This window comes from Colossoma macropomum, unplaced genomic scaffold (genome assembly GCF_904425465.1).
Source record: "Colossoma macropomum unplaced genomic scaffold, Colossoma_macropomum, whole genome shotgun sequence".
In the NCBI taxonomy this organism is placed as follows: Eukaryota; Metazoa; Chordata; class Actinopteri; order Characiformes; family Serrasalmidae; genus Colossoma; species Colossoma macropomum.
The window spans coordinates 21,175,311-21,319,489 of NW_023494807.1; the positions used below are offsets into that span (position 1 = coordinate 21,175,311).

The window sequence follows — 144,179 nt, forward strand, 5'->3', positions numbered from 1 at the left end:
ACACACTCTCGGTAGGGGGCAGAACAGAGTCAGTGACAGAAATGGAACAGCTCAACTGAATGCGTTTTATGAAAACTGAAAACCGTTGAACACTCGGAGGAGGATATTGCTCTGTCAGAACAGCGTTCGGATCGTCACGGTTTCTCCTAGCCCATGAATGTACCTGTCTTTTAGCAGACCAAATGTTTTGCATTTAAGGATAATTTCATATATGATCAAACACATCCGATCTTAAATAACCGTGTGACATTACATGTTTTTTTCATGGTGCATATGCATCACTTCAGAAGAGGGAACACATCATGCTAGCATGCTAAAAAAATCCTCGCTGTCGTACTGCATTAAAACCCACAATTATCTCCCTTAGAGCTGTTGAATTCACCAAGCTTACCAATCTAGAGCGGTCTGCTTCAAATATTTCGCACTGTGTTCTATTTTCTGAAGTGTGAATAGGAAATCGATACAGGTGTGACAGAAATGTAGCATTCCAGTTGCTACAGAGTCCCTGGATGCCGCTGTGGGAAAGAAGTGTCCATAAGAAGTGATGCCGGGAGGGCGTGGCTTCACATCCCGGCTGAGCCTCCTTTCTCTCCCTTTACCACCACACCTACACACAGTGACTGACTGCACGGCTAAGGAGCTAACGCTAACAGAAAGAGCTAAGAAACTAGAAAACGAACTTGAACAACCAACCGAACAAACAACACTGAGTCACAGGCCACAAGGACAACATCGACTGTACTCACGACAAGCACACTCCACCCTACTTCACTGCTGATGATGTCGGTGAGGTCTGAGAACACTTAACTAGGTTACAAATGAGAAAAAAAAATGAAGAAAGGGGGTGGGCACCAAAAAGAGTGATATGTTTACCTAGAATCATCATCATCGGTATACCCGTGGCTCTTTGGTTTGTCAATCTGTTCTCAACACCAGCTCCCTGGCTGGATTTTTCAGTACCTACATGCAGGACTGAAATATCAAATTCAAAACGTGTTTAGCAAAGTCAGCTGAAGTTCGTCGTTGACTTGATGTTAAGGGGTCATCACCTTTCAGTGTTTGCCAGTAGGGAGCGCACCACAGCAAGGCTCATGGCCTTAGTCCATTCTAATTTATGCGGCCTTCACCTGCTCATGGAATGACATTTCCCGATTGCCTTGTTTCAATACATTTTTCAACATGCCCTCGCCAACTTCGACTCCCCAGTTACTCCCCTACGTTACTTAAGTGGCTACTCATATCAAAAGGGGAAGAGGTGACAAAAAGGAGCAGATTATTTAATCTGAACACCCTTACACTTCTAGGACAGGGTTAGCCTCAGTGAGCTAATTAGCTAGCCATGCAAACTTTGTCATGCAGAACATTTTTTTAAGAAGTCTGAACAGAATGTTCGTATATTCTGTGAATGACTGCTTTGTCTGTCTGTCAGCCTTGTTGTATTGCCTTTCTTTTTTGTTGATGCTAACTGTGAAGCCTTTAGCTTTCGAACTAGCAAATTAGCAGAGTAAAGTAATTAAGTTGTATTAGAAGTCATGTATAACAGTTGGATAAGTTTACTACCTAAAACCCATTTTAAACTGAGCGAAACAAATGTTTTGATTAAGCATTTTAAAAGTATTTTATTGCTATGGCTTAAAAAGAGCTTTGTCTACCACATCTTCACTTTCGAAAAAGGAAAAACGTCATGCGTTTCAATGAATTGTTGGCAAGTTCTGCTGCTGAATTCAACATTTGTGTTCACTCAATCCCTCCTCCTTCAGACAGCTTACCTAATAAACTTCACTCGTGCTAATAAAGTAATCGAATGGCCATTACGGTGGTGCTGGGGATTCCCCAAGGGAAAATGGTGAGGCTAAATTGACGAGGGCTTATTAATAACGGTATTGAAAAGGGTGGGTGGGTGGTCTTTATTGTCAAGTGATTTGTAGCTGAAAACATAGTTAGCTAGTTAGCTAGCTTGAGCTATTTTAGTATCTAATGTTTCTTCCCCTTTGTAAAAATCTGCACCATGTAACCAGCAGTTAAGCATGTAAGCAAAAACCCACGGCTTAAATGGTGACTACTTAAAGTACACTGTATATCCAAAAGTATCCAGACAGCTCTTTTAATGAGTGAATTCAGCTATACTTCCAGCTACACCCATGGCTGACACAAGCTTTCAATCATGCACATACAGCTTGTATAAAGCATTGACCAATTCAATGGGATGCTCTGGAGCAGCTGAACATGAGCCTAAGAATACCAGGCCCAATGCAGAATGTCAGCTAGAGAGGTATAAAGCCTCGCAGTATTGGGCTGTGGAGCAGTGGAACTGTATTCTCTGGAGTAATGGGGCTCCATTCCACACCTCTGGGATGAGCTGGAGTGGCATTTGTTATCCAGCACTAATCCAACTAATCTTGTGGCTGAATGCATTTCACAGTAATGTTCCAACATCTAGCATAAAGCCTTTCCATAAGAGTAGACGCAAAGGAAGACAAATTCCCTATTAATATATTTAATTTCAGAAGAAATACTCGATTAGCAGGTGTCTACAAACTTTTGGACATATAATGTAAGTTGTGTTTAGAAAAACAAGGAAACCCCCCCTCCCCATTAACCACTGATAATGAAAGACGTCCCATGATGAGAGTTGTGTTTCACAATTAATTCAAAGGTTTCTGTAACTATGATTGGTTCATGCACAACTCTGATTGGCGATTAGGGGGTATTCATCATTTCCTCAGCATGTGAAGGCAGCACTTGAGCAGTCTTGATATAATATCACATTTTACTCCTCTTCTTATCAATTCCCCAAACCTTTATGTGGTAACAGTTTAGTATTGAGAACAGATAATTCATCAACATAAAATCTGGCTAAAAACTGGCGATTTCAAAACATTAATAAAATAAATCCATTAAAATTAAGTACAAAATACATACCAAAACTAAACATATAAAGAGATAATACCTTCTACAGTCAAATACACATGGGCTAGATGGGTGTCATGATTTTCATTTACATCCGTGGTCACCAGCCAGGGACCCCTCCCTCATTGAGACCCAGTCCGGGTGTGGGGAATGGGGATTAATGGGGGGTGAAGACTGGGCAGGAGAAGCAGAGACTTTCGCACACGGGCCGCCAATAGTGTCAGAGAAAGTGAACAGAGACTGGGGCGGTGGTGATGTCACCAAGCACCCCTTCTCATATATGTTTTGTGTGTGTTATAATGCATTTAGTGACATATAAGAAGTATCTGTTGGAGGCTATGTGAAATGAAAATTCTCTACACCACTGAGCCTTAAGTCAACTAATGATGACATTAAAAGGCTACAAATGGTGTTATGACATGTTTATAGTGCTGCTATGTATGCTCATTCTTATCTTCAAAGCACTGTTCCAACTGGCTCTACCTGACTATGCTTTCATAACGTTATCAACCCAGTAAAAACTCTCAGCAATAAACAATATAATTTGTTATTACACTTGATGCTAATACTGCCAGTGCCTGCAAAAAAAAAGAAAAAAAAAAAAAAGCAATTAACATAATTAAATGAATGTGCATGGCGAGGCTAAGGCAACAACCATGAACAAAACATGCATTTCAATTAACATAATAATTAATTAATTGCTAAGTCAGTTAATCAAACACAAAAGTCTGTACAATGATATAATAGAAAAATAAAATGTGCTCTGGTTACATTATTATTTTACAATTAGCTGAAATGCAATCATGCTCCAGTGTGGTGAGGAAAGCTTGTGTGCATGTCACATCTTTCCCTGCATAGCACTATGCGTTTGCTCATCATTGTAAATAAATAAAGCTATAATTGTTCTGTTGAGCTGTGCCTGACAGTAAATGCATATGGCTTGAGTGTATGTTTGCATGTGTTTTCATGTATGTGTACACCATGCGTCTGACATCAAATGGCCCTGACGCCCTGGGAAGCCTCCCCCCATGAAGGCTTATGGGTCGTCGGCCTGTGCTTAGGCCTGGTGGTGGAGAGGATATGAAGTAATCAAGTCCCCCATACCAGCCCTCCACCACTCCGGTCTAAGCACTGTACATCCACTAATTGTGCAGCCAGTACCCACGGCTTGGCTTCCTAACCAGACCCTGAGGTCCTGGTTGCACGTTAGTTTATACCCACTGTGATGCAGTGCTGCTATAAGAGTACCACGGCATTAGCAGCAGTGCAGTCACAGTGTTGCGGCCAGTGTGCTTGCCCCAACTCACACAGCACCTAATCGCAGACACAACACAATGTCAAGCTTGTTGTTGTAAATGATGAGTCAGTGGCTTGTGGTGCATTACTTTTCTATTATTTTGTCATTAAGACTAATGCTTTAATGCCAATTTTGTTTGTAATCAAACCATTAGGTTCTCATTAGGCTCTGGTCTTAACTTCTTTCAGCTGTGAAATGATGTTCAAGGTGGGGGTTAAATTTTGAAAACATTAATGGAAAACTTTTTAATTATGAACTGATTATTTTCAAAATTGGAATTTCTAAGCAGTACATCTGCATGCCATTTTTCTTAAGCTACTATATTTAAAATTTATGAATACAGCTTTATGTTTAGTTGGTGGCCCTGTTCCTCAGAATTGCTGTTCAGATTGTGCATTCACAAAATTGTCATCAGCAATAACAGAATATTGTATCTTAAAAACTGTGGAACAGTGGCAACCAACCACTCAAGCAAATGAAGCTTAGGGAAAGGAAACTTATCATTTAGCTTAGAATTCAAAGATTACCAAATATCCAAACAATTTATAAAATGTGACTTACTGCCACATATACGGTACAATCAGCTGCAATCAAAGTATTAATACCTTTTCCGAAGGCAGTGAGATCAAAGTAAGCTTAACCACATCAGTCCCTAAGATCAAATCTTGACCTAGGATCTTCTTGATGTTTTGTTTCTGCTGCGTGTGGTTCTGCGAGTCAGCGCTGTGTGTTTGTGTTGGGTGTTCATGCCTCCCCCAGGGGGCCCCTGGCTGCGTTGTTTCATATCATCTTCATGTTAAACTTGCGGGTCCCTCCGGAGGTCCCACTAGTAGTGGGGCCCTCCGTCTTCCTGAAGGAGTACTCCACTGTGAAGTTGTTCTTGCGTTGGCCCCTTCCGCGGCTCCACACGAACAACAGCAGGAAACAGAAGAGCACCACACCCAGGAAGGTGATGCAGCCCATGGCTGTGGACACCAAGATGGTGGTGAGGTCCAGAGTGAACTTAAGGAAGACACGTGTGCTGTTCAGACCCGTGTCGTTAAAGTCCACCGCATACAGTGAGCGGTTGGCAAACAGTGCCGAGTCCAGTGGCTGTCCTTTCACCGTCAGTGTTGCGAAGTAGGTGTCGTTGCCACCTGCGTTGCTGGCAATGCAGATGTATGTGCCGCTGTCGGTCACCTGGGCGTAACGGATCTCCAGAGTTCCGCCTGGCAGGACTGTGATCCTGCCACTGCTTTTTGAAGTGATTCTTCTCCGCTGCGGTGAAATCCAGATGATGGCAGGTGCTGGTTCACCCTCAGCACGGCACAAGAAGGATACTGACTGGCCCTCACGTGCCGTCACTTGCTGAAGCTTTCGGTTACGTATCTTGGGCTTCTGACAGGTAAAGTAATCAAACAGTGCTGAATCCGTGAAACTACTCAGCATGTTGCCCTGTACTTCAGGTGGCCCAGCACACACAGGCATCTTGCCATCGAAGTTCAGGGTACGTCTGCGTTGCAGGATCCAGAGAAGCCGACAATCACAAGAAAGAGGGTTCCCATCAACTCGCAAAGTCTCAAGGCTGTTGACGGAATGGAAGGAGCGCTCCTCCAGAGTGATCAGCTCATTGTTGGACAGGTTGAGCACTCGGATCTGTCTCAGACCACCCAGCGCATGAGGCTCCACAGTCTGCAGGTTAGTGCTGACCATGTGCAGCTCTTTCAGCCTTATCAGATCCTTGAATGCCCATGGTTCCAGCACAGATATAGGATTGTAGGACAGATTAAGAGATGTCAGGTAAGCAAGGTTGCGGAAAGAAGCAGAAGGAACAGCAGTGATGTTGGTGTAAGTGATGGACAGCCAAGACAAGTTTAGGCCTTGGAAGCAAAGTGGGGAGATGTACTCCAGGTATGGCCAGTTGTCAATCTCTAGTCCCCTGAGAGCAGATAGCTTACGGAAATTTTGGTCCTCAAGGGAGGAGATGCTAAGGTGACGTAGTCGAAGGGTGACCAGGTTGCGTAAGTAGGACAGTGTTTGGCCAGAGATGGAAGTCAAGTTGCATCTTTCTATCGTCAGGTCCTCTAGACCCAGCAACCCTGTAAAAGCCTTGTGGGAGATGTAGACCAAGTCATTGTCACCAACCTGTAAGAATGGATGGAACAAAACACTCAATATAAGTAAAAGAAGTAAGTAAGTAAGAAAATACTGGACGAAGATTAGATTCATTTAGATTCATTTGTTCTTTGAATTAGTTTTTTTAAACAACATTTTTCAATTTTTTTTTCCCATGATACAGCAATTCCCCCATTCTCTCATCAGTCTATTCATCATTCTTACCTCCAGGTGTTTGAGGCTGCGCAAATCCTGAAAAGTGTAGTCCAGTAGGATGACAATCTTGTTCTCGCTCAGATCTAGGGTGGTGAGGTTCGATAGGCGAGCGAAGGCACCCATGGGCACCAGCTTCAGCTGATTCCCACGGAGACGCAGCGTGCGCAGGGCCTGAAGACTGGCAAAGGCATTGGGCTCCAGTGTAGAGATGAGGTTCTCGCTCAGGTCTACTTCCTCCAGCCGTGGGTACGGCGCCAGGTCTCCCGGCGACACCCAGCGCAGCCGGTTCCGACTGAGGTCCAGCAGCCTTGTCTCCGTGGGGATGCCCTCGGGCACGCCGGACAGGCGCTTGCGCTGGCAGGACACAGAGCGCAGCTGAGCCACACAGTCGCAGCGTGGCGGGCAGCTCTGGCACACCGCGCTGAGGGCCAGCAGAGCCAGGCTCAAGCCCAGCCAGCCCAGGCCCTGTGCGGCAGCCATGAGCACCCCACCACCTCACTCAGGAGGGATCAGTCTACCACACACCTACAGAGAGGAGAGAAAGAGGGAATAGATGGAAAAAGAGAGACAGAAAGAGAGAAACAGCATGGGGGTGGGGACCATGAAGGGAGAGAAATGGAGAGAGGGGGTGGTGTGTAATTAGAACAGCTGTGCACTCTACATGTTATCCCTTGAAAAACTGCATGATATGTACATTAGCATAGAAATAGTCCACTTCATGGCAAGAGCTGTTGACAAAAGGGATTTGTATCAACATCTAATTCATTTCTGAGCTTTGTACTCAGACCTTGGTCAGGCAAACCGCTGAAACAGTGGCCGATGTTGCGTGAGTGAACGCATGTTGCGGTTTACGTGTATCATGCGCTAATGACTCACCTCCCTGCACATACTGAACTCATCAAACCTATGGAATAATACAAGCAGACAAGAGGATGTGCCTGGAAACCATTTCAGAAACGCCTGCAGGAAGTCTGTGTGCGAGTGTGTGTTCGCGCCTGCCTGCACAGACTGAGAATGTCATTTCACTTTGAATAAATTAAAGCTGGTAGATTGTGCGCGACCTTCCGATTACATAAAAGGAGGAGATATCTGTCGTGCCAGCAGAACAGCAGATGACATTGAATTCAGAAAGAGATGGGAGCTGAAAGAGCCATTGTCCTACGCTAATACACTGTTTATATTCCTCACTCTTCTTTCCAAAGCGATAGTGTGGCTAAGCGGATGGAATAGGCCTATTGATGAATTACACATAGCGTCTCAGCTTCTTATGTAACGTTAATTCCAGGTATAAAGGCACCACAAAACACATCTCAGCAGCCAGCGCTGCGTCTAATGGCACTTGAATCCATCGCTTCTGAGCTTATCTCAGCATCACGCTGATACTATCACAAAGATGGATATTCAAAGACAAACAGGATAGGAGATTCTGCAAAAGCATCAGCAAAATTTTGCTTGCATTACATTTGCAAGCGAAGTGCAGTGATCTACTAAGAGCCTGAATGACTGTCCCTAATCTGAAATGAAATGAGCAGCAGGAAGCCAAATGGCTACAGTGAAGGCAAAGTACCCTAGATTTATAAACTCTCTGTATGAAGTTGGTAAAAGTTAAGGCATTCTTTGCTGAAACTGTTATTAGCCTCAGGCTCCCTCTGCTGTCCTACATGGCTGGACAAATTAAATACAACCCATACGAATCCCTTCCCACCATGAATTACTTCATAGTACAGCATGCAGGGAGCAATTTACTGTGTCTCAGCACAAGAACCATTGAGCAGATTCACCTTTAAAACATATTTTAGCATTCTGCCCAGAAGTGCGCCGTACTGCTGCTACTCAGGTTTGATACCCAGCTGTGTCATATGCTGTCCATGGCTAGGGGTGCTTGGCCTAAAATATTGGCAATGGAAAGCTGCAAGTGCTAGACTGTGCCCAATCACCAATCTTAAATCAGCTCCTTCAGAGTTTGTGTTATCCTCGCTGAGCTTGCTGAGTTTGTGAACCTTTTGGAACGATATGGGCTTCATGCTTGAATGGTTTCTAAAATGTGATCTGATCTTCAACTACATTAGTAAAAAATAAAGGTTTCCAAAAATGTTCTCCAGAGCCAAAGAAGAACAACTTTTGGCTTGCTAATGCTTTCACTTCAGTTTTTTTTTTTTAAAGAAACAGCTACTGAAAGGCTATTTTGGGAACCAAAAGTGGTCCTACAATAGCATCATTACATAAAAACTCTTTAATTTTAAGAAAGTAAATCTTATTAAGTCTTATTTAAAAAGAACCACATAAAATATTTGACAGTGTCTTATCTTTCATGAACAAAATGTTGAAATAAGGACACACAGTGTAACCGATATGAAGTACCACTTATGTTAAACACCAAGATCTACTTGAGGGCGAGTGGTGCCCCCTTCCGAAGAATCTTCAGCCTGAGTGAGTTAGTCAATTAGTGAAGAAATACAAGCCATGTCCGTGAGGTACTTCGCATCTAAAAAACAAGACAACTGATAGAAAAAGTACACAGGCATCTAGATTTAGAAACCAGTGAACCTTCCTTTATTGACGATAATGTCCATTTTAAACCCACTTTATTGGAACACAAGATGGCTTTAAACTAGATGTTCATTTTGACATCTTAAATGATCACATTTTAGGAGACATTCATTCTAGATCATTCCACAAATCTGTATGATTTAATTATGACAATCATTGTAAGACTTAATTAAGACTTAATCATTGATTCTACTTTACAGATTGAGGCTAGTCTTGGGAGTTGACTAAAACTAAATTGACAGGAAAAATATAAAAATACATGAAAACCTGTTAAAAAGTTAGATTCCTTCTTTTTTAAAGCTAATTTTGCAGTCCATGTCTAGAGAAAGAATCAATCCCCTCAGCAAAGACATCAATACTGTAGAAAACATGTCATCCCAACACACATTTGCAGTATTTTCAATAATGCAAGGACCTAATGCAAGGTTTTCACAACATTTAGACAGTGAAGCGAACTAATTGGGAACAAGGGGGATTTTTTTATCAAGACAGATAATACATTAACTGACTGGGTGTTTGTATCAGAGCCCATCTAATCTGGTTATTTGGATCTGAGTGAAGTGAGAATAATGAATGATATAGCTGCTGTTTGTGGGCTTTGGCACACACTTAGAGGTTGAGTCACTGGGCACAGTTCCATCACACTCAGAGACTCATGTGGGGATTCCAGCCAAGTCAGAGTGCTCCCTGTAATTGCCAAATCCAGCACTCTCTGTGGCCCTCGCTGGGTCTCACAGGGTTACAGAGTCACATCAAGTTGCGTCAGTATATTAAACCCTCGGAAGATCCACTTTTTGGGGGTACAGAATGAAAAGGCCTTTCTTTTCTTTCTCCTCAGGAGACAACATGTCACTAGATACTTTAAAGCTGCACTGTGTACGAAAGATGTAGTGTTACTGAGTCAAGAGAAAAAACACGCTAAAATATGTTGTCCTTGTACTGCTGCATGTCTCCCTGCAAAGCCTGAAATAATCGTCATTTAGAAGTCAGAAGTGTCAGGTCAGATTTTGTGGTGTTTTTCAGACCTTGCCATACGTCTTTACATATTTATATCACACCCACAGGCTTAAAAAGAAGGTCTGACTCAAATTCAAATTCATCATACTGATGAAGATGTGTTGACAATAATAGATCATTCACTTACATCCTTGTAAGACACGTCCTTCACCAAGTTCCTCTTTAAATAATCTTTCAAAACACACTTGCAATCATCAGATTCATCTGCTTCAGGAAGGGGTCTGAACCACAACCGATGTTACAGAATGTTCTTCTGCACTTTGTGTGCAATGACACATTTCTGCCAAAGACGTCTCCAAACCCCCATAACTTACATAGCGTAGCTTTAAACAGCACTGCACAGTTCTATGTAAGGACATACCTTCACATAGGCTTGAGAAGCTTGATAGCTTGCCGATAAGCTGCCTTGGTAATGAAATAATAACTGCAGGGTGGAGCTGGAAAGTAAAAAAAAACAAAGGAAAAAATACTGCACCGGCCCAGGAGGGGGTAGTTTGTGACAGTCTTCTGATCTTTAGATAATGATGAAATAATGAAAATTATTATTTTTTAATTTTCAATTGAAAAAAATGTTATACTTTGCTTTACAATGCCCTGCATCTCTGCCAGGAATGTCCTTTAATAAATACGTTTTAGGTCAAAATCCTATCTCAAAACCATCATAAACAATGTCTCAGGCATCAGGTAGTGTATTTGTAACCATTTCATGGGACACCTTTCTGTGAAGAAGTCATGAAACACTTAAGACACTGTTGAGAACAGTTCGAATTTAGTGAGTTTCACATTTCACATCATACCCGATCTGAATGAACTTTGTTTACATCGTAATGATTTAATGACATCAAAATTTAAAAAAAATCTGATACATACTTTAGCATTCCTAGCAAGTGGTAGCATTACTGCCTCAAGTACTGCTTCGGAAGTAAGACCTACCACTGCTACTCAGGTTTGATACCCAGCTGTGCCATATGCTGCCCATGGCTGGGGGTCTTGGATTGAAAAATTGGCAGTGCAAAGCTGTATGAGCTAGACTGTGCCCAATCACCAATCTTAAATCAACTCCTCCAGAGTTTGTACTTCCTTGCTGTGTTCAGTTATGAGAAAAAGTCTGTAAACTTATTATATGGGTTTGTGCATGAATGGCTTCTGAAATATGATCTGATCTTCATCTACATTCTTTAAAACGAAGGTGTCCAAAAGGGAATCAGTTTTGGTTCCCTAAAGAACTTTTTTTTTTTAAATAAAACATGCTGTGAAAATGTTCTTTCAGGAAACAAAAGTGACCCAATTTTTGGTACCTTTAAAAAAATATATTTACTTTTAAATCTGATCAACTGTAGCCTCCATTGTGAAGTTTAATCTTGAGACTGTATCCTTATTGTCCACTTGTGGAAGAAAAACGATAAAATAAGATGACCCTTAGGGGATAAACTACTGCTAGCGTAGTTAGCTGGCTACAAGTGCAATCCACTACAGCACAGGCTCAGTTTCAGTAAATCATGCTTAAATAAAACCCACTTAGAGGATAAACAATCTGAGAACATGTAGAGACTGGTGTTGCAGTGACAGCTGAAATTGAACGTATTTTGTGTGTGTGCACAAGTATTTGACTGTTAGCAGTTAGACACTCTTTTGTGTAGTTTTCTTCAGTATATCCTAGTTCTGATTTAGCATGGAAAAAGAAACAGTAACTGGTCTTAGAAGTCTGTTTCAGCGCACAGTACGGCCCCCCGGGAACCATTTGACTCTACAGTAGAAAATGTTATTGTGCACAATTTGTCAGCCACCCATTCTCCTTTCGTCAATGGTCAGTTTCTAGCCACAGGACCGCTGTGTGTTGTGGATCATTCTCAACACAGCAGAGACACTGACATGGTAGTGTGTGTGGTAGTGGTCCACCACCTAAAACTTCCCTGTGGAAACTGACCGATCTCAGATGCAGTTTCTGGACAAGTCTGAGTCAACGCAGTTTTCACACATCACTCTTTCGTTAATCCAAACTAACAACAACAACAACACTTTCTCTAACTCTGGCACAAACACCAATTGACAGTTTCTCACTCCATCAGTCTGCTTAAACACGCATGATCTCATGCCTACGTCATCGTCACTTTCTCAAGAGGCACAGCAGAGGACTGTGAGAGATAGAGTAAATACACCGATCAGGCATAACATTATGACCACCTCTTCGTTTCTACGCTCATTGTCCATTTTATCAGTTCTACTTACTATATAGGTGCACTTTGTAGTTCTACAATTACGGACTGTAGTCCATCTGTTTCTCTGCATACTTTGTTAGCCCCCTTTTTCCCTGTTCTTCAGTGGTCAGGACCCCCATGGACCCTAACAGAGCAGGTACTATTTGGGTGGTGGATCATTCTCAGCACTGCAATAACACTGATGTGATGGTGGTGTGTTAGTGTGTGTTGTGCTGGTCTGAGTGGATCAGACACAGCAGTGCTGCTGGAGTAAATTGCCTCATCTTTGAAAAGTGGTGACCAAATCTTGAGTTGGATCATTATATTACACTATTTATCACATTTTGGTGTTCCTGAAACTTTTCAGTATATTGAATAAAACACCTTGATATACCTTCTGGTGTCTTATAGTATTTCAATCTACACTGTATAAGTTATTACTGAATAAAATGACAGTATTTACTAATATAACAAGAGATTCCAAACTTTTGAACAGCACTGTATGGTGACTGAACAGCACTCATGGTCATCTGTGCTCCATGTTAAAACTGTCTCACGTGTTAAAACTGTACATCTACCATTCCTAATGTAAACAAACAAACAAACAAAAAACACCTACGGTAATGTTATTTCTGCTAGCACATCTATGGGGTTTCTGATAGTATAACATCAAATAGTAGCTAATGCTAAGTTAGCACTGGTGAAAATGAACATTTTTTTGGTCATTCTAGATTAAACATGGACATTTGAAGGAACTTCTGTTGTTTATTTGAAGTTTGTAACAGACATTAACATATATTTCACTTTGTATTCTGCAGTTTTATAGCAACTTTTTATGTAAAGTGCCCTGGCATAGAGTTGCTGCCACTACTGTCCATTTCTAACATCTGATTGAAACCTGGTTAGACTACGTCTTGTATTCAGCGTGTGATGTTTTTTTTTCGGTTTACCTCACAACAAAATGTTTGTTCATTAAAGTACAAAACAAAACAGGTCACAGTGCTTTATCAGCAGGGTTTTTGCTGATGACAATAAACTAATGTGACTTGAATATGTGCCAACATCATCGGCCAACAGATATATCGGTTGGGCCAAACTCAGAACTCAGCGTAGTCACAGGATAAGAGTCAGGTGCTTTGGAGGAGGAATTATTACTGCCTTTGTTTGAAAAAGCTTGTGATAGTACACTGTAAAATTAGCACACTGTGGCCCAGAAGCCATCAAAAAAGAAGCTACAGCTATAACTCACTGATGAATGCTTTTTGCCTAAACATAACCACTGACTGCAGTCAAAGATAAATTAGCAGAGGCTGTGAATGCCACACATGCCATGCCGTCTAGACACCCATTATTCAAAATTCATTATTCAACATTTCTCCCTCCTCCATTCTTCTTCATTCCTTCAGTCTATTCTGGGATACTAAAGAGAGAGAGAGAGAGAGAGAGAGAGAGAGAGAGAGAGAGAGAGAGAAGCACTTCTGTTGAGTCTTCACTTTGTCATTGATACAGCGGGCAGTTAAACACACACATTGATTTTCCAGTCGTCAGTTTGGGTCAGAAAACACAGACGTTGTGGCATAATGATATCCATGATTAACCACAGCCCATAATACACACTGTCGACAAACAGAAAAAGCTTTGAAGCTTTAAGGCACACTCATTTACACACCCTTGTTTTGTTTTCATATTATAAACATGTAACCATTTGTATGTAGTAATAATATATCCCAAATGTACTATGTATCTGATTATCTATATTAAATAATTACATGTTCCATATCGCTGCTGTCGGAAACAAAACCTCGTATATCCAAAATGGTAACTTTACAGGAGAAGGAAAAAACATCCTTCACTTTTAATGTACGTCCATGAAACCAGACTTTTTTCCCAAGTCATTTTGGGTCATTTCTTTTGGTCCATTCATCATGAAAGTTTGACACAACAACAGACATTTTCAAACTATGACAAAAACTGAATAACAGAAATGGAGATACAAGGTTTTGTTCCAACAGCAGCCATATATTAGTTAAATGTAAGTACCTATATATAAGAAAAATACATCCCAAAAACAAAACATCATATCTCCAAAAAATGGTAACTTTACAGGAGAAAACATTATTTTCCGTAATGTTATTTTTCAGTAAAATAAAGAGCAATTTTTGGCCATTTATCATAAACTTTACACAGAAAGTAGAGGGCAGCTGTCATTTTTTAAGTTATGATTTATTTTAATATTTATTTTGAATTTAAAACTATTAATTATATATATTAAACACTCAATGGACTCTCTAACATGTCAAAAAGAAATGAGGTTAGGATTAGGGCCAGGGTTAGGGTTAGGTTTTGGGTAAGGTTGGGCTTTGCATGATGAAAGTAACATATTCACAATACATCTACTTAACATAAGTAATGTATCAACAGAACCTAGAAGATACTTACTTCAGTGTATTCAGAAGCTTCACTACTGCTATTTCACTGATATGTTGTTGAGTTATTGATAATCTGTTAAGAGTTTATTAATCATCTACAAAGGACCACTCCAGATAAGGTGTTACCAACTAGCTATCTTCACTTTGCTGCAAAATTTGTTTGTGCCAGAAACATTCATTGCTGGTTGTAGTAACTGCCAACATTCTGTGCTGGGCCATTCTAGACCTTCAAAAGTAACTGGCCCTCACCAATTAGACTGGGTATTCAGGTGCTGCACTTGCTTCATTGTTTAAGCACCTATAATATTAGTCATGTTTTTTGTACACAAAATGAACAAAACAATCAGCTGCATGCACATTTTCCTTCAGGATGCAGATTTCTGGATAATGTAATTGGGATAAACACATTATTAAAACAACAGAATGAGTACAGTTAGATAATCTCTGTATGCCACCAATGACTCTGCTGTGTGAAAGATTAAAAAAAATTAGGTTAGATTTGTCATCGTAAGCCCAGTGAGTCAGATTTTACCCGAAAATAATTCTGCTGTGCACTGAAGTCTGAGGAAAGGCTCTGCAAACACACACACATACAAGCTGGGATTGTCTCAGTTTTGGGGGTTTGGGAGGGAGAATTTGCTGGAGCTACTTTGAAATCTGTTCTCATCCCAAAAATAGTGCCATACACTAGCCCCCCTCTTTTTCTTTCGCTCTCTGCCTTACACACACACACACACACACACACAAACACACATACACAAACACATACACAGACAGGCCCTCTGGTGTCCTGGCTGTGTGAGTAGAATCTCAATGTGCGTGTCTCCATTTTGACAGAAAGTGAGAAACTATATATTATTTTCAAGGGTAGCACAGTATATAAGTAGTCAATCAATATTGTGATATTGGACTTTCTAAAACTGATATTGCAGAAGGCTGTTTACCGCGTTGTTACATTGTTTACTGTGTGCATCCTGACCAATCACAGGCTTTCCAGATAAACATTTCTGCGCTATAAAAAACTAGACAGGTCAACCTGAAATTTTAAGTCAACCTTCTGAATAGCTGTTTTAATTGCAGTTTCGTCAAAGGTTCTCCTGTTTGGAACTCAAATTTTAGTACTGCACCTCAGCCTTCTTGTACTTCAGCAACTCAGTCCCTGACATATGTAACAGTGCCCAGGTTGTTTTCGGAAAATACCACAACAACAGGAACACTGGGGTACATTAAAAAAGCAAAGCGTTCTTTGTACTCACTGCAAGCTGGATCTTCAGATTTAGCACCTTTCATTATCTGTAAGTAATGATGTGCCGCAAGGAAGCATCCTTGGTCCAACACCATCCTCAATTTACATTAATTTACATCTGTGGGGGAGCTCATTTACATCTTTATGTTGGATCGAATGAGGACTGTGTGACACATCGTTCTGGCCTACACACATCTGCTTAAATGAGTGATATCCCAAGCAGCACACTCCTGTTAACCTTCAGAAAGCAGGATTATTCAAGAGTACTTTTGTTTCAAGACACAAATGTAAATACAAATGGAAATTATGCAATAACATTTAATTAGATAGTAAGTTAGGAAATGAATTATATTTACATTCTAGATTGACAGCTTGTTTCTTTGGGAAAAAAGTAAAAAACATGGTGATACTTTATTTTGAGTGGTCTTTTTAGATGAAACAAACACTCAACAGACTCAGTAACATGTTATAAACATATGAGGGTTAGGATTAAGTTTAGGGTTGAGGTTAAGGCCAGGGTTAGGGTTAGGGTTTTGGGTAATGGAAGAAACATATTAACAATACATCTACCTAACTCAAAGTTCAGCATATGACGCCAAGGTTACAGAGTCAAACTCGCGATCTCCTGATGATAGAGTCAACGCTTAGACAGTTGTCACCAGTCACTTCTGACTGGATCATTGCATCTCTGTCTCCACACTGAATTTCATAAAACACTTCAGAAACTACTGCAGTCCTGAACCCTGTGTTCTCATGCTAGTTATGGCCATGACACCACTTTTTTCAACACAATATTTGTATTAAAAAATAACACAAAATAACACTAAACAAAAACAAAACAACAGCGCATAGACTTTAAGAGGACACTCAGATGTGTTAAAACCATCTGAGTGTCCTCTTAAAGTCTATGTGCATGTTGTTTTGTTTTTAACACATCTGTCTTGATTGTACAATAAATATAGTACAAATAAACAATAAACACAGTATCTACTAGTGAAATAAAGCCGAATCTCAGGACAAAGAGGGCCAAAAAATTTGTGTAGCTTTTTTGGTCCCATTACAGTGAACATACCTCTGCACATTTGAAAGCACAATTACTGTGCAGGTGCTGAATTTAACATCTTGGGACAAACATAAAATGTGTCCTGTGCAAAAGTTATAGCACATTTTAAATTTCTTGTTTTACTTTTTTCCAATTTGTTAACCTCAGCAATTAAAAAGAAATTATGCACTAAAACTTGCCGAAAAATGTAATGTGTAAGTTGTTTCCTTGTAGAGGATGTTCTAAATATTTTCACTAAGAAAACAGTTTGACTGGGGGGCGTTCAAACTTTTGCATAAAATGTGGCGTATAGTTACAGCATCTACAGTTTTGAGTCAGCATTGCTGGGTATTGAGCCCTGATGTAAGTGCTCTGGATTTACTGTAGTAGTTCACCCATATTTGTGTACAGTAAAACACTGGCATCTGAACTGACCTTCAGAGCAAATACTGCCATTTCTTGTCATTTCAATTATGTCTGCTGTTTTACTGCCTGTACTCTTTAGCTGTAAAACATGCCCAGCACTACTGTAGATACACAGGAACAGACTGCATATTCACAATAGTTACTGTGACTTTAATGCTATAGATTATAGAAGCTGCTGGCAATTTACTATGTTTTACAACAATTACAGTGAGTTTTCTCTGGTGATAACAAAAGCATGTTGTTTTATAGTAGCTAAATGAGCAAAGACATTCAGTTGAGACTATGGATTCTCAGCTTTCGATCGATACCACATTTGTGTTTTTGGTAACACTTTATTTGGAGTGGTCCTTTGTAGATGATTAATAAAATCTTAACAGATTATCAGTAACACATCACAGCATACCAGTGAAGTAGCAGTAGTGAAGCATCTGAATACATTGAAGTAAAAATCTTGTAGATATTCTGTTGTTACATTACTTACATAGACACATCTAGGCTTGCTAGTTATTTTTATAGGAAATAAAATTCCTATAGATATTGGAACTTGTTTGCTAGCACCACCATTGTAAAGAGAACTGAGGCAGTATATTTCTCTACAAAGCACCATTTCACATCAAACATTCGGTGGAATTCCCTTTGAGAGCCCCATCCCAACTTTCCGAAAGGGAATTCCCAGCTGATAGAAATTCTAAGTTAGGAGCTCTAGTTGGATGCAGCATGATTACAGAATCTGTAAAACAGCTTCTGTGTCATTGTTGCCTGAAAACATAGTGATAAAATAATAACACCAAAAGTGTGTCATTAATTAACATATTATTATTTGAGAGTTCAGCACCCTCTGAATTATAAATCCTAAGCTACTGAATAATAAGGCTGCAGTTTAAGGGGTTAACATGCTAACACGCTATTATAAGCAGGTCAACTAGGTGCCTTAAGCGTGCGTTCTTTGCCATAGCTTCTCACTGAAGCTTGCGTAGAGGAAAGGTCTCTAAGCTGCTGAAGTGCTGAGGCATGAAGTAAGTGCATAGCCCTGAGCGAGCTTTCCCTGCGCTGAGATTTATGCTGCCCTCCAGAGCAACATCACATGGCTCAACACACTGCCATCACACAAAACACACACCACCCTGGGCCTGCATGCTCTGCCATCAACCGCAAGGACGAGAGAGAGAGAGAGAGAGAGAGAGAGAGAGAGAGAAGGTGACAGGGAAATCACTCCATCACTCACACTGCAAATAGAGTAGGGAACTTGTATGTTTTGGGGTCATGGGATGGTTTTAGAGAAAAGTCCGTAGCTGGGTTGCAAATTTTTTGTCAGATATCACTTATTACAATTAATAATTAGATTAAACTCAAAATACAGCTTTTTTTAATTACATTCAGTAAAAATGAAATTAATTGAGCACTAACCTGCCCTAGAAACAATTTCAGAACTTATTTGCTGCATATGTTGTTAAAGGTATTAATAGTCCTTCATTTTCTTATGACTTATCACCATATTTATTATTATTGGGGTATATTGCAAAAATATTTATAACATAGCCATGCAGATAAGAATCGTGACACACACACACAAATAAAATGCCACCTGAATCTCTATTTCAAATACGTATGATATTACTTACCTGCTAAAAATATTATGTTTTTATGTTTAAATCTTGACATATAAAGCATGAGATATTAATACGACACACAGCTTTACGTTTGAATTGCTGTATGTAAGTTTTACCCTCTTGACAGTGGCCCCACCACTTGTCAGACCAAATTTGCTGAACAATGACTGTTTTGTCAAAACACTATATAGCATTAGACTAAATGCAAAGAAACATCAATGCATTAAAAAATAACCCTGTTTTTAAAAAAGTAGTTGATATGTTTTTCCTACCAGTTTATAAGTTCTAGATTCTAGATGTTTCTCCTCAGCGCACCCAGCCATAAATCCTTCAGCAGCACACCTGCTTTAATTTAATGAAGAACTGATTAGCCCAATCAGATGTTGGCTGATAACTACAATTAACACTGAGCTTCCTCGAGGGGAAGTTTGGAAATGGTTAAGTGTACTCAACTGTAAGTGCTATTATTGTGAAACGTAAGTGTCCAGGAGCAACAACAGCTCAGCCCTGAAGCGGAAGACCCTGCAAACTCACAGAGTGGGCTGCCAAGTGCTAAAGTGCATAGTGTGTAAATATCGTCTATCCTCTGTTGCATCATTCACTGCGGAGTTCCAAATTGCTTTTGTAAGCAACACCAGCACAAGAACTGTGCATCAGGAGCTTCATGAAATGGCCGTCCATGGCCGAGCAGCTGCACACAAGCCTAAGCTCTATATATGCAATGTCATGTGTCGGCTGGAGTGGTGTAGAGTACACAGCCACTGGAGTCTGGAGCAGTGGAGACATATTCACTGGTGTAATGAATCACTCTCTTCACTCTCTGGTAACGGACGGATCTGTTTAATAAATATATTGTTGCTGAAAAAAAGAACATATGTATATCCTTAACTCTACAGGAGAAGGCAAAACATGTATGTCCTTAACTTTACAGGAGAAGGCAAAAACATTATATTTTAATGTAAGTTATACAGATATTGTTTTATTACAAGTAATTTTGAAGCATTTCTATTTGTCTATTCATCATTAGCATTTTACACAATGTAAAGAACAGCTGTTGTGCTCAAATGATGGGAAAAAAATCTAAAATCTTCCATTTACAGGAATACTTCAGCATTTTCTCAACCTAATCTCTTTCTGCTGCATCTGTAACATACAGATTATTACCATGGACAATGGACAAGTAACTGCACACTGGTATACAAATGATTTTCCTTAGTCATCATCTGTTTGACAAATCTGCAGCAGATAAGCTGAAACATGCTGAAATATTCCTTTAAGAACGTTTTAATTGTAATGTTTTCCAACAGCCTCCTATGTTATTGATTTATTGGCCTTTGTTTGCACTGTATGTTTGAAGAGGTGCTGAAATTAGGGATTAGTAAACTTTAAGCCAAAGATCAAGTCTTGGTCTGTTAAGAAAATCCATAATCAAGGACAGCCCTACTTTCTCTGGACTCCTACACACCATCCACCCAAACGGATATTAGAGCTAAGCTAAGCAGACTTGCTCTCGCTGCCACAGTCTACATCTCAAGTGGAAAATGTGCGCTTGCTATGACCAATTTTTGTCCTCACACGAACCCACACTGATTACACACCGACCAAGCAGTAAACAAGGGAAATAGAGGCACAAGATGAAAGGCCTGTACCTCACGCATGCGCAGAGTGTGTATCACGCTGTTTCAGTCACACAAACACCACAGCTTGTTTCATCAGGCTCGCTGCGGCATTTACCTTTGATCGCCGATGGTGACAAACGCTTTCACATCAAACGATGAAATGATGAGGCTGAGAGGAGTGAGGCTGAATCCAGCACGTTTTGTTTTCACCTCATTCAGGGCTTCATAAACATTTAATAATAACAAAGGACTGTTTCAGCTTATTTAGTTCTGCACTGACATGAAGCAATATGCTGCTACAGGGCTGGAAAAACAAACAAAGAAAAAAACAATAGAATCACATTAATGGAAAATCTAAACTTTTAAAAGTTTTATTATATTATTGGAGTCTGTTTGCCTGCCAAATTGTTCAGATAGACCTAGTTAAACAAAACCTTTTACTTCATATAGGGTTTTAATTCATATGCACAGTTTGTAACAATTTATATTTTTAATTAGTAACAAAAATATACATGTGTTCGTAAGCTCCCGCTGGTGTGGATTTCCTCTCTTTCAGTGATATTCACAAAAGCAACCGAGTTATCGTGATTGTCCTAATCTCAATTCATACATGGTAAAAATCCTTGCTTAATGCTTAAAACATCTACATTATATAAATATCAATATTTAGATTTTCTAAAGATTTTCTACATATAAAATATTTACAAAAAATTAAATACCCATATCCTGTGTCTTACATTATGGTACGTAAACACATTTTATGATGTTTGATGAACTTAGAATTTTAAGTAAGGTATGGTAAGGCATTTAAGTAAGGCATTTTTTAATTTTTTATTTTGTATTAAACATTTTTGGACACAGAAGGCTCCCAAGTGGCATAACCAACTGAAACAGCTGAAAAGCCCTTTTGTTTTTAAGAGTATCTGTAAACAAACTACAAGTATTGAGAATCGACTGCTACATATCTTAAATGTAATAAACCCTGCAATATATTATAATCGCAATGGTGAAACAATAACATGACATTGGTCAAGACTGCCCTGAATTATTGTGATTCAAACTTTAGTTTAGAGGTCTCCCAAGTGGCATAACTATATAAGCCAGGGGTGGTGAACCACAGTCCTGGAGGGCCAGAGTCCAACACAGTTTAGTAAAGTTCCTTCCTAGACACCTGATTCAACTCAGGAGCTAATTACCAGGTTTAGTAAGTGAGTTAGAGCAGGAAAATCACTAAAATGTGCTGGACACCGGTCCTTCAGAAGCACACTTCTCCACCCTCGGCCTAAGCACTTGCTCCATCGTCAGTTCAGTTCCTGGTGATGTATATATGTGTTTTCCTTATTTTAACTAAACTAAGCTAAAGTTTAAATCACAATAATTCAAGACGGTCTGAACCAATGTCATGTTGTTGCTTCACCATTGTGATTATAATATATTGAAGGGTATATTGCAATCAGTCTATGTAGCAATCTAATCACAATACCTGTATTTTGTTTACAGACACTCTTAAAAACAAAAGGGCTCTTCAGCTCGGGTCCTAGAGGGCTGGTGTTCAGCACGGTTTGGTGATTTCCCTACCTAAATTAACCCGGCAATTAGCAAATGATTTGAACCAGGTGGATTTTAGTTGGAATATCACCAAACTGTGCAAACAGGACACCAGCTCTCCAGGACTAGAGCTGAAGAGCCTGGAATAAAGACACATAAATGATTCTTGGCTTGGATAAGTTTCTTCAGACTCTCACATCACATTTACAAAAATGGCTCTTTAATGATCTGTCCATTGGAAGATGCTTTAGGGAACCAAAAGTGGTCCTACTAATAGCATCCCTCTAAAGAACCCTTTTTGGCACCCTTTATAAAAGTGTGGCGTAATGTATACATAATTAAAATAGATGAAAATGATAGAAATCCTGGGAAAAAATAAAGCTTTACAGTTAAGAATGGCCCACTGTACATCATCTGACCGGACCCTTCAGGGACAGTATTTCAGTGTCACACTGAAGAAGGGGCTGCCTTGTTTCAACATCAGCTTGGGCTCCTTTTATCTGTTTGTATAATGCAACGTGACAAGCACTTCTCTAAAAGGAGCAGGCAATGCAGGCGGCAGGAGACGTTCTCTAAAATGGGGAAGAGCCCATTGTGAATAAAGCAGAGCTTAAATGACTCCCTTACTATTTTGATGCAAGGTCATGCAGGGCCAAGCAAGAGAGGGAAAGAGGAAATCACGGAATTAGGATTGTGGGAGTGAGGAGGTGGAGCTAAGGGTGGGACAAGTTTTGTCAGGCAGGACTTGCTCAGCAAGTGTACAGTTTGCATTTATTATTGTGTCACAGCAATCATACTGCAGTATACTCATAGTAGGTATGGTAAGGTATGGTAACCAAATATTTCATGTCCTGGGACAGTCCATTTATTTCAGCTTAGTTTTACGGAAATTGTTCATTGGTACCGTTTTCAGATAAGAACATGTTTTTCATTGTTGGAACATGACTACATAACTGGCAACAATTGGCATCACCAGGATATATTAGCTGATCAGCTTTATTTGGGGCAATCCAGCATTCTCACTCATCACAGGCGGGGGTCAGTACACAGGCAGGCAGGCACACACAAACTATGCAATACCGTAATCAATATCCAACAAAACAGGAAAAGGGATCAAAACACAAAAAGAGTACAAAATAGGAACAAGGAATGTGGCTAAAAAATGCAAATGGAGAGACCAATATACATGGAGCCATATTCATAAAATGCACCGCCAGATCTACTGTGACATTAACAGTAAATAGTGTCACAGTAACACATTTGCTCTTTCATAGACACAGATATTTTACCATTTACATGATATGTGGCACTAGCAGCATTTTCCCTCATTTGTGTTTGCCATTAGAGACTCACAACAGAACACCATCCCTGTATGGTCTGCAACTATTCACCGTCATGGGTGGTGCTAAGCCTGCATTAGGGGGGTCTGGGGTCATGGTCCCCAAAGAGAATTTTTTTAATAGCCCCAAAATTTTTACAATGCACTTTTAGAGTAGGAACAGCCAGAAAATGTCAAGTACATCAGCTGTGTTAAGTATACCAAAAAATGGTTATTTGGTCAAATTGGCACACAGTAAATCTGTCTCTTCATAGTTTGTATTAAGCAGAGAGCCAGTATAACAAACACTGTGTCCATCCACTTACAACAGGCACAGATCAAGCAAAGGTACTGAAGTCAAGCAATGCTCTCTCCTCTCTCTCAGATAAGCTTTAAGGTCCTAAATATATTATTCAAATACACGGATTATGGATCAGTTCAGTCCGATTTTGCTCTGTAGCCATCTTTAATAAGCTATGTGACAGAATTTCACGGTCATAGTGACAGATACTACATTTTCTCAGTTAAGTCAAATTAAATTCATTATTAATTTTAACCAAAAGCTTACGCAACTCTCCCTCGCTTTCTTCTTGATCACTATCCTCCATCCTTCAGCCCTGTCAGTCTCCTTCAGCTTCTTTCTCTCCCTCTCATCCTGTGTTTAGTAATACATTCATTTTTATTAAACTCACATTTACAAGAACTCAAGCAAATAATGACCAATCAATTTACTTTTTTAAATTTTAACTGGCAAAAATCTCATCTGACTGGCCTTTGACGGAGCTGCTGCCTCTTAGTTTCCATCTACAGGTTGAGGAATTGAGTGATATAACCTAAAACTGTTATGATGACCTTTTCACACAAAGCTGAATCAGCTTCGTGTTTGAATTTTCCGAGTTATTAATATGCATTAGCTCATTAACAAGTTGATTTTGACTGGCACACAACTCAGTTGTTGTCAAAACACAGAAATTAGGGAGTGTTATTCATTTCTACAGATATTTTCAAATTATATTTATCTATTACAGGAATAGCTCAGTTGGAGGTAATTGACTAGACTACTACAATCTAAGCAGCTACACTTGGTAATTGCTTTAAGCAATGCAGGAAGAAATCCTAGACCAATATTTAAAAAGCGTTTTTGTTATTACATTTTCTGGGTGAGTGAAGGCATTGTTGGAAAGCTCAACATGCTTGGAGGAAAACACTAACTGCCAATTGGTTACCTCAGCCAATGGATGCCCACATTGGTAGGACCATCCTACCCACCAAGAGAGAGTGAGGCCATTAACATATGGCTGTGGCATCACCAGGAAGTGTTTATGTTAATTTAATGGGCCTCTTCAGAAAAGGTTGACATTTTTAAGAAAAGACCTTTCCAACACTCACAATGCTGCTTGCATTATTAAGGATATTCTATTTTATTAATAGATGCGTCTGCCATGTGAAAGAAAAGAATGGATGTGTATATTGTCTTCTCTATGTAAACAAAGGTGTCAGATGAACAATATGTAGTTGTATGACCCCCAGCATCTCCTCTCCCCTATATTGGTTAACCTGTATATTATGCATACACAGCACACAGCCTATGTACTTTATTGTTAAAAGACTAAATGTAGATATCTATGGAACTGACAGTTATAGTTCAAGACATAGCCTTAAACAGAAAATGCCTGACAATTACACAACCAGTACTCTTACTCAGAGAGGAGCTGAGGTCCTTGCCTTTTGTATGTGTGTTCCACGTCTTTGAGGCATGGACACAAAGCTGTCTGAAGGCGTTCTGAAGCGCTGACACCCATGACTAGCACTACTGTGACGTGTGAGACTAACAGTCTCTTTGTATGCGTGTGACGTACAGTGATAATTATGAGGGCTGCTCCGTGTGTGTGCGCGCTTGTGTGTGTGTGTGTGTGTGTTAGGGGGGAGCGGTATTGGCCTTGCTGTATTGCTTGCTCTGTCAGTAATCTTTATGAGGGGAACAGGATTTGTGTGGAGTGTGAGCAGAAAGTAGGCAGATGCAGAGCAGCTGGCTGGGTGAAGCCCTTCATGCTCTCTGATCTGTGCTAAAGGAGCATTAAAGGGCCCATACTCTACATTTGTCTTGTTCGTTTATAGATAACTGCCTCTTACACAGTGTCAGAAACTACATAAGCAAGACTGTTTTAGGATTACTTAACAATTTGAAGCAGTTTAAGGCAAGTGTGATGATTAAGTCATGCTAAGTTACTGTGTGTAAGTTTCCTTGCTTGATTACTATATGTTTGATCGCTTGGTTACCATTACCAAACAGTCTGTGTCTCTGTGTTGCACCTGAAATGTATAGAATAAACCATTAAAGGGGAATTGCACAGGTTTTTGAACAAATTCTGCATAATTAGATTAGGTTAAGATGTCAGCAAAGTCACAATGGTGGTGATAGGAACGTCTGAAGTGTAACATCTCCAAAGAAAAGCTATCTATAGTTTACTTTACCAAAATTACATATACAAACAGAAGACATGTGTGGGTTCCCTGGTCATTCTGGATAGTAAATAAAATGGCTATGTTTGTGTAGTGACATTGTGACCCTTATTTCTCTTTTCCACCACTCTTAATGATATTGTTTATATCTGAGAGATTGAATTATAGTGAAATTTGGAAAAAAGTTCACACTCAAATAGTTCTGTTTCAGACTGTCTGTATGAGAGGTCAAAATTAATGAAGATGTAAAGCTGTTTAATTCTGTGAATCAGTTCTAGAGCATTACCAGGATTTCCTGGGCTGCAATACCTAAAATCGGCAGTAGGTGAGCAATCAACTCTCAAAGCTACGCTCTGTTCATGTGTGAGTTAATAATTCAGTTGTTTAGAATACTAAAGCTGCAAATGCATTTCGAACATTTGTCTGCCGTATTTGAATATGGATGTTGCTTAATGCACAGCACAGGGAAAAGTAATAATATGAATATTCCAGTTATCATTCTTGTATGCTTTGGGACTGTTTGCTTTTGAATTCAAATGGTTTTGTAATGCAGTGTGTATGGAAACCAGACAAACAGCACATTGGTACTTGTTCAATATTTTATTTCATTCATTAAATTCATATTGCGAAGAGAGCTTGTGTTGGCGAACCTTCTGCTCACAAATCTTCCGTTTACATCTGTAGTAACAGCACTCCTTATAACTTAACGTTAAATATGAATGGGTAGGGCTACTTTGCTGTAGACTAAATGGGTGGTCATAAGCACAAACTTAAATGGCTTGTTTTTGCAGCTTTTTCATGTGACTGGACAGTGGAAATGTCACTTCACGTGAGCCAGAGTTGAGTCCTGAGTCTCTAGGGTGCAAATCCAAGTTGTGTCTTGAATCTTTAGCAGAGAATTTTAGCCTTGTCATTAGCTGCAGGCATTTCACCGTACACATTTAAACTCCTACTAAGACCTGTCAGGTTCAACACAGCTACAAATAATGTGCCTTTCATTACAGAAAAACCTTCAGTCTGAAGGACAGAACTGAAGCACTACATGCAGTGAATGTGGTTTTTAAAGGAAAGAAGCAATTCAACTTAAAATGTCTGGTTAGTTTGTAGTTTGTATATCAAGTATGCTAGCTAGTTAGTATAATAGCTAATTCAGCTGAAGTTTTAGTAAGTTTTAAATGAATGATATCCTTAATTTACTAAAATGTCAGCTAGATTAATTTACTTCAGCTAAATTAGCTAGTGCACTAGTTTGCATACTTACTATTCAATCTACAGGCTAGTACAACCCAGTGAAGGTTTTTTCTGTAATGCTTGTTATTTAAACGTTATCGAACCTAAAGCGGAGTGGCATTGAAGTAATGACCGTGCATGATTGCAGCAAAACTGAGAGGCAAAGTTATATTTTCCATTAAACCGTGTCTCACAGGTGCTACATGTTTCCTTTAACTCATCTGCCACCTGAATAGTTATGGTGCATGCAAGGAGTGGAATAATCAGAAAATATGTAATTTTGTATTTGCATGAATATGATCAGAAAATACATTCATTTCTTTCCTTTCAGAGAGAAAGCCGTGGAAGGCCTGATGATTCATAGGAGACAGTCCGTACCACTCTATGAGGAGACATAAAACTCCAGACAGAGTGTTCTATTCTGTTTGAGCTATTTGCGTCAACAGAGACATCTCTAGGGGGTCTATCGAGATGCCAAAACTCTTCAAGGTAAAATTTTACATAAGACTTAGGTAGTCATACAAAGGGGAAGTGGGTGAGGCATAATTAAATCAACCAATAAGGGAAGACCAATAAGGGAAAGTGAGCAAGGAAGAATTACAACAAGCCAAATACCACAAAATCGCTCCTCCTCTACTAAGCTTTCTGAGCATATTAGCCTGATGTGAAAAATGCAACCTCAGCTTCCTGTCTGAGATGACCGCTCATGATTTGCTGTGATTGATTCCTTACAATAAATCTATTCTTAATTTTAAGATACTTTTTGTCCCTCTTTTTGGAAGTTATGAACCTACATGTGGAAGAGGAAAAGAGTCCTGCCACAACAAATGACATAGTATAATAGATCAGCATTTGTGTCTGCTACTGTGTTGTCTATCACTTTATAAAAGAAGCCCAAATTCTGCCTTAAATATTGGATGAACTGCAATGAGTGTTAGCTGAACACAATTCGGATTGATAAGCGCTATTATTTATTGGTTTAATCAGAGTAACAATAATACAGTTCATAACATTTTGTTTCTGAAAGGTAGTTTGTGACAAAACATATAGGAAAACTATTAATATTCAGCTTTTTTAGATTCTGTTCCTTACGCATAAAATGAAAGCAATAACATAATTGAAACATCATGTTATTAGCAGCAATAAGTAGACTTAATACATGCCTTTTGCGTTGTTCTTAAAGGGTTACAAACTGCATCATTACAGTGTTCAGCTGAAACTGTCACTATAGCCCAAAACATATTACCACCACAGTCTATTTATTCTCTAGTCTCTGCAGGATCAAGGGCATTATTTGTGAATGTGTGTGTGTGTGTGTGTGCGTGAGGAGATGTGAATAATTGCGCAGATGTGTGTCTCATGTGTGTGTATCTAGCAGAGGTCGAACAGCAGGTTAAACTGCTACTTTTGATTAATTAATGTCAGTATGAGATTGAGACCTTTTGCTTAGAAAACATATTCTGAGTGTGTGTGCCAGGTGTAAAGGTGTGAGTGTGTGTGTGAGTGCTTGTATTGCTATCCTTGTGAGGACTACATGTCCTCACAATGACAGAATAACATGAAACTTTTGCACTAGTGAGGACATTTTGCTGGAACTCACTTGAACACGTTGTTTTCACCACAGACATTTTTTTGTAAACACTAAAAGAGCAGAAAAATTGCCTTTTGGATACTGAGATTAAGGTTAGGGTTAGGATTAGGTGTAGGTGTAATATTACTTCACTACAGTAATACAAAAATCAAAGAAAGCTATGGAAGTTCTCACAAGTAATACCTAAATCTGACAAGCACGATGGTAATGTTTACACAGCTACACGTTGCATTGGTAATGTCGCAGTTTTAAACCAACTTTGCAGTAAAGTATAAAACAAGCCCTTTTTTCAATGCCAAGGTACATTATATTTAATTTCCTAGGGTAAAAGTACGTTTTGGACCTTTTCATTACATACGTTTTTAAAATAGATGTAACTAAAAAACTATAATAGTAATGAAACTTGGTACAATTATGTTCCTTAAACCTTCAGGTACGTCCTCCCAGTGACAGTGTATCCGCAGAATGTGGGAGCTTAGCTGAGCTAAGTAGCCAATGCTACTTCCTAGCATGGCCTACTTACCTAGCTCACCCGTCACACTTGACTATGTTAAAATATATTGACAGCACACTTTTTATGGTATCTGATTTGACAAATTTTGTCATGTCTTATTATATATTAAAATCAATACAAATGAATATTAAGTTAATTAATAATTTATTGTTATTCTGTTTGTGTTTAGGTGACGTATGACTATTTTTTCAGGGAATGCAAAGAAAGATCTGCAAATGAATCTTGTTGTGGGTCAAAGTATAAAGTTTGTAAGCTAACTTAATTACATTTGGAAAAAGGAACTTACTTAGGCACCAGAGTAGCTGAAGTTGTCTGAACACACACTGAAAAATGCACGATGGGGGTCACATCAAACCATGGTCACAGGAGGGTTCTTGAAACAGTGACTGCCATCACTCATGTTCCCTCATCTGATTGAACAGCTAGATACCTGCTTCCCACTTTGCAGGACATTGATGTGCTGGAGGCAATAAGCAAGACATCCAGGCCACTGACAGAATTCAGTGATACACTTTGAAGAGAACAATATGTTAGAATCTCCTCAGTGAAACCAAACCTCTTCAGTACCTCTGTAGTAGCAGTGATTCAGAGCTCACAAGATCAATAAAGACCCTGGATTATCTTAATGAAAAGTATGCCCTAAAAAGGTTTTTGGATCTGCAAGGGTTCTTTAAAAGGAATGGTTCTTGTTGCATGGTGAAATGGTTCTTCAGATTGATGGAGAATGTGTTGTATTCGGTTTGATATGGAACCTTTATAAACCTATAGAGCACCAAAAAGGGTTCTGCTATTGTTACTCTTGTTATGACGTTAAGACCAGCTATTTAAAGGTTGCTGTTGACAACAGTTGCCGCTCTACAACTTTCTTAAAGGAGTGGAATCAAATTCAAAACCAATGAATCGTGAACTGAATTGATTTGCTTAGAGCTCAAAGATTCACACTTCTAGTATGTTCAGATCATGTTAAGTGCTTTAAACATGCACATTATGTTCTATGTGAGCATAACAAACAAACATTTATGTAAGGCTCTCCATCAGCTTCAATTAATTTGTAGGTCAGACCTAATGTCACACAGTTTGTTTCTATTTTGTCTTTTACAACTGAGATTTTTTTTTGGTATTTAAATCATACTTTGTTTATAAAACACCTTATTTGTGCATTTTCTTTATGTTTATAACAAGTTACATTGCTCTCTGGGCTGCTGTTATGCACACTGCAAGTTTTGCAATATAAGAATCTGATAAATCTACATATTATTTTTAACACAATTGGTTAAAGAATCAGAAATGATAATCATCGTAGCGATTCTGAGCCAAAAAAAAGTCATTCGCATTTGGTCAAGCCTCTCAACTCCAAAAATTAAAAGCCTTCACAAACTTCAGACACCAAACATCTTAGTTGCTGATAAGAGAAAATCTGTCAGGTCAATTTGTGTTTATTCTTAAGGCTTATTATTCAGTAAACAATGTGGATTATTCAGCAACTGCTTGTATGCTACTATGTAAGTTATGTAGTTATGAATTAAAGTCTTGGCCCACATACAGGCCCCTTAAGAGTTCCAGTGATAATATGACTGTGGAGTCATTTTATCTTATAGGACCAGAATCAATAATAACACTGACAGCATGCACTGCACTGGCAGCATCTCTAAATCATAAACCTGCATACACAGCATCTTTGATATCATAAACATGCAAACGAGGACACAGCGTACACTAATTACCTAGAAAACATCTTAAATCATAGTGATTCCAGGAAGACGTCAAGTAAGCATATTAACCACATCTTATGTGTAATTTACTGCCCAAACAACACACAGCTAAAACAAACAGTAACAGCTGGCTGTGGCCGCTGTCAGTCTGGCTTATCGGCTGACTCGGGATCTGTGTGACCTGACACGATGTCTGACAGGGCTCACTGGGACCTAGCGCATGATCTACCAGGACGCTAGGAGTTGTAAATGTGTCAGAATGGGCTAACAGCACATTGCACTATGGGGGATTAGATTGGAATGAGGCCTGATTGAGCATACTCTGCTCCCAAAAGCCTTACTGTATGACACAAGTGAGGAAATAAGTCTATAAGAGCAGCGACTTGGCCTGTCGTCACTAAATGACATTTTGAAGCCTGAAGTGTATCGAAACGTTGTAAAGCTGTAGCCTTTTTAGGGGGCAGCACTGATCTTGCACAAAAAGATGGCAGGCGAATACATTTATTTGTCAAATTATTATTATTATTATTATTATTATTATTCAAAAACAGCCAAGGGGAAATTGGGCAAGTTTTCATTTTAGTTGAGAACGGAGGCCTCTTCAGATGAGCCAATGAGCTAACAGAGTTAACAAGTGTTACGTTGGACGCTGATGAGGGCTTGTCTTCTACACAGGTATTTTTTCCCCAGTAGATGATGTAGATGATGTGTCATTTGTGTTATTATATTGTGTTACTTGTCAGAGAAACATTTTCTTTATTTGTGGACCAAACTAACAGCAGCTACAGTAGTTAGCATAGTTAGCAAACAGCGGTGCTATCTCTGCCTCCTCAGAGAGCATTTTTATGAACTTTCTTCAACTCAGTGTGCCCAGAGCACTCCACAGAAAACACAGCCACACAGGCTGTATAAAACACAAGTCATCAGAGCACAGAAACAGTTTAGCTAACATTAGCCTTGTAGCTCCAGTGCAAAACTAGAGAAGCAAACTTCAGATGCTAAACATTTCTTGGCTGTTTGACTACATTTGAGGTGAAACTTCAAACTAAATTTGCTTTATGGTCAAACTATTATTTCAATAGCCATGTGATTCGTGAATGTATGACAACAAGAAACAAACTAATAAAAAATATGTTGCAAAGATTAGCAGGAAGGGGAAAGGATGGATAGAATGGAGTGCTCAGAAGTGAAATGTTATTTTATATGTTTGATTCTGGGAATTGGAGTCCCTAGAGGCCTCTCAGCCTGAAGCACGTGTGACACTTAAACTCTAGGCTTAATCTTGGCATTGGTTTTACTAGGGGAAAACTCCCTTATTGAAATCAGTTAGCTGAAATGATATCATATGACGTGATCACATGGTATGTTATTGCTATTTTGATTGGCTCTTTCAGGAAACTTGCCCAACAACCTTTAGCTTTTGAGGCTCAGTTTCAAACAAGATTCAGTGCATTCACATGGCACAAATCAACAACCACAATGACAATAACAAAACAACTAAGGAAAATACAGATACAGTAGATCTGTTCAAGGGAGCTACACATTCAGGAGAGAATCAACAAACAAGTATAATGTCAGACCATAGCTGACAGTGTACTTCAAACAGAAACGTTTTGAAGCAAAACTATGTCTTATTGGCTAAAACAGTGTAGTGAGTTGAGTTTGTATGGTTAGGCGTGCGCTGCCTTTTGAACAGCACTCCTAACCGACCCAAGTTGTTTGTTCTGAGACCTCCCCCACAGCAACTGGTCCACTGCACAAAGTGGGTTTCCAGTAGTGCTGAGATGTATGGTGAGTTCTTTTTAAGTATGCTTATGGACAACAGTTTGATTTGTTTAGTTCTTTCATGTTTTTAAGTAAACTGCTAGCTTAACTATGCTGTAGATAGATGTAGATGCTATAATGTTACTTCTTCCATTAGTCATTGACAGCCAGCTGTTGATATGCTGCTCAGCATACACAAAATGATAAAAGATATTTGGGAATTTCGAGATAGGATGTAAATAATAAGCTAGTTCAGAGTCTTTTTAAGTTGTGGACTACTAACATTGTTAAAAGCTGTCAAATGAACTTTCTGTTCCAGAACAGTTATGGATGATCAAATATTCCGTTTCAACTTTGTTCCTTGTAAAATACTGTCGGTTTCCACTTTTTGTTTTTATTCCTCAAACCGTTTTGGAGCTCTGTTAACAGCCCCCAATTCATTTGTGCATCTATGCTGTGTGTACATAAGAGTCAGGGTGACTTTGACTTCTTAATTTATTCTGCCAAGGTGACTCAGAGAGTTAGTGCACTATGAAGGAAACAGAGCCTTGTTTCATTAGTCATTATTTGACATGCTCTCATTGACTTGCCCTCGCTAGTTTCCCTAAGGGGAATCTGCATCACCATCTTAAAGGCCATTACAATACTCCATTAACTGGAGTGAAGTTCGTTAGACATGTCCTTCGAGCGGCCATTTGGGAAGTGGCCAGAGGGTGCAGGGTGAGATTGGGGCCAGGTGTTCCACCTTTTGTGTGATTACACCGACGGGCCAAAAATAATTAGAGTACAAAATGAATTTGTAGGACCTATTGAAGGCCTCGAAGGCCTATTGTTCAGCACACAGCATTGTGGACAGTAATGTCGAATCCCTATTGACTTGCATGGAAATTCAAATGCCAGCAAAAGTGCATTTAAGCACTTCTGGAGGAGATTATCTTTTTATCCTTTCAAATAACTTGCTCTTTGCCCATTGTAATGCACATCATTTTTGTATTCATGAATAAAAAGAACAACATTTATCCCAGCTCTCGAATTTGTCTGTCTATGCTAAGCTCTTTCCTTCTTGACTACTAAGCAAAAGCAAAAGTCAGGCACTTGGGATCTGCATTGAGGTGAACGGTTCAAGCCATAAAACTTATAAATATGAAAATGTCTGTTTAACCTTTAGAAGTTGGCATTTTCTTTTATTTTGCCATACTAGCTAAATGTAGATACATTTACATTCAATTTGCATTTTGTATCGACAGGTTTTGGTCTGCATTTAGGGGTCAAGTTTGTTTAAAATTAAAAAAAGATAAAAATGGAAAGGATGGTTTTTCTTTCCACAGAACAAGACAACTTTTAATCGAATTAATTTACATCTCCCTTTCTACTGACAAACATAAATCAATTGCAAGTTTAGAATCTGCACTTTCATCAGAATTTCTGCCTGTGTCAAATGTCAAATTACACCACACTTTTGTTACTGCCAGCCCTAACTGTGACTTCTAAGAGTTAATTGTGTAAACTAGATTGTGTGGTCTTATGTGTGGTATTATAACGCCACATGTTAGGACTGAAAGGGTCTGTATGTGGGTACACTTGGTCACACTTTATTTGCATGGTCTCCTTTAGATGCTCTGCAGATACTTAAACCATTAACAAACTTTCTAGTGATGTTCAGTTGATGGTCATTATGGTTAAGGTTAGGGTTAGGAGTAGATGTAGGTTTTGCCTTGAGGTTAGGGTTAGGTTTAGGGTTAGGGATAGATGTAATAAGCTCTTCCAAACCAAACTTGAAGTTCAGGCATGATTCTCCTCCCAAACTTAGTTTTTTTCAGATTTTAATGGAAAAATTGCTCATTATTTGAAGCCACATTGGACCTGATGCCAGTGCAAGCTGCGAGCTGCAAGCAGCGGGGCACAATTCCCAAAATATTAAAATCTATTACAATTAAAATTACTGGCAGAAGTAAGTTAACTGAAAGACAAATTTGTGTTGATGTAATAAATCGCTGCTGTTTTTCAGTTTTTGACATAATTTGAAAATACCTGTTGTCCTTTATATTGTGTGTAAATTTCTCAAAGAATGGACCAACAGAATGGCCCAAAACTTGGAAAAAAGTCTGGTTCCATTGACTTATTAAAAGCAAAGTATGTTTTTTTCCTTTTCGTGTAAAGTTATCATTTTGGAGATATGAGATTTTCTTCCAACAACAGTGATGTGTAATGTATGAAGTAATATAATTGTGTTGATGTAATATATTTGATTAATGTGGAAATGATGTACACAATAATGTATGAACCAAGCAAATTCTAATGCATTACTTTTTTCAGGAATGAAAATCCAGGAACACAGAGACAGCTCCCTAAATGCCAGCCCAGTGAAGAGGATCAGCACTAAATTAATGGGGATCTATTTCAACGCTGACTGATTCTCTCAACTCGGCATGCGTTGAGGGATTAAGGGTGTGCACTGACTTAACACTTGGAGCACATCGTTAAAAGCGTATTACATATCCCCCCATTAACTGACGGTACACTTGAGATGTCCAGCTCAATTAGGAATAGAACATGTACTACGTCAAAAGGAATTAACTGGACAAAAGCTGAAAGTGAACTCAGCGTACCTGACCAGAGTTTGCCTTCTAGCACAACGATGACCCAGGGCTACTGACTTATTCAGCTATGAGAAATAGCCTTAGATACGAAAATGACTGCAGACGTACAGCTTATACTGCTCCATATGTGTGTATTTCTCTCTCTCTCCCTCTCTCTCTCTCGTTCTCTCTCTGTCTCTTTCAGCGCTTCTGCCTGCCAGTGGAGAGATAAGGGTTTTTGTGCTATGTCCACCCGTTTTGAAGCCATGCTTATGGGATTAATTAGCCACATCACTGGCTAATAAGATGGCATACGGATGCAGGTGTGACTAATAGGGCTTAAGCAGGCAGAGTTGAGGCAGTGAGCCCTGGACTCTGACAGGAAGCAGAGGGAGAAGTCTTGTCAAAATCCTTCCCCCCTAAAACCACATAACTATCAAACACAGTCCAGTGGGTCAAAGAAGCAGCCCATCTTGGAGCATATGAGGTTGTGTGACACAGGGTGGGCATGAAGGACTGGGCTTGCTACCAGCGACTGCTCGGATTCCTCCAAGCCAGCTCCACAGTTCTTTATTGAAGTGCAAACACACTATTTGTAGTTTTGCCATCAAATATTAAAGGTATTATTTAATCTCAGGTTTTAAGTGACTCTGTTAGCTCCACAGCTAACCTCCAGCAGCCACTGTCTTGCAGGTTCTAGCAGCAGCCTAGGAACAAACTAAGTCTGAAGGCCACGAGGCCAGACAGACTCTACAGCAAGAGCCAGACGCTGGTGTGCTATACCTAATGTGATTGCTAGAAGTTTCTAGAATGTTCTCACCCTTTCAGAATGTTCTAGAATGCTTTTTTGTCCCATTCAAACTATTCTGGAATGTTTTCCCCATTTTACACAGTTCTAGTTCTTCCTCACTCACACTGTGCTAGAGGTTTCACCCTTCACACTGTTCCAAAATATTCTCTCCACACAGTACTAGAATGTTCTCCCCTATTCACCTCTTCTAAAATAAGCTCTCCTCACAGTACTAGAATGTTCTCCCCTATTCACACTGTTCTAAAATATTCTCTCCACACAGTACTAGAATGTTCTCACATATTCACACTATTCTCTCCACACAGTACTAGTACTAGACAGTACTAGAATGTTCTCCCTTATGTACACTGTTCAAAATAATATCTCCACACAATACTAGAATGTTCTCCCTATTCACACTGTTCTAGAATGTTCTCCCCTATTCACACTGTTCTAAAACATTCTCTCCACACAGTACTAGAATGTTCTCCCTTATTCACACTCTTCTAAAACATTCTCTCCACACAGTACTAGAGTGTTCTCCCCTATTCACACTGTTCTACAATGTTTTCCCCTATTCACACTGTTCTACAATGTTCTCCCCATCCTCTCTGTCATAGAATATTCTTTATTTTCACTTCTCCAGAATGCTGTTATCCCTTCACACACTAGAATGTTCTGCCTCATTAACACAGTTAAAGTTTCACACTTGTACATTTGGTTTGTCAGTCCTTATTTTAAACGCCATCCTTAGAATCCTATTTGTTTGCTTTAAAGTTGACGCTTTTGTTGTCACGTTAACTTGCCTCAGGCTGTGTTTGTACTCCAAGTCCTATGAAACACTAAGAGTGACTGTAACATAATAAAACAGAAGAAGAGTTTGGGTTCACTGTGTTATTAAGTGGAAAAAGGTATACACTACGGACAGATAGAACTCGAACGAGTCCCTTGCTTTGTCAATGAAGCTCCTATTAGAGAGAGCCTGGCAGAAAATCTAATACTGCTAAAGTGAAAAGTAGATAATTGGGTTCCAAGAGTTGTAGTAAAGAGCTATAGTGGCTTAACAAGCTAAAATTGTTTCAATGTGATGACTACAGCCAGACCTGCCTTGCTTCTACATGCAATACGGTCTATTCCTCATAGAAGTGGTATCTTCACAAAATACCACCACACTGGGTGAAAAGCAATTGGTATACCAACATGGAATAGGTTGTTTTTTCCATTAAAATCTGTGCATGACAGATGGCTCGCCCAGCTCCACCCAATTATAACAGCATGGCTGGAGTTGGCCGTTTTTCAATCTCTGTCCACGAGTGATGGGCAGAATGTTCAGAGTCTGGTCTGACAGCGTCCAAAACCCTATTTCAGGAAGAAGGCATTGGCTGTCGTCTGGGTGGTTCAAGTTTGAATGGCAGACTGATGGGCTCTGAGTGATCCGGAATAGTTTCCTTTATTTACCCGTCAGATCACATGATCTGCAGGGTCAATGGTCAGCCCATAGCTCATTGGCAGTGAAACTGCCTTTAGCGTCTAAAAATGGCCTGGGTTGGTTTACCACATTTACTTAATTATCAGGAGCCACTTGGATGGAATTACACTGGCTCCAGCCGAAGCCAAAGACTGCAGAAATCTGTCATGTATTGAAGGCCTTCTTAACTCTTACAAATCCCTGTTATTGCCAATGCTAACAAAAGCATGGTGTCATTTCATATGAATTATTTCTCACTCGTAGCTCTTTGAGACGACTGGAGAAAGTGCAGATTCCAAACGTTCAATGCATACCTCATTTGTGTTTGTAAGTGAAAAAGGAGATGTTTTATCATGATTTGAATTTGATGAACAGTTACAGATGGACACTTGTCTATGAGCGGCTCTGTACTTTCACCCACACATCGTATCTCTCTTGACATCGCCTTCATACAGTGCTGTAGGCTACATCGCTCAAACACTCAATGTCAACCAGCCTACATGCTAATGAAACTACCATCGCTAACCTCAGCATATCCACATATCCCAAGCCCTCAGAACCAGCAGATGGTGCTTATAAATGTAACTGTCTGCGCTCATGTGTGGTTCTGCTGGGAAAAAGCAGGACAGATCCAGCGATTTGTCAATTGGACCTGGTCCAGCTCAGTACAGCTGAAGAAACATTCTCAAAGACCATTAGCTAGCAAACTCTGCTCTGTCATGCTACACAAGGCTAAGCCATTTATTCTGGTGTTAGCTTGTTTGTGCTGAAACATAATTACATGGTGTAAGTGGTCTGATTCTTAGCGAAATTAGAAGGGAGGGAAATGGGAAAGAAACACAAAAAGCTGCTATCGCAGGCTAAGAGTGTGCATTAATTACGGCGCAAGGCACTTTAATGACTTTATTGTGATTTGTGGACTCCGTCTTTACCAAGTGGATTCATTTTAAAATAGATGACAGTTCATTACAAGTTTTAAAAGCCAAGCTTTTAATCAAAGTTTCTATTGCTTTAATGCATGGTACAAACCACTACTAATTAACAGCAAAATAGCCAGTCTATCTAAAACAGCTTTGTGAAACTCTGAGGTGTGATAGTCAGCTGTAACTGGCAAATAGGAGCACATAAGGAAAATCCATTAACCCTGGGGGCAGCCATACACATTAGATCAAACTTAACTTGAGCAAATACATATAGATCTTTTGTGCTGGGTAAAACAGAAAAGACCTTATTGACCACATCGTCCATTTTTCTCAAGTGTATTGAGTTTGTCTGTGGGCTGGTGAAGGTAGGAACAATTTAGCTACTCTCAGTAAGTAGATGTAGTGTATAACTACAGCAGTCTCATGAAAGAAGAGGAGGAACTGCTGTATGTTGGAGGACAGGAGAGATGTTAGTATGCTAGTGAGGGAAGCGAGAGGTAAAGAGGGATCTGTGGAGGGGGGGAAGTGTGTGAAATATGATGATATTTAGTATTATTGTGATCAATTACACTACAACACTTTTCTGAGCATAATGAGGGTGTTGACAGTACTTAAAGAGCACTAAACAACTGCATGTCTTATTCCGAATAGATCATAATTAGTCCTGTTTAACTGAATTATGTGCAACACAGTGTGAAATGCTGAATAAAAATCATTGCACTCCTAAATTTTGATAGTATTTTTTTAAAGGTTTCATCTTTGAGAGAAAAGAAGAAAATCAAGCTGCATTCTTGCTCCACAGATGTTTCTTTCTATTCTTCTGAATGAGTCTGAAAGGACGTGTAGATGCCACTAAGCCATTAGTGAGAATATTAAATAACCAAAAAAGAAGAAATCAAGCCAGGAAGCTGTTAGCATTCTCAAAAAATGGACATCACTGAAAGTGTTTGCAATTACTTGGATTGTGAGAAGCAGAAAATGCAACCAACTTCTAAGAATGAACTTTGAAAGTGTGGAAAAATATCCCTGAATATTTCCTTGAAAAACTGAAAGCAAGACTTTTAAAAAGAATATAAGTGGTTATGCATGGCTATACATTTCCAACTTGTCAAACCTCTGAAAACCAAAATGTCATGATGCATATTGCTCAACAATCTCCATTTCTGTCTTTTTTAAAACATTATTTTAAAGTGCCAGCTGCCCTTCAGATTGTGACAAAATTACATTGACTTACATTAAAAGTTAAGAACATTTTTGTCTTCTACTCCAAAGTTACCATAATGGAGATACAAGTTTACAGGATGTAAAGCATCAATTATTGCTGTGTTAACTTATCAAAAATTTAGTTCATGCAACATTTTGAGGCAGCCCAGATGTTTTTTTAAGTTTAGAGAGATTTAGATGGAGACAGAGAATATTAGTTGTTATTTCAACAATACCTTATTGATCTCTACATGCTCCACCCACAATTGCATTGCAACTGTTAATTAGACAAGCTTAGACAAACTTTACGTGGCAAAAAATGCCATTCAACTTATTGAAAAACTTGTACCACACAGCTTAATAACTACATTTAACGTGTGTTTTTAGTTTCAAATGATATTTATTTTTATGCGTATGAAAGGACACATTGGGTAGACTGAGTACAATCTTTTGTTGTGTAATCAAGCTAATGGTAGCACACTGGCAAATCAGTCATTATTGTTTCTGACTTGCCTAGTTTCAACTAGCAACACAAAAAAAAATATGCAAAGTCATTTGAATCAAGAAGTGTTGATAAAAAAGAAGAGTAGTGGGAGAGGATAAAAGATAAAATGGAAGGATTGTATCTCTGAAAATGGCAGTAGATTGGCAGGAGTATCCCTTAATTATACACAGATAAAGTGACGACAGAATGCTCTCTCTCTCTCTCTCTCTCTCTCTATATATATATATATATATATATATACATATACATCCCTACATTCTAACAAGGTTTAAAAACAAGTGTAAGTGTGTATGTGGCAGTATGGCCTGCATATACAGAGTCTCAGTCATCATCACCACTGGGTTGAAAACAAAAGCTTCATTGGCCTCTGCTATGCCCAGCCTAAGCCAATCTGAGGTGACGCTGCTGCCCCCGAGCTGAATCTAAACAGGGCGGAGAGGGGGAGCAATGGAGGGATGGAGGGATGGAGGGGGAGAGAGCAGAATGATGTCAGGGTGACTCGAGCTCATGACAGAAGGAGGAAAATGGCACAACTGAAGAGAAACATTCTGGCATGTTCCAGAAGGCATTTTCTATTTTCTTTCTAGGTATTAGTGCTGTTACAGCAAACAGGCAAAACGGAGGGATCCGGTATTTTGATATTTGGAGGAGATGAAAGAGAAAAAGGAGCTTGAGGTCATACGATGGCATCTGGAGTGTGCTTTCATGCTGGAGGGGATAAAAGAGAGAGAGTAAGAGAAAGAGTTGAGTGGAATAGAGAGAGGCTGAGAGAGAGATAAAAAGAGGGAGAAAGGGAGAGAGAGAGGGAGAGAGAGAGAAAGGAAGACAGAGAGACTGAGGAAAAGAGAAAGGACGAGAGAGAGAGAAAAAAAAGAGAGAGAGATTACATCTTTTCTCCAGGCTGTCTGAATCGGACTCTCTCTCTCTACAGGAGGTGTGAAGGGTTGTAAAGCGCTTTAGAGAGGAGGAGGACGACTCAGGGAGAAAAAACAACAAACCCACAACACCCCACAGCCTCAACAGCAACACACGCTGCAGGCTTCAGTCGGAGGAGAGAGGGAGCGAGAGAGACGGAGAGGATGGAGAGAAAGTGAAAGAAATAGAGGCTTAGAGAGCAACCCTAAAGCAGCTAAAGCCGGTGGACTGTCTGCTTAGCTTACCATTCAGATCACACGCACAAAATTTTCACCTGACAAAAATCAACATTCCGTAAAGCGTGTCCAACTTTGCAAAAATTGCAGCGAAAGAACACATTTTGTGGTCGATTTAGTCTCCATTATAGGTGCATGCAAAGGTTTCTTTAAATGACATGTTTTAATGTTTTTCTGAAAATAAGATAACAGTTAAGTTCTCTACAAGGAATACACTTCAGCACATTTAATACACAGTTACTGTTTATTTGCTGAATTTACCATAGTGGGAAAAAATAAAACATGAAATATGGCATGTGCAAAAGTTATGGCACATTTTATATTATATGTTTTATATGCTTTATTTTTTTACAATATGTTAAACTCACCAAATAAGCAGAACTTTTCACTTCATCAACAAAACATATAATTTGCTTGGGGGTTCACTTTTTCTTGTCCATTTTATCAGCTCCTTTTACCATATAGGTGCACTTTGTAGTTCTACAATTACTGACTATAGTCCATCTGTTGCTCTGCATACTTTGTTAGCCCACTTTTTCCCAGTTCTCCAGCAGTCCCACACAGGACCACCACAGAGCAGGTATTATCTGGGTGGTGGATCATTCTCAGCACTGCAGTGACACTGATGTGGTGGTGGAGTGTGTGTGTTGCGTGTGGATCAGACCCAGCAGTGCTGGTGGAGATTTTAAACACCTCAGTGTCACTGATAGAGAACAGTCCACCAACCAAGAATATGCGGCCAACAGCATCCTGTGATCACTGATGAAGGACTAGAAGATGATCAACATAAACTGTGCAGCAGCAGATGAGCTATCGTCTCTGACTTTACATCTACAAGGTGGATCAACAAGGTAGTAGTGTCTAATAGAGTGGACAGTGAGTGGACACATTGTTTAAAAACTCCAGTAGCACTGCTGTGTTGGATGCACTCATACCAGCACAACTCACACTAACACACCACCACAACCACGTCAGTGTCACTGCAGTGCTAAGAATGATCCACCACCCAAATAATACTCTATGGTGGACCTGTGGGGGTTCTGACCACTGTAATTGTAGAACTAACTACATAAAACTAGTTGTCCCATGACTTCTGGCACATCAGCATGTACACACACACACACACACACACACAGACATAACTTTACAGGAGAAGGAAAAATCCTATTTTACTTTAACTCCTTTTACTTCTTTTGGTGCATTCATTATGAAATTTACACACAATGTAAAGGGCAACAGGCATTTTCAGATTAAGTCAAAAACTGAAAAATGACTAAAATGATCTGAGGTTTTGTTCCTTCATTTCTATCTATGTTTGAGATTTTGCGATAAAGAAATATGGACACATAGAGAGATGGAGAGGCAGAGGGAGTGAAAAAGAGGAATAGACAGAAAAAAGAAAATGAGGGAAGAGAGAGTGAGAGAGAAAGAAGAGAGAAGGAGAAAAGAAAGAGAGTGAAGAGTTAGAGAGAGAGAGAGAGAGAGAGAGAGAGAGAGAGAGAGAGAGAGAAAGAGAGAGAGAGAAAAGAACAAGGAAAAAGGAACAGAGAAAGACAGAGAGAGAGCATCTCTTTGTGAGGTCACTAGCAGGCCACTGATGGCCTGCAGTTAGAAGACAGTGAGCTCTACTGAAAATTTAGAATCCATGTAATGAAACTGTATGGTTGTATATGAACGTGCTATAATGCAATTCTGATGTATTATATTGTGTGGCTGTCAGTGTGTCACTGCTGATCTCCATCTATTCCTCATATATCATTGCTTATATTGCTCAGACTGTGTGAGAGATAGCTGTGGACTGAAAGGGCACACACTCGCGCAGTGGAGAGCGTAGTGTGTGATTACACACACAATGGAGTGCCGATGAGGCCTGAGATCAGAGATGGAGCTGACCCATGCTGGTGATCACATCTGGTCTCTCACAGGATATGGATTCTCATAGCATATGACTTTAGCCTCCTTTAGATACAGATTTCATACTGCTTTGTTGGTTTCAAAAAAAGGTGTTAAAAGGAACCTGACTAATAAGACTTGTAGACCTTAATGCGGGGCAAACTGTGACAATAAGTTGGAAAAAATACACGAAATATTTTCTTTTACTTTAAAAATTCAGGGCTTTTTACAAGATGTTTGACACACTGATTAACTGACACATTATGTCTAATATTGATAGTTGACTATCCATAATGGTTAAAGAATGGATCATTGATTGACCTTGTGGAAGAAAAAAACAACCCCCCCAACCCCCTCTCCAAAAAAGAAATAAATAAAAATAAACAAACAAACAAATAAATAAACAAAAGCACTGAAATTAATGTTGGGATGTAGGCTTACCTTTTAAGATGAAGGTTAATGGCCAAAAGAACAAAAGCATAGCTGAGGGAAATTGGTAGGGTTTTTGTGTTGGATGAGTGACAGAGGCTTCCTGTTCAGGTAAGCTAAAAAGCTACCGCTACAGCTAATCAGTACAGAGCGGGATGCTAAAGACTCTTTGTCTTCTTACAGGTGGGAACGTCTTCACTGTTTCTGGACGTAGTTAACATTAGCTAAAATGGTTAGCCTAGTTAGTGCTAAAGCCACGGCAGAGTCCCTAACAGTGCGCAACCTTGGAAGTGGGCCACATTAAGACACTTTTTGTAGCAAAATGTAATATTAAATGAAGTAAATGCAAGCAAACACTTCACCTATTACAGTCCTTCTAAAACATAAGTTGTTATTTGACTGGATTATTAGTCTGTATGTTGGTAGTGATTTCAGTGTTCGAATACAGGCACCTCAAGCAATTAATCAAGTACTCAAGTACCCTTGTACATCCCTAACATGGATGTCACCATTATTTTACTTTTGGTACATGACATCAAATGATTGCACTGGAAGTAAACGCTGCCTGCTGTTAACCTTCACAGCTTTCTTAGCGATAAGAAGAGGAGAAAAGAGTGGGAAAGATGCTTGTGGATAAACAGAGCTAAACCAAGCATAATGCGGCACGAATGGCAAGCCAAGACTGCTTCTCAATGCTTGCTAATTCAGACTGAACACAACACTAATTCAGACGGAAAGCGTAGAGCATTTGTCAGCCCATATTTCTGTTTCTTGCAATGAGCAAATAATGTGCAAATGTATTTACTGACTGTCAGATTAGTATAAACATCCATTACTATTTGTAAATGACAAATTTTACATAGACAACATTTGAGCATTTAAGCATTGAGCTAACTGTCTGAAATCAGAGACCATACAAGCTAACATGTTGCTAGCCAAGCTTGACTCTTCTAGGGCTACTGCTGCTACAGCCTCTGTGCTGCTTCGAGTTTTGAGCCCAGACACTTTACATTACCATGTGAATGTTGTGTTTTTTGTGCTTATGGCTAGAAACTATTGCTGTTTACAGCAAGTGGCAGAAAATAGACTTGAAGGGTTAGAAAATTTAGATATTTACACCATAATAGGGTCATAAAGTCTAGGAGGACATAATAGGCTTAATAATAACATAATCTACAGGACAAAGGTTTGGAAGACTAACTTTGTAAAAATAAACATGCAAGTAAGCTTACGAATGTGTAATGCAGTTTGTCATAGTAAGAGACTTAGGAATAAAGTGCACTAGGGCAAAGTTTTAGAAGAAACAATAAATCTGAAAATATAGATAGATAGATAGATAGATAGATAGATAGATAGATAGATAGATACTTCATTGATCCCGAAGCAAATTCAGCAGCCAGTAGCAGTCACACAACACAGGACAGTTATAATAATAATAGGTGATACAATATAAAAAGAAGAATATATACAAAAAACCTATCTACATGCATATATACAACTAGACATATACAGAAATATGCAATAAGACTTATAACCTGAGATAAAAAAGGCAGTGCAATAATGAATGTACAAGGAGGGGCAGGTAACAGCATATAATGACAATGCTGAATAAATATGTGCATATATTGGTACTGAATAAAGTGTCTGGGTGTGGAGTGTCCAGATGTACAAGATGTGCGATAAGGTGTGCAGAAGTGCAATATGTACAGTAAGGTGTCCATATGTGCAGAAAATTTTATTTTATTTTTATTTATGCATTATGCAGTGTAAAGGTAAGGTTAATGCTAATGAGAGCTTGCAGTACTGCAGACCAGCATGATATTATGGAATATTGTACCTAGCAACATACTATACTATAGCAACAACCTAGCAACAGTGGTGTACCAACACGTTAGCAACCACCTGGGATAACATAGCAATGTCCAAGCAGCACCTTAGCAACCACCTAGGATACCCTAGCAACAGCCTAGCAACATCTTTCCCCTGCTGTTGAAAAATCACTTTTTGCTTCTTTACTTTTGGCAGTAGTGAAGATTAAGCATGTAAATTTAGTGTAATAATTAAGTATTCTGTTTGCTGTGAGTAGATTAATCTGCAATATATCTTTATATCTTTGTAATGCCACTTAACTCCATCAAAGTCAACAGGATTTACTCTTCAATCATCTTATGTTGACAAGGAACACAGGCAGAATGTTCTTTAAGAAGTATAGGAATAGCACCCACTAAAAGAGCGATTTTCCTCTGTTATTCAGAGGGAAATGCATTGTGAACGTCTAGATTTGTTTTATCCAATCTAATCAAACAGAAATCGCAGGCACTCCTGAAGCCTTTTCTTTAGATAAACACTCATGAATAATTAAACGCAGCGAGACGTTAAATAAAGCGAGACTTTGAGTAAATAACAGAGCGTTTTCCCCACTCCATTACAGAACCAGCTATAAATCCAACCTGGCAAACACATTATTCAATGCACGATAGGCCTTTTGATCAAAGCACAGCCATGTGCATTCACACACACACACACACAGCTCGTAAACAACACCAAACAAAATGCATCACATTCTCAATTTCTGACCCAAAAGAAAAACTCAACAGAGTCATACATGACAGCACTGACAGTAAGCAAGGCATATGGTTGTGTAGGTTTCAAAAAGGATGGCCTACTTCCGCTTCAGCATTTTGTTCGTTTACAACTGAGCTGAATCATGTGCTTGACTGTGCATTAAATCACTTCCTCCTTATCGGATTTATAGCACAGTGGCCTGCTTTTCACATTTCTTACAGTCATATTCTGCGGCCCAATGCTATACAAGGTTTTCCTAAAATAGTGCCAGGTGCTTCTGATCAAAGTTGTGATCAAGATATCTTCCAAATATTGGTCATTTAATTTCCAGACAAAACAGCAATTACATACAGGTTTAGTAGATACATCTGAGATTTTTAAGATTAGATATAAGATAATCCACTTGCATAAGGAAAAGGAAAATCAAAGGAAAAATAAATGAAAAAACAGGAGTTTCCAAAACTAGAGATCAGAAAATTATTACAATGGAGACCAGATTAACAGTGCTTAAAGCTTTCATCTTTGAGAGAGAGGAGAAAATCAAGCTCCACTCAGGACAGAACAATAAACTGACCACCCCAGAGTCCTTAACATCATTAAATGTGTTTGCAATTATTTGGATTGTGAGAAACAGAAAATGCAACCAACTTCTAAGACTGAACTTTGGAGATGTGGAAAAACTGAAAGTCTGGAAGCTGTAATAAAGGAAAGAGTGGACATGCTAAATAGTGAAAAAGATGAAGTGAAAGTGAAAAGTGAAGATATATTTTGTCACTAAAGCTTCTGAGTTAACTTCTGTTAAATACATCACTGCTATCGGAGCAAAACCTTGCTGACAACTTTACGGAAAAGGAAAAAACATACTTTACCTTCAATGGAAGTCAATGAAACCAAACCTTTTTCAAATTAATTTTGGGCCATTTCTTTTGGTCCATTCATCATTAAATGTACACACAATGTAAAGGACAACAAGCATTTTCAAATTATGCTTATAATTTTAAAAACTGAACAACAACAAAAATGGAGATATGAGGTTTTGTTCCGACAACAGCGGTGTGTTCTCTGCTTTTTTTCCTGATGCTGAAAAATTACCTGTACTTAATGTATGTTTTGACTGGAAATTAAATAAAAGGGGTGAAGGGTGGACTGTTCCTTAGTACTAGGTTTGTCATGATACTAGAGCTTTTGCTTTGATACCAATACCAAGTGTACTGTCAAAATACTTCATATTACAATGATGCTATAGCTAAAAATACACATGATCATGAAGGGTTTATTGCATTGAACAGAAAAAAAATTCAGTTATTACTTAATTAACGTCTCTGACTTTCAACTTGCATTTCTTTAACAGTACAATACAAAACAAATAAGTAACTAAATAATTTAAACATGGCCTCTTTCAGCACGTTCAGATGAGAAGATTAAGAGTAAGAAAAGCAAGGACAGTGAACACAGCGTATCATTCATTGCTGTGTTTAAAGAACCATCCTATTCTTTTTGTGGATTGTCTTAGAAATCAGAAAATCACACACGGTATGTTACTAAATAGAACTGTTCGCATGTATGTTGTAGATAAAAACACAACAAGACCTGTGAAGTGAGATTTAGCAACATTTCACATTTGTGCTTTGAGATGGGCACTTGTTTATTTTTTGGTTTGAAAATAGCCTTATTAATGTTTAATGTACTATTGCATCTGCATCATAACAGATTGTGCTTTTTGTATCAGATTTGAAGATTTTCATCACGGGTTCTCTTTTTCTTTCAGGGGTAATGCAAAAACAGGAGTAACACACATAGAAGGGTAAACACTAACATGCCATTTGAAAGGCAACAACAAAATCCCATGAGTTGGTGATATAAATAATACTATAAAACATATACATTTTATATATCATCACTGTCCATGAAAACATGACTACAGCATGACTAGAGTAGCTATATGGAGCGTCTCTTTGCCGTGACCCTTGGTGATGCAGAGCATGGATGTGTTTCCCCAGTGGTTTCAGAAGCGTATGGAGGCGACATTTATTTGTCTTGAGAGTACAGATGCCCTTGGCCAGGCACTCTGTTGTGTCCCCTCTGTCCTCTGTTTGTGTGTGTGGGGGGGTGTTAGGTGCGAGAGACAATTTTATCAAGTGTTTGTGGATTTTACTGTGCTATTTTTCATTTGCTTTCACACCTGCTGCACTGACAGCATACGTGTGTGTGAATGTGCATGCGTGTGTCAGAAAAAAAAAACACAGAAAAACACCCGCTAATGGCAAAGCTGATGGCCCGCTGACTTTTTGCTCAGCCCACCAGTGGCTAAGCAGATTAATAAACAAAATTCCACTTTTCATCGCTCATTTTGCACTCAGAGTCCAGTTTACTTATTTTTCCTCATTTCTTTCATTATCCTTTGTAAATTAGTTTAGTAAGTCATTTGGTAACTCTTTATTTGGAGTGGTCCTTTGTAGATGATTAATAAACTCTTAACAGATTATCAGTAACACATCAACAACATATCAGTGAAGCAGCTGTAGTGAAGCTTCTGAATACATTGAAGTAAATATGTTGTAGATGTTCTGTTGATACATCACTTACATTAAGCAGATGTACTGTTAATATGTTACTTCCATTACGCAAAACCTAACCTTACCCAACCTTATCCATAACCTAACCCTAACCCTGGCCCTAATCTTAACCCTAACCTTAACCTCAACCCAAAACCTAATCCTAAACCTCATATGTTTTTGACATGTTACTGAGAGTTTGTTGAGTGAGTGTTTGTTTAAAAAAGACCACTCAAAATAAAGTGTCACAAATTATTTAACATTAATATCATAAATAAAGTCAGTTATACAGCTGTAATCAATCTATCAGCAATGATATTTTTAAGAAAATCATTTTAGATTATTAATTAGATCATTCATTTTTTTGCTCTCAGTTGTTGGTAATATTAGTTTATATTCCAAAATAAAAGGCTTTACACATTTAAAATTTGTTTAAGGAGATTAAAAACTCGTTAGACCTTGTATGCAGAACAATAATCTGGTTGGTCAGAGAGTGGATCAGCAGTGGCATACAGTCAGCGGGGTGCTGACCTTATCAAGCCAGTGGACTTGCTATTAGGGTAGACACTAAAACATACATGCAGGCTTTGGGCCTAATCGGTGTTGGACGATGCATTATCTATACCAGTATATCATATATCAGCCTAAAATATCACGAACTGCAAGTGCTGAGTTCAGTTGTGAGCCATTTAAAGCCAAGGCCAAGTCGCAAACCAGTCAGAAGGTCAACTATCAGCGTTGTCACACTAGTGGTTAGCAGTATTGATAGATAACATTAAATTTTATTAGATCCTTTGCTGGTTGCTTTCGATTGTTTTAAAAAGAACAGTTAAAATATATCAAAAATACTATAAATACTAAGTTTACTATCTGAAAATTAGGGGTGTAATGAGGTACATATTTCGATTTTTAGTTCCAAGGTTGATATTTGATTTTTGTGGGGCTGGGACCACTTATTAATTTATCAATATTATCTATAACAGACATGAAATCGATAGGTAGAATTTAGAATCCATGACCCAAAACTCCAGTCCTGGTTTGACTTCATTACTATGTTTTCCATGCAGCAGTGAATTATCCTGTGTGCTGCTACACGAGGAACTGCCATCAGAAACAGTATTTCTCCTATTTAATGTTAGTTTAATGGTTAGCCTTCATGAAGTCTTTTCACATTGAGTTGCTTTTTATGAAGGAAAAAGCAGATGTGATTTTTAATGTACTGGAACCTTTGTCCTGATGTACTTATTTAATTAAAACCTTACAGAAAGAAGACAAAGAGGAAAAAATGGATTTGTCATGCAGTAATGATGACAAAGTTATAAATTTTCTTTTAGCCATTATGACTCAATAGTTAACAGCCCATTCCGCTAAAATAAGCAGACTGTGTGTGTGATGAAGGTTGAGGCTCTGTTTCAGCTCAGATCTCTGAGCATTAAGAGTGGTAAACAAACCATGAGCAGCCATGAGCTCTGAAGTGAAAGATGGCTTTAGATCTAATGTGTAGATTTTCAAACATTGCATTTTCTTTTTTTGGGGGGGGGTGTCTGTAAAAAGGCCTTGGGCTTTTTTATCTCCCTCTGGCACAAATGGAAATTGTCCAAGATATACTGAATATATTGATGTAAAATACCCATGGTATTAAATAATGATTTAAATAAAGATACATTTTTGTGTTAAAAAAAATCTTGATTCTACAGATATATCACAGTTTGGTTTGGCTCTGATAAATAAAAGTTCTCAAATATATCTTTTCCAGTGTCTGTCATGCTGCCTTCTAAGAAAGTAAGCCTCACAAATCACAACCTCTAGAATGTATAAGTGACTTCAGAACGAAATCCCCCCTCATCTAGCCAGATGGCTAGTTTTGATAATTGACAGTGGTTTTCATGAAAGACAGCAAATAAGAGACCCTTGGAAGAGCCCGAGGGGTGTATGAGCAGTAAAGTTTTACATTTCCATGCACTGTTTTGTACATCCTTTTTTTTTAGTACTGTATTAAAATTGTTGCGCCTTCATTGGGAATGTGTTTTCTGTCTGTTTGAAGTTCCCCACAAAGTCATTATTTTAAAACAGAAAATATTTAATCTATGCTAAATAATAAATTGTTTAATATTTTATGTCTATGAAACTAACAAAAATGGAATAGAAGCACATCTAAACCTTAACAATCTTATGAATGCTGAAATCTGTGAATATGCAAATTGTAAAGGCCCCCTGCTTACCTGTTTCTAAACCCCCACAACCCTGCATGCTCAATTCACATGCTCAGATTTGAGTCTTTATCCTCTAAACTTGCCGCAGTGCAGTGTCAGGAAGCCACAGTTATTAGTGGTTTAGCCTTCTTGCTAAGCTAACGTTCGGCTCTGGTACTAATAAGGATAGAGAAAAAAAGTAGCTTAAGCTCAAGCTGTGTCTTATTCTCTAAACTTGCGTCATTTAGGCTTCAGTGAGCCAGAATGAACCTGCATGGTTATGAGTAAAGCTGTTTAGGCTTTCTCGCTATGCTTACCCTAGCTTCTAGTGCTAACGGGGATATTAAGCAGCAGTAGCTTAAGCTAACAGCTCCGCACAGACACATAAACATACGTTTACTTGCTCAGATTTGAGTCTTTTTTCTCTAAACTTGCATCAGTGAGCTAGAGCGAGCTAGAATGAACCTGTTTATTAGATAGATGTGGAATTAAAATTTGACACTGTCGTAATTTACATCCCATCCATCCATCCATCATCTAAACCGCTTATCCTTTTGGGTCGCAGTGGGGTGCTGGAGCCTATCCCAGCTGTCATTGGGCGGAAGGCAGGATACACCCTGGACAGGTCGCCAGTCCATCGCAGGGCAGTATTTACATCCCAACATCACTTATCTGTTTTAGCTAACAGCTTACTGCACCACAAACCTGCTGAAAATATGAAAAAAAAAATCAGCACATACCAGCATGCATTTCATACTGGTCTAACCTGGTCTTAACTAGTTTATGTTCATCAGGTACTGGTTTAGCTGGTCACCCAATAAGGTCATGCTGGTTGACCAGCATACCAGCATCCAAAGCACAACATATCATGGTTTTGCTTGTGATCAGGCCTGCTGGTTTTCTAGCGGGGCTAACACTTGATATAAGTAAGTTAAATTAGCACAGGTGTGTTCTGTAGCTGTAAGAGAGTTCCCTCATGCCAATGCCCTCATTCACATATTTTAATATATTAAAACATGATATGCTAAAGCTCATCCACAATGTACAAAACTAAGCTGCTATGTAACACCCACAAATATTTTTTTTTCTGATTTACTAAGAAAGTTTGTGTTTTCAATGGAAAAATATGAACTTAGCGCTATAGTAACACACTTTTAGCAGAAAGTGCCAGTACTCAGAAAGCATGGCTTCATTAACTTGCTAATGCCGACTTAAATATCATCATACATTATGACATATATGTAAAATATCATGATGTTGAATTTTCTTAGCAGTACCACCCTACACTAGTCTTTACACTATTGTTATTTTTTCGCTTTCTCTCAGTTAGAAAGACATGACTGTCCTGAACCCCTACGTCTTTCCTCCCTCTTGTCTCTCCTTCTGCCATCAATTTCACATGAGAGTCAAAAATCCCGCTCTGATTCCCTGTCCTTGCTTCTTGCACGCCAAACGGTCCACCATGAATAATTCAGCATTTTCCACGCTAAAAACGTACGATGGTGAAATTCGTTCTCGAAGCCATTCGTGCTATTTTAAAACCAGAGCTGTCACTTCTCAGTCAACCTTTCTACTCTCTCTATCTCTCTCTTCCTCTTTCGCTCTCTCTCTCTTTTCATCCCCTGTTTGCTCCCCTCTGCCTCTCTCCTCCCTCTCTTTGCTCTCTCACTGTTTTTCCCCGTATGAAGGCTCAGACAGAGGTTAACAGGGGAAAGAGCGTGCAATCTAAAAGGGCTGTTACAGACTGACTCTGGGTTCAAGGCTCTGCCAAGGACTTTATAACCGAATGCTAAGGGCACCATACTGGCAGCAGATTTTTTTTTATTGGGCATTAGCATATTCATTTAATATTTCTCCCCATTTAGCCATAGCTAATTCCCAATGCCTCTCCGCTATCATCTATCTTAGGGTGCCATTGCCAGTCTAGGATGGTGAAAGGGTTCAAAACATTTATGTGTGAGTCTGTGTGTGTGTGTAGTTAGCAGTACTGACTGTTGAGGTGTGTGTGAGGGTGTTTTTTTGTCGAGCAAGATTTGGAGATAAAACCTCTGCTCTAGAAGGATAAATTTGGAAGGGTATATACAACTTCATTTCTAAAAAAGGTGGGACGCTGTGCAAAATGTAAATAAAAACAGAATGCAATGATGTGCAAATCATTTAAACCCTATATTTAATTGAAAATAGTATAAAAGACGACATATCAAATGCTGAAGCCAAGATTTTTTTGTTTTTTGAAAAATATATGCCCATTTTGAGTTTGATACCAGGAACATGTTTCAAAAAGTTGGGACAGGGGCATGTTTACCACTGTGCTGCATCAACTCTTCTTTTAACAACACTCTATAAGAACTGAGAAGACCAACTGCTGCAGTGTTGAAAGTGAACTGTTTTCCCATTCTTGATTAATATAGGATTTCAGCTGCTCAACAGTTCAGGGTTTCCTTTGTCATATTTTTCATTTCATAATGCATTAAACGTTTTAAATGGGTGACAGGTCTGGAATGGAGGCAGGTCAGTTTAGCACCTTGACTCACGTCATGTAGAATGTGGTTTGGCATTGTCTTGCTGAAATAAGTGAGGCCTTCCCTGAAATAGACGTCATCTGGATGGCAGCAGAACTGTGTGCTGTAAACAAGCCAGATGGTCCCTCTCCTTTTTAGCCCGGGACAAACCATTTCCAAAAAGATTTTTGAATTTTGATTCGTTGGACCACAGGACACTTTTCCACTTTGCCTCAGTCCATCTTAAATAAGCTCGAGTCCAGAGAAGGGAGCAGTGTTTCTGGATCCTGTATATGTTCCTGTATATATATGGTGTTCTTTACCCCGTGCAGTGATTTTCACTACAGGATCATGTCTGTTTTTAATGCAGTGCCACACGAGGGCCTGAAGATCTTGGCCAGCCAGTATTGTTTTTTAGGTTTGTCCCTTGTATACAGAGATTTCTCTGGATTCTCTGAATCTTTTAATTATTATTTTTTACATTTATTTTTATTTTTAATTATTATTATTGCAGTATTTGCCTGCTCATTCTCCCGATCTTTACTTCTGAAAGACTCTCTGGGATGCTCTTTTTTATCCCCAATCATGTTTCTGACTTGTTATCAATTAACCTAATTAGTTGTGAGATGTTCTACCAGGTGTTTTTTCAGCATTACATAAGCCACTTAACCAGTCTTTTGTTGCCCCTGTCCCAACTTTTTTGAAATGTATTGCTGGTATCAAATTTAAAATAGGCATATATTTTTCAAAAAAACTATAAAATTTCTCAGTCTCAACATTTGATATGTTGTCTTTGTACTATTTTCAAGTAAATATAGGGTTTGAATGATTTGCACATCTTTGCATGTTGCTTATATTTACATTTTGCCTAACACCCCACCTTTTTAGGAAATGGGGTTGTATATAGGTGCCTGAAAAATGGAGCTCCACTGAAACACAGACAAACATATATAGGTGGATATTTTTTATTCTGGCAAATGATTATTACCAGCAGAGATTATTTTGCCCATAAACAGTTTCAGAATTTTGCAGTTAACAGGAAAGTGATGATGGGTGACAAAGGATAAACCAACATAAACCAACATATTTATTTTATTAAATATAAATCATCAAATTTTTGGAAAGAGAACCAAAATATTTTTTTTAAATGTAGCACTAATGGCTCTTTTTTCTCAGTTCCAACTGATCAGATGTCTGAAAAAGTAAATATCATTACATAAACGCATTTATTCAAAGCTGGCGTGCCTTTCAGAACATTTGCAACAGCCAGTTCACAAAACTGTAGACTAAACATCAGCAAGGGGAGGGGGGATATATGAAACTGTTTAGAGGATATTTCTCACTATGGTTTATCACATTGAATAGATAAATGGAGTTCATGAAGATTTTAAATGAAACAGTTCCATCAAATTACAGCACCAGAGCTCAGCTCTGTTTGCTATTAATACGAATCTTCACTCCAGTTCGCTCTGGCCCAATTTAACTGGTTGTGTACAGCGACACTGGTGACAGTTGGTGACAGAAAATTTATACAGTAGCTGGATAAATATGGGGAGACCGATGGCAGAGACAGAGACAAGTCCGAGTACAAATACTATAGAGTCTGAGACTATAAAAAAAGGTCTCAAGTCCGGATTTGAGCTCTCCAGTCACGCTTCACACAGTGTTGGGAATCCCACCTATAAAACGCTGATGATCTCATTCTGAAAGGGTCACATTCCGTAAACAACTGCCAAATATAATGTTCATGTAAATAACTTGTTACACCACATTTTCATTATTATAAAAATAATATCTCTGAGATATTAGTAACGCCAGTATCACAATTATGATGAACAAAGGATATATAGTGCAGCCCTATCCCTAGAGTGTCTGTGGTGTGAATGACAGCGATTGCACCTGTGTGTGTGTGTGTGTGTGTGTGTATGCATGTGAGAGAGAGACAGTGATGCAGAACTAATACCTGAGGATCTGTTCCCTTGCAACAGAATGAACAAGGTCCAGCTGGGTCTCTCTCTCTCTCTCTCTGTCTCTTTCTCTCTGTCTGTCTCTTTCTCTCTTTCTGTCTCTGTCTCTCCCTCTCTCTCTCTCTCTCTCTCTCTCTCTCTCTCTCTAAAAGAACAAGGCCTATTTCTCTCGTTGAAGGCCCCTTCTTCTCTCTCTCTCTCTCTCTCTCTCTCTCTCTTTTTACTTTGTTATCTGTCTGCCTTTCTTTTCTCCCCTCTCTTTCGCTTTTTTTTTTCAGGTGTGAAGCACCTTGTGGTTGAACTTTAATCGAGCCTGAAATTTTTATCCATACCCAAATACAGCACAGCAAAATTCTATCCAAGCCCAACCCCTGTCTGAACTGGACTGGACCCTGAACCAACTCACACCATTAAGTCTGAAACCAAATCACCCAAAGTGTCTAACTACATTAAATTACTGGTTAAATCACTGCCTAGCAACAATTATGCCTGTCATCAAATTAAGGATAAATAAAATAAAAAATATAAAATACCATGATATAAAAAATAATCTCAAGCCTTTTAAGTCTGATAGATGAACTTCTCATGCTGCTCTCATGTTGTACAGTACTGATACAGCAAGATGTTAACTTTCACCTGTTTCATCCTAATACTCTTTCTCATTACGTAGAACATACTATAAAAGCAGCGGGTTGGATTCTGAAATATATAGGGCTATATTATCTGTTCACATTCAGCCAAATGCTTCAAAACTCATTGAACAGCGCTTTACAGTGCAGATGGACAATGACCTGAGGCATACTGCACAAGCAGCCCATGACGTTTTGAGGCAAGAAGAGGAATGTTCTGCAATGATCTAATCAATCACTTGACCTCAATCCAATTGAGTGTGTATTTCACTTACTGAAGGCAAAACTGAAGGCAGCTGCAGTAAAGGCCCAGCGTGTGGTGTGTATGGTTTCCAGACATCAGGTAGTCACTGACTGCAAAGGCTTTGCAACCAAGCATTGAAAATGACAGTTTAGCTCCCAAGCGGCACAATCGTCTACACATTGGCCCTCTCATCAGGAGATTGGGAATTTGATCCTCGGTGATGCTACAGCCATCCTTGGCCAGGAATCCAAGACAGCACAAACAGTCTCGCTCTCTCTGGGTGGGCAAGTTGCCCTCCGTCTCCCCCCATCACCTAGCTGATGTAACAGAACTGACTGTATACTGAATGTATAACATATATAGCATATAAACAGACACTGTTTGTTTTTTGTTTCTCCTTGTTCTTTCCCTCTCTTATCTCTCTCCTATTTCCTCTTCCCTCTCTCTCTCTCTCTCTCTCTCTCTCTCTCTCTCTATTCTCATTTCTCTCTCTCTCTCATATCTACAGCCCACTATCTGCTGCAGTCTCTATAAACTCTAGTCCGCTGCCCCGTTCCTCTGACTGACCCCTCTGTGCAGTGATTTGGAGGTTGATGTCCTGTCAGTGTCCAACTAAAGAGAGCTAAAGCTCCTACATGATGTACTGACAGGGTTCTAGGACACACTTCAGAGTCTGAAATAACTGCCTGAACCCAGCAGGACCCGATCATTTCTCAAATATTTGTCAGGCTCTGATCTAGTTCAAATTTCATGTTTGGGTTTCTCACCTTTAAAGGGCCCATATCCTACATTTTTCTTGAGGTGCACTTACGTTATTTGTGTGGTTTTATGTACTAAAATTAGTCATTATACATTTTAACCAACTCTCTTTATCCATTAGAATGAAACAAGCTGTTTTTATTACTGTGACTTTAAGACTCCAAGATGTAAATAAGACAGTGATGAGAGTTTGTTCTGATTGGCCACCCTGTATTGTGCCTCATTCGAAAAGTAGTCTAGGTTGAAACACTTCTCATAACCTCAGCGTGTGAGTGGCTAAACTGTAAAATAAACTGATGTGTGTGAATGGGTTATTTTTGTGACATCACAAAAACAAATTCAAAATGAGTTGTTTTTGCAGTTTTAGTTTCCATATCTTGACTATGAAGACTGGAGACTGTGTTTTTATAAACCTAACCCTGTTTACATGATATATCTAACTGTTTATTTCAAAAGAGCAAGGGAATTTTAATGTTCCATTATATGAACCCTTAACAGACATTGGCCTGCATGTACCCCTCTTAAATTTTTCCCCTTTCTTAACTCTTCATACCTACAGACTAAAAACTTTTGGGATGTTGTTTGAAGAAACTGATTGATAAAAAAAAGCCATTAAAGAGGAATTTAAACTTAATTTTGAATAGTTGATAATAATTTGCTTTTAAGTTTGTTTGTAAGTGATGTGATGACAGCTGTCATTTTTTCTAGGTAACTCAGGACAGGTTGAGACAGAACCTGGGACAGGTTCACATCTAAACTTCGTACAGAGACAGAATGTTCTTCGAATATATTCAGGTCCAATTAAAATCTCTCTCTCTCTCTCTCTCTCTCTCTCTCACACACACACTCTCTCTCTTTCTCTCTCTCTATCTCTCATTTATCTCCTCCTTTTTCTGTCTCTCTCTCTCTCTCTCTTTTCCCTCACTTCTGCTTCTGTTTTCTTTATCCTCTCATTTCCTTCCATTCTCATTGTTTCTTTCTGTCCTATTTCAATTTCGTGCTCTTTTTTCTCTCACTGTGCTTATATTTTACTCTCTCCCTCATCTCTCCCTCTCTCACTATCTATTTTCTCTCACTCTGCTTATATATTCCTCTCTCTGTTTTATGTTTCTCTCTTCTCTTTCACTTATTTTCATCTCTCTCGCCTACTTTCTCTCACTTTACTTGTATCTTCCACTGTCTCTTACTTTCTCTCTATTCTCTTCACTTTACTCATATATTTCCTTCTCTCACTCATTTCTCTTATGTTCTCTCTATTCTCTTTCCTCACTCTTACTTTCTCTCTCTATTCTCTCACTTCCTCTTTCTATCTTACTTTCTCTCTCCTTTTACTTTCTCTCTATTCTCTCATCTCTCTCTTACTTTCTGTCTATTCTCTCTTTGTCTCTCTTTCTTACTTTCTCTCTCTATTCTCTCATCCCTCTAACTTTCTCTCTCTATTCTCTCACACTTCCACTTTCTCTTACATTGTCCCTCTCTTTTCTCTCACTTTCTCTCTACCTATTCTTATCTGTTCTCTCTCACTCTACTTAAATCCTTTCTCTCTGCCTCTATCTCTCCCTCTCTCTCCTCTTTCACTTTCACACTCTTTTCTCTCACCTTTTCTTTACCTTGCTCACTGCTCCTGTTGTCTTTCTCAGCCCTCTCTGTCCTCTTTCTCTCTGTCACTTTCTCTTTTTTTCTCTGCTTATTTGGCTTATATCTTCCTCTCTCTCTACTCTGTCTCCCTCTCTTACTTTCTCTCTATTCTCTGGCTCTACTTATTGCTCTCTCTTACTTTCTCTATCCTTTCTCTCACCTTCTCTATTATTTCTCTCTTCTTTCACTCTTTTCTCTCTCTCTTCTCTCTCACTCTACTTACACCCCTCTCTCATTTCTCACTTCTCTGCTTTCTTTATCTCTCTCTCTGTCCTCTGTCACACTTTTTCTCTCACTTTCTCTCCCTCTTGCCACTGTCCTCTCCCTCCTCTTTCACTTTCCCTCTCTCTTTTCTCTCACTCCACTTATACCTCCACCCTCTCTCCCTTTTCTCTTGCTTATATATGCTCTCTCTTACTCTGTCTTTTAATTCTCATTCTCTTTTTTCTCTCTTGTGTATCTCTCATATATCCACACCCCAGTATGAACTGCATTATGAACTTTGACCTTTCTGTCTCTGTGCAGTGATTTGGAGGTCGATGTTCTATCATCTAAATAAAGAGAACAAAAGCTCCTACATGATGTAGTGACAGGGTTCTAGGACAGGGTTGCTGCTATATCACTGCGAGGGGTAGCGCAACTTTCTTCTGCATACTAGAGCAGCCCCGCCTTCTCTGGGCCTTCCTCATTTAATTCCAACTTCATCCACTGCCTGTCAGGACACGACACATGCTGGAGAAATTTAAATAAAAACACATAGAGATACTCAGGAGAGCACAGAGAGCACGTCTGTTCACATACACTACACTACACATTACGCATTACCCTCCATCACTGCACTGATCCCTCACCAGCATATTAGACCATACGTGACAGAGAGAGAAAGAGAGAAAGAGGGGTGGGGAAGGGGAGAGAGGAGAGAGAGAGAGACAGAGAGAGGGGGAGAGGAGTAGCCAGAGTGAGGGGGAAGAGAGACAGGCGGGGAGATGAGAGAAAAAGAGAGAGAGAGGTGCGGGGATGGAGAGGGGAAAGCGACAGAGAGAGAAAGAGAGAAAGGGGGATTGGGAAGGAGAGAGAGGAGAGAGAGAGACAGACAGAGAGTAAGAAGAGAGAGGGGAGAAAAAGAGACAGAGTGAGGGGGAGGAGAGACAGACAGGGAAGGGGGGTTGAAAAAGAGAGAGAGAAGAAGAAAAAGAGAGAGATTAGAGAAAGAAGACAGAGAAATGGAAAATGTTATAATAGTTATAATATTAAAAAATAAAAAATGAATACGAAAAATAATTTTGCTAATTGTTAATAGTGATTATGATTAGAATTAATGTTATGCTTACATTCTTCTTCTTATTATTATTATTATTATTATGAGAGGGAAAAGAGTCAGAGAAAGAGAAAAGTAAAGAGAGAGAGACAGAGACAGAGAGAGAAATGTGAAAAATGAAGGAGCTCTGTCACTTCGCAGACAGAAAGAGGGAAACAAGTGACAGAGGAGAGAATGAGAACAGAAGGCAATCTAACTGTCTTGTGTAAACAGCAGTGTTCTGTCCATGTAGAGAGACAGTACTGTCACCGTAAAGCCCCCCCGCCACACACACACACACACACACACACACACACCTCATAGTTACAGTACTGTTCAAAAGTCAGAGACCATCTTTCATTTCCAGTCAAAACAACCAAGTTATTCATTTGTCAGGAGATTACATGTGAGATAATCCACTTGCGTAAGGAAGGAGAAAGTCATATATATGCGCCCCATATGATGTATTATACATACATGTAAATATCTATCGGTAAAAATATGTACAATAAACACACACACACACACACACACACATATATATATATATATATATATATATGTGTGTGTGTGTGTGTGTGTGTGTGTGTGTGTATGTGTGTGTGTGAGCACAATGCATAATTGAATAATTTGCTGCATAATATATATAAAATGAATAATAAAATGAATTTAATTCATTTTTAACCCTCTGCATATAAATTCTCCATTTCTCTATAATGCTAATCCAAGTTGATTTAATCTCAATTTCTACATTTTAAAAATGTTTACATATCTCTTTTGTCAGGCAGTTCCCATATAAAATTTTTTCATATTTGTCAGACAGTTCCCATATTAAATAGAGTTTGAACTGTGGCAGAGAACTCTGAATAAGGTGGCATGTGTAGACCCACTAATGTATACTATTTTCAAAATATATTTTTGTGAGAGTTGCCTCTGTATTCTTCCACTTTTTCACCTCAGCTTTTTCAAATAAAAACAGTTAGTTTATGGAGAGTTATCTGATATGAAATGTGGTAAATTCACTACATTATTTTTAACATTTCATTCCATTATATTTATACAAAAAGAATGTAAAAATGAACTGTTTACCTGCGCTCTCACTGCAACACAATCTATGTACTTTAAAATATTTTTGCATTGCTGAGTGGTGGTCCAGTTTGCAGTGGTCTTTACAAGCTGACAAGAAGACAAGGAGGTTTAATAGCCTACCTTTCTCAGCAGTATGAGATGCGCTTGAGCTTTTAGCTTCTTCAGTTTTAAGCGCAGCTCACTGCGCGTTACAAATTTGGCCTGGACAAGTTTTCAATTTAACCAGGGGAGGAATGTAATGTTGAACACAATGAAAACTTAGAAAAGACAGTCACCTCATGTTTTGCCCTCACCCGAGGGCTTTACTCTTACCCTCCAGCCCCCTTAATTAGAGCCCTAGATGTAAGTACCTATATGTAATAATAATTTTCATGTCTCATATATATTATACACATATGTACCTATATTTAATAACATATCTCATATATATTATTAATATGTAAGTATCTATATGTAGACATAATGTCTCATATGAATTATATGTGAGTACCTATGTAATAATAATGTCCTATATGTGTATGTGTAAGTAACTACATGTAATCATTTTCTAAGCCTAAGCCTATTTTTAACCCAAAACTCAGTCAAATGTTTTTGTCCTGTGTGTTTAAAAAAAATAAAACATGCAGCAAAATCGTTACTGTCACAGGAAAACTTACATCCTGAAAACTGGAAATTTACAGAAAAAGGAAAAAACTTCCTTAACTTTTAATGTAGTTTTAAGTAACTACATTTTATTCAAAAGTAATTTTAATCAATTTCTAGTTGCCTGTTCATGATAAAATGTTGAAACAATGTAAAAGGCAGTTAAAGCTTTCATATGATCCACAAAAAGGAAAAGATAACTCAAAATATGGGAGACTTTCATACATCACTGATGTTCTGTTATAAGCACAAGCAAGGAGCATTTTCTTGATTCTGATATTGTAGGTTGGCCCTATTTTCTTTTGTTTACAAAGTCAGGGCAAAATGAAACACACACACATATGTACACATGCATACAAGCAAACAACACACAAAGCACAGTGTCATCCATAATTAGAAGATATAATAAATAAACATAATAAGATAAACAGCGTAATTGAGGAAAACTGTAAGAATAAATGGAGCAGCACTGCCTTATACTAAACCTGCTCACACAGACCCCGGCTATGTGCTGTGTGACTGCTAGCGTTCAGCTGGAAGCCAGCACACGCAGCCATGGAGCTCAAACTGCCAGAGCTATTTTTGAGAGGGCATTAAAAATTTAATCAATTGAATAAATCTTGCAGGCATAAACCAAGGATTCGACTCGTATCATGTCCACAGCGTCTGTAATTCCCCCCACATTGATCCACGGCCTCCTTCTGTCCAGCTGCCCCTATGATTAGCTAATGATTAATCAGAATGCATTATTGATAACAACTGCATAGAAGTTTTTAACTCACTCCTGATACAGGCACAGGGTCACTGACCATACCAGTAGTCAACTGGTGGAAATCAACCAATGAAAAAATCAAAACGATGATATTAAACCAAAATCATAAAACAACAGCAATTGATATAATGCTTTATCATATATACAATTAAATGCAAGTTTGAATACCCTTAGTCAAGCTATAAGTTTGTTGATTTTCTAAGTGAAACTGTTCTATTTATTTACAGAGTTTAACATACGAAAAATAAAATATAAATTGTGTCATTACTTTTGCAGTAATGGTTTCTCCTTTATGCTGTTGAATAAGGTCAGTATTTATCAATGTATCAATTTATTATCTGATCATATCACATATTACCATTGACCTGCATCAATTTTGAAATGTTAAATAAATGACTAATAGATAATTGATCAATTATGTCTTCATTTTTTCTCCAAAATTACAATATTGAATAAAAATCCAAAAATCTTGGTGTATTGTTTTTATTGTCTATATTCCACTACTGTGTAAATAATTCCTCTAGTCACATTTACGTATTGCATCAAAATAATGAAATTGAATTGGTGCACTAAATCATCTCCAAAAGAATTATAATCAAATCAAATCATAATGAGGTCACAGTTTTACACTCCTAAACCATAGACAATTGCCAACTGACACGTTGCACTGAATGCTAGGACAGAACAGTTCATCTAACTGTAATTGACTTTGAATAAGCTGCAGTATAGGCTCCCCATTTCTTACACTGCTTTGCACCCCAGTACTGGGGGATGGGGAGAGGGATTGAAGGGGTAAAAACTCCATGGAAACGGGCTACGGCTGCTACAAAAAAGAGGGGGGGAGTTGGAGGATGGAGGATTGACCTTGAAGCGTGTTTCGCATGCGCAGACCTGCTACCCTTACACTTCAAACGAACAATTAGACAATGTTGGGTGAAGCTGTGTAAAGATTCAGGGTATGCGCTGGCGAATTAGCTTCATTATAGGTGCCTTTGAAAGACTGGGTGTGCGAGTGGTTTACAAATTGAAGCAAAATGTAGACAAGGCAGAGCTTTCACCCATTAATTCTCTAAAGCTGACAGGTTTAAGGAGCTTGGTGGAGGGAGATGGCTCAACATACCTCCACAAAAAAGGAATAGTTCAGTGAAAAACCAAACATGGCTGTTTAGCCATGTTTGGTTTTTCATCCATGTTTGGTGTCTGAACTTTTCTTCTTTTGTTTTGTACTGGATAAAAAGACTAATGTAGTAGCATACCCTGCTAGAAAAAGCAGCATAGACCAGCATAGATGGTCAACAGCAGAACCAGCTCTAGACCTGCATATACCAGGATAAAAGAGTAAAAACAGTAGAATGCATAATGGTTCAGGGTTGTGCACATCATCAAATCATTAAACATAATTGATGTTGTGGAGAAATCCGTAGACTTATTTCTGAAACTGTATTATGTACTGTTCTCTCTAAATCGGGCAAAAGTGTGAACAAACATTAGGCATCAAGACTACTACTGATTTTAGCTATGCAGTGTGCTTTTGTCTATTTATATAGCTAAACATATTTCAAACAGTGGCAGAAATAATACAAGGAAGTGTTTTTAATATTACTTAACATAGTTTGAATAGGTGTTTGATGGTTTGTGAAGCGGTTAGCATGATGCTAATTGAAAAAACACAAGCTTCCATTACTTCCATTGTACTTCCATTACATTACCACATTAGCTTCATAGATCCAGTGAGAAATGCAGGCACTAAACATATGCTGGCTAATCAATGTGGTTGATATTGTGGTGAAGGGAAATGCGGGAAAAGTTATAGTGAGATGTTTCACTCCTTTTGAAAACCAACTAGTCCTTCAAAAACAAGGTCACCTGCTCTCGCCTACATCCACACTGAAAGGAAAATAGTCACACAGGTCCTGCTTTAGCCTATATTAGCATCAATAGCAGGCCAGACAGTGACAGTACTGGCTGCTTTCTCAGTTTGCTCTTACTGGAAAAGAAGCTAGCGCTTGAGGTTAAGGCTTTGCTTAAGACTGTTGCAGTTTTCAATCATTTGAATTTTAATTCCAAACTTTGGCAGGGTTTGGCCTGGTTAAAGTAAATCAGATTGTCTAACCATATCCATTTAACCTTCACTGCTCCTGTTACCCATAACTGCCCTCATTGCAATTAGCTTCCTGACCAAACGTTAAAACGATAAAATGAAAATTGATTTTCTTGTTACTAAGGAGCTTTCCATGGCTCTGTCGCTGTCTGAGTCTAATTCTCTCTCTCTCTCGCTCTTTCTTTCAGCTTCTGTTCAGTCGGCAGATAATAAGTAATATACGTGACATCTTTTGAAATGGATAGAATTACTCATTTCTTGATATCAGACAGTCTAATATATATTACAGTGGGGTTGAGTTGAATAATAATGAACTGAATTAAAGTTAAGGGGCAGAAGCTTTTCTTTCTAGTACAGAACACACTTCTGCTGCCTTCAGGCAAGTCACTTAAACCACTTTCCTTCCAAAATGCTCAAGTCAGTGATGCTGATTGAATAGGAAAATACGCAGCCACTGTTGCGAATGCAAGAATGAGATTATACTGTGACACTTACATTAGTTACACTTACATGTAGTACTTAGTTAGTCTAAGAAAGTGGACTGAACCATAGAACACTATACACACAACATACATGTTGTATGAAACACTAGTACATTTATAGTTCCGTTTACATGTACACCAGTATAGTGGTTTGAAGTGTGTTATTCTCTATTCTAGGGAAACTTACTCACTCAGATTTCTATACAGTGGTGGTGATGAAAGGAACCAGTCTACAATGCAAATATTGCCATTTTATTTACTATACAAAACCACCAGATAACCTATATGTGCCCTTGTCCTTCCCACTATTTTACTATGTAATGATAGTGTTACTATGTAAAATAGTGGGAAATATGAAAAAATAAGGTTTCTTTGGGAATATTTGAGGCCTATTTTGAGGCCAGTCCTTCCCGACAATCACCGTAGTTGTCCCAATTTCAGGCTGGTGTTAAATGACAACCTTCTCAAATTATCCTGGTGTAGGGTATAATCCAATTTTAACACCACTGATCTACTCACATGGCTGCACTGATTTTGAATTGTAAATATTAAATATGTTCTATATTAATGACTTACATGTAGTATGGGCCAGGCATGTCCAAATCTATTTTGGATGTTTTAATCATGCTCCACTTAGGTCAGCCAAGACTTTGTCAGACTATGACAATCAAACTGCATTGTTTACCTACCATATATCATATTGTCACTGCCCAAAGAAAAACAAGTATTTTCAAAATAGTAACTTTACAGGAGAGGCTAAAAACATTTTTTATCTTCCATTTAAGTCAATGGAAATGTATTTTCTTCTAAGCAATTTTGGAGCATTTCTATTGGTCAAATCATCATGAAATTTTCACACAATGTAAAGGACAGCTGCTGAGCTCAAATGTTGCAGAAACGTAAAAATGGCAAAAATTGGAGATACATGTTTTTGTTTGGACAGCGACGATATATCTAGAAGTCTAGAGGTCTTAGTTAAACTTATAATGAACCAGTGCATTCCTGAATGGTTCTTGGCATGAATGTACAGTTCTAGAAAAGACCTGAAATAGTCATTTAAATGTCAGAGGTTTCAGGTCAAACTTTGCAGGAGTTTTTCAGACCACGTCATACCTCTTTACATATTAACGTCGCATACACAGGCTCAAAAAGAAGGTCTAGCTCAATGTTTAGGTGTCAAATGCAAAATCAACAATACACTGATGAAGATATGATGACAATAGTAGATCATTCAATTACAATATCAAAAGACACATCCTTCACCGAGTTTTAATTGAACTCTCTTTGAATATTCTTCCTAAGCACTCGCAATCATCTGATTCATCTGTTTGGGGAGGGGTCTGAAGCACAACTGATGTTACAAGACATTCTTCCATATGTTGTGTGCAATTTCCACCAGAGAGGTCTCCAAATCTCCAACACTTACATAGTGTAGCTCTAAAAGAATCATCTTTTCAAAGGTTCCTTATGGAACCAAAGTGGTTTTAATATGGCATAGCTTTAAGAACCCTTTCTGGCACATTATTTTTAAAGCCAACTTGAATAGGAAAACAGCACATTTGCCTTCCATGCAGTGATGTATTTGTGAGTGAAACGTGGTATCAGGGAGAGTCTCCGAGCTAGCTGAGTGTTTTCTCTCAATGATGGGTGGGGTTGAGGGGAGTGGGAGGTAAACATGATTTCATATTGCTGGTGCATTGTCACATAACCAAAAACCATGTTTTAGAGGTGGGCAAAAGTCATTACATTTTGATGGAAGATTAAAGGAGAATAAGAAATTTGTCTTTTAAATGATACAATACATCTAAATCTGACCGGGAACATGAACTAACAAGGTAAAAAAATTGGGTTTTGGGTTACAGGCTGCTTTTAAGAACGTAAATCTTCCCATTTCATGCAAATCAAGAAACATGTTATAAAAAATAAACAAATAAACTGCATCAGTTGGCAGAGTTGAACAGGGGTCTGAAGTCCTGAGACTTTTTGGCTGGGAGGGAAGTTAGAGGACCGTTCATTAGGGCTGATGTCTAATGAGCAGGGCAGGACCAACACCACACACAGGAAATGCATTAGCCCTAGACAGGAAGCGCTGCCTGACATCCGCTGGGCCTGGCCACTAACTCCCTTCCGAAAAATACAAACTTGCTATGGATTCAAACACTGTCCAAAGGAAATAACCACAGGATAAACACCAAAGTTTGTTGATACTATGTTCTTTTAAAGGCAAACTTTCACAATGCTTATTTAAGCCTTATATAACATAATACACAATGCTCACAACTGTCCCGGTCAGGTTAATCAGAATGGAAAACAATGCATTTATTCTAATTTGCTGGTTTTATTCATAATTGTCGCACCAGCAGGGCACCGGTGCTAATGCTCTGGCCGGTCGCCATAATCAGTGTGTTGTTTTGTTTTAATTATGCTTAAACGTCTAGAGAAAAAATGCCTGCATCTAAGGACATGTCTGTCAAAAACAGGTGAAATACTTGTTGCTTTTACAAATTAGACTTTGTTTAGAACTTCCCTCAGCTCTTAAAGAACAAACTTATAATTTTGGGGTCTATTGGCTAATCTAACCCCAAAGGTGCTGAAGTTTTCTTAGTTTGTGCTATGTATTTTAACACAATGCCCATACAAAATATGGGCTAACTAACTACCATTATCTGTGTATTCATGAAGAGATACATGATACTGGACCAATCCATGCTCCACCCACTAATGCTTTTATTATTTATACCAACTTTTGCTAGGCTAGCTTTACAAAATGCTGGCAAAAATTCTATTTAAATCCCACTCAATGAGATATTTTAGCACACAACTTTTTCTGTAAAAATACCTAGAATTGAACATGTTAATAATTGAGCATGTAGAAAGTGAGCTAGTGCTAGCATGGTGGCAAATTTGTCATTTTTGTTTCCAACCTGCACAGTTTCAGTTAGCTAAAACCACACAGTCCAGTTCGGGAGCACACTTCAAACTGCAAACTCAATGTTATGTACCCTCAAAACAAGGAGAGAAGGAAAGAACAGCACTGCTGCCATCACAGTTGCTTCCAGGTACAGGGGTCTGGTATGGGGGTGAAGTTCACTCTAGCCTGTGCCCTCTGTAATCCTCTGGTCCACTGTCTGTGGCTCAGCTATGATTGAACAACAGGACTACAGTCTCAGCTGCAGCTGGGCTTCAGCCTGAGCAGTAATACATCATTGGCACCCTCTGGATATGTAGCAACAAACATACTTGTAAATACAGTACTGTAGATGTAGGGAATCCCTCCACTCTCCCAAAACAGCATGGCAGCAGCCCACGATCATTATTTAGCCAAACCAGACATAGAGTTTTTAATTTTACAGGCCAATCAGAACTAAGATAACAAAAAAGTGAAAAAAGAGTCACATTCCATGAGAAGTGGGATTGGTTTCATTTTCACATACTCAGATTTGTTTCTTCAATAGCTTTTGAATGATGGGCAAAAAAGGTTAATGTGTAAATTTTACACTGTTAGCATCCAAGACAATTAGCTACCATTTAGTTTGTGTCTGAAATCGATGTAGAACATGTGGATTTCTGTGGACTGTAACCACTATGAAAGTTAAATGACCAAATACAAATTACAGCGGCAATAATCGGGTCCAAGCACTGCACGCCTCATGGAGCCAATAGAGCACAAATGATGGCAAACCTTTTATAATGGCCTCTATTTATAATAGATGTGGGGTCTAAAAGGAGATGAAGAAATTTCATACAAACTGACTTTTTGACCTTGGTAAGGTAAGCAAAAAATTGGTTTAACTTATAGTCAAAATACCTAGAAAATCGTACAATATTTGGACTTGAATTGTATCTGCAGAGTTGTTGACTCAATAACCAAAATATTTACCCCAGTATTTTAGTCTCAGAGTGCACTAGAATTTCACTCAAATTTTCTCCAAGGAATGATGCTGCTGGACTCTGCTAAAAGGTATTGTTTTCTGAACTTCTCCTCATGAGTTTCATGCCTGAACAATGTTCTCAGTGCTTAACTCTTCCAAAGAATCTCATCAATAACATCCAATGACCTACATGACCCATAGTAATGGATCATATTGTCAGACATCTTTTAATTGCCTTTATTTTCTATGTGCATTAGTTAAAGCCATTCTGGCCCAGTAAGTAAAATAAGTGTACTGGTGAAACAACAGCCTGCCACTAATGTCATAAGACGCTTGGTTCATAAATAGCAAACTTCTCCTACAAACACAGAGCAGATAGAGATAAAGAGAGTGTGAAGAGGGAGAAACAGATACTGATATATTCACTCGTCTCTTGCTCTCTGTCTTTCTTTCTTTCTCTCTGGCTGTTGGTGTTGCTCCTGTTGCCAGTTGGAGGTTCTCCTGTTGCCTGTTTAAAGCTCCTCATTGCCCAGGGCAACGCGGTAAAGCGCCTGTCAGAAGCGCTCTTGCTGATAATGGTATGGACGAGCGAGCGGGGGAGAGAGGCAGATAACACACGCCGCACACACACATGCACACACACTCACACACTCACAAACAGCATCCTTTGTATGGTGTGTAGATTTGGGTCGAAGCATTCATTGTGCAAGCTTTTAGAATCATGGCACAGAGTCGGGCACACCACATTTGTGCACATTTGTATACAGCTGCAGGTATCGGCAGTGTGTTTATGTTTATCAGCTCTCTAGCTTTTACCCTGCATCTCCATCTCGTCTATGATGGTGCCATAAATGACCTACTTATGCTCCTCCCACAAATGTGTTCTTTCCTAACAACTGTTTCCAGATTGGACAAGCTTTACAGAATGATTGAAAAACTGCAGTTCAATCTAATAAGAAACTGTTTGTCTTGGAGGGGGGTTGCCCAATTTTTCACACATTTAGTGATAGCTACTTTGACCCACTAGTTAGGCCTCCTTTTATCACATGATCCTACCAAATTGGCAGGGTGAAGGCTGGCACATGAGCACATGCCTTCTCCAAGTCATATGAAGCGCCACTGCATTTTTTTAAACTGCTGCTAATGCTATGTCATTGAACATGATTGGAGGATACTGGTCATTCTTTTACGTTAGCTAGGAAATGCTCATGCTGGGTAACATCGCAGTGAGTAATGGGTTTTTGTTTTGTAATCTAGCTAACATTAGCAAGGTAGAAAATGTGTTCTTTATAAACCCGACTAGTCTTGATTAGCTACAACAATGCAGCTCAGGAGTATAGCAGTTTAATTTGTTGGAATCATAATGGTCGGTAAATTGTCAACATCGGACGGATGTTTAGATTTAACTGATAGTTCAAACGTATTCGGTAATGTACTTATTATTTATTGTTCTCAGAAGAAGACAAATGTTAGTGTGATGCTGGGCTACTGCGCTAAAATGTCTGCATTTTATTCATCTTACTCTATTTCTAACCATCTACAAATAAATATTATATTTCTCAATGCTAAACTAGGTAGATGTGCATTCTATAAATGTCTATATATCAACTATGGCAAATATGTACATGAAAAATATGAGATACGGGCATCAGCAATTCTCATATCCCTACTACAAAGTACATGGTAAAGATTCTGCTATTCCACTGTGAATAATGTACAAGTTTCAACAAAAATGTTTTGACCAATGTTCTGTAATGCTAGCCCACCCCTGCTAAGAAAGAACGCATTTGTGGGTGGAGCATGGATGGGTCAATTGCACGCATTATGTCAGAGGTTTACAAAAGTCCAGCCACAGTACTCCCTAAAGTGCTGATCTCATGACAGATCCTTTACCCCACAACACTAATGAGGGTTATTCACAGGAGAAAGTTGAGCCTGATCCCGGATCAACATTGAACCAATCAACCAACAAAAAAGAAGCTCTTCCACTGAAGTGAGTCCACATCAAAAACGCCCGTCAACTATAGTAATAGGACAACAGCTCAGTCAAAAATAGCCATGCATTAATAAAGCAAAGCTCAATGTTAGGCTTATTGTGCTAATGATGAGTGACAGAAGGTGCAGGAAAAGTCCTAGGGACACTTGCAAGAGTGCAGTCCAGTCTAGAAAGAGTTGTACAGGGTTTTGACCAGGGCTTTTGACAGTAGAGCAGCACAATGTAATTACTGCTTAACTGACTATGTAATTAATTGCATAATTATGTAATTACATACAAATTATTGTGTGATTTAAAATGTAAATCTAGCAAAATGAGACATCTCTAATTCTCTAATATCCGTCAGGTCATTACTTATGCTATCCTATATTACCCCCTCACCTGTGCGGCTGTGGGTGCGCGCGAGAGAGAGAAAAGCCAGAAAAAGAAGTTTACTCACCAAGGGCTGTCGCGTGGCTCCTGCTCCGTCCTCATCTGCCTGTCTGCGTGTGTGCGTGTGTGTTGTGTGTTCTCGCACGCTCACTGTCACCTCCTCCTCTCTGTCCATAAGTCACACGACGACAGCATCCGTGTTTGTTCCCAAATCAGAGCGAGTGCGCGCGCTGGCGAGTGTGCGTGCGTGTTTGCTCCACATGCCAATCACTTCCTCCTCTTCACACAGCCTGGAGTGTGTGTGTATCTTCAAACGCATGGACGAGGAGAAAATGAGCCCCCAACCTCCCCTATAAGAGGGTCTGCCGGGATAGCAGGGCAGCAGAGCGCTCGCTCTCTCTTCTGGAGTGTGTGTGTGTGTGTGTGTGTGTGTGTGTATGTGTGTGCGAGAGAGGGTAGAGAGGGTTGGAGCGCCGACGCTTTCTGGAGCTGTTGCTGTCTCTCTCTGTCCGCGCGCTGTTTGGCTTCACTGTCAAGGGACTGTCTCACAAGTGCAGGGAGAAATCAATTACGTAGAACAGTTAAGGGCTTGTGGATAATTAGAAGAAAATGAAAGGTAATTGTTGAAGTGGTTTCTGAAAGCAAGGCTGCATGATATATAGCTAATAATGTCAAACTGAAGGATCACCAGTAAGCAATATGTATCTTAACTGCAATATAGCATCACTTCCATATATGGATCATTCTACTGAATTGGTTTAAAGTCAGAGATGAAAACACATTTTAGACTTTTAACTGACTTGAACTTTAGACTAAAATCCTTTTGCTTTAACTGACCTTATATCTTTATTGTGTTTATTTTATTAAAATCAGTGATTGAACATTCAATTTTGTCACCACCAATACAACAATGCTTCTAAAACGTTACCAAATATTTTGGTTGTGACTGGTTTGGTAGTGACAATTTTGAGCTCAACTTAAAAATGCTAGCCAGTACATGACCAGCCTACACAGCTTTGAATAGGTGTGCACACATGAAGTCAAAATATTTTTCATGAAAACAAAAATGTTTACTTAATTGCAGAAAATGTGTTTCAGTAAGGACAATTATTAATGCTACACACTGATTTTCAGACTTCAAACTTCAAAACAATTCGAAACTGCTAATGCACTGGCAGGGACAGGGATGCCATCTCACTTCCTGCTCTAAAATGTTTCTGTAGTGACTTGAAAATGTGAAACACATACACACACACACTTTCTAAGCCTGCTTATCCTCCTGGATCTCCGGGGGAGCTGGAGCCTATTCCAGCGGTCAATGGGCGGAAAGCAGGAAACACCCTGGACAGGTCACCAGTCCACCGCAGGGCAAAATATGAAACAGCAAAGTTTTTAATTAAAAATTAAACTCATGATAATTCAAAAAATTCAAAGATATATAGAAAGTGCCCTAGAAATTATGATTTTGTATATATACATAGCTTATTACTGTCACAATTAATGCCTTGGGATTAAATAGATCATAATATGATGCTTGTAAATATCCTAGGTCTGAGTATTAATTCATATTAATGAATATTAAATAATATTAATGAATACTAACAAAGTAGTTTTTACTGTGGGTCTGTGGTTTGAACTAAATCAGTACAATGCTCCATATCCTAAAGAAGAGGTTTTGCTGTTTCGGTGTAAAGATATAAAGGAACATAAAGCTTTTGTGAAAAATACTGTTTTCTCTAGTTTTGAAACAAACTTAAGACATTTTGTTTAAAAATATACAATAACAAACACACACACACACACACACACACACACACACACACGCATGCACACACATGTGCACACACACACACACAAACAGCTCAACTGCAGTAGACCCTCCTTATAAGACTATGTTTTCTCAAGGGAGTAGTACACACAAGTGTCACAGTGGAATAAATCTGGTATCCGAGGGTCAGGGTTAAGGATATTAGTAGCCTGCTGACCACAAGGTTCAGGCTACTGCACCTCTAAAAAAATGAAGCCTCAGTCTCTCTCCCTCCATCTCCACCTCAGAGACATGAGACCACCACAGATATGAACACTCTGACCTTAGCTTTGACCCCATACTCAACTCCATGGTCTGTCCTGCCACAGAGGAACAAATTTGTGTTCAATTGATACTTCTCTCTGTCTCCCTATCTGTCTCTCTCTCTCTCTCTCTCTCTCTCACACACATTTTTTGTACAATGTCAGTATGAAGAGCCACACTGCTTTGTAATAATAATATAACCCATGTGTTTTATATATATATATATATATATATATATATATATATATATATATATATATATATATATATATATATATATTAGTACCTACATTTAACACCTTAAAATCCCAGGCTTATTACATACTAAGGCTTATTATTCAGTAACTACTTCAATTAGATTGTTCTTAGGTTGCAGGAGTGCATAATAAACCTTTGTGGGCAGGCTTTGGCTGTAATAATAATAATAATATTCCCAATATTTGTTATATACAGTATAATACATATTACATATGTATATACACAGTACATATGTATGTACCCATATATAATAATGATAATATCCCATATGTTTTATAAATATGTAAGTACCTATATGTAATAAGAATGTCCCATACATATTATGCAGTGCTGTGCAAGTCAGAGACAACACTTCTTTTATTTGATTTCCAGTCAAAACAGCTATTAACTTCAAGATATTCCTTTTTCAGCATCAGCACAAAAGCAGAAATACATATATTAAAAAGAAAATTACACAGAAGAATAAACAACTAAATATATATATATTTTTATTTCAGTATTTAGTGTGCCCACCTTTTGCTTGTATTATAGCGTCTGTTCTTTTCAAGAGACTTGCTTTTAGTTTTTCAAAGAAATCTACAGGGATATTTTTTCACACCTCTAAAGTTCAGTCTTAGAAGCTGGTTGCATTTTCTGCTTCTCACAATCCAAGTAATTCCTATTACAGATTTATCAGTCCATAAAACCTTATTCTACATCTCAGATGTATTTTTCGTTTATTTCTTTTTCTCAGTAAGGGCCTCTTGATACACATCCTTTCAGACTCATAGCGCTGAATTGTGGATTTTTTTACATCTGAAACAAAAGTGGAGCTTGATTTCCTCCTCTCTCTCAAAGGGGAAAGCTTTAATTTCTCTTTATCAGATGGTGACTGTTTTGGGGGTCTACCAGGTCCTGTATGGTTGGTAGAAGTCTGAATCTTTCAATCATCTTTTGGACTCCAGCATTTGAAACGCCTGTTTTTTCACTTATTTGATGTTCTTTTCTTCACCTGAAAAAAATAATTTGTTTTTAATGACAGTTTTGAATGGAAATTGAATAAATGAAGGATGGTCTCTGACTTTTGCACAGCACTATGTATATGTAAGTACCTACATGTAGTAATAATGTATCCTATATGTATGTATTATAGATATGTAAGCACCTACATGTAACACATGGATATGTGACACACACACACACACACACACACACACACACACAGACACACACACACACACACAGTGCTCATAGAATCTTTTATAAGCAGCCTACTTGTGACATTCATGCATAATTTGCTCTAATCAAACTGCTTACATTTTTTTACATCTACTTAACTGAGCAATTTACTTTAAAGTGCTATTACAAATTTCTCTCAGGAACAGCTCTTGAGAAGTTCTATGGCCAAGATTAACCAAAATCTACATTTAAATCACTAAATGTCACTATAATTTTTCTCCACAGTCATTTCAGGCAAAAAACAAAAGCTGGATCCACTAAAAATGTCTCTGCAATTTGCCATCTCTAAAATGTGTCAATGAAAGAGAAAAGTGTTCAAAGATGTGGCTGCATTGCACTCATTTAAAGTCTTTAGATGTGACAAATTGAGGCCACATTTTAAGTTGCCACTCTTGACAGCATACACACAGCATTAGAAAATAGATCCCTTTCGTTGTTTAGAGCTGTTAGGTTTGAAGTCTTCAGCTGGAATCTACTCAAAGTGTTTCCTGTTCTTCTTTCCATCTTCACACGCTGATATTTATTTATTTTAATATTCAAAACAAGACAGCAGGACACCAGGGGCACGGTAATAGAAGCTCAAACACAATAAATATTTGAAGTAGCATTCTGGTTTAGAACTACAGTCCTGCAATATTCATGATATTTATGTAATCTTTTAATGCACACAGGGCTCATAGACTACTTATCAAATGTTGTTTGTTGTCACACTGTAAAAAAGTGATGCAGTGAATTGACCTGATTCAAATGTGTACATCAGTGGTCTTCAACTCTGCTCCTGAAGAGCTGCCTTCCTGCAGAGTTTAGTTCCAACCTGTATCTAGTAAGCTGCACTGCCCCTTACTTAACTCTAATACATCTGATCCAGCCAATCAGGGACTTGGGAAGAGGTTGACGAGATGGAACAGGTTTGGCAAAGTGTGGTTGGAACTAGGCTCTGCAGGAAGGTAGCTCTGCAGGACCAGGGTTAAAGACCACTGGTGTACATTTCCACATGAATTTTACTAAAACGTTTACTAAATTGTACAAAGTGTTTATATTTCATTCATGTTATTCATGTACACAGGTGGATCAAGTAAATTCAATGCATTACCTTTTTCTCCTGTGCCCAAAACTATGTGGACGACTGACCATTACACCTAGATGAGCTTGTTCACTGCAAAAAAATGTTTTTTTTTAAAGATCATTTACCTTATTTCTAGACATATTTTATTATTATATTTTATTTTGAGTAATTTTATGATGTAAAATGATCTCATTTTATTGTCAGATAATTTTACTTGTTTTAAGAAATGTGCTTGAAGCCAGCAAACTTATGTCAGTATAGTGAGATAATTTTACTTGATAAAATGACCTAAAACAAGTGAAAATGTCTAGAAATAAACTAGATAATGTTATAATGACCGCACAAACATCTCAAAATGAGAAATATTACATAGATCAACTAGATTTAAGACCATTTCACTTGAAAAGACACTATTTTTCACAGTGTAGGTCATTCAATTCCTAAATCATGGTTGTTAATGTGGAGTTCTGGGAAGGCTTTGCATAAGATTTTGGAGTGTGTCTGTGGGAAATTTTACCCATTTAGTCAAAAGAGTATTTATGGTCAGGGCTCTGTGCAGGCCACTGGAGTTCCTCCACAACAAACTTGTCAAACCATGTTGTTATGGACCTCACTTTGTGAACAGAGGCACAATCATGTGAAATAGGAACAGGCCTTTCCTAAATAGTAGGAAGCACATAATTGTCTTAAATGTCTTAATATGCTGTAGCATTAACTTTACCCCACACTGGAACTAAGGAGCTTAGCACAAAAATGGAGATTCAAGGTTTTGTTCCATCAGCTATAGTCATTGATTGGAACATGTAGTCACTGTCACTCTCACTGGAACAAACAAACAAACAAACACCTTAACAGCAGTAGACCCACCTTATAAGACTCCATCACATGATCTTCATGTGTTTAGGTTCACCTGAAGCCTGTGATCACATGAAGAAAATAATGTTATTGCTTTGCTGAAAGAAATAAATAAATTCTGATCATACACATTTTGTCCACCTATGTAGTTCTAACAAAATGCACTGATTTTCAAAGGAAAAACATCTTTCTTTAGAGTGAAATTTGAGCAAATAAAACAAATGCAAGGAATTTTAATTAACGGTAACTCTTTATTTGGAGTGGTCCTTTGTAGATGATTAATAAACTCTTAACAGATTATCAGTAACACATCAACAACATATCAGTGAAGTAGCAATAGTGAAGCATCTGAATACAGTGAAGTAAATATCTTGAAGATGTACTGCTGATAAATTATTTACATTAAGTAGATGTGTTGTTAATATGTTACTTCCATTACGCAAAACCTAACCTTACCCAACCTTATCCAAAACCTAGCCCTAACCCTACCATTCATTTTTTTAAAAAGGACCACTCAGAATAAAGTGTCACCCAATTAACTACATAAAATAATGTGATTATTCACAGTCAAATATTTGAATCATTTGACATCAAAGTGTACAGCAAAACAACAGTGAAAAAATGTTTTTAAGGGTTAACCAGTGCAACAGGTTGGCACATTTCCACATCTGTAGCTCATAACCCTGTTCTCCTGCATTAAAAATCTCTCAAACCACTTTTGGCTTGAAATTAGCATTCAAAGCTTTTATGCTAATTATGCAATTACAACTTTGCATGTACCTAATGATATTCACTCATTTATTTATATATTTATTTCCTTTTTTTATCATAGCTTCCCTCAGTTAATTATCAACTGTGAAAAGACTCATTGCAAGATAAATAGTAGAACAAATTATTACATGACACTGTGTGTGCAATGTTAATCTCTTTCTCTTTCACACATTCTCTCACATACACATACAAACAAGCATTCAGATATATTACTTCATTCTCTCATACACTAAATGACCATACATAAGGCAATTATCTCTGTTTTTAGTAGCCGGGCCAAAGAAATAGCTTTCCTTCTTTCAATATCTATATGTAGCGTTGTGGAATGGAGCGATAGATCAGCCCTGACAGCTTCATTACGCTGAGTTAGCCAGGAAGAGAGAGAAAAAGAAAAAGAGAAAGAAAAGAGAGAACATAGCACTGTACAGAACCGCTGCTTTTACTGGTAAGAGCCAAGAGGGCTTGCAGAGAATCCAGAATAAGAAAGAAAGGAGAAGAGATGGAGGGAGAGGAATGGTAGGTAGGTGAAGGTAGGTGGGCCTGAATGGCTAACATGCCTTACTGGACATTTACAGATGAGCTTATTAGTGCTTGCACGTTGCAAAGCAGCCCGTCCCATAGTTTTCGAGATATTGACACCATCTCAACTCCAGAATGTTCAGTCTGATCAGGAATGGCGTGATTGTTTACAGCTTTTTGATCCGATGTACGGTTTTTGTACAATCTTCATTAAATTTCAAATTTTTTCCCATAGAAATGAACAGGTTGAAAAATTGCGGTCCTATCTATTGTATATCTGCTTGACTGAAAGACACTATTTTACATATACTATCTCAGGGCAGGCCCCCAAGCATGAATTCAATGTTGTTCAGACCCACACTCATCTGTTTATCTTTTTTTTCTCATCTCTTGTTTCTCCCATAGTGTCCCATTAATTTTTGCCCCCCACACAAGCCCAATTATTTCTTTGCCCAACAGCCACCAAACTGCATGTACTCACTCATGGTAGGTCCCCAAGCTCTAATCCACAGCCATACTGACCCAGACTCCTCTGTGTGACGTTTTTTCATCTGTTGTTCCCCCCATAGACTCCCTTTCATTTTAAACAACACCTAGCAACCACTTGGCAACCTCCTTAACAACCATTCAGTAATCACCCTTTACACCATGGCAACCACCTAGCAACAACTTAATAACCTTACCATTGCAGCCGCCTGGCAACACTTTAGCAACCGCCTAGCAAGAAGCTTAAGCTGCCCAATCACTCTGCATTTTCTTCAGGAAATTTTTTAATTTCTGAAAGAGGTGATCAACCAGCTGAGTAGGTGCAGGTTTTGCTTGTGTGCATGGTGCTGTGGGAGACATTTTAGTCATTTTAATTTGTGCTGCAGTAGCGCAGCCAGCATCGACTTAACTTTAACAGTGCTCATACAATAAATGTCATCAAATATTGGTTTAAAATATCAGCGAAATCTAAGCATTGACCCGATGCTGGTGTTTTTTTTTTAAAAAGCAATTATCGGCCAATACCGATATGATTCCATAATATCATCGTGCATCCCTAATATTGATGGATGTTCACAATTTTATCTCAAATGTAGTTGATCACAGAAGATATGTTTGGTCTGTGAAGTTCAATTTCTTTGAAGGAGCTCTGAGGCTGACAAATAATGGAAGCAGAAGAAAAGTGGTCAGATCATCCCTTTTTCTGTTTGTGTTCAAAACATAGGTAACCAATGAATTGGACTAAACATTTAACATAATGTGCATATATAAAGCTATATTTGACACTGTGTCAATAATCCAAATGATTGGAGTTATCCTTATAAAGTCTGTTGCATTGATGACGTTACTATGCCTCTATGGAAAAACAGAACTTAAAGCTTTCATCTTTGAGAAAGAGGAGAAAAATCAAGCTCCACTCTTGCTTCAGATTGGAAAAATTCCACAGGTGTTTCTGTCTATCTTTCCACTGTGAGAAGACAACTCAACACTATGAGTCTGAAAGTAGTAGAAAGACAATTTGCAAATCAAATAAGCTTCTGGTGTTCTCAGAGCAATGGACTGAACACACCAGAGTCCAGACCTCAACATCACTGAATGTGTTTGGGATTACTTGGATCACAAGTAGCGTAAAGTGCAACTAACTTCTTAGACTAAACTTTGGAGGTGCAGAAAGATATCAGTGCAGATTTCTTTGAAAAACTGCAAGCAGGTATCCCAGAAAGAATAGAAGCTGTACATGAGGAAAAGAAATTAAATAGAGGGACTCTGCCTTTGGCTCAGTACTGTAGTTATGTCACGGACAGTAAGGAGTAGTATAACAGCATTTTCCATGTGATTTCTGCTGTCATATCTCTGTTACAGCCATGACACTGTGATATCCTATACTTCAGCAAACAGACTTCATGCATCCAGCAAATACTGCACCTGTCACACTGTGCGTGTGTGGGTGTGTTTGCGTTTGTCTCGCACATTTCTTGGCCCAAGGCTAATCATTCCGCCAACTTCCCCAGCTCCAGAGAAGTGTACTCAGGCTCAAGACAAGAAGGAGCGCTCCAGGGTAATGCACTTTTCCCTTATGTATACCACCGCCATCGCAATCCTGTCACCATGACTCATGCCTGAGACACCAAAAATTACGACACAAAAATGATTTGTTAAAACGTACTCATAAAATATTTCTTATAAGGAATGAGGTTATTCAGGAACTGGAGAATATGGCCGTGTAATATAATATGATGAAAGTTTTTCAAATCTGAAAGAGAAACTGCTTCTCTTCTGTAGTGGAAGTGACAGCCATGAAACGCTTGATTGGTTCCTCAATAGCTCTTTGCCTGTGCTTTGAAGAGAGAGAGAGAGAGAGAGAGAGAGAGAGAGAGAGAGAGAGAGAGAGAGGAAGAAAGAGAGAGAAAGAGAAAGAAAGAGAGAGAGATGAATGGATTGTTCTTCTTCAAATGTCAGTCTTCAAATGTCTTTTCCGGTGTGTGTCTCTCTGTCTGTCTGTGTGTCTCTCTGTCTGTCTGTGTATGTGTGTCGGAAGCCTCCAGAGACGCCGTGCGGATCCTGCTGTGCTTTGTCACGCTGATGAGGTGGGCCGGCATTATTCTGGCTGAAATCCTCCACAGCCCTGAGATGCATGTAAATGCGTCACTGCGGCTGCATTAGTGCAGCACTGCGTGCAGTACTCTGCTCTAATGCACACGTGCCCTGAAAAAAAAATGGTAATGTACTGAATTTGATGTGAACATCATGTGATCATTTTCACATGAATTAATTGCATTACATCAACTGTCTCTTAGTTTACTTATACTTTTGGCAATAATTGTGCTAATGTAGTATATTTCATTCACATGGAAATGATGTACACATTTGAATCAAGTTTAATTAAAAGAATACTCCAGTGATCTCTGTCTGCCAGATGTGTATCATACAGCCATGAACAATAATTCTAACACTGTTTCTTGTACTTGTCCCTGTACAGAAAACCTGCTGACTCAAAACACATTTATAATCAGTGGCGTGGTGTGTTTCCGCCAACTGGGAGGGCGGTGCCCTTATTCATAACCCAAACACAGCAACCCAGTCTCATATTGGATTCTGCTGCCTTGCTTTATTCACACTGTGTCACTGATGCTAAAGCTCCACTCTTCCACTGCACCACTACTACTTTTTTTGTCTCTGGTCATCCACCTCGCTGATGAAACAAATGTTCCTCATATCATAATATTAATTGTTACCCTAACTATTATTTAAGTTCCTCCATTCTAATGATGCACACAAAAGCTACATAAATGCTAATAGCTCTCATTTATGGAGAACCTTCAACCTGCTAAGTTACAAGCCAGATGAACAAAAAGACTTCACAAAACAGCTGGACAGCACGTTATCAGCGTCAAGCAGATCACATTTACCTAACGCTAGAGATAAACAGCAGTAGACCATCTGGACCCTAGCACACCCAGCTAGCTCAGCGCAACATTCAACAAATACCACTAAATATATTAAATCTATCAAAATAAGGTAATAGAAGTCTGTTTTCATATAAATTACATATTTGTAAAATGTATGAATATTCAGTTGATATTTTCAGTAAAAACAAATCATGAAACTCAAAGGTTAATTGGATTTAACATGACAAGGAAATGCACCCAGCCTCCAGGCTGAAGCGTCAGCAGTAGCTAGAAAAGTCACTAAGTTAGCATAGCTAGTATTATTGGCTTTGATCAGTCACAAAGGAGAACTTTCACTTTTCAACATAACCAACTTTCCTCAGTATCAGATAAAAAAGTAAATGATGTAGGTTCATAGGCAGAAAAGGAGCAATGTTGGCTCACAAAAACATCATGTCCAACTATTATGCTTGGGAATGCACAGCAAATACTTGTGGGAGACCACTACAAACATTCAAAGTGTAGTTTTCGATAAAATGAATAGATTTTAGGCTATTTAAGGAATGATTTGGCAAAAAATCAAATTTACACAATTTCCCACTTATCTCAGATGGAGTGATTCAGCCAAGACATGTTTCGTGCCAAAATTTGTTGCCAACAAACATAAGAAGTCAATAGCCACCCAAATCTTTTCTGGAACTACATCCACAAAACTCGTCCCAACCCACTTAAACTGCCCCAAGGTCTTGTCTATTGTCTAAAATGGCTGCCCATTTGGCTAGATGGTGTTTTTTCATTTTAATAGTTCACAGTAAGTCATACTGTGTCCTAAACTACATTGACAAGTCTCCACAACTTTAATGAAGACCTGGATGTGATTTGAGAAAAGTGTTGTGGATTTATTTATGGAAAAGATTTAGGTGACTGTTGACTTCTAGCATTTGTTAGCAACACTAGCTCTAGTGCTAAACTAACGAAGCAAAATTTGGACACCAAACATGTCTCAGCTGATTGCCTACATATAGGGTAAGTGGAAAATTGTGTTAATTTGAGTTTTTGCAGAACAATTCCTTTAAAGACGATACTGATTAATGATAAAAAAAAAAAAAACTGTCCAACAGGATCAGGACAAAGCTGACATTGTGACTGTTTCAGAAATATCATTCAGACCACTGCTATAGACTATTTATATATCTATATGTAAGCAGATAAACTATAAGATATGACTAGGGCAGTCTTTTTTGGCACTATCACAGTGGTCAGGGCATTTTTCTTGTAGAGCAGAGCATCTACTTTTGAGGTTTCTGCCCAGTGTAGTGCAATCCAAAGAAACAATAAAAAGCAATTTTCTCAAACTCAGTCTCAAGTGACGAGGAGACACGGGGTTGCAGTATACCAACAAAGAGACTTGATTTAATGCTGTGAAAAGCCTGAGAATGAGTGTCAAGAGGCCTAGAGAGAGAGAGAGAGAGAGAGGGAGAGAGAGAGAGAGAGAGAGAGAGAGAGGGGGAAGAGAGAGAGAGAGGTGTGCTGTCATTCTCCATCTCCTCTCACTGCGTTTTTCAAAGAGCACTCAGTCATTTGCACACACACACACACCCACTCACTCTCTCTCTCTCTCTCTTGCTCCACTCACACACACACACACACACACACACACACACACTCTCTCTCTCTCTCTCTCTCTCTCTCTCATGCTCCACTCACACACACACACATGTATCCCACAGGGCTGCCAGTTTCCCATAGAGTCTAAAACACTCATTCTAACACAGGAGAGCAGAGTTTCTTTATATTTACACAGAGACACAGAGAAAGTGTAAGGTTCTTGTGCTTTAGCCCTGCTCAATGTATACTTACTGGCCATTTTATTAGAAACACCTCCCTTGTAGTTCCCTCTTGCTCGTGTACGGTGAGAAACTGAAGCTCATCTGTTGTCTGTTAGTCATCCTCTTGCCCTCACTGGTGGTCAGTTTATGACTAGGGCTGGGTATCGAATTTCAGTACTTTTATGGTACTGACTGAGTACTGAGAACTGAAAAATGTCTCTGTCATACCTAAGTAGTCTGTCATTAGCATCCATGAGCCAATAAGCATTCTTGTTCCAAAATCTAGACTCCTGATTGGCTTTCTAAATTACATTCAGTATTCATGATTTAATGTCAGCGCTACTAGATTACTGTTGCAGTCAGTAAATATACCCACTTACAGCACCTCATAATAATTTCTGGTTAAGCCACTCCCACTTTTGGGTTTTGTTTTTGTTTTCTGTAATTTATTTTTTTGTAATTTAAGTCAAATCCTCGGTATTGGTATCAATAATTCAAAAATCTGAATGATAGCGAGCGATTATCCAGTCTGAGTTTCTAAGCCTGGATTATTCATAGCCTGAGTTTCTAAACTTGGGTTAATTACAGCCTGAGTATCTAAACCTTGATTAATAACAATCCGAGTATCTAAATCTGGATTAATCACAGCCGCAAGAGAGGCACAAACAATTTAAATATACCTTCATAGGTACAACAGTGGTTTTAAGGTTCAATTGTGTACCTTGAATAAATTCATTTTCATAACCTCATGTTTAAAACAAGACAAGAGAGGGTCTGTGGAGTCAATATATCATAAAAATTAATGATACAATTATGATCACTAACTACTGAAGACATGCTCTTGAGGACACCACCCCAGTGGAAGTTCAGTACCTCTTTTTCTGAGTGTATTTCAGCATTTTCAGTTTATTAACACCTATTTAATTGCAAAGTTTACTCATTTCTCAGTAACACACCAAATCTGTTCCCTTAAGCTAGCTAATGAATCAATAAACCTTTGGCCTGAACCACTGAAACCACCAACTGTGTCAGCAGGAGAGAGAAACAGAGAGAGAGAGAGAGAGAGAGAGAGAGAGAGAGAGAGAGAGAGAGAGAGAGAGAGAGATGTGGGATTGGAGATGATTCTGCCTAAGGCTGTCCTCTTTCTCACTGAAGGAGGAACAAGTGTGTGTGGGAGAGCGGCACCATTTACCAATATAAACAGAGAGAGAGAGAGAGAGAGAGAGAGAGAGAGAGAGAGAGAGAGAGAGAGAGAGAGGAGCAAGGAGAGCGAGTGAGAAAGGCCAACTGATAGACTGATAGGGAAGCAAGAGAGAAGGAGAGAGAGAAAGAAAGAGAGAATGAGAAGTAGGGGCAAGGAGATAGCTAGATAGATAGATAGAGAGAGAGAGAGAGAGAGAGAGAGAGAGAGAGAGAGAGAGAGAGAGAGAGAGAGATGTGTGAGGAGAGAGAAATAGAGAGAAGAAAGAGTAAGGGGGAGAAAGATGGTGAGACAGGGGAAAGGAAGAGAGAGAGATTGAGGGAGAAAGAAAGGGAGAATTCATTTATTCACTTATGCATATATAGATCATCTGCATTAACATATAAATGAAAGAATTAACATAAGTGTAATAAAAGTCTTGAATCCTCAAAAGCATAGTGCAGTATCTCCTTATATCATTAGAATTTAGACCTCATTTTTGAGTTGACATGCATACCAAATCACCAGTAACTTTCTCCAAAAAGACCAGGAAAACTAGCCATGTGATTAGACAGTTTCAGGCTATCTGGTGGTCTGTGATAAATGCTTTTCCAGTGGTGAAGTGCAGAGATATGGTGTATGTGCAGTTTGTGTAGGAGGAAAAACATTGTCACATTTCTGACAGGTTGATCTTTCTTTTCCTCTGTATTATACATTGAAACGCTGCTTTGTATGCCATTGGAACATCAGAGCTGTGAAAGCTAAAAGTCTGAATAGTTAGATGCGTTTTAACGATTAGGTCAAAAGTGCACATAATGCTGCTTTTCTGTTGTATTCCTTAAACAATATGTAGTATACTATATATGGCGAAACCAGCTACCAGTCAAGATGGTGACAAACTCAATAGTTAGGTGCATCGTACTGTTGACATGGAGGCTGCTTGAAGCTGCGTCTGCAGGTTTCTGCCCCACTAATTGCCAACAGGCGTATAAAATCAGGCACACAGTCATTCAATCTCTACAGACAAACATTAGCATCCACCTATGTGGCAACAGTTTGTGGAAGACCCTTTCCTGTTCCAGCATGACTGTGCCCCTGTGCACAAAGCAACATCCATAAAAACACTGTTGAATTTGGTGTGAAGGAAACTCCAGTGGCCTGCACAGAGCCCTGACCTTAGCCTCTTTAAACACCTTTGGGTGAACTGGGATGTCAATTGTGAGCCAGGCCTTCTTGTCCATGATGAATGGACACAAATTCCCACAGACATATTGCAAAAATCTTGTGGAAAGCCTTCTCAGAAGAGGGGAGGCTGTTCTATGGGATGGAATATCCAAGAGGAGAGGCTGTTCTATGGGATGGGGTATCCAAAAAGCTCATATAGGTGTGATGTTCACATGTCCACATATTTTTGGCCATATAGTGTGCAAGACTACACAGAAACATTGTTTATGTTGCAAAAGTAAACAAAAGCAGTTGTTAACAGGCTCTCTTTATCTGCTCTCATTATCTTCTCTGTAAGTAGATTCTGTCCTCCTGACAGTAATCTGATAGCTAACATGCTAACAGTTCAGTAATATTCAAAAACTGGATTTAAGTTCACATTTCACTTAGGACTTATTGTAAAACTTCAACATACAAAGTTACCTGAATGTTTGTTCAAAGCTTCATATGTCGGTTCAAGCCAGAACGTAAATGCTAATGCTAACGTCTTGACATAACATGACTGGATAAACAAAGTTAATGAGATGACTGGGATATCTTGCACTTTATTTTGTGTTTGCATGTTTCTGTCATCAGTCTGAGTGCCTTTATAAGGTTGCATTGCTCGATGGGTTAAGTTTTTGGCTTATGTTCAGTCAAACAAGGAGGAAATCGGCTAATCTGACCGGTTCTCATCTGAGCTCTGACTTTCCGAGTTAGGGGCATGTTAAAAAAAAAAGTAATAGCGGCTGTTGTACTGTAAACTGGTTGTATTTCAGTATTTCAGCAGCTACACATTGTTAGGCTAAATGGTTTTTAATAGCTTATTCTCTTTCACTCTGGAGAAAGCAGGATGGGAGTGTGATAAATGACTACATTTCTAACAGGATAAAATCATTGCTCAGCTAAGGCATCCTCTGCTCTTCATTCTGTTGGATTAACACAAAATAAGGCTGCTGCCAAGTATTAACCTACTGTTCAAAAGTTTGCACAGTTACTTTAATATCAGTTATAAAGTTCAATAAAACATAAAACAGTAATTGTGGCTTGTGCAAAAGTTTGCATACTCTTTCCATTGTAAAGTCTCAGAACTCACTAATTAACACATTAGGCCTTGACTGGCGCAATAGGACTGATTAGGCAGGTCAAGTTTTGTCGTTAGGGATTGTCAGCTGATGACAATTTCAGAGCATAATAAATTCTCTCTTCAAATGTTGTGCAAACTCTCAACAGCACTGGGCTCCCCTAAGCAGCTGGTCGAGGAACTAGAAATTAAGCTAATTGATGCCTACAAACAGGGGAAAGCTATGAAAAGATATCAAAGTGCTTTGGAAATGATGTGCTGTGGACTAATGAAGTAAAAATGAAACTTGTTATCACAATCACCAAAGGTGTTTTTGGAGGAAAAAAAGGGGCAGCATTTGATGAAAAGAACACCTGGCCAGCTGTTACACTTGGGGGTGGATCTGTTGTGCTTTGGGGTTGTGTGGCAGCCAGTGGCACGATCTTAAACATGCTGTACAAGAAGATAGCCTAAGAATATAGCACTCAAAGCATTCTGCAATGAAGAGTGGTTAAAAAATCTTAATATAAGAATAGAAAGACTCCTAGCTGGCTGTTATATCTGCCAAAAGAGGTTATACTTTTGCATATCATAATTATTATTAATTTTTTCTATATAAATTGATTGATAATATGATTTTACAGTAATGTCTTTAGTGGTATGTTAGGAAGCTGTAGCTTCTAATGAAAACAAATGAGGCTTCATGATTCTAACATGACTGAAAAAACGGTATTTATAATATTAATATCCAAAGTGACTTGCATTTTAAAAGTGATCCAATCTTGAGACTGATGTGCTAACATAAATTATTGCAATAATATGATCACTGTATTGAAATATTGACTAAAACATAATTGTTCTGTTTGATATATAATATCTATTTTATTATTGCACATAACAAACAAACAAGCAAACAAACAAATAACTAAAATGGTTTGAAACTTTTAATGATAACGTTTAACACAAGCTGAAGATGCTCAGAATGACACTATGCAATGGTAGTGCTACAGATAAAATGTTGATCATATTACCACTGTGTAATACCGTACTGTTTATTCTCACAGGAAATCTAGGTAGAACATGCTGGGTTCCTCAGGTTGCCCCTGGTCTAGCATCAAATCTCAACATGTGCCTCTGTGTCTACAAGTATTCAGTCCAGCCCTGCACAACACCACCTGCTTCCACTAATGAGCTCTCCTCCTCAACAACCATGGGCACCTAATTAGTGCAAGATGTGTGGCTATATAGTAGGAACAAATACCTGCAGACATGAAGAGTCTCAGGGTATTGATCTTAGCACCAATGCTGGAGGTCCCTGTCATCCTAACGTTGCAGAACACTTCATGATGTACCACAGCTGAACCTGCAGCCGAGAGGTCGTTAATGTTAATATGTAAAACAACTAGGGGGGCAAGATTTAGCTGGTCAATGGTACCTGGTAATGTTTCTCCAGTGACTCACCTTGTTTGACTAAAACATAGTTTGGAAAAAACATATTTTCTGACATATTTTCACAGTGGTGCATGTGCCCTTAAAAGTACGGGTCTTCGATGCTGCCATCGTTGCTCATGAGGACTTTCTTCCAGCATGAAAATGTGAGCCAATGACATGAGATGTTGTGCTGACCATGTTAAAAAACACAAAGAAATGACGTTTTCCTCCAAGATGCAAGAAGCATGTTTCAAACTGCCACTGGACAGCTCAACATTCTTAGAGGAGAACACTAATTGCCTACATTGGCTGGCTAGCATCACGCTGAGTGATGGTGGAGAGGGAGGGCTTGGACTCCCGGCCATGAACAGCTGTGGCATTGCTTAGAACTTGCAATCTCTTGATGATAATGCTAACACTTAGATGGTTGCACCACTCTAAAGTCCCCCAGGCAGATGAATGGTGGATGGATGGATGGATGGATGGATGGATGGATGGATAGATAGATGGATAGATAGATAGATAGATGATGAACAGTAATATGTGTATTTGTCTCTTGCCTGCTGCTGATAGAAAGTGGTATGCTGCAAGCCTGCTGAAATCCAGGTGCATGACTGAATGGACTGTTTTACTTCAAGGACAGTACAACGAGAAATGACATGATTTTTACCTCAACTTGTGCCTTGAACTGTAGCACAAAAAGCCATGGAAAAAGTACCCATAAAACACTTTCTGAAAGTTCACAGAGATTATAACAGCCCAGATCTAGCGGCTATGAATTGAATCCCAGAACTTCAGCTCAGATTCTAATGTCTCTGTAGACTTGCCGCAGGGGTCTAGAGCCAGAGCAGTGCTGTGAAACAGTGCCAGAGCAGGCTGCTCAGCCATATGCAGCAACACCTGGAGTCACCTCTGCAATGAAATTGAATCCTACAGCCTGTCTGGCAGAAACTATACAAACACACATATTTGGCTTCGCAGACACATGAAGGTAAGCCGAGTGAACTCAGACACCTTCCAAAAATATCTGGGTTAGAGCCAGGCGGAGCCAAAGACACACAGGGGCATCACCGTGGAAACGCAGCAAAGAAGATGAAACGCACGTTTGCTCCAAAGAACTTTCTTCCATGAATCTTATTAACTTAGAAATGCTACAGTGTAAGTGTTCACAAATGTGAATTGAAGTCATGATGAAAACATATATTTCCCATGAGCAAAAAATATTGTGTGTAAAACACAAGGTTCCAATATACACTATATGGCCAAAAATATGCAGACACCTGACCATCACACCTATATGAGCTTGTTGGTCATCCCATTCCAAAACCATGGGCATTAATGTGGAGTTGGACCCCCTTTCTGCTACAAGAGCCTCTGCTTTTCTGGGAAGGCTTTCCACAAGATTTTGGAGTGTATCAGTAGCAATGTGTGCCCATTCAGTCCAAAGAGCGTTTGTGAGTTTTGGCATTGATGCTGGATGAGAAGGCCTGGCTCACAATCAACGTTCCAATTCATCCCCAAGGTGCTCAGAGCGGTTGGCAATGGGCATAGTGACCATAGTTATGCTTGTGTGCAGCTGATCAGCCATGGTAACCCATTTCATGAAGCTCCAGACACAAAGTACTTTTACTGATGTTGCTTCCAGAGGCAGCTTGGAACTCTGTAGTGAGTGATGCAACAGAGGATAGGCGATTTTATGTACTATGAGCATCAACACTCAACAGCTGCGGTCTGTGAGTTTGCTTGGTCTACCACTTTGTGGCTGCGCTGTTTTGCTCCCAGATCCTTACATTTCACAATAATAGCACTTACAGTTGACCGTGGCAGCAATTTCACAAACTGACTAGTGGTAAATATGGCATCCTATTACAGTGTCATGTTTAAAGTCACTGAGCTTTTTATTAAGACCCATTTGATTGCCAGCTCTTCAGTACAACCCATACCAATGCCAGTGTTTGTCTATGGAGATTGCATGGTTATTTGCTTGATTTTATACCCCTGTTAGCAATGGGTGTGGCTAAAACACCTGAACTTAATAATTAGAGGGATGTTCACATAGTGTAGGTTTTTTGGAGTGATGCCAGAGAAGAACCATTTTTGGCTCCATAAGAACCTTTAAATGAAGGATTCTAAAAAGGGACACTGTAAAACCCTAAAACTAGTTTAATATGTTATTTGTCATGTTATGCTGTATTCTGCATTGTACCACATTTAGTTTCGAACTCGCAATGTGATTGGCTGAGAGGCAATCTGTGAGTGACAATATCTCCCAATGATGGCACTGAAATGTCTTAGTATCACTCTGTGATATTCTTCCATAACATATCAACAACCAGCTATTAAAAAAGTTAAAAACACATACAACTTTATTACAAGTATAAAGTAATTATAACTAAATCAGCATGTTGATGTTCCTTCATAAATACTGTGGCTAAGCCAGCCATCATTGGTCAAAACAAACTAGCCAAAAATGGACAAAGAGTAACTAATGCATGAGGAGGAGAAAATTAAGTTGTATGAACCTTTAACTAATTTTTGTGAGAATCTTGTTAACCTGCTGGACATTTCAAGTAGTAGTAATGTTTTTAATCTGCTGTGAATTACTGATATTGCTTTTAAATTTGTTACACACATGCAATGTGTCACTAGTTCTCTGTTAAGCTATTAACTGAAGTTTGATCCAGTTTCACTTCCAGTGTCACTTGCTTGTCTGAATTACAAGATTATTAAAGAATCAAAATATGAAATCTACACAAATGCAATGAGTAAGCTAACATTGCTGCACTCTGAAAGGATATGTAAAAAGTCTACTATTAAACTTAAACACTATTATGTACCAACACTAGCTACTCAAACTTAAGCTACTACTGCTAAACAACTTAACAATCACATTTCACAAAGCTTGCTGGTTTGTGTGGGGTATTTTGGTGATGTTGTCAGTCTTATGACATCAATTCAATGGGCGGCATTGTGACTTGTATGTATTCGTATTCTGACTCCTGATCTTGTAATTCAGAGGATCAAGTGACATTTCTGGAAAAAAATGTGTTTACAGCAAAATGATTGACTTTTGAACCTTTTTGTTTACCACAGGGCACAATAGTAGGGTACTGTGAATCCCCTCACAGTGGCAATGAAGAAATTTACTAGAAATATTGAGACCAATATACACAGGCGTAATATTCAGCTTCATAGCAATAATATTAGCAACCTGGCTTCTTTCTGCATATAAATAAATGAATGAATGAATAAGTAAATAAATAAATGCTTTTAAAGTAACAAAGCAAAAGTTGCAACATTTTCTTAAGACAGTGATGACAGATTACGTCAACAATTTTGTCTATTAGCTCAATTACATTTGAGAATTTCATGGATGTAGCACATTTTAACAATATGGAACTGATGCACAGGCTTCAAATTCAAAGCTATAATTTTTTGTAGCTGTTGATTGATTATGTGTTAAGTCTATTGGGGATGAGTGATAATAAAGTAAGAGAGAGAGAATTTCTCTGTGATATTTTTGTAAATCAAAGTGCAAAGTGATGCATTAAAATTGCTTGTTTCAAATGTGCGCTTCATTTCCACATGAATTAAATTACATTACATTAACACTGTTAATATCAAACATAAGTACGTCTGAATCAAGTACATTCGATGCATCCCTTTTTCAACCCTTTGCTCACAAAACGTGTTTTCAAACCAACCACTAATGGCACAAAGTGTCTAAACATCAAAACACACTGTATTGTTTAATTTTTGAGAATTAGACATAAAAATGGCTGTAATGAGACCTAGAATCAGCCAAAAATGCAACTGTTCAAAAGTTTGGGATCACTTTCCATATTTACAATTTTAGTTACTTTATACAATAATAATGTGGCATCGGCATAGAACAAGACATGGGAGGAGCCATTATTTCTGCCATGAGAAGCGATCTTTTATTTACACCAGCAGAAAAGGCACATACAAACACAGCTAGAGAGCAGACAGGGCACTTCTAATCATAGGTTTCCTCCTTGTGGTAGATACACTAACCCCTACTATTTCACCCAAGCCCAACACAAAATAACACAACCAACACATACCCCATTTATACTAACCAAACAACAACACAACAATAATAGCACCGAACTGACACTAAGGCAACATGATTAGATAGCTCAACCTGCTTGGAGGATAACAGTTAATGCTAGTGTTACACCAGCTAACAGGCAGTGTGTTGACGTGAGGCAGTTATGGACCCCTTGCAACAGATGCTTGTGGCATCAATGGGGATCGAACTTGCAAGCTCCCGATTGCTGTCCTAACACTACAACCTTTTACATGCACACAAGATAAATAAAGTTTGAAAATAACAGTGAACTTTACCTGTAGATATTTAAAGAAAAACAGAGCCACTCGCTACAAGTTCTCATTAGGTTCAATAGGATTTTTGCCAGCAATCTGTAAAGCTTGTCTAACCTACCAACAGTGTTTCAAAAGAACAGCAAGCGTGTATGGATCAATTGCACCAAAATAAAACAAAAGGATTAATCAATGACAGTGCTGTGATACTTATGTCAGACATATAGATTAGCAAACCTCAAAGCTCTGACTAGCAAATGTGTGGATGCCAGGCATTCTGGGAAAAGCACTGAGTCCTGAGGCCTAATGGTGACAGATTTAGACCTGAGAGCACAGAGACAAGAATGCAGCGCAGGACAGAGCCAGTATTAAGAGCAGGGAAAGGGTTGTTGGCTTGCTGCTGGATTAGATGTTGGAGTATTTTTGACCACACACTGAGAGAGAAAATGCAGTGGTGCCATCCAAGGGAATATAGCAATGTGAAAAGGATTTGCTTAATTGTTTTTTGTGATGTTCACTGACAGACACCAAAAAATAAATGCAAATATAGAAAAATCGAGAACTATCAGTGCTCTGTAGGCACTCCTCTAGCCCTAATGACCATGGGTTGGTTTTCTAAGTGAAAATAACTTAGCATGTCCTCTACAAAGAACACACTTCTGCAGATTTGAACATATTGGGGAAAAAAACAAAACATAGTATGTGGCCTGTAAACATTATGGGACATTTTACTTTATATGTTAAGCAAATAAATAGAAATTCTGCATCTAAACTTGCAGAAAAATGTCATATTTAAGTGTGTTCCCTGTAAAGGATCTGTTAATCAACAAAACATGTTATTTGACCTTTGTGTACGACTATAGCTGCACACATCAGGACAGTAGTTGAAGAGAAAAGAGAGGGCAGAGGGCCTTCATTTGAAACAGAGCAAGACAGGAACAAGGAGGGAGGTTTAGACGCGTGTCAGTCAAATCTACAGGCACCTTCCCCGCTGAAAGCGCTGCCAAAAGACACAAAAATGTTCTCAGTCTCCTGATGTTTAAGATGTTTTCTGCAACCAAAGCAAGAAAAGTGTTCACAGTTTCAAGCATCATTAGTTCATGTTCCCATGGACTGGGTGAATAAAAATACCTATTTCTGTGTTCAAAAATATGTTCAAAACATTCAAATAACTGAGGATTGCTTCCAACAGAAGGTTGGAGCAACTAGCACAAAGACCGGGTATGTTACAAACAAGTTGATGCCACTTGTTTATGTCTAAAACAAATCTGGAATATTTTTCTCCACAACCTGTTTCTCCATTGTCTCAGGGCCCTCACTGGCAAAACTGCAAGTTCTGAAAATTCATCATTTGCAGTAGAATATGTTAAAATCCAGTTTATGACTGCTAAGGAGAATTTCACCTTCCCAAACATGCCAGTTCTCCATTGTGCTTTTCTTCATTTCAGTGCTTGGTATGACCTTCTAGCTGCGCTAGAACTGAACTAAACTGAACCTCCTGGTTTAGTTGAAAATGGCTGATAGTTGGAAAAGCCTTTATGTTTGACATCTAACATGCAGGCTGAGCACTTGTAGGCCCAGGATATATCTGATAATCACACTTCAGTCTGCTTTTAGGGGAGGGCACAGTGACCTCTAAGCATCTAAGGAGCAATTCACTGCTGACCCAAACACATCGTACAGATTTAATATATTTTCCTGCTTACTTGAGTCTTAATCTGATATTAATCTTAATCTGATACTTTCTTTGCTAATTTGTTGTCTTACACACTGGCCTCATTCTGTTTTAATGTGGATGCTTGAATGTATGTTGCATCATTCTTGCAAGTTCAACTGAAAAGGAAAACTTCAGTACATTTTGACCCAATCCCATTTCTTATTTTTACCCCTACGCCTTGTTTTTGAGTGTCACATTGCCCCTTGGAACAGAGTTGTAGTGGTGGAAATTTTCCTTTACGAAATGGGACAATCCTCAAATAAAAAAGAGCATTATTTCATTAACAGACAACTAGTGGTGCTCTGTAGGTGACCCTGCCAGTCTGCAGTGACAGTAGAGGAGGGTGAAGTTCAGCAACCTCACTGCTGGGCTTTAGTTAAATTTAGGGCCTCATATGCCTTCAAAGGGGGGGATGCAACAATTATTTATCATCGTCCACCTCTAATTCTTCTGTGATATGAAGGTGAAGTCAACTATTCGCCAGCTTCTTGTTTGAATTTTCCGTTCCACCTTAAATGGTGCCGCAGTTCTGATTCCTGAAGTGGCAGAATGTAACTGCTGTACCATTTAAGGTGGAATGGGTAATTTAGCTAGCTAGCTACCAAGACATTAGCATACTACTAACGATTTCTATGCTTGTTATGAAACAACAATTGGGACACCCTACCCGTAGGCGTGAACGCGCAAAATGGTGGGGTAAGGGCTAAGTGGTAGGGGCAAGGGGTGAAATTGGATTGGGCCTTTGTATAGTAGAGGTTTTTGGATAATGGAGTCATAATTTAACATTTTATTATTATGTTATATTTCTCCCTTCCGCCCAATGACAGCTGGGATAGGCTCCAGCACCCCTCCGCGACCCAGAAGGATAAGCGGTTTAGATGATGTGTGTGTGTGTATGCACACTGTTTTATGCAATGAAGCATGTAATTTTAATTTCTTGCCTCCAAAGATGGTTTCTTTGCTTTTAACTGATTTATGTGGCTACTGCTGTAAGCCACACCTTTTTAAGTGCTCCAATACCATAATGAGTAGCCTACATAGAATTAATTAGTTGTTAGTGCAAATGAATGCAATTTACCTTAAGAGTTAACTAATTCAAATGTATGACATGACTGTACACTAAGCTTGTGTCACATGGTATCAGCTGGTATTGGTGCCTTTTTATGAGGATGAGTATGAGTAAATGAGCAAAGTATCAGACCAATACCTGATACCAGTATTGGTAATGATGCATCTCTATTTATTAGTGAATTAGAACAGTAATCCCTTGTTTAAGCCTTTAAAGTAATATCAGTTTCAACTACCACCATGAGCAATAGCTTGTTACTAGGCATATAACAGTGTATTAAAAAATATGTCACAGTTACATGTCACTATATACTATAAGTGAAATCATATATCATGCACCCAGAAATCATGCCAGTTAGACACATGACTGAAAGAAAGGTATGTTTAAAGAGACAAAATATCTGTTTTTTTTATTTTCTATGGTATAGGCCTTGCTTAATTGACATTTGTCAATGATTAATAACTGACTGTTAATGTTAACAATAACTGACCAAGGAAATTACTTCAGTTTTGCAACTCTACAAGAGATACTCATGAATGTCATTTTTTGCTTGTTTGCTTTACAGATAAGGCTATATAGGGTATTGAATTTGTTTTCAATGTACTTTCATGCATTTTTGAAGCCTTAAAAGCATGACATACACAAATACCATACCATCTTCACCAAGAGCAATACAAGACCTAAATCATCAAATCATTCTGCAGTATTTTTACTATGGAGGTTGTAATCTGTCAGGAAAAAACATTACTATAAGATTTGTGATGACTGACTGCTGTGAAATAACACTCGTAAAGCAGTAGGCCTAAAATCAGTTCACTAGTATTCTAACTAATAAGCTATTCATGCCCTTTACTTACTTCAGTGATATCAACAAAACTAATCAACATCATTATTTTATAATGTAAACTTGCAAGATTTAGCCAAATGGCTAATTGTATTCTGCTGTCCCTGGACAGCTTGATGTTTGTGTGGGGTCATGGACTGAAAAAAACATCTTTAAGCCTGATATATGTAAATGACCTGTTTTGATTGGTTACCATGTATTGTGCCTAATTCAAAAGCTTTTTTTATCTTTATGTATATTTTTTATTCTCCGATGTTTTTCAATCTGATCTCTAACTGCAGTTGATTACCATGGAGAATAATTTCAATTCCTTTCCCTGTGAACAAAACACCCATTGACTTGAAACATATTCATAATTAAACCCATCAGGCAGTTGCACATGTTCTGTACATAATTTTAAAGAACACATTTTATACTCCAAATTTAAGATGTAAAATGATTGGGTTTGTTTTAAGTGATTGGACTAGTTTTCCAATGGGAAGAAATTCTGGTAAACTGTTACTATCACAATGATGGGTACCTGAAACTTTTATGGAAAGTGAAAGTAACCATAACCGCATAACTGCTTTACCTACCTTTACAGACCAAGCTGGACCAACAGTGATTTAACTGTATAAAGTTCTAAGGCCATGCACTAATTAAGTATTTTATGGTGCCCAGGTGTCTAAAAAATATGAACAATACTTCACATGGCAAAGCAAAAAGCCAAACATTTTCCAGAAATAGCTACAGAACACATGCAGTGTGGTACATGCAGGGTATTGTAGGACAAAATAGTCCCCAAAGAAAATATCAGAGTCACCAGTTTTTTGTCATAAGCAACAATACATAAAACTCAGAAGACATGTAGGTTCACTGATGCTTTAGGACAGTAAATAAAATGGCTATATTTATGTATTGTAGACATTGTGATCTCTGGTTCCTGTAACCACCACTGTAAAGAAATTGGAGTTGGTAAGTTTCTCTACGATGAACCATTTCACATCATACCACTCTGAAATTACACAGACGTTTATAAACATTGGTGGAGCCCCTTTAACCCCTTTAAATGGAAGGGGTTTCAGCATATTTGCCTAATGATGGCCACATTCCCGATATGCATAACATACATAATACATAATACTACTGACTCCACTGTGGGCTTAAGCACTAAGCTATGGCTTGACTTAGGCTGCTTGCTAATAATACCATCCACTCCCAGTTGTCTCAGCTCCCTGAGCTCTCCAGTGCTCTGGGCAGCACAAATGAGCTGGGGCTGGGTCTCACAGCACCACTCAGTGCCCCAAAGAGCATCAGCCAGCCAACACTGGGTCTCACAATGCTGCCCAGTGCTCTTGAGAGCACCAGTGAGCAGGCGCCAGGTCCCACACTGCCGCCTAGTGCTGGGCAGAGCACTACTAAGCTGGCCCCTTCTCTTTTCCTCCTGGCTGCAGCTGAAGGCCCCAGTGCTGGCTCCACACAGTGTTCCAGTGTTGGTCCTCCAGGCCATTCCAGTTCTTGTTCTCCAAGCAATTCTAGTGCTGGCCCTTCATGCAGCTCCAGTGCTGGCTAAAACTGCTCCCGGGCCAGCTTTTAAGACTGCTTCAGGGCTGCCCTCCCATCCTGCTCCTCTAGTGCCGGCTCCCCATCCTGTTCCAGCATCGGTTGCCCAGCCTCCAGCTATTCCTGCCTCTGAAGCTACCGACTCTGTCTTTTCCACCGTTCTGGTCCCCAGTCATGTTTCTGTGCCATCTTTTGTTTGTGTTCCCACCACAATTCCAGTTCTGATCCCAGTGCCCTTCTATGTTTCAGTCCCTGTCTCTCCTAGCATCTTAGTCACTTTCCCAGTTACCACCACCATCCCCGTTTCCTGTCACCATCTCAGTCCCTGTCCCTGTGCCAGTCCAACCCCCTTGTCTACTGTACAGACTTTTCCCCAGTCTCATATCCAGTTCCCTGTTCAGTCTCCTGTGAACCAGCCAGTCCAGTCCCATGTCCAGTCTCCTGTCCGTGTGTCTGTCAGTCCCCTGTTTAGCCCCCCATCTCCTGTACGTTCCCTTGTCCAGTCTCTTGTTCAGTCATCTGTCCAGGCTTCTGTATGTTCCCGCTTCCAGTCTCCTGTCTCTTGTCCCATCCAGAAGCCAGTAAAGTTCCATAGTCCTGTTTCTGGCCTCTCCTCTAGGCCGGCTCCCTTGGTGAGTTCAGTTTTGCGCCTCAGAAACTGCAAGATAGAGGAGGGACTTCTGTAACATTCTGTCTTGCCCTGTTCTTGTCTTTGTTTCCCCTTCTTGTTTTCCTGCCCCCATGTCTATACCATGCACCTTTGTTTGTTTTGCTCCTCTTTAGCTCCGCACTTTTGCACACCCCTCACCTGTGTTTATAACTGTGTTTAACCTCACTCAGTAATTACTCCTCTGTGTTTCTTGTTGTTGTTCCCCAGCATGTATACCATTTGATTTGTCTTGTGGTTGCCTGGCATTATTTGTTCTTTGTTTAGTTTTAACTTTGTTGCCCTGGTGCTTCCTTGTGTTTATTAGCAAGTTATCTTGGTCTTTCTTTGTGATATTATTTTCCAGTTTCCTTAGTTCAGTTCTTTAGTTTTGGTGTTTTCTAAGATTCTCCTTTCACTGCATTTTACAATATTACAATAAAACCAACTTGCACATGCATGTTACTTTGTTTTGTGCTGGTCCTATATTACAGATAAAAAAAATAACCAAAATAAAGCCACGGTCACTGTAGAAATGTGCAGTTAGCAACTCCTTGTAAAATAATAGGCATGCAGTTACAGTTAACAGTGTAGCAGGGATATAGCATTTTAATTGTAGCTAGCAATATTTTCATGAGAATGAAGAAAATAAACTGGCTGATTATGTACCATGCTGCCATTTATGTAGTAATTTTTATAAAATATCATGTCTAGACACTACTAAAATTAGCAATTCCTCAATTTTGGACCTTCAATACAGCTCTCATCCCAAAAGTCAAAGCAAAGTTTTACACAAAGCAAAGTTTCACACCCAGAATATCATCACTACTGGGAGACTGTGACATGAAGCCCTTGATTGTCATATTGTGAAATGTCAGTGTGAAAATGGCCTCAAGCCATTTGTTTGCTCAAACTACTATTCAGCATAAAGACATGTCTATTTAAAACTGATTGTTATGTGTTTTAAATGGTATTGCAAAAATCTTTGTCGCTCCCTCTCTAGTCTGTCTGGATGTTAGTTTAGAGAAAAGGCCTATTTCTCTGCTGTAGAGGCTGCTCCAATGCCTTTGTATATGGATAAAAGACTTGCTGAGCAGCAGAGTCACTGTGGCGTGTGCTTTCTCAGAGGCGATAGGGGCATTTTTGTATTGTGATCACGTGGTCAGCAGTCAGCATGCTCCAATGTGACCGTGACCTATATTTGCCGCTCAGGCTTCGGGGCTGCTGAGTGCTGAGACGGAGTGGAGAGATGGCCTGTTGACCAATGCCATCTGCCCAGCCACAGGCGTCACCTATAAACCTCACACACGTACACACACTCACACAAACAAAAGAGGTACAATCTGTGTTAAACACACAGCATGAGAATGAGATTCCTCTCTAATCCCCACACAAAAAATGAGGTTTGTGTGGGTTTATGTGCAAAAACAGTCATTCCTTTCGACATGACCATTTACTAACTTCTCTTAAACCCGTAGAATTAAACAAGCTGTTTTTTGTTATTGTGCTTTTAAAAGTAAATTCCACAGATTCTTCTGATTTTTCTGTTTTACAGCAATTTTGAGGTATAATTTTGGCTTAAAATGTATTTTTTACCCATATGCAGTATGGAGAGCTACATGCAGGGCGTTGTGAGGCAAAGTAGCACCAAAAATTACATATATTTTCACTTTACCACTGTTTTACTATCATCATCTTTATACTATAAAAGTCAGAAGACATGCAGGTTTGCTTGTTGTTTTGGACAGGAAAAAAATAGCTACATTTGAGACATTGTCCACAATTGTAAAGAAATCAATAAGCTTGTTTACTGTTCACCATTTTACATCAATCCACACTAAATGACTTATGCATATTATACATAGGAAATATACATACATTTTGAAAAATGGAATTCTCCTCTAAGGCTGATGTATTTAAATTACCTCTGTTCTGATGTTCTGGCTGCTCTGTATTGAGCCATATTCAAAAAGCAGTCTAGTTGACAACACTCCTTATAACTTCAATGTGAAGGGGCGGGGCTAAATTGTTTTAGGCTCAATATGCCAGTATCAGAAAGCTGTTCACCAAGGATTCAAACCTACCAAGGAAGACATTTTGAAGTACAAGCAAATAACTGGCTTATGTTACCAATTTTTTTTTTCTTACTTTAAGGAGTACGCCAGTGTTTTTCAACCTGATTTCTATTTGCCACATCTTTAGCGCACATTTGATTACTGTGGATAATAATTCCCATCCATTTCCCTGCACTTAGAAAAGAACAGAAAACCTACAGACATGCTTACAATAGAAGCCAATGGACAGCTGCTGAATTCAATAATTAACATTTATATGAAGATGCTTTTTTCATTTTTATTAATTTTTCATTCAAGTGTCTTTGTAATTTAAGCTGCAAATCTATTGTTTTAGTTACGGAAATAATTCCTTGCAAGGAAGAATTTGTGGTAAATCTTTACCTAGCATAATAAAGTGGTTGGAGCTTTGATCACCATGGATCCCAGAAAATGTTGACTGTGTCATTCTAGTGTTTTAAAAGTTGGATAATACTCCCTCATAAGAATACCTTTAATAAGATATTCTCTCATGTCTGCTTCATCCTAAGACCTGTATTGATAGAATGCAATGGTTGTAGACCTGGACTGTTATATGGTCACATATTTCGAACACCTATTCAAGGAATTCAGCTACTTCCTGAAATCTATTATGTGTGTGTTTTCAGTAAAACTAAAAAGTTATTTTCTAAGTACATGGAAATGCATCAAAACTACTGTCCATTGTAATTGATGATACAATAAAGATACAACAGAAAGAGATGAGGTTGAAAAATGCTGGCACATTCCTTTAATTTATTGAAAAGAAAGCTGAAGAAGAATTTCAAAAAAAGGCAAGAAGTCTCAAACTTTTGACATCCAATGTCTGTGCACAAAATATGAGTTATGCACACACCTTTACAAACCAAGCTGGATGAAGAACTATTGCGCTGTATAAAGGTCCAAATGTCTGGCATTAATTCAAAGATAACAAGCAAGAAATCACGGCTGTTTGAAAGAACAAATCGAACCAATCTTAAAGCCCAGACAGACAGACAAGGTTCTTTAGGGAGGTCATTTTCTTGCACACAGCAGCTCCCTGGGAACAACATTGCTGTCCAAAGGTGCTGTTATTAATTTGAAGGTGTTACTTTCTGATTTCCTGTGCAAGAGAACCTTTCGAACTATAAGAAATGTGTCCGACACACACACGTGGTGCCTGAGAGCAAACGGCCTCCAGCAGGCACGTCGCTCAGCAGCTAATTGGATGTCCTGGGAGATTAGTATCCCCAAATCTTAATTCTCAGCTCAGTGACAGTGGTCATTTAATGATGTGGCTACTCAAGTTTGAGTCATACAAGATTTTGAGCCCTCCTAGCAGGGCTGTATGACTACTTTTTAAGCACTGGTGCTAGCAGTCTCATAAATTCAGCAGCACAAAAGAAAATTTAGTAGGACAAGGAGGAGTGCACGGAAAATAGTGATATTCTTTTCAGTAATGCCTGATCCAAATGTGTACATCAATTCCACATGACAAAATCGATCACATTCATACAAATTTCTATTTCGGTTTACTTACTTTTATCATTTTTTTTAATATGGTATATTTTATGTGGAAATGATGGACACATTTGAATCCAGTAAATTAATTACTTTTTTCAATGTGCTATTATCGTGAAATGGAGACAAGGCTGAACGTTGGCTGGAGTGGTGTAAAACACGACAAGAGTCTGAAGCAGTGGAAATGTGTTCTTTGGAGTGATGAATTAAGGCTTACTCTCTGGCAGTCTGATGGACAAATCTGATGGTTCGGCAGATGGCAGGACAATGCTACCTACCAGAATGCATAGTGTCAACAGTAAAGTTTGGTGGAGGAGGGATAATGGTCTGGGGCTGTTTTAATGGTCTGGGGCTGGGGCTGTCTGGGGATAATGTTAATGCTGCAGCACAAGACAGTTTAGGCAACCATATGCATCCAACTTGGTGGCAAACAGTTTAAAGAAGATCCTTTCCTGTTCCAGCATGAGTGTGCCCTTGTGCACAAAGCAAGGCCATAAAGACATGGTTTGATGAGTTTTGTGTAGAAGAACTCCAATGGCCTGCACAGAGCCCTGACTTCAGCCCCATTGTACATCTTTAGAATTAATTGAAACATTGATTGTAAGCCAGGCTTTCTCATCCAACATGTGCCTGACCTCGCAAATGCTCTTTTGACTGAATTGGGCACAGATTCCCACAGACACACTCCAAAATGCTGTGGAAAGGGCGGGCAACTCCATATTAATGCCCATGGTTTTGTAATGGGATGACCCACAAGCTCATATAGCTGTGATGGTTGGGTGTCCATATAGTGGTCATATGGCCATATAGTATAGCTAGCCTAGCATGAACTACAGTTATAGATGTCAATTAGCTGTTGCATCCCTACATTTAAAAGGGTAGCAAAACTATAGTACTGAATACTCCTGTTAACAAGCTTGTTCAGCACAGAATGCCAGTAACCGCGTGGTCTACACTACTCTGCAAGACTGTCTTCTAAAAGAGGAAGTGGATTAAAAGCCTCAAACACACTCACAGACACACACAAAGAGACTGTGTTCTGTGTTCTGGCTGGAGCTTCAATCACACACAAACACACACACTCAGCTCAGCTGCAGTCAGACTGAACTGAAATCCAATTAAAGCGTTAACACTGAAACACAACTCCCACCAGCACACAGCTGCCCACGTCTCACAGCTTCCACACACAGGAACACACTCTGGCCTTTCATCTTTTACACTGAGTGCCCAGTTTATTAGAAACACATACCTTGCATCTGCAATCAGTAGCCATTTTATCAGAAACATCTACCGTACCCACCTCAATTTTCATAAGACGGCTGTGTTTCAAGATTATGTCCGAGATATCTTGGAAAGGGAAGTGTGCTTCCTTATTGTTTTAAACCTCATTATGTTTTTACTTGTGAAGTGGCATTGAAATCCAATTATGTTTTAATTTACAATTAGTGGGACCAATTTTGTTAGAAAATGCATCACTCTAGGCCTTCTGGAAGTCCTACATAACTCATTGACTTGTGAATACAAGTGGCAGCCTTCACTGTTACAAATAGAAAACAGCCGCAGCTCTAAACAAGGCCTCCCTAACTGTGAAATTGCTAAGTAAAATATATGCTAATATGTCTGTCACACACTTCAAATAAAGCATGGAATGAAGAAGAATGAAGGATAAAGATGTGTCAAATATATGTGTTTAATCTACAACAGCCAGAAAAATGGTCATGTGAGTCACCCTTAGCTTAACGCTGACAAACTACCAGAGTTGCATACAGATGCTAGCAGTAATTAGCATTATCATGCACTCTTAAAATCATGGTTCTTCAAGGGTTATTTAGTAAAATGAATGGTTCTATATAGAACCATGAGTTCTACATAGAAGCATTTCATTCAGGGGGCTAACAAAGTATGCAGAGAAATAGATGGACTACAGTCTGTAACTGTAGAACTACAAAGTGCACCTATATAGTAAGTGGAGCTGATAAAATGGACAATGAGCGAAGGCTAAGCAGGTCAGTAGAAAACTAATTGGCTAACCAGCTAATGCTCCAGTAATAAAAGACAGACTTTGAGTTCAAGCCTTTAAAGAAGGAGTTAATGTAATACTATAACTTACAAGGTAACGAATGTTACTTGTGTGCCTGTTATGAGCCTAAAATATCTGTTTTTAAACTAAAGCTGGCACTAAAATCTAAGACAGCACTGAGCTAACCCAGCTAGTTTGGCGCTAACATCCCTGAAAAAAACATAGACACCATAAAGTGTTTATGTTGGTTCCTGATAGTTTTGTAATGTGTTCTGGCCTTTTTAATAGGTTGATATCACAATGTAAAGGATCCTAATGGTTTAACAGTCCTTTTTTTCAGCAGTGATACTACAGTGAAAGGGCCATTAGTAAAATTAGCATCATCATAGCATGAATTAATACATTTCTACATCAAACATTGCTAGGTAAATTGCTAGGTAAACACTTTATGCATTGCTAGGTAAACACTTTATGCTTTTGGGTCACAATGTAAGCAAAATGTTAGAAATTGAAAGTTGACTTTATTACTGTACATCATTTGTGTAGGCTATAAATAGAATCTTCTGACTGAAGCATTTCTTTCACCCAGGTTCAGGTTTCTATTGATAGAACCCAACCAATAAAGCATCCCAACAGTAAAGACTATTTAAACATTTATATATTTATGTATTTCTATCTTATTATTTCTAATCTGTTAGGATGCTATTAGTATTTAATATATTATATGTCTGTTTAGGCTACACTAGAAATTCTGTCCATAACTCACCTAAAGCATCATGGAGCACAGGAATCGTATGAATAGGTGTGCTTTGTAGCTTATAGCCCATGTGTTGCTGTACAATTTATCAGCACCAATCTACCCTATCCATCAGTGTGAAAAGGTCCACCTTAGGACCACCAGACACTATTTGGGTGGTAGACCATTATCAGTACTGCAGTGACACTGACATAGTAATGCCATTGTAGTGTGTGTTGTGCTGCACATACACACACACACACACACAAGCACACACACACAAATACGTACACTGACTCACTGCACGTCCCTAGTGCCGTGACCCAGTCTAGTACAGGCGCCTGTAATGGCAAATTTATGGCCGTGTTAGTGAAATCATTATACAAGCCAGAGCAGCCAGGGGAAAAAACAGCACTTTCCATCACTGCTGGGAGAATGCCAAGCTCAGGGCCAACATCTGCTCTGTGTGTGTCCCATTTGGCACCCTGTACCTGGAACTTTGGAGCCAAAATATGCTTCAGTAGACGCAATATCTGCTGGGACAAGGCTGATAAACTTACCCTGTAGAGCATTAAGTGCTTCACAAAAGGTACAATGACTGCATTATCTACAGAGCAACACATATTACTCATTATACAACAGTTAAGTGGTATTTACATTCTGGTGTAGAAGAAAAACGTTCTGTGCCTCATAGTGGTGCACAACTAACAGCAGCATGCAGCCATGCAAACACTGTCATGGTGACAGCATCAACGAATCAAACAGATGATAATCAGAGGACAGCTTTAGCAATATTCATTTAGTACACTTCCAAAGTCAACGGCAAAATTTGGGAGGATTGAACTTTTGATGGAATGTTTCGCGGACCACTGTGGTGCACTGCCGAATTTTTGGTCACTGCTCCATTACAAACAACAAAATATCCCAATTGTCATCGACCATCTGCCACCAAGAAGTAAAAGCAACACTGACAGTTCAATTTCCCAACTTTTGCCGCCAAGCGCAGCGCTGGAATGAACCAGATGTTATTTTTTTGGAGCCATGGACACATTTCCTTGTTCAGTCCAATATTTTTCAACAAAATTTTAAAGCAGTACAGAGCATCCTCCTGCCTTTTTTCTGTTCATTTTTGTCTGTAACACTATCACCATGCCGGCGTCTGCATGCCACCATCAGTCATCTGCCACTATGAGACATGGAACAACAAGGCAACAGGTAAGGATCGATTTGGTTCCAACAACACAATCTGATTGGTTCTACCCAAGTTGTTATTTCTGATGACGCCATGTTTTTCACATTAACTGTATCATTCCACTGAACATCAGTGTAGCCAACCATTATTACGTTTCTTTATTAGCACATACAAAAACAGAAAATGAACACATTAGACAACTTCTATAAGATACTTGACCAGCAAGCCATTTGGTCAGATTCTTAAGGAGAGTTTGACAGCAGAACTGCATCAAATTCTAACCCTGTTGTTGCCCCTAAGGAAGTTTTTTTAGCTGGCAGCCTTAATGCTGGAAGAACTAATTAAACTGGAATAAACCAGAAATGAACAGAATACAGAAGATTGGTTGTGACAGACTGGCAAACATTCAGTTTATCCCATACATATAAAAAAGGTAGAGCGTTGATGCTCCATCTGTAACACAAAAGGAACTGCCGGTATTAAAGCATGTATGATATAATGTCCAGGGCTTGGCTTACTTTTTACTTTATTTGGCAGAACTGTTGTATAAAAGCAATAGATCTTTCAAGGTGTTACCACATAGCCATGATGATGTACACTATTTGCCTGCAGCTCATGTCTGCAACAAATTCACACTTGTGATATTATTTGCCATAATACACTCCCTCTCATGTTCTGTTGCTTAATTAGAAAATGGATAGTTTAGCTTCTGAAACCTGATTGGCTGAGCCACATTCAGAGCCAAAGCAAAATAATATATGGCCTTACTAAAACTTTCACAAGATTAGCTAATGAACTAGCTAATGTAGGGGCATCTTGTCACACTTTTTTATATATTTTGGGATCAATAGATTATAATGTTGCAAACTGCATAACAGATGAAAGAACAAAGTCTCAGGCATATATTTTGTGTTAATCACATTTTCATATCTTATTTCAATACAGACTTATAAGCATTTAAATAGTGAGTGTGAACTCGTGACATGTTGGCCCATTCAGCAGCACACTGGATTGGATACAACAAATTAAAGCAATGCATTGTTTGGATACTTTTTTTTTAAACTTCAAATTCAAAATGAAATGCCACTTCAGAAGAGCAGCTTGATTAATCATTGAACTTGATCATTAATTGCTGGGTCCGTCCTGGAGCGTAGTGTGGCTTGTTAAAAGAGTCTCAACTACAACAACTGGAAAATCATTTCAAATAATCTTTCAATTTAAACATTTCAAGTATTTTTTATTCCAGTAGGCTCTGGGTTATTTCAGACTTCACTAATCAGACTCATTGTCAATCACAGTTCTGGCACACATAACTTGCCTGGCCTGAGGTGCACTCTTCATGAGCCCACTGTTTGCATATCACACGCAGGACCTAAGCATCATTTGGACGGGCGATTGAGAAAGGCTCCATGCAAACAAGGCACTTATCTTCATCAGATGAAGAGTCATATGGAGTCTTTCATTTCGTATCCACCTTCTTTCTTTCTTTGGTATTTGATTTTCAAGTGCCTCTTTCATTGCTGTGTCAGTGAGAATAGCAAGCTTTTTTTTGGGGGGGTGCAGGGGGTGGTCATGTGTGACAACTTGCCTCGACATTACTGAGACAATGTGGCATGCGCCCGCCCCCCGGGCCCCGACGATGACGGCAGGAAGGCGGGGCCCGAACACCCAGCGGCGACGAACCTCGGCCAGGACGGCAGGGAGAGAGCCGCGAGTGGGGAAGGGGCGGAGCGCAAAGTCCGAGCTCCGCCGAGTGACCCGAGTGACGCGAGTGACGGCGGGAGGAGGAAGACGACGACGGTGCCGGCAACAAGAGGCACGAGGACAAAGAGCGAGTCCCGAGTTCCGCCGACCGGGCCCCGCCCCCTGTTCCGCAGCGAGGCCGCTTCATTACACCTCACGTTCGACCCGGGCGGCCGAGCTGCGAGCTGGGGGTGGTGACGGGGAGGCGGAGCAGCGAGCTCTCGTTCCCTCTCAGCTCGGGTGCTCACGCTGACCTTAATGAGAGCCAGCTGATGCTGATCTGGCTGGCAGCGCGAGCGCCTTTTTAAAGAGTTGAGAGGGAACAGAGTGAGAGAGAGGGACAAGCAGCAGCAGCAAGAGACGGAAGAGCTGAAAAGCTTGAGTAAGAGACTGAAAAGTCTAGCTAGCTTAAGCCACTGAAAAGTGGCCAGCGTACCTTTGGTTAGGTCTTGTTTTGTTTGTTTGAATTTGGTGTGTGATTAAAGATATGACTGCAGCGACACTGAACCCTGCCTCCAGCGTCCTTCTTGAGTCTGGGGTAGCACATGCCGTGCTACAGACAAGTTTCCCCAAACTGCCATGTTTGCTAATGTTTGCTGTGTTGTACAGTTGGCTAAGTGCAGGTCATTAACAAAAGACACTTTGTTCACTCCTCCAGTAAGTACAAAAGTAGAATTGAGAAGGTTTTAACTAGAAGAAAATAAATACAAAAAAATTAATGTTCTAATTTTTTACTTCAGAATGTGGAAAATGGCTAATCTGTTTCTTTTCTCACCTCACAGTGAATGCATTTATATGCACTCAATAATCTAATCATAATAAAGATTTCTGCAATTTTCTGATTATTAAAATGGTCATGTAAACAGCACACTCTGATTTCTTAGATCAGAGTAAGAAATCAGACAAAGAGAGCTGGATCTTAGCTCAGTAATCAGATTTCTCAGTGCATATATACTCGTACTCAGATTTCTTTCGGATTTCTCAATTTACACATATGCGAAAACAGACTGAGGTACCAGAAATAAGCAGCATTGCCGCTTATTTACATACATGCTTGACGAAATTAAGAATTTAAATATTCTTCATGTTCTATATTATGTATGTTTATATTTTCAGGTAAAGTGACGTGATGTTTAAAAAAAAACCTGCAGCATGAAGTTTGAGTTTTACATTAAGTTTACATCATGTCTTCTTCTGTGAGTTTATTGGCCGGTTGCAAAGTAGAAATCTGATTACTGTCTGACTTGTGTAAACCTGGAGTTTCCCATTATCTGATTACTCAAGTGCATGTAAATGCATTGGTCAGATTACTGACAAAATCTGACTTTCTGCAGTTATCGGGTTTATTAAGTGCATATAAATGCATTCATTGTGTCTTGGCTTTCCCATTTACATTTATGGGAATTGGCAGATGCTCTTATCCAGAGCGACTTACAATTTGATCATCTTACAGAGGTAGGCGAAGGTAGTGTTAGGAGTCTTGCCCAAGGACTTTTAGTGGTATAGTGGAAGGTGCTTCCCCAGGCGGGGGATTGAACCTCAGTTCAGAGTATAGAAGGTAGATGTGTTACCCACTGCACTGTACCAACCACTTTTCCACATAGGATATAACTTCAAACTACGTTGATGCACAAAACTAGTATTCTACTTTTAAGTAGCACTCTCTGATGTTTGAAGATTTAACAGTGTGACAACATACTCATGTTTCAAGATGCCCTTTGTCCCATACTCGCTATCCAAACTACATGTTAGCCAACCATTATGTAGTTTTGCCTCTTTCCTTTAAATACTGCATTTACTGCATGTAGCTCTTCAGTTCCGTCCATCAGACTGAAGGTTTTTCAATAATGAAAGACTTGTTATTTGAAGCTGTATGGAACTTGCTTTGCTGTGAGCTGTGAGAGAGTGGCAATGCGGTGATGATGGCATGATAGTAGCAAAACCAACACACAAGGTTGGAAACTGATGTTTTAGCATTTACTAAATTAAGTTGGTTATCCTAGTTTAATCCATTTCTTTTGTGTTTTTTCTACACAATTCTTAAATCTCGAGTCAGAGTTAAGTCACGAATCAGTAAAGGGTTAATCTGAGTTGATTCTGAGGTCAGTTAACATGTAACTGGATTGCGGTTTGAGTCCCCATCTCTGGCTAAGAGTGATAAATAATTAAACAAAATGGAAGAAGCGTGTTTCATAGCATTTACACCATGGAGGATCTAGCAGGATTAAGACAAATCCATAGCAGCCATATCAGTTATTGTATCCAGACATGGTTGTCTTTCCACCCCAGCAATGCTTTGAATGCAGGCTTGCGTTTGGGTGAACTGAAGCAGAAAAACATTTCTCTCTGAGACAGATACCACACACACAGCTGCTTGATGCTAAGCCAAGAGCAGAAACTGTGTATCCCGCACTACTTTAATCCCTATTGGAGCGTAATGCTGCCAATCAATCACCCCTGACAGCCCATGATGGACTGATCATGGGCGTTTGGTTCGCGGCAGAGGGAGGGAGAAAAATGGGCTTCTTGTGAGTGGACAGCTAAAATGGCCACCCTCCGTCTCTGTCAGCTGCTCAGGCTATGAGGGACAAAAGCATTATGGGAAATGTCCTCGGCGGAGACAGATGGCATCAAGGTCACACCAAGGACGACCTGTGAGGTGATGGCGATAGTTTTCTGTGGGCACAGCCATAACCAACAAGGAACACTGAGAAATGAACAAAACAAAAACATATCGTCACTGCCATATCAAAAACTAACTTCTTTTTTTGGGTTTTTTGTATTTTATACCTTTTGAAAATGCCAACTGCCCTTTACTTTGCATGACAAATGGACCAATAAAAATGGCCCAGAGGTTACTTAGACCGTTAAACTACACTAAAGGAACAATGTTATGGTAAAACAAGATTTCCTTACTTTTTTAAATAAAAGAGTTTGCTGTAGTATGAAAGTCAGGTCAGCGCCTTCTCTTCTCGGCCTCCAGTAGTTGCTGTGCATTGTGTGAGGGGGTGCCAAGCTTGTTGGTAGGCGGACAATGAGAATTGTGTTATGCGATTGCGTCATCTTGTAACAGAGAAAGGGCTGGAATTCCAATGAGATGTTTCAGGCAACTGATAAAAATGGTTTCTGTGGGAGAGAGTTACTCCCTCTGGTGTGTACTCTGAGCTTTGTAACTTGCAGAATGGGAAAAACTGGAAAAGCATAACAGGTCACCTTTAGGAATAAATAGACTAAATTGAAAATCACATATATTTAAATAACAGTGAGTCTTACCTTCATGATTCCAACTATGTGTGCATTACTGCTGGCTTGGGTTTTCTTGCACTCAAAAATGCAGAAAAAACACTACTCAAGTGCTAATAGTGCCCTTTTTTGGGAATCCGATGCATTTAATCAATAGAGACAGTGAATTCTCTGTACATTTCACAACACTGAACACTGAAGTACAAACCTTTTACGTGCTGCTTCTGTTTTTTATGGTTAAAATTACAATTTTTCCACTTATTGATATTTATCATTTTTCAAAGCTTTTCAAGTAATTCTTATCTCCACGATTAAACGATATTAATCTTTGCTACAACATAGCACCAGTGCTACATGCTCAAAAAGTTTACATACACCTCTGACTTACATTAACTTCTCATGTTAACCATTTTGGAGATACAAGGTTTGGTTCCCGACAGAGACAATACATATCAGTCTTAAAGGCACAGTGACACAAACAGACCGTGTAGTTCTAAGGGATAAAGAGAAGTTGGAAAAGGTCATGTAACAATGAACTGATGCAATAAAGCCATAGTCACCAAACCTCCTCCCGGGGATCCTATTCAAATCTACCACACTTCATTTGCCAATCAACTACTTCTAAAGGTAATAATTACCTGGATCAGGTGGGATCAATTAGAGTTGGAGCTAAAGTCTGCATGAAGGTACATCTCCAGGAGCACAACTGGTGACCACTGCCATAAAGGTTGCCATTTTGCAGGTATGTGATTTCTTACAACAGCAACAATATGACAAATGACAGAGGGCAAAAAATTGAATTGAGGCCTACTCCAAAAACCCCTGAGGCTCAGAGAACTTTGAGGTCTAATGAACTCTCATAATGAAGTGATTAAACCTCTTTATTGAATCAGGGTGATTAACTGGTGGTGGCTGCATTGACTCAGTCATTATTGGCGGGTGCTTGATATTTTTGACCACCTAATGAAGGCCATCAATCATAAATCCGAATTGGGGAGAAATTTTACAACAGCGGACCCAGTCAGCCTGCTACAATCCAAGTGCAATTACCTCCCCCCTCAAACTGCCGTTGGCTACACTGATAGTGTGTAATGTCACTGGCTAGCCCTCTGGGATAGAATCAAGCTTTTTATTTGGGTAATTGGTGCCGGATGATTGGCTTTGATTGAGGCTGATGGCTAGGGAAGTGTGTGTGTGTTCATTGGGGAGTAGTGTGGCGTGCGGTGTTGCCTCTAGGCCCTCTGTGAGCACAGATACTGTGTGTATTTACATTGAAATATCCCTCTATGTCTTTGAGACTCACACTGCTACTAGGGGAGGGTGATATGACTTATATTGTTGTTAGTGCTATATATTGTCATGATACGCTTTCTGAAGGTCAGAGACCACCCTTCATTCACAAAACAGCCAATTAGTACAACTTCTTCATGTTTCATGAGATATTTCTGAGAAGATTAGATATAAGATAATCCACTTGCATAAGGAAAAGTCAAATGAAAAGAAGTAAAAAAACAGGACTGTTTTGACTGGAAATTAAATAAATGAAAGGTGGTCTCTGACTTTTGCACAGTACTGTATACTGTATATTAACAAAAGAGAACAATGGCTTTATTTAGACCAATTGCCCTATCCATGCTCCACCCACAAATGTGATCTTTCCAGTAAATAAACTGTTGTTAAGTTGATCAATCTTTAGAGAACCTTGACAAAAATCCATAAATAAACTGCATTTAGAGTTCACTGATAATTCCAAATTATACTTACTATGTATGTCTGTGAAAAGTAGATAATTACATAACTAATACACAATTGCAGTGTATTATTTATCATTTAATACCATCTTGTTTTTCCCTAGAATACATGAATGCTGAATAATTACTGTATGAGTTATTATTGTGCAATAACAGTAATGTCCTATTAGTAACAACAATTATGAAAAATTATTAGAAATTATTCAAAACCTTTGAGCAGTAATGCATTTGTATTACACTGAAGGAAGAATATGCAAGCATATGCAAATGAGCAATGATCAGCTTGTGCTGAACGGCTGTGTGTGCTTGTAGGATGGGCCGCTAAAAGATTGCATGGCTTGACCCGAGGCTAACCTCAAGCACTCTGTATGTGTGTAATATGCATGTTTAGCAGTTTACAGTAGCAGCTCTGCTGGGCTATGTTAGATTGTGCTGTATTAATGAGTTCAAAAGGCAAATGCACCAACAGCAACTCCTCCAGTAGCATAGCAACACTGCACATTTCTCAGCTACAGGGCCTAGATCTGCAGACCTACCCCTCCCACCTCTCTTGCTCCTTCTTTATCTCTCTCTCCCTTTTGCTCTCTCTCTCTCTCTCTCTCTCTCTCTCTCTCTCTCTCTCTCTCTCTCACACACACACACACTCTTTCTTTATCTCTCTCCCTTTCTCTCTCTCTGTCTTTCTCTCACTCTCTTACTCTTTTTCTATCTACAGCTCTCTCCTCTTTTACCTCTTTCTATCTCTCTGCCGCTCTTTTTTGTCTCTTTCTCTCTCCCTTACTCTTTTAATGTCTCTCTTTCTCCATGTCTCTCTCTTCTTTTCCTTCTCTCTCTATCTCTCTCTACCTCGCTGTCTTTCTCACTGTCTCTCTCTTTCTATATCTCTCCCTCTCTCTTTCAATATCTCTCTCTCTCTCTCTCATGGTATTTCCATCTGAGTGGGTTCCTATTACATAACTTATTTGTGGCACATTATTCTCTTGCATAACTTTGAGTTGCAATGGAAAATACATTGATGTGCCTTGGCGTGCAGCTTGGACTGTAATGCAGATAAACTAGACTTCAGAGCATCATAGAGTCCACAGTTTGTGTGTGTTTTCACTCGGATGGGACAGTTACTAGTTTTAATGATATGTGGCAACATAAAATGCGAGGTTAATCATACAGTTTTAAAATTGAATAATAATTCTGATTACTGTATCTTTTAAAAAGTAATGGGTAGAGAAAATAGATCATAAATACACAATTTGGGGGAGTGAATAGATAATAAATACTGACACCCTGCACATACCAAATCAACACATCTACATAGAGAAAATAGAATCTATATTACCCTTTAGGTTTAATATAGTATACATTAGAGAGCAGAGGTCTTTAAAGCCAGATCTTGAATTCAGTTTCCAGTCCAGAAATGTTCCAGAGCTGATATGTTTTGCAGTACATATATTTTTCCGACAAATGTTATCGGATCCCCTAAATTATATGGTGGTTAAATAATGTAAATGTGAATATTGCTACATGCTAAGCTAACACTGCTGCACATTGTATTGACATCATGGCAACCTCACCAGCAAGCTTTGTAAATTGTGGTAGTTGCTTTGGTAGTATTAGCCTGTAATTTGAGTAGCTGGTTTTGTTAAATATACATAATGACATTGTTTATGTTTTTAATAGAAAAGAAGTTAACACATCCTCAAACTTGAATATGGCATTTTTTGCTCATTTTAGTGCACAATTTCTATTAACTTGCTGAGTTTAACATATTGGAAAAATATAATTTTTGCACAGGCCTAATCTTGTGTTTATTTTCCCCAAAATGTTCAATTTAGAAAATAAACAGTAATTCCGCATAAAATGAAATTTTATTGGGAGAGATTGTATATAGCACACTGCTAGGAAATAAATAAATGAATAAATAAATAAATAAATAAATGTTGCTATATTAAAATGACATAAAAAATTGATGTATTTTTTCTGTACATAACTAAATTTGTCCAACATTTCCACATGAACAATATGACAATACAACTATTGCCTGGTGTAACGTATTTTAGTCACTCATGAGGAAATCACGTTTTTGAATCAAGTAAATTAAACGCAGACACGAGGAGAGCATGCACTCCACACAGAAAGGTATATAAATATGTATATATATGACTAGAAAGCTAGCCATACAGCACTATATAAGCTAACCTAAAACACATGCTTTATTCAACTGCAAACGGTAAGTAGTTAGTATGATCATGGATTATAGCTGACTAATTTAACCCATTTTACCATCGAATAGCCTACTTCACAATGTAGCTCACAGAGCTCAACTGTTTGCTGAGTAAATTAGCCTATCACAGCAAGATAAGCTAATTATTAAATGCACCATCATCACATTTTCATGATTGATTGATAACAGCTCTGATGACAGATTATTTATGCTTTATTAATGATGGCTGACTAATGATGGCTGACTGTCACAATTTTCATAACTGAGGTGGCCAAAAGTCATGCTTCATTCTAGAGTGGAACTGGCCACCACTGGACTACACCTCTGCTTGTGCCATGTAGTCAGTTCATGTGGTCTTTATTGTCATTTGTTTATCCCATATTGAAAAACCGCTTGGAACCGGAGTCCCTAATATAGGCATGACACCAACTACAGAATGACGCACTAATATTGAGTGTTTTTAAGCAAAGGACAACACACTCATGTTGATTTTTTCTGTAATCACGGTTGACTCAAATAGTCACAGTGGTGCTGATCAGGATAGGACATTTTCACACCGTCCTGTCCTTATTTTCGGTGATAGCTGTGCTGCCTGGTCGTATGATGTGATGTTGGAAGCGATGCGTCATTAGCGCTGATCAGTGGTGTATGCGCTGCATCAGTGACTGTAGCAGAACACTGGGTCTCCGCCTGCAGCTCCGCTCCACTGAGCATCCTAATGACTGTTTACTTACAGAGCAGGGCCACGACAGACGGCCACACACACACACAAACATGCATCATTCACACAGAAGGCTCAGTGACATCAGACAAACACAGGCGGTCTCCACCAAAATATGTGGAACTCAAACGCGCTGAACAAAACGTCCCAGCACACACACAGCTGACACTTTTGGAAAACACACTCACCCTGACCTTCTGTCCTTCCTCTGTCTGTCTGTCTGTCTGTGGGCCCTCTGTGGCCCTTTTTTGTGTTTGGTTATTTAAGAATACAACATGGTTGTCCATAAGCTCCTCTCACTGAGTTATTGTATTATTATTGTTATTATTATCTTAATGCATTAACATATTTTATCAAATAATATAGGTACATGAAAGAACCATTCATTTTGTATAAATAATAAAACTGAAGTCTGACTGTATTCAATCTACTTGAATATTGTTCATGAATATAATAAATAAAATATTATTTCCTAGTAACTCTGTTATCAGATTATCAGGGTTGAAAGAGGAGCACTGAGATCCCCTACTGTGAAAACAATTCACCCCTCTCCGTAATTGTTTTTTATATAGCTTGCAAACTCTGGAATAGCATTCCAGAGAATATCAGGAATGCAAGCTTGATAAGTGTCTGTTTTATTTATTTTTTATTATTATTATTAATATTATTTTTACCCCATTCAAAACTGGTAGCAGCCATTTATATTAAACTTTGTTGCATTTGATTCATTTTGTTACAATCTTTTTATTCTTCTTTTGACAGTTTAGCATTTTGGAGACAGACAATATACAGAAAAACGCATCAAAGCCACATCCAGCAACCATGAAAGAAAGCCCACAATTATAGAATGACCTCTCTGCTCTCCCTTCTCCCTTTCATATTATAAGGGATGAGAGAGAGGGAAGGAGAGAGAAGGAGAGAAAGAGAGAGTGTGTGAAAGAGAGAGACTATGGTAATCAGCACCCTGGGATTCTCTAGAGGAAATGAAATCCCTCTTTTCTTCTCCTCTTTCCACCATCCTCCTGTTCCCTTCTCCTCTCTGTCATTGGTCAAGTGAAGGTCTAGCCAAAAGCAGCGGGCTGCTGAGTAGAGGAAATGGACCTGGGGTGGCTACTCTGCTGGATGTTAGATGATTCAGGGTAATATCCAGTTCAGTCTGAGTGCATCACTTGAAGGGAAAACAACCAGCCAAACAAGAAAAGACAAAACGAAAAGGGATAATGGTTGAGGATTAATTATCCTGTTGTTTCCATGAGAGTAAGTAAGTAAGTATGTGTGTGGTTTTGTAAATTTTGTTTGGTTAACCAGAGATACCCAAGGTTACCTTACAATTTCAGGATCAAACATATATATATATATATATATATATATATATATATATACACACATATATACATATATATATATATATATATACATAATATTATTACATATAGAGTCTTACATTTATGATACATGTATTATATTGCAATTATATAATATATGCATATATAAATATATATATATACATAGGCACTTGCATTCTCTCTATCACGCATATAAGGTTAAGTGGCACAGCACTGGCTGCAAAAGATAATGCTAATCTCAGTTTCATGCTTTCAGGATCAGTTGATGCAGCAAACACTTACACTGTGTGTCCTCCTCACCCACATGCACACATTCTCTTTCTCCAGGGTAAGGGAAAGAATCGGGCCCGTGGGCTCCGGCCTCTAATCGGGCCGTCATGCTCTCGAGTGCGATTAATAAGCTGCAAACAGCTCGTCCGAGATGATGTTCCAAATGAGATTCAAACCAAACAGCATGAGGGGAGAAAAAAAATCATAATAAAATCCAATATGGAGACAGCGTCTGGGGGGTGCAGGGGGCCCTCGCCGTGTCAGAACGGATTACTGTTCCTTTTCCATCACCGCTACGGCTAAGGTGAACAACAGCGAAGGTTGTTTGTGAAGAGAGCGGTGTAATTTCCAGAGGTGATGGTGTTCTCGATAAGAGCACATATCCCTCACAGAACAGCATAGCTCGGTGTGTGTTTATCTACTCTAGAGACTACAGACTGCAGGAAACAATAGAAGCCTATTTCCCCTAGCCATAGCCAAGAGAGGGAAGAGTACTGTAAATCCCTACTTCAGTCAGGGTACTGCTACTGTAGTGATAATTCACTTCAATGCAAGTTCATTACTTTATGACTGCAAAATACTCATTATAAAACTGATTGTTCCAGTCCTAAAATCTGATTGGCTGAGCTGCGCTCAAAGCTGTTGTAAAATACTCAACATACGCACACATACACTGTTAATTATTGCCAGAATTTCACAACATTTAACACAAATTCTTCGCAGTAAAATACTGTGTTCATCTTTTTACAGTGAAATCAGTTCATTCAATGACGCTTTCTGTAAAAACAATGTAAATTTACTGTGAGGTTAACGTTGAGCTTCACTGCATAGCATTATGGGATATGACAGCAAATGACAGTTAAAAGGTATGAACATTTTGAGGGTTGGTTGCACCAATGAGGATCAAATTAAACGAGTTTAGAGCTCATTAAAGATTTATTAACCTAGGTTTAAAGCACAGCTTAATTTTAAACTTGGATTAACAAATCTGCGATTAAAACCTTGAACTGCCATTAATTTTGATCATGCCATGATGGAGTATAAATAATATATCTGCAGTATAAATAAACAGCAACAACTTTTCTCTTGACACTTTTCATTATCTTTGCTTTTTTCTTCATTTTTGAGCGAAAACTAGCATAGGGCTACTTCAGACACAGCTCTGGAATTTTTATATTTAACGGTATGTTATTAGACCCGGAGGCTTGGCAGTAAGGGAAGCCATTTAGCCCAACCTGAGGAGCCTGCTTAAATTATGTACAAAACCTATTGGCAATTGAATTAACACTATTTTGAATATACAGACTCTGTGTAATCCTTTTTATTACTCTCTTAATCCTTCATAATTATATAAAACTAAAGCCTGACTCTGAATATTATTAGAAAAGCCTTTTAGTCTGTTAGCTAGCTATCTGCCAAGTTGTTCATCATAGAGCAGCTAGTTCAACAAAATTGCGTTCTTACCTGGAGTATATTTAGTCTTTGGTAATTTGCTTCATAAACTTGCAATTTGCAACTGCAGCATACATACATTAGTAAGAACCTGCAAAGAACAGACATTTTAAACACACTTTGTACATTCAAACCACATTAATTGGAAATTTAATTGTAACCCTGAATATATATATATATATATATATATATATATATATATATATATATATATATATATGTAAAATCTAAAGCCATGTCATGCTCAGAAACTGCAGCTGTAAAAAATCAAGTTTAAATTAAATTAGATAAACCTTATTGTCCACAAGGGAAATAGCTTTGAACAAAGATAGTGCTGCTACTTCAAAAAGACAGGTATACACACTGGAATACATGCAATTCACTACATTTCTACATACATACAGCCTATAGCACATATTCCACACTTTCATAGCACAATAAGTGTATTAAATGTATGCAATAAGGTCTAAAATTGTTGCTGATTCTCCAGGTCTGCAGAGAGATGCATCTCACAAGAGTTGTTGTAATTCCTTATTTTTCACCTCCACAGCTTGCCTAGCGATGCATTGGGCTGTTCAGGAGATTCCAGCTGGGACTGGATGGTGCTCGGGGAGCTACGAAGAATGCTGATGGAGTGAAAGAGGTCACATTCAGAGGCAAAACTGTGTTACTGCGCAAACAGCTGCTGTAAAAATCAATACGATTCTAATGCAGCCGTTACAGCACACATAACGACCAACCGCTCACCTTTAGCCCTTCAGTGTGCAGGTGCATCACACACACACAAAGACAGAAGGCTGCACAAACACACAAACACTCAAAGAGGCCATTTGCATCCTGCATCAGTATATGTTTATGGTTATCAGATCATGTTCAAATGAAAAGTAATGCACTGAAATGAAAACTGGCTGAAGCCAAAAACCAAACTTCAGGACACTCTGGGCTGAATGGTTGGTCATCCAAGGCAATGAATTCCATTTAGTTAGACTTCGGCACTGTCTAAAGAATTTTTTAAAGTGCAGTACCGATGACCTTGGCGTGCTAGGAGGGACTTTCTGCTTCTGTTTTATTGTATTCAGTGTGTTTTCAAATCAAATCTGCAGTGGAGAGGTTCTTGAGTTCTTATCCTTCTTTATACTTGCCAGTTATTACAAACTGCTAGTCTGAAGCCCTTTGTAGAAACGTGAAATAGTTCCTCATGGCTGATATTTCCATGTTGATCTGCTGCTGCTCAAGCTGTTTGAAAGTGTCTACAAAGGCGAAGGAAATTAACAGTGAGTGCGTTTACATGCACTTAATATTCCGATAACTGCAGACTCGGCAGCTTTTTTTATAAAACATTGTGACACTTTACCTAAAAATATGAACATATGTCATTTAGAAGATGAAGAATATTTAAATCCTTAATTTCATCAAGCATGTAGTTGATTTCAGCATCACTCCAAAAGTGTTTCGCTGCCATTCTGCAACAACACTACTTGCTTATTTCCGGTACCGTGGTCTGTTTCACACATGCGCAGACTGGGAAATCTGAAAGAAATCCAAGCAAGATTTTACATGCACTGAGAAATCTGGTTACTGAGCTAAAATCCAGCTTTCTTTAGCAGATTTCTTAATCAGATTTCTAGACCTTACTCCGATCTAAGAAATCAGAGTATGCTGTTTACATGCCCATTTGAGTAATCAGATAACTGCAGAAATCTGATTATGATCGGAGTATTACGTGCATGCAAATGTGAGTGTTTCTCATCATTATTTCTCTTTTTCAGATTTTCTCACTTTTAAAAATGACTTGTAAAGTCTTTGACGCTTCCATAAGACCATTTAATTTTTCAAAAATGTAAGTAATTTTTCTCTTTCAGTGGAAGTAATATGAGCACATTCCTAATGGGAATGCAGGTGTAAACATCCTCAGGAGGCATTGTGATCAGATTACAGTTTGAACATTCAAAACACAATCAGAGATGATCAGACATGGACCTTACCTACATTCAACACAAGTGTAAATGTAACGTGGACTGTTCTCTACATCCGCATATAGTTCTGAAAGCAGAAATGCGTCAGTTTTTTCAGACTTTTTCTACTGGCTAGTTTCTCGGTTTTCAAACAGCATTATTTCACCCAGAATAACTGGCAGCATTTTGATCAAGCCCAGAGATATTGACGGGCCTTTTAAATGATATTTACTGTTATTGGTTATTTCTTTCTAAATAACACACTAAAAATACTATTGGGTTTTCCCTTGCACAGTTGGTACACATGTAAGTGGTTATGACAGCATATCAGTAAAATTACGAGTAGGGAATTAACTTTTTCCACAAAGCAATGAGTACAGTAACCCCACTTCAGTCTGAAAAAAGTAACTCGTAATTTAGTATGGATTTGTTTTTAGTAACGATCCCAATGCTGTTTATATGGGCATCAAATCATGCTAATGAAAGGTGTAAACAGGCTCAGTAACATGAAGACTCACACATCTCACCCGATGGGCAGTCCAGCAATAACCCATCAACATGACAAGGTGAAAATATGTCTTGCTCCAAACCCAGCGCACTGTCCCACAGTGATCAGCGTGGGCTGAGTGTGACCCACATCACATCTGACTAATCATTACCGTGTGTGTGTGTGTGTGTGTGTGTGTGTGTGTGTGTGTGTGTGTGTGCAAGACAGAAGCCCACATAAACAGTTTGATTCACAAAACAGAAGAAAAGGAACAAAACAAAAATAGCATCAGAGCCGTGATGCAAACCCCAAACTTAAATAACAACATCCAGAGACACTGAGCAGATCACTGAGCACATTCAACACTCACATCAGTCTAATCACTTATTATCAATATATACCTTATATTCAAATAATATACATCACACTTTTAGTTCAGGAATTGCTAATGTAAACATAAAACACATGCACTTTATATCTTCATCCTACATAACAAAACCTTACGTCTCCATTGTTCTCCTGTTTTAATTTTTTGCATCATTTGAAAACACCAGACAGGACATTGTTGACAATTCACTGAAAATACACTGAAAATGTGAAAATGCACACACACAAACACACACACACACACAGCCTGGCTCTCGAACAGATCTGGTGTTCTCTGTATGCCTGTGAGAGAGAGATAAAGAAGTGGATGACTGGCTATTTGTCAGTGTAACTGTGTGTGTGTGTGTGTGTGTATGTGTGTGTGTGTGTGTGTGTGTGCGTGTGTGTGTGTGGTTATGTGTGTGTGGGGGGCTGCCAATTGCCAATTAATCACTCTCTTGCTCCTCAGATGACTGATCTGACTTAGTGTGGGTGCAGGGGAGAGAGAGAGAGAGAGAGAGAGAGAGAGAGAGAGAAAAGAGGAGATAAAAGATAATAGAGAGAGAAAAGGGGGAGATAAAAGAAACAGGGAGAGAGATACAGAGATTGAATAGAAAGAGGAAGCAAGATTATGAGAAAATAGAGTGAGAGAGTGAAAGAAATAGATGGGAAAAGAAAAAGAAAGATGAGAGAAAGAGAAAGAAAAGGGGGAGAGAGAGAATGAGAAAAGTGAGAGGGAGAGAAAAAGACAGAGAGAGAGAGAGAGAGGGAAGAGAGAGAGAGTGAGAAAGAAAGAGAGAGAAAGATGGGGAATAGAGAGATAGAGAGGGGGAAGAGATAAAGAGACAGAGGGAGGGGAAAGAGAGAGAGAGAGAGAAAGCGAGAGGTTATTAAAGCTAGGCTGTTTCATGCAGACGCACTGACAGCTTTGGATTGGGCACAAAAAATGCACCAGCCGATGGTACAGCGACTCAGGAGGAGATACAGCGTAAGATTTTCCACTATTCTGAGTACCATAAGGTTCTAAAAGCCATGCAGGGCAAACTAGCATGTCTGCCCCTGGTTCTGACCTGAAATCTATTGCAGTAGCAGAGCACATATGTGGGCTTTATCCATGGTTTTCCTAGACAACATTTACCATTATTTATTAGCCCATAAATGTCAAAATTTAGTCAAAACACTGGGAAAAAATCTACCTCAACAATAATGTAATAATAACCTCTGTTGGTGATTTTAGTGGTTTGTTAGCAATTTATACGAACTCCTTTTGATGAGGCTGAAGTCGTGATTTTGGAATGGAAAATTTAACACAGATATTTGAAGCTTCTAAAACACATTCCAGGTTTTACCTGATGCTTGTGACAAACATATTGGCATATACTGTGACTTATAGCAGTTTCACAGTATGTAGAAGTTCAGAATGTAGAACTTCCATTATGCCTCAAGTGACATTTTTGTCACTAAATTGGCCTCACCTACTGGATATCAAAATGTGATTGCTTGATTACTCAGTTACGTCTTAATTATATTAATATAGAATAGAATATATTATTAAACTGTTATTAAATAGAATATATTATTAAACTATCAGTTAAATTAATAGTTAAACTAACATGTCAGGACTTCTCTTCAACCCTTGAAGTTTTAATCAAAAGGAGAGCTCGCTTAGCTATACAACCTAGATACCATGGAGAAAATCAGTTCCTGATTGGCCAGTTTTTTTTGGCAAATGTTAACATAATTCAGTAATGTGAGGTGGCATAAAATACTTTTTCATTTCCAAGAGTGTTTAATTTGAGACTGTCATTCAAATATCCAGGTGCTGGATTCATAGTACACAGTGTGCAGACTGCATACCTCAATTCATGTATGCTGGCACTGCTCAGTGGAGTGCATGAATATAGTGCATGGTACCTGAACTGAGGCATGGAGTCTGACTTAGTACTTAATAAAAGTGTTCATGCAGTACTGATATACTGTGATTATGTAGAAACAATTTAGTAATACAGATTTGAAACAGGCAGATGCAGTAGCTCTGACTGAGCTGTAATAAAGTGTATAGAGTGCTGGCCTAATTATTGTCAGCAATAAGTAAACACAGTGCGGAGTATAGCATGAGTGAGTGAGTCAGAAAAAGAGTGAGGACCCAGAGGACGACAGATGAATAGAAGTTTGTATCCTCGTGCTAGGTCTCTCTCTCTGTGTCTGTCTGTCTCTATCTCCCTCACTCAAACACAAACAAATGTGTACAGCACCCCATAGGCAAAGCTACTGAAGACATGAGATCAAAGAGATATGGGACATGAGTGTGTTCCCTGAGACAGACAGAGAATTAGGACTGCACAAACACACACACACGCTTGTTTTTATACAAAGTCCGGACATAAATCCCAATTTTCAGTATTTAGTATATCCACTCCACTGTTTTTGGGAGACTTGCTCTCAGCTTTTCAAAGAAACCTGGAGGAATATTCTTCCACACCTCCAAAGCTCAGTGTTAGAAGTTGGTTGCATTTTCTGCTTTCCACAATCCAAGTGATCCCAAACACATTCAAAGATGTTGAAGTCTAGACTCAGTTACGGCTTCTTGACAGCTGCACAACCTTTCAGACCCATAGCACTGAGTTCGTCTCACAATAGAAGGATGGACAGAAACACTGTAATTTTTTTCAGGTCTCAAACAAGTCCTCCCTCTCAAATGAAACTGCCTAAAATCCCAGGCTTATTACATGCTAAGGCTTATTATTCAGTAAATGCAGGGACTTCGGTGAAAACTGGTTGAGCTATTCTTTGGTTATAGAAGTGTGTAATACTTTGGGCCTGCCTGTGGGCCTTGGCCATTTAAGGGGTTCTGTTAATCTGATGGGGACAGTTTTGGTTGTCTACTAGGTCTTGCACAGTTGTTAGGAGTTCCATTTTCTCTGTATCTTTTAATCATTTTTTTGAACTACAATTTTCGAAATTTCTGTTTTTCACTTATTTTCATTTGACTTTCTCCTTCTTTATGCAAGTGGATTGTCTTACATCTTATCTCCTCACTAATACTTACTGAAAACCCAGTAACTTGTATTTAATGGCTATTTTGACTGAAAATTAAATAAATAAAGGGTGGAATTCTGAACAGTAACGTACACGTGAATAGTATTGCAAAACCTTCAACTTCAAGTAGTGAACACTACACAGCATCCTAGTGTATTACCGAGTGTGAACATATTACTTAAATGTGGCTAGAACACTATGGAAGTACTTGATTTGAGACTCAGAGGGTCCTCGAGTTTATTTCAGTTCAGTGTCCAACAATCTTAGCTACTTATCAAATCTGTTTTCTTAAACTGTTTTAAAAGGCTCATAATGCAATATGACTAAAGGCTTGAAAATCACACAACAAAGGACGTCAATCAGAGCAGCCGCCTACTCACTGTTTACTTTCACTTAGCAATCACCCACCCACCTGCTAGCACGTTTACAGCCCCAAAGCTGTGTGTGTATCTGTGTATGTGTGTGTAGGGTTACTGAGCAGGAGCTGTTGAGTTGGTGCGGGGGAGGCGTCTCACTCTTATCATCCCTCCCACACACACACACATACACACACGCATACACAGATAAGAGGAGTGGGCTTAGACACACATCAGACGCAGTATTTAACAATTACTCCCGGCGAGCATCAGGCCCAGCCCAGAGATCAAACCCCAGCTCATCGCAACACATGGAGAAGTCATTCACTGCCCCCGCTGCTGCCGACGCTGCGGCACTGGGAGACGATGAAGGATTTCTCAATGTCAGACCATCTGTAATTACCACAGTGTGTTAGACAAGAGATGCTGAATGGGCCTGAGTCATCTACAGAGCACTTCTGTTGGATATTATCGTCTGTAAAGACTACAGTGAATGTGTTTAAGGTTCCTCTTCAAGAGTTTTTGGCAATAGGTGATGAAAAATACACAGGCATCAGACGCATCCTATTCAATGATTGGAGGGGAATAAACTGTCCACCCCAGTAATTTGCTCACAACACATCTGGACCTTGTTTTTCCAAAGGGTTGTGATTGTTTTTGGTTGTTAAATTTGGCCAAATATATATGTCTTTTTTGGTAACACTTCATAATGATCACAATTTATAAGACATCTATTATTAACTAATCATGAAAAGGTACTGAGTTATTTATCATTAATTAATGTCACATTAATTAGTTGTAAAAGACATAAGCTGTTACTGCACAATTAAGCAATAAGCTTATACTTACTTATTATCATAATTAAAAAATCATGTACTAATCAGGAATTTAATCATTATTAGTTTAAAAAATAAGAGTCTACATATCCTAATATATGTCTCCTTTTTCTATTACCTTATAATCATTTAATGATTGACCAATTCAATGTTGTCAATGTTATAAATTAGATGTTATCCACTATCAATAACATAGGACCTGGGAACATCGGACCTTAGGACTATAGAGCTTTTGAAGAAGCCTGGGAACAAAATATTAGGAAACAACACATTGGGAACATAGGGTCCTGGGAACATAGGACCTTGGGAACGTATGACCTTGAGACCATAAAACTTTTGGAATGTAGGGCCTTTAGAACATTTGACCTTTGGAAATGTAGGGCCTTGAGAACATTTGACCTTGGGAACATAGGACTTTGGGAATGTAGGGCCTTGGGAATATTTGACCTTGGGAACATAGGACCTTGGAAAGATAGGACCCTTGAAACATAGGATCCTTGGAACATAGAACTTTTGAAACAGAACCCTGGGAACACAAAGAATTAGGCAAAACAAAACATTGGGAACATAGGACTTTGGGAATGTAGGACCTTGGGAATATTTGACCTTGGGAACATAGAACCTTGGAAAAATAGGACCCCGGAAACACAGGACTTTGGGAACATAGAACTTTTGAAGCAGAACCATGACAACACAAGATTAGGAAAACAAAAGTTTGGGAACATAGGGTCCTGGGAACAAAGGACCTTGGGAAAATAGGACATTGGGAATGTATAGTCATGGGAAGATAGGGCACTGGGAATGTAGGACATTGGGAACATAGGAACACTCCCCTTGCAAAACAGTAGTATGCCTGCTACTACTGTTTTGCAAGGGGAGTGTTCCTATGTCCAGAATTCTGTCCATACCTTCGTCCATTTGTATTGATAGCATATGTCGTACAGTGTTAGAAACCACATAAGCAAATGTATTTGAGATTATTTAACAGCTTGACACAGTTCAAAGGAAGTGTGTAATGATTTAGGCAAGTATCAAGCATTTGCACAGTGCTAATTGATGCTACGATTGTTAACAACAATAGCCTTGTAGTTTCTATGCAAAACTAAATAACTTTGGGGACCAAACATGCCTTAGCTGATAAATCAATTTTAGGGTAAATTGTATACATTTGATTTTTTGCCAGCTGTTGCTTTATGCTTTGCTCTTTCTGAAGGCTAACGTGCACTGCTCAAAAACCTTTTGGCTTCAATAACGGCAAGGTAATTTAGAGCATATTACTCTCCAAAACCTCTGACGCATTGTGAGCAAAACCAAATAACACAGCTGTTGCTTGTACTTCCAGCTCATAGAAGCAACCAGAGGCCTAACCACAGCTGCAGTATGGGCTTTCAGAGGGAACACAGTTACAGGAGATGAGAATTGTAGCCTGGGTGATTTTTCGTTCACGACAAAGAGGTAGGATTGTCAAAGCGCCTTTCGATCACCAGTCAGCCTTGGCTGCTCCACTGTCAACGAAACTGAAAAGCTGCCATCAAATAGGTGCAATTATCCGCAATCAGCAGTCAGCAGCCGACTGGCTGAAAGCAAGACTTACAGAAAGGCTCCATATGGGGGAATGGGTGAGAAGACATGAGAAGGAGTAGGAAGACAGTGGGAAAGAAAGCAAGAGGTGAAGAAAGAGTCAATAACCATGAGAGAAAGAAAAAAGAAAATGTAGAGATAGAGCGACAGGGAGGGGGAAAAGGGGGACAAAATGAGCCAATAAGGAAAAACAGACATGCACAGACGTAGGCTGAGAGGGCAGATATTGTAATAGGCTGATAAAGTGGTGCAATGTGGAGTTGAATATTAAAGCGGGCACCAGTAACCCATCCGTAAAAATCTGCTCCGTTCCGCATCGCTAACATGCCGGCCTCTAATGCAAATACCCCTGACTTTACGGCCTCTTATTGGTTACTCATAAGCCAAACAGATGAAAGAGACATGTCTGGCTTTTAGCGTCAAGATGGCTCCTCAGGAGGCAAATGTTGGACCTACTGAGACCAATTATAGTTAAAAAAGAGAAAAAATAGAATTGCCTCTCTTGCTATCTCTCTTCTTTCCTGCTCACTTTCTTTCTGTATTTGTTTTTCTCACTCTTGCTTCCTTCTCTCTCTCTCTTTCTCTCTCTCTCTATCTTTTCTCATTCACACACTCTTCTTCCCTCCTTTTCCCTCTCTCTCTTTCACCCAGTCTCATTTTCTTTCCGTCTCTTTCTCCTTCCTTTTCTTTCTCTCTCACTCTCTTTTACCCTACTCATCACTTTCTCATTCCCTCTTATTCCTTCTCTTTTTGCCATTTCTCTGTCTGTTTCTCTCTCTCTTCTGCTCGTTTTCTCTCTAATTTTTGCTTTGATTTGACTATTTATTAAAAAAATTATTTGGACATATTATATGCATCTCCTGTTGTAATAGTTTGACTACACTGACACAATGACATTGGGTTAAATGGTGGCATCTCTCTTTCTCTCTCTCTCTCTCTCTCTCTCTCTCTCTCTCTCTCTCTCTCTCCCCTCTATGTCTCTCCCCTCTCCCTCTCCCTCTTACCTCTCTCTCCCCCTCGCCCTCTCTCTCTCTTCGCTCTCTTTGTCTCCTCTCTCCTCTCTCTCTCTCTCTCTCTCTTCCCCCTCTCTCTCTGTACTCCCCACCCTAACTAAAAGATAATGTCACTTTTAATGGTCTCTGGACGTCAGCTGTGGCTCACCTGACATTTCGAAGGCTTTCTGTTGAACTTATATTCTCTCACTCCTGAATGCTCTGTTAGTAGACCTGCAAACAGAGGGTTCACAATAGTGTGTGAGTGTGTGTGTGTGTGTGTGTGTGTGTGTGTGTGTGTGTGTGTGTGTTTAGTATTAGGCTCTGAAATATATATATGTATATATATATGCCTCATTGCCTCATTGTTTCTACACTCATTGTCCATTTTATCAAAAATCGCATGATGAACATATAAACAGAAATGGTTCAAAATACTTAAATAAAAACTTCTTACATTAACTACCAGTAGAAAGTGTTTTTTCTTTGAAAATGAGACAATGATTTGATCCACCGGCAACAATAACGCAGCTCAATGACAAGATGAAGTAATAAACAAATACATTTTGCTTTTAAATTTGGCATGTGTTGTAGTAATACTCAATTCATTATGTTTTTTTTGTATTTAAAGGTTAATTTCTTGCAATGTTCAACTGAAAATATCCAATTCAAATGTTTTTTGGTTGGTACAGTTAGCACTCCCATTAGGACTTCAGGAGCTGGAATGAAGCTCTAATGTATCAGAATAACCACCCCACATAACTAGGAAGGGACAGGAAAAACATCCAGTCATGTATTGAAATGGGGGATATCACTCTAGACCTTCTAGATGTCCTAAACACGTCAATGACTATAAATATGAATGGTAGCCTAACCAAGTTTCAGTCAGATGTTAATACTGAAAAACAGTGGCAGCAGCTCAATGCCTAGGCTCTTTACTGAAGGAGTCATTGTAACTGATACATACAAGGTACAATAAATGTATATATAATGTCCCTTACAAGCATCAAATAAAGCTTAGAATGTCTTTTACAAGCTTCAAATGTCTGTATTTAAACTAAAACTGCTAAAAATGTGAATGTTTTGCTCTTGAATTGATCTTAGTTTAGCACTAACATACTACTAAAAATTCCATACTTGTGGAATTTAGCATTATTAAATTGTTTTGGACTGGGTTTTGACATTTATGGCCCGAACCGAAGGCCTAGTGCTGACAGTCACGCCTCCCCACTGTTTTTCTTTCCTTTTTCTATGAAGTTTCTATTTTGGAATGAAAGGTTTTGGTATGACAGTGATGATATATGTACAGACTAATACATATGGGACGTGTGTGTGAGAGAGATAAGCCGCCTTGCTCTCCGCCTGTTAAGCAGTGAGGGATTGCAGTGTCAGAAGAGACGCGAAAACCCATCCGTATCTCCACTCACATCACACACTCCTCCTGATACTGGAATGCCCAGTAGACATGCACATACACTCTCTCTCCAAATATCTAGCATTTCCTCTCCCTATTTCTTCCTCTCTGTCCCCTTCCAAGCACACCATAAGCATCTTTCACTTTCCTCTGTCTCTCTCTCTCCCTCTCACTTTTTCTTTCTCTCTCTTACTCTTTTGCTCACTCTGCCTCACTGTCTCTCTCTCTCTATCTATCTCTCACTCTATCTTTGTCTCCCTCTCTCTCTTTCTTGCTTTTTATTTTTCCCTCTCACTCCTTATTCTTTGCTTACTCTCTCACTCTCTCTTTGGTCTCTCTCTCTCCCTCTTTCTCCATTTCAATCTTCCAGACACATCATAAACATCTTTCACTTCTTTGTCTCGGTCTCTTTTGCTCCGTCACTCTCTCTCTTTTATTCTCCTCTGTCTCTCTTTTATTCCATCTTTCTCACTCTCTTTTACTCTCTTATTCTATCTATCTATCTATCTATCTATCTATCTATCTATCTATCTATCTATCTATCCAGCTAACTAGCTCCTCTCTCCTTTTCTTCCTCTCCACATTATAGACATCTTTTACTTTTCTCTCACAATCTCACTTTCTTTCTCTCCCTCTTTTAATCTCTTTTCTGTTCTCTCTCCCTCTTTCACACACTCTACTCTCTTCTTTCTATCTATCTATCTATCTATCTATCTATCTATCTATCTATCTATCTATCTATCTATCTATCTATATACCTAGCATTTCCTCTACCTCTTTCTTCCTCTCCTCCATTTTCCACCTCTCTCTACCACTGCTATGATGTGATAAGAAAAACTGCACAGACAAACATGTGTGACAGTGAATGCAGAAAATATGCATGAGATACAGTAGAAAGGCTCCATCAATTCAGACTCAAAGAGCTCTCTATTCTTGGGCCACACACGCACACACACACACACACACACATGGACACACGCAAACACACACACATGCACACTCTTCTATGAAAAGCCCTCCGGCCTCACACTGTCAATCACACCTGAATGCCAAATTTCGTCTACAGTTTAAAAACAAATCAAAACACAGAATATGTTAAAGTGAGGAGTGAAGACTCCACAGTTCTATAAAACATGATTTAAGACTTTCAGGGGCAGGAGCTATAGGGTTTTTGCTGTCACATAATGGTGGCACAAGAGAGGAAAAGGATTCATATAAATGGACAAAATCATTACTGTCCAGTTTCTCATAACAGAATGTTTGTTTTCTGTTGGAAAAATCTGTGGTCTTCACCAGAGAATTTCTAGTGAGGAGAAATGCCACTCAATAATGTCTTTTGGGTTGCTCAGATGCTAGAGGGAGTCCCGAGAGAGTCGCTCACGCACTCCTTCTAGCATTCTGAGTCAATGAATCTACTTTTTGCTCAGTTCCATTTTCGTTCTTCACATTTAATTCCTAACGTTTTTCCTTTTTTTTCATTCTGTTCTGTCATTTCAGCACCCAGCCTGCTTTGTTGTTACTCACACCTGTTATTTTTGAGTTTAGACCAAAAAATATCCCACAGAAAGAACAGTAGAGCCTAATATACTTCTGTTTCTATGCTGATGGATGTTAGATGCCAGAAGCTCCACTGTTCTATAGGGAATTCTTAAAGGTGCCATAGAATGGAAAAATTAAAGCTTTAGTGCAAGTTCTGCCAGGGAGACTCCAATGCTACGTCACTCATTACTCTGACCAATCACAAGCTTCCACCTGTCTTTAAAATGACTCCACTTACACGCCTGCTTTGCTGCTTTCAGATGCTGACGTTTCGTCGTTCCCCTCCTTCCTCCCCGCCGCCACCAGTTGGTCCCTGCTCGGTTGCCCGGGGGGTATGCTCCCTGTACGGCAGGATCTGCGAGGCTCTACACGTTGAAGACCTGGGCTGATGACGGGGCCCGCGCCAAGGACTTTAACTTCCAAAATTTTGTTATCTATGGAATTGTTAAATACTATTAGATTAAACTATTTTCCTTCCTTCACGTTCATCTCTGAGTCTTTCTGGTGGAACTGTATTACATAGTTGAATAAGGAGAGTTTGGAACATGGAACTGACATGCCGTGAACCTCACACACTGTTGTCTCCTACCTTTGAATGCAAATCCTGCATTTACAAAAGAGGGCGATAAACAGGCCAATTCCAAAAACTGAATGTGTTTACATGCTTTTAATAAACTGATAACTGCTGAAAATCAGTCAGAAATCCATTCAATGCATTTACATGCACTTGAGTAATCAGATAATGGAAAACTCCCAGTCTACATGAGTCAGGCAGTCATTGGATTTCTGCTTTGCAACCAGCCAATAAACTCAAAGAAGAAGATATGTTTTAACGCCATCTCATGGGTGCCATGTTAAATGTTGCTTGCTGTTTTCGCACAAGAGCAGACTGAGAAAACCAAAAGAAATCAGAGTAAGGGTTTACATGCACTGAAAAACAAAAAAATAAAAAAAGATTCAGCTCATTTTACCAGATTTCTAGCACTTAATCCAGTCTAAGAAATTAGAGTTTGCTGTTTACATGGCTACTTAAATGCTTAGATAACGAAATCCATTTACTAACAGATTATTTAAATGCATATAAATGCACTCATAGTCTTGACCCAAACATACACCATGTTCTAGCCCAGCAGGAATTGTGAAGAAAGAAACAACGACAATGTTGCAACAGCAATGAAAATGGCAGACTATGTGCAGAAATGTAACGTTCCAGGCTGGACCCCACATTTCCTTCCCAAGGAACCGAACTGTCAATGGGCATAGTTGATGTTCATCTTTCAACAAGGCTGAACTTGGCTTCCTATTCACCAGCTTCTTAATCGAATGTTCCATTCTACCTTAAATGCTGCAGCTTGTACAGGCATCACAATGTAACTGCGGCACTGTTTAAGGTGGAATGGAAAATTTGCAAAACAAGCTGGTGAATAGGAAGCCAACATCAGCTCCCACATCTATACCAGGATCCTGGATAACTTTAATTTAAAGTTGTTAGTTTTGCTTTGCACATTTCACTCCAGAAAGTTTTCAAAACCTTGGACAATATCAAACAGGCCCAGCATTTGACACTGAAGAGACTGAAGAGAGGGGCAGTTTCCACTTTATTAGCATCACAACCCCAAAAGCAACCTGTAAGTACCTAGCCATACTTTTTGACAGTTGAAGCCAGATCATCTTTAATTGAAAGTTTTATAGTGAGCTAACAACTTTAGTTTACTTTCTGTTGTTGTGAAGATCGAAAGCAAGTAGTTAGTATAGGTAACATTAGCTACTAGTAAGCTCCAAGTAACTAGCATGGACAACTAAATAGTATGATGACCTGGCTTATTTACATAGGGGTCAATTTTATTTTCCTGCCTGCTCTATTTTGACATGTTGCTTCTGTGTGACCTCGCTGTAGACCAGCAAGTTGGAGCAAAGCTCATCAATTTATTCATGAGCCCCTCCAAAAATGGGAAAACAGCTTGTTTCATTCTATGGCCAAATCATAGGGTTGGAAATGGGCGCATAAAACTGCATCTGAGCATTTTTTGACCCAACCAAAGTCACGTACCTTCTATGTAGACATCATAGCAATTTAAAATACTAAATAAATGCATTCTATGGCACCTTTAAGGTGTTTTTGCACCTGATGCTTTTTATTCCAGTTGTTTTTTGGCTTCTTTTACTTCTACTACTCATTAAATCACTGACCCACCAATGCCTTTATTTAAGATTAGTCAATGGCTTTATACTCCTTCTTTATACTCCTACTACCATATACCAAGTTGAAGGCAATGTTGAAAACCATCCATCTTCAGCGACTCAGAATGTGCATGATCTTCATGCACAGCATTGTCCATGCTGGATCTAATCACATAATGTCCACTGGGATTGGACTTTGAGTGACAGCTGGAGTGAAACTGGCGAGTTTATCAATAACGTGGGAGTAGCAGTGATGGGTGAAATGGGCTATCGATTACTGAAGGAGTGGTATAAAAGAGTTCTTGTGGGACTGAAGGGGCAGAGAGAGAGAGACAGAGACAGAGAAAGAGGAAATGCTCCTTCATTTACCATTGGTGAGAGGTTTGATGTGTGGTGTTAAAGTTAATGGAGCCTGCTGTTATAAACAGGCTAGGCTGTAGCCACTAGCAAGCTCATTTATTAGATGAGGTAAAGCCAAACTCTCAGTGTGCTGGACTTTTAGAACTATTAGTGAAATCCGTAAGCGAGAACGCTAACAACAAACACCCCCTCTGGGTAAGAGCACCAATCCAAGCCAGTTGGTCAAACAAAAATTGTTCAAAGAGCAGTAACTTACAACATACATCAATATTTAAGCATAGGTGGGCAATAGCTAAGCAACATTTATTCATTAATTAATTACACATAGAGCAGCATCTAAGAAAAAATTATATTTACCACACATAGAGCAACATCTAAACAACATTTATTTATGTTCACTACACATAGAACAACATATAGGCAACAATTTGACAACATTTATCATTATATTCATTATACATATCAACATTTAAGTAACATTTATTCATTTTAAGCACATATAGAGCAACATCTGAGCAACATTTATTCATATTTAACACACATAGAGCAATGTTTAAGTAACATTATTCATATTCAGCACACAGACAGCAATAATTAAGCAATGTTTATTCATAATCAGCACAAACATGGCAATGTTTAGGCAACATTTATTCATATTCACTACACATAGAGCAACATCTAAGCAACATTTATTTAGGTTCACTACACAGAGCAACATCTAAGCAACACTTATGTTCACTACACAGAACAACATCTAAGCAACATTTATTTATGTTCACTACGTACAGAGCAACATCTAAGCAACATTTACTCACATTCACTACACATAGAGCAATATCTAAGCAACATTTATTCATATTCACTACACAATGCAACATTCATATAATATTATTCATATTCAGTACACATAAAACAAAGAAGCATTTAGGCAATGTTTATTCATATTCAGCACACATAGAACAACATTTAGCCAATGTTTATTCATATTCAGGACACACAGAAGCATTTGAGAAATGTTTATTCATATTCAGCTCAAATACAGCAATATTTTAGCAACATTTAATCATATTCAGCACACATAGGACAATTTTAGGCAACATTTATTCATATTCAGCACACAAACAACAACGTCTAAGCAACATTTATTTGTATTCAAGAATTGCAATCACTGCAAATTGGCTGAGAAAGGTAACTTTGTAACATGCTTTTGGCACAAGCGATAACCATGACTTCTAAGGGTTAATGACTGGCTAATAAGAAACAGGCTCTATGCACCAGTGACCGAGGGATGAACCTGTGGAGGTCACAGCAACAGCAGGTCACTCTGGCTACCGCAGACACATCAAAGGCGAGAAAAGAAGAAGCGTGTTGAATTAGAGCTGCTTCACGCACTGATACAAGAGCAATACTCCACTCTAATGAGCTCACCATAAAGGGATTATAGCCGCTTTATAGAATAACATGCTAATTAACTCAGTCAGAAGCCAAAGTCACATTAAGGTTGTCTACAAAAAAGGGGTGAAACAAACTACGTGAATGATCATGTAATAAGTAGCTGGTGTTTTGGGAGCAGCTGGGGACAAACCCTTGTGTTTAGGTTCATTTTGAACTGGCTGTAGAATAACACATTTGCACAGTATTATATTGAAGTCCACAGGTGCTCAAACATCTACAATACCAAATGGAAGCATCTTAAATGCTGAACTAGCACACATTTTGTAGCTTACGATATGAATAACATTTACTTTTTGCTTGCATGTACTGCCTCTTTAGATCTTCATATTGTCACTGCCGGAACAAAATCTTAAACAAAAAGGGGTGAAAAAACTACTGGAACTGCCGGAACAAAATCTTGCATCTCCATTTTTGTTGTTTTGAAAAGGCCAGCTGCATTTTGCATTGCGTCAAATATCCATGATGAATGGAGCAAAAAAATGCTCTAAAATTACTTAACCTCCACTCAAAGTTGCTAATGTTTTTTTTTATTTTTTGTTAGTTATTATTTTGGTGATATGAAGTTTTGTGGAAAGAGTGGAAAGAGTACTGACATGCCTGCTTAAAGCTACACTGTATACGTTTCTGAGATTTGGAGACCTCTCTGGTGGAAATGAGTAATTGCATGCAACATGCAGAAGAACATTTTGTAACACTGGTTGTGCTTTGGGCCTCTTTCTCGAATTGATGAATCTGATGATTGTGAGCACGCTGAAAGAGTATTCAAAGAAAACTCTAAACTTGGCAAAGGACGTGTCGTCTGAGGATGTAAGTGAATTATCTACTATTGTCATTATATCTTCATCATTATAATACTGGTTTTAGATTTAAGACCTAAACATGAGCCTGTACATGTGACATATGTAGACGTAAGATGTGGACCGAAAAAATGGATAAATTTCAAACCACAGCTTCCTCTGATGGCTTCACCTCTTCCACTATGTATAGCAGCCTGAAATCACTGAGTGCAGAATAGTGGCAGCTGGTGGTCACATCTGGTTATTAAGCACTATGACAGGGACAAAATATGTGATGAGAAAATATTATTGAGCTACGATTCTGATTTTTTTTTTTTCATTTTACTTTTATTAAAGTGCTTTACTGTTTCAATGGATATGGCACCCTGGCAATGTAATTGTAATCTCATATTAAAACAAAACAGTGTGCAACATTCCACAGTTCTTTTTTCAGTAGTTCTAGCAGGTCATCCAGGTATTGTTAATACACTACATAACGTGAACCTCCCTGCACTACTTGCACTAAACGTAGAAAGAACACTATGGAAGCAGTTGATTTGATACAGGGCAGGTTTGTTGGCTGGCCCAATAGCTTACTTGAGCATTAAATCACATTAGCTAAATTAGCTAGCTAATAGGCAGTCACTAAAGAATGCTACTACTACTCGAGATGCAGGTAGAACAATTGCACTGGGATAGTATATCCCATAGTACAGGGGGACACTTGGGACCAGGCCCCCTAGCATCTTTAATGGACCCTCATACATTGCTGTAATAATTTAATAAGGTACACAAACCATTAGAATGTGTCAGTACCAACTTGATTGAGAATCTGCGTCATTGACGTACAGCCATTTTTTTTCTTCTAGTTTTTTAAAACAACAGTGAGTAAATACATGAATATGAGATTAAAACTACATAGTAGGCCTAGTACTGGCAAAAATGATTATCGGTATTCAAACATATGCAATTCAATAACAGAAGACAAGTGACTTTATCAAAAGCTAAGACTGGAAGTTGATTTTTGAAAAACATTTTGTAAAATTCTGTAATAGTTAAATACATTACAGGACCAACATATTCGAGAGTGCAAGAGTATTTTGTTCCCAGCTCATAATCAAAATGTAATCAAAATTCTGGCAGTGCAGGAACACTGTGATTAATTTCTGTGTTTGTCTCTCAAAATTTGCTTACATTTAATGGAAAATCACCCTCACTGCACCTTTAACATGCGTGGGTTGCTGCACCCAGTCTTGTAGATTATCATAAAGCAGTCCTAACAGTTGTTCTTCCAAAAAACCTGAAATTGAGCGAGCACTCTTGGATCTCCGCACTGCAGCCTGGCTGAACAAAGATGTGCTGATGGGCTGAATAGAAAAGATAGTGAGCTTCTCTGGCTGGGAGAATGAATGGGAGTGGGGCGGAGCATTGGACAGGTAGGAGAGAAGGAAATGAGGCTCTTATCAACAGAGAGAGAGAGACAGAGAGAGCGAGAGAGAAACGCTCTTCACAATTCCGCTCTCAACTCTCGGTGTACTGCACACAAACAGCCCGGAGCCTCTTCACAAATAACAACCTCTTCACCTGCCAAACGCACCAACACACTGCCAGCCTGGCATCGGCATCCAGATTTCGGGGAGGGGGAGAGAAGTGCTTTCCAGAGCAAGTCTGCCATTTCCTTTTAGCAAATAATAAAACCCCACTGCTATAGTCTGAATTCAATAAGAGCTCAGCTGAAACATATTGATACCATCTGGTGATATGCCATCTGGAGACACTAGTGATGTACAGTTTCTTTGCCTTGGGCTTGGAAATCAAATCTTAAAGCAATAGTTTAATAAAAAAAATGACATTTACAGAACAGTTCTCCTAATTGATCAAACAAGACATGTTTAGTGTCCAAAGTTTCCTTCTTTGCTTTTCCACTCGACCTGAGCATTCAGTGTGCACAAAGCTAATTTGTGGAGTAGAAGTTTCTATGATGTTTTAGTTACATTAGCCTCGTAGCTCCAGCTTACTCCAGCTCCAGTAAGCTAAAGAAGCAAACGTCAGACACCAAGCACGTCTTAGCTGGTCAACTATATTTGGGCTAAGGGGAAAATTGACCTGTCCAAGCTCTACAAATTCTTTCTCTCATAGCTACCATTCCAGAGTTTGAAAATTTTTAGAGAATGTTGGCAAAAATGTATTAAACCTTATGAGAAATTGTAGTGCTCCATTTTTAGTGCACATAATTCATTTCAACCTATGTTTATTAAAGATTAGAATAGATCAGGTGAGGTTTTTGTTGTGTAATCTCACATTGCTTTCAAGCATTCATGACTCATAGACTTTACATTTGTTATAGAGGCTTTTCATTGTGATCAATGATCAAGCCATCAACCTCTATATCTCCCTTCCTCCACTGCTGCCCAAGTAACCTGACTTTATTAGTATATCTCAAGGCAACAACTTACGCTCTCTGTTTTCGCATTAATTTTGCATATGGATCATTCTACTGACTTGGTTCAAAAGTCAGAGTTGATAACACATTTCTGACTTTTAACTCACTTGGACTTTAGACTAAAATCCTTTTGCTTTGTGTGACCCTATATGTATATGTAAAAACAAATGATCAGTACAATAATAATGTCTCTGAAAATGTCTCCCAAATGTTTTGGTAGGGACAATTTTAGCTAATTTTGAGCATAAATCAAAAACACTAGCCAGTACATGACTAGCAAACACAGCTTTGAACAGCTTTAAACAGCTGCACACACATAAAGTCATAAGATTTGTGCAGAAAATATGTGCTTGGGTAGTGTTTATTCTTGATATGATATAATTGATATGATATGATTTTCAGACTTCGGGACACATTTACTTCAAAACAATGGGATCTAATTCTTACTATGTGGCCATGAGGAACAGGGATGTAGTATCACTTCCTGGTGTAAAAAAAAAAAATACTGAAAATTAAACTCATGACTAAGCTAAATCTTTCAATTTCATTTTAAAAACAACATTGGAAAAAAAATACATAAAATTTTAATAATTATTTTCACAAATGAAATGGGGGTTAAGGTTCAACTACAGCCACCTCCCAAAAGAAAGTACTCTATAAATGATTATTTTGTATATATTTAGCTTATTACTAACACAAATTAATGCACTGGGTTTAAACAGATATCCAAGGTCTGAATTTTTTTAAATATTTTTTCCATACATGACAAGTATGACTAGAACTTAGATAATAAAAAGTTTCAAAAAATCAATAAATCTGACAAAATTATTATTATTATTATTATTATTATTATTATTATTTAAATTATTTTTAAAAACCATAGGCATATTACAGTTAGATTGAGTATATCTAGTACAGTTTCCATGTGTGCCAGTGGGAGACAACAAAGCCTTAAGTCCTTTTCAAACAGACCAACACAAGAAAAAGAAGACATCAAGTTTTGAAAAAGTACACATTAACGTTAATATCTTTCTGGTCAGCCTGTTCAACCTAATGTTTGTCCCTAAAACAATCTTAAAAAATGACAAATAATATAAAATACACCCAATCTACGCTAACAGTGTGACAAAGTAAAAGTCTTTTGATATTAATAACCTTAAATCTTGCTGTTTTTGAGTTATGTGCTATAGTTTGTCATTAGGTTGGATGGGATTTTGCTTATGCTCTGTAAAGCTTGTCCAACCTAGGAACAGTCAGGGTTGGGATAGCTACTGAAAAAATTGTAGTTAGCTACAATTTAGCTACTTTTCCAGGAAAAAAGTAGTGGCTACTTTTTAGCTATTTTTTGAAAAGTAGTGCACTACTTTTTAGGTACTTTCAAGGCGCGATTGTCAAAATGTTTGTGAATCTCCACTTGACACACCAAACATGCCCAACTGATAGTGTGAACAAGACACTCCATTGCCTGAAGCCTGTAGCGAAATTGTAGCAAAAATTATTGCTATATCTAAACAAAAATCTGTAGGTGCTACAGCTATTAGCTACATTTCATAAAACTGTAGTGGCTATAGCTATTAGCTACAAAAATGTGTAGTTAACTACAAAAAGTAGCATGCTACTTAGCTGCTCCCCCATCCCTGGAAACATTATCTACAAAAGAACATAAAGCATGGAAAGGTAAACTGTATGCCTTTTTCCCTGAACTAGCACTTTAAAGCACAATGTTCATTAAAACAGCCATGCCACAGTAGCTAGTGGTGTAGGCTACAATGTTAACTTTGCTAGCTAGCAATGTTAAAACAGCTGAAGCCAGTAAACTTTCTGCTTAGTCTGTTCAACCTGATGTGTGTCCCTAAAAATCTTTATTATACAATAAAAACTACATAAAACTCCCACAGTCTATCCTAACAGTGTGACCTTTCACACATATACAAAGTAAAAGTCATTAGAAATTAATAACACTCTAAATTAATTATTTAACAAAAACTGAGTTGCTACCCTTTGTCATTAAGTTGGATGGGATTTTTGCTAATGTTCTGTAAAGCTTGTCCAACCTAGCAACATTATTTACAAAGGAACATAAAGCATGGATAGGCCAATTGTAGGCCTTGACTGAGCATTAGTTTTCTGTTTCATACAGTTTTGCATGACGTTACACATGCACAGTTTGACTTTTCACCAAACCACAGCTTTGAAGACTCGTTGGATATTTTCACTGCATCATTCATGAAAACAGCCACATAAGAAGTCCCTTCACATGGCATGGGTGGCCACAGCTGTGCTTTCAGCTACTCCATGATGGTTTACTGATTGAGCTGCAGGTTTCAATCGGCTCTCAGCTTCACTAGATGTGATGTGGCGGAAATGGGCTTTGACATATTTCGCTCAAAACATCATCTGTGCACGCGGAAGTATGGAGGCCGTTGGTTAATGTTATTGTTGATAACTCCAAAGCTCATCTATAGGCTGTTGGCTTTTGCTTTGGCCCTGAGTCCCCCTGGTCCAGATGCAATTTAAGACTTGCTGGAGAAAAGTCCACCACAAAGGAACAAACTGTGTTTGTAAGAGTGAGACTTCCTCACTCATTGCGTTTTTGTATTTTCTGCTGCAGGAACATCATTTTCAAACTGGTCACGTTCCTTGCACACACACACACACAGACACACACACACACTCACGCCTCCACCCCCCACAGAGCTAGCGGAGGATTTTTCAACCACTGCTGGGAACTTTTGGGTCTTAGCACAACAGTTTCATCTCTCACTGCCTGCCATATTTTCCCGCTCTGTTTGCCTGCTGTCAGATTCTGTCTTTCATTACTAAGATTATTTTGTTCTCCAGTTCAAGGGTTGCAATACATCAAGCTCATAACTCTTTATGATGTGATGTTAGCATCTCTGAGCGTAGGATTAATTTCATAGTCTGCAGCTGGTAAAAGAAACTGAATGCAGTAATTTCAGTATCTCCGGGGGAGGAAACGTCACGTCTACACCAATGTATGCAATGTCTGGGCATTAGTATATATTTAAATTATGCATTTTCCCATAATACATCAAGGCCATTTTAACCCAATAACCTGGGCTGGGCAGCAGCACAGCCACTAGATGGGCTCATAAGCATGATCACAAATATAACAATTACAAAAAGGAACGGGAAATTATGCTTACATTAATGGGCATTTTTCTACTGCAAAAAATGAAATTTGAACAAGCCAGAAAATCTTGAAAATGAACATTATCTTGCTTTTTTATTCACAGATTAGAGAGTAGACTAGATTTCTATAATACATGGCTAGAAGTATGCAGACACCTAACTATTACACCTATATGAGCTTGTTGGACATCCCATATATATATATATATATATATATATAGGAAAGTGCCAAACCTTGATTATTAGAGGTAGGTCTTCAGGTCAACCCATGAGGTAAAATTTTCCACCTCAACAATAATGCTACCTTCTGCTCGCGTCCCTATGGGATTCTAGTAGTTTGTTAGCAAATTGAACATTTGCGCTAACAGTTTTTGACAGTTCTAGATTAAACACAGACATCTGAAGTTTGTAAAAGACATTTGTTTTTCCATAAGGGCTTGTATCAGACATATTAGCATATATTTTACCTTGTAGTTTGTGAGTTCAGACAATGCCTTCAAACGTGGTGGGTAGTGTGAGGGAAGACTGACTGAAGGAGGGGGGAGAACTCTGAGAAGGCTGGAGTTCTGTGCAGCTTCTGCCTGTAGCTAGATGGCCAGACCCCCTGTCATAGCTGTAGTAGGATTGATGTAGGACTGAGGAACAAGGAGGAGATGGGGTGGTGGTGGAGATTGCATCACAGTCAGTGATGTGTTTAGGACTTACAGAAGGCATAGAGTGATGTTTTTTTTCTCACAAAATTTGAAATCAAAATGTGTGTGATGCTGATAGTTATTCTAATGCATTAGGACTTCTCTTCAGCTCCTGAAATCCTAACCAATAGGAGAGCTTGCTTAGCTATATCTGCCTAGATACCATAAAGAAAAGCAATACCTGACTGGCCAATTTTTCACTCTGTGTTTTAAGAATTTAAATATTTTGTTTAAATCCACAACTTAAAAATGAAACAAGAGTAGTACTGTAGTACTTGCTGAGTTCAATACAAGTATGATTCTATTAAATAAAAGGAACTAAGAATGACAGATACATATTTTTAGTTCCCAGAAAACATTAGGCCTTCTCTGAAGGTCTGAAAGATTCTGAAGGTTCTCCTCTGATCTATCTGTCTACCCATCTAAATGTCCCAATGCAAAAATTCACTTCCTCATTCCTTCCTTTGTCTGTCTCCTGCAAATATGCACACAGTCTGGCAGGTCTTAACTCTTAATGCAAAAATGTTCTCACGTATACACACAGCTGGCATTTAACACTCTGCCATGTTGATATAAGGAACCAGAATTAGCCAAAGCTCCGAGCAAAACAACACTGCACAATCCTCAAGCCGCCATTTCTGAGGCAGAATCAACCTGACACCTGTTCCTTTCAGAGCCATCTTCACTCTACTGCTAATGACAGTGATTACTGAGCTTCAGTCTGTTCCCATCACATGAGCTGTCCTACGCACGTCCAGTTTAGCCTTACTCTCTCACACTCTCACTCCTACCAGAACAAAAGTCATATCACTCTGCCAAACGCATCAGTTCTGGGCAGACTTGGATGAGGAGCTTTAAATTAGGAATGTGCACTGGTAAAGCTGTCTTTAAACTAGGACTGTACATGAGTAATCAAGTAGTTGGTTAACTGTATCAGATGCCAGTAATTTCACACAATGTAAAGGACAGAAATTATGTAGAAAAATAAAAATCAACAAAAAGAGACCATGCGTGAATTAAAGCTGATACTTTACCAGGAAAACAATTACATCTTGATTACAGCCAGCATAGCCAAATGTTTCTGTGATGCTTTAGTATTTACAGCATTTTCAGTTTTCAGGTTTTATGAGTAAAACACATGACAGGACTGAATAGTCGTATGATTGTAGTGGCATAAGAAAAAGCCCATTGAGTGTGCATGACTGCTGCTGCACAAAAGTGACACAGCATGACCAGTAAAATGGAAATTTTAGATACACAAACATATAGATTGAAGGTTTTTTGTTACAAGTTTTACATTATACTAAGTTTTCCACTTTATCCAAATTGGTGTGCATGCTGTGGAAGAATCCATTTTTTAGACAGGCTGTCTAGACGGTAACAGAGTATCTCATATTCCATGTAAGAAACATTACTGTGTGGAATAGAAGACAAAGATTGATCCACTCTCAGTTCCCAAATGCCTGCAACCTCAGAAAAAAATTTTAGGGGGCAACTCCCAGCCCTCCCGAAAATGCTATTTGGATATATATTTGTATTATATATAGGTAAATACTTATATGAAATGAAAATGTCCCCTATGTATGATATATATGTACGTACCTACACGTAATAATGCACACCGATAAACCAAAAAATTATGACTAACTGTCCAATGTGCTGTTGGTCCTCTGCATGATCTCTGAAGGTGCACTGTGGTATCTGGCACCAAGATGTTAGTAATGTAAGTGCTGTAAATTGTAAGATGGAGCTGCCACAGATCGGAATTATTTTCCAGCACATCCCACAGATGCTCAATCAGACTGAGATTTGAGGAATTTGGAGGCCTTGAATTCTTTGTTACATTCCTCAAACTATGTGTGCA

The 144,179-nt window shown here is 38.8% G+C and overlaps 1 protein-coding gene across 1 annotated transcript; it reads right to left on the minus strand.

Annotated features, from left to right (window-relative positions):
• Window positions 1–4,487: 4,487 nt before the first annotated feature.
• Window positions 4,488–71,868, minus strand: LOC118797131 (leucine-rich repeat and immunoglobulin-like domain-containing nogo receptor-interacting protein 3). Its single transcript, XM_036556367.1, has 3 exons — window positions 71,476–71,868; window positions 6,527–7,042; window positions 4,488–6,331 (listed from the first exon to the last, which is right to left on the minus strand). Exons 2-3 carry the CDS (start codon window positions 6,995–6,997, stop codon window positions 4,988–4,990), a joined length of 1,815 nt encoding a protein of 604 aa, XP_036412260.1. The 5' UTR covers window positions 6,998–7,042; window positions 71,476–71,868; the 3' UTR covers window positions 4,488–4,987.
• Between the last annotated feature and the right edge of the window lie 72,311 nt (window positions 71,869–144,179).

What these genes read in the sequence shown, in the direction of transcription:
- LOC118797131 (XM_036556367.1), bottom strand. Translation starts at nt 6,997, where the DNA reads ATGGCTGCCGCACAGGGCCTGGGCTGGCTGGGCTTGAGCCTGGCTCTG. An exon ending in GCAGCCTCAAACACCTGGAG is followed by an intron (nt 6,332 to 6,526) that starts GTAAGAATGATG and finishes CCATTCTTACAG; the next exon opens with GTTGGTGACAATGACTTGGT.